Raw genomic sequence first — 144,179 nt, 5'->3', positions numbered from 1 at the left:
CTCTATTCAACTAATAAAACAAATGCATTTTATTGGTCTTACATTTGCAATTTTTTATTTAACTAAGTTATTATTATTATTTTATCAGAAAATTATATACGTAGTAAATAGTAGTGTTTATTTTTTTTTGTTTGTTTAAAACCGTTTTATTTTTTTTATATGAGTCTTATTAATTGAATAAATAAGTTATTATTACAATATTATGACTATTTATTTCATACTCCAACACAAGTGTTAAATTAATACTACGTGATAAATTTAAATCCAGATTCCATATTCGATATGGTTTGAAAATTTGAACCGTGATGATTTTTAATGGGCGTTGACACTAATCATCCTGATTAATTAATCAAAGTGAGAAAGAACTATTGAAAATACGAATTCTGTACAGTGTCCACCACTCGACATATACACGCAATAAAGCCTTAAATATTTAGCGTTATTTTTTTGCATCTATAAATTGAATCAATACAATGGCACATGATGACATTCATATCCATTAACATTGACAAAGTTACACATACACACAAATACACACGCATACGTAATAATAATATCCTCCTTATAGAATCTCGGACCCAAACAAAGACTAACACAGGAGACATTTTAGTACACAAATGATTGCGAAACATATGTCATTCCCTGGTTCACGTAGTCAAATCGGATGAAAATCCCATATAGCTGACGAAATATTGAACGCAAGACCATCGGCTTTAGATATTATCCAAAGCCACGTTACAATACCAATATCTTAGGTCCAGTGTGCTACTGACAATTGCTTGTCACGAAAATGATTATCTTAACTCAGTTCTTCGGAATCTAAAGCCATATAATTAGCTAATGTCATAAATCATTAACTGGCATCATCAGCTGGACTGTTCAAGCAAGCTCAATCAACAACAAGAACTCAAATGATTTCCAATTTTAATAATTTAACAATAACTTTGTATTACAAAACAATATAGAAATACAATCTAGAAATGGAGACAAAATTGAAATAGCTGTTACCAAATGCATTGTACATTTGCTTCCATAAATCTCCATAAATAATGTACAGTTAGGTATCGAATCATGACGTTTGCTTTTAAGCTTCCATATCGGAGACACATAAATAGATGAATCTAAGAACATAGGAAACTGTAGAGATGTATTTATTTATCACAATAAGTATTGCATCGTAAGTTTCTGAAATTACGAAAGTTTTTCTTTATACAGACTGGAATCTGCTTATCGTATAGCCCATTGCTATGCGATAAGCCGAGATGACTCAGTGGTTAGAATGCATGAATCTTAAACGATGATTGTGCGTTCAAGTCCGAGCAACCACCACTGACTTTTCGTGTGCTTTATTTTTATTTATAATTCATCTCGTACTTGACGGTGAAGGAAAACATCGTGAGAAAAACGGTCGAACGAAAACGTTTCTTACGAACGCTGCTTTAACGATGAGAGATATATGATTAAGTTTTAGAGAAAAGTTGTAGAACTTGATAATGCCTACAAAAAAATCAGCTAGTCAGTCAGTAGTTTTTTATATTAAAAAAATCATTTCAATCGTCAGGTCATCTTTATTGGCCATATTATCAACAATTATGAATTCTCATAAAAATAAGCAAACTTATCATCTCAAGTGCTTTAAATAAAATACTTTTCCCTTTTACTGCATATAATTTGGATATATATAATGGTTAGAGAGATAATACGACATAGGTATAGAAATGCGACCGTGTCGTTATCTATTGAGTGATATTTCTATTAAACGGTTTTTTCATATAGAACACGTCAATCTATTTAGAAATAAATTGCTTTATTAGGAAATTTAATTTAAATAAAACTTGTTTTTGGTTGCATAGCTTAAGAGAAAATTGAAAATATCAAATACGCAAGACAATTTTATTAATTTGGTATTGGCAAAAGTAAGACAATCCGGGAAAAATAGGCTAGTCGTTGCCTCTTCAGGGATTGCTAAAACTCTATTAAATGATGGGAAAACAGCACATTCCACCGTTAAGCTACCACTGACAGCAGTCACTATGCTCCATACGTAAAAATGGACGGCTCGGAAAACTTTAACAAGATACATCTTTAATTATATGGTATGAATGTATCATAAGTCATAGAGTTCATGTTGAAGCAGTAAACCGAATGCTTAAAGACCTCAGAAACTTAGATGCTGTTGTTGGTGGTATTACTTTTGTTTTCGCGGCCGATTTTCATGCACGCATTATGGGAATGCTTAAAATCATCTTACTTTATGGTGTTCCGTTGAAACTCTGTCTGTGGCGACCATTCTCACAAGACCAGCTGTGGGACAACTGACTTATATTTCGCGGATACCCATGATTTCGACGGAATTACCCAAAGTATCCGGTTAAGATCTCTTTTGCCCTCACTAGTAATAAGTCCCAGGATCAAACATTCTCTCTGATTGACTTGAGAAAGCAGTATTTTCTCCCATGGGCAGTTATATAATGGCTTATCTCGGGTTGGAACTTCTGAAGACATTACATATTGTTACATCTAATATAGTATATAGAAAAATTTTGAACAATTCAAATAAACATAATTTATTCAATCATAATCATTTCATTGACTCATTTGAAACCCGGTAATATAGCCAAATTGGCATGCAAATAAATATATAACAGTATCAGTAACAGCCTGTTAATGTCCCACTGCTGGGCTAAGGCCTCCTCTCCCTTTTGAGGAGAAGGGTTGGAGCTTTTTCCACCACGCTGCTCCAATGCGGGTTGGTAGAATACACATGTGCCATAATTTCAATGAAATTAGACACATGCAGGTTTCCTCACGATGTTTTCCTTCACCGTCAAGCACGAGATGAATTATAAACACAAATTAAGCACATGAAAATTCAGTGGTGCTTGCCCGGGTTTGAACCCACGATCATCGGTTAAGATTCACGCGTTCTAACCACTAGGCTATCTCGGCTTCAATAAATATATATATGCAGTAAAAATATAACCCTCTTTTGGCAGTCAGGAAATAAATCATAGCACTCAGTACTAACTGAACCACACTCATAATTTCATCACAAGTAAAAATATTTACCGTCCAACGAAGTAGAATATAAAATAAGTATATAAACAGGACGCATAAGGGACAGAGAAAATATCTTACAGTGCAAATGTCCAAAGCCGTGTCCATATGCCGACAGCTTAGTATCAGGCGGCCTATTTCCCATTTCCAAAAAAAACAGATTTATTTATAATAAATTATTCGAGAAATATGTGTTCAATTCTATTGCCAAGTTTAGGTTAATATACACTACCTAATAATAAAATCCAATCCAATCCAATAATAATATTTTGGACTTCCGTAAGTTGGTCACATTCCATTAAGTTCCTAATGAGAATTTAATAGTGAGGACCAAATCACACACTGACCAATTTTTTGAAGCATTTTTTATTATAAGCAAATATCCTTCGCTATACTTAAATATATGCTAACCCTTTTTACTAGAAGGTGAACGTTCTTCCCAGAATTATTTTGTTAAAATGGATACGAACGTATTAATTGGATTGAGGCACAGGTGGTTCTGTATAAAATTGAGAATTTGTTATATTAGACGAATAAAGTAATCAAAATAACAGAAAAGATATTGATTATTATCTACAATTATATATTCTTATGTTTTACTCATAGCCTCCTTTCCTTTTGATTAAAAGCTTTGGAGCTGGATACTGGTTATTTTCGTTTTTTTATTTTAAGTGAATTACAATAACTACAAAATGTTGATCGTGTATATAAATACGTAATGTATATAAATGTAATAATAAACTAAATAAATATTAGTGTGCCGGCTCAAATAAGTATTTGAGCCGGTTGGCGTGGTTGCCTTTCACGCCGAAGGTTGTGGGTTCGATTCCCACCCAGGACAGACATTTGTGTGCATGAACATGTCTGTTTGTCCTGAGTCTGGGTGTAATTATCTATATAAGTATGTATTTACAAAAGAAAAGTAGTATATGTAGTATATCAGTTGTCTGGTTTCCATAGCACAAGCTTTGTACAAGCTTAATTTGGGATCAGATGGCCGTGTGTGAAAAATGTCCCAGGATATTATTAGGATATTATTATTAATGTCTTCCTGAACGATTAAATTATTTTTATGACATTAAGTTAAAATAAGTTATGATATATTTATATAATTAAATGTATGTATTATGACGATGATGATGATGATATCAGCCAACAGGTTTACTCTCAATTCCCTCACTCTCATAATCCGATGGCATGGTATCCTACACGACTACTTCCTCCAACACAGGACCAATAGCTGTTCGTATTGTCTGATGCCCGAGGCCTAGCCTGGTTGAACAAGGTGGAATTTTTTAAGTGAAAACTTCTTTACGCACGTTGCGCTGGTTTATCGTAGGTGATAGACTCACGTCCCCTACACGCTACCGTTAATATAATGAAATAGTTGAAAGTACAAATATTTTAAGTATCGTGGAAATTAATGTGGATAATAATGATTGAAATTTATGTAAATACTTACAGTATATACAAATTTAAATTTAAATTAAATTGTATTAATATTTTGTACCGAGTTTGCGATATACTGTGTATTTTGATGAATGAAAAAGTATATAATAAAAAGGGATAGAATTATTACTTAAAGTGCTAATAAACGTGGAAATTGGACAATGATATTTAACAGTTTCAAGTTTTCACTTCTATCGGCATTCCCTATGAATTTCTGTTTTTTTTTTTTAAATAAAAACCAAATAAATCTCAATTGGTTGAAGCCGGGCTTCGGAACTTGGTACCGGCTCGACAAAACCCTGACAATTGAACATCTGATGCTGCTCGAAAAGGTGGAAGGAAAGATGAGCAAAAGCAGAATACACATCTGCTGGCTTGAAACGTTTGATGAGGGAAAACGCGCCAAATTTCAGAGATCGCTAAGGATGCCAGAAAATCGACCAGGAGAACACTACAGTTTGGAGCTACTTATAGTGGCCACGATCCTCAATCACGACCGATAGTAATAAAGAAAGAAAATAATAATGAATGCAGTTGTAAGGAATACAAAATATTTTTGGTTAACAAGTGTCTCAGAATGTAATGTAATGTATAAATTGATAAAATATAATATTTATATATTATTATATAAATATCTGACTTGTAATAGAAATATATTACTAAAAATTACAGTTAATACTAAGCTAAGTTTAGATTTAAAAGAAAAACTAACTTTTAATACATTTGTTTATATTACATAGGAAGATTATTTATTTGGATAAAAATATTTATAAATCGTTAACAATGAAATAATGATCAAAGAACGAAAGTTAATTATTCTATTATAAGTGATACAATATCTAAATCTTTAACTTCTAACAATTTATATGTAACTATACTAATTTTTACATTTATTTACATAGATATTGATTTATTTATATCATAAATATTTTGATTACAGGCATATCTTACAATACAATTGTAGTTTTATATAAATATCTTTAAACATTTTGTTTGTTTTTGTATTAGGTTAAATTTTCGTATTGTATTATGAAATAATATCTTAGCGATATAAAAGATTAACATTCAATATACACAACACCTCCTTAAATACCATTAAAACAAAGAATATGCTTAATTATGTAATTTGCATTAAGTAAGTGCGATTAAAATTGCCACTTTTATAACATTGCTGAGTTAATTTAACATATGAGTTAAGTATTCTAAAAATTTATTATGAAACTCGGAGAAGTTACGACAAAATTTGAGAATCAATGGATAGGTAATTCAGAACAGTCTAGCTTACCTAACTTAGCTAACCTTGACTTGGCGTTATTGACGCCTTTTTGGTATGTCCGGCTACCAAATTTTGCTATCTTGTATTTTTTTTTTATTTGCAATATTATGTATTATTTACGGGTCTTTTTACCATTTGGTTGGATCCACTAGCATAATGGATACATTAAATATGTGGACTCGTATGAATAACTCGCGTGAATTAAAAATGAAAAACAAAAAACTAAGTATTTATTATAAAGGACCATTTTTTATTCGCTTTTTAACTCTTTTCGGGTGCAAAAAATTGACGTATCGAAAAATTTTCAAGACATAAATTATCAAAGTATAAAATTCAACAGATACAAGTTGACGATTATAACTTGACTCTAATCGAAATAGTATATACAAATAATGTAAATATTTCCTAAGCATATTTCAGTTCAATTCGAATTGTGTCAAATTAATTTTACAACATAACCTGACGAAGTTGATACTAATCTCTATTAAGTTGATTGTAACATGAATCGGTAATTGGTAAACACCGCTAGTTATGATGTGGCCGACATTATGTACGGACGACATAAATGAGAAATTCAGGTTTTTCAGTTTTACTAAATATAATTACTATATCAGTGAATAAATATTACATACTTATTTGAGAAACATAAATAAATTATATCAATAATTAACAATTATTAACATTAGTCTAACATTAGTCCCGCATTGGAGCAGCGTGGTGGAATAAGCTCCAAACCTTCTCCTCAAAAAGAGGAGAGGAGGCCTTTAGCCCAGAAGTGGGACATTCACAGTCTGTTACGGATTACGGAACATTAGTCTTTATAGATAAAGTAATTTAAAACATTTTGACTGTCTGTCTGGTTAGTCTAGTGGCTATATGTAAGGCCGCAGAATCGGAGGTCCTGTGTTCAATTCCTAGGTCAGGCCAATAAAAATTTGAGCGGCGTGGTAGAAGCTCCAAACCTTCTCCTCAAAAAGGAGAGTAGGCCTTAGCTCAGCGGTGGGACATTCACAGGCTATTACTATAAGAAATTAATATTAAAAGTGTATCTTATTTAAATTAGTAATTAAATATTAATTTCCTACAGATTCATCTCAGCTTTTTACTTTTCTTTTAATTTGTAAAAGAAGATTTATAAACGTCTATTTGATTATATTATTATATAATTCATTACTTTTACGATATATACTAACTATATTGTACGTATATATTTACTATTATAAAATTGAAAATAATAATATATTGCAAAACACTTAGCTGTACATTTGGTGTCAAATATCAAAGACAGCGTTCTGAGTGTTATCCAAAAATGGCGTGGCATTCAATATTTAAACATCTGGTTATTTTGAAGCATCGAGAACTAACTGGAAGTAATAAATCATCATTTGTATTACGTATTTGGAACACCGTATTATATTTTAAGATACCGTTACGTCAACCTTCATTTATATCACACAACTTTCAATTGTTTTTGTTTTTATTTACAGTCATTATCTTTAAACATAAATCGGCTTAAATTTTGTTACGCATATTAATATTCGTTTAGTGGTAGGGCTTTGTGCAAGCTCATTTGGATAGGTACTACTCATCAGATATCCTACGCCTAAATAGCAATGCTTAGTATTGTAATGTTCCGGCTTATGGTTATGCAATGGCTATAAGCGATAGTGGCCACTTAACCATACATCATATATCTATCATTACTTAGGTAACATGCCTATAAAATGCATATTTTGGAATTATAATTAATTTTTTATTTCTTTACATTTCACGTCCTCGAATGTAATCATACCTTTTTTTAGATCGAGTTTTAAATATAAACACCCTCGTCGCTATTTATTTATGGAAAACCAAATAAATTAATCTATTATTGGCTTTGAATAAAAAACACTAACATTAGCACATTTCGATTTAAAGACCCGCTGTCGGTGGGCTGCCGTTTAAATCGTAAATATGACCCAAAGTGTGAAATATTAATTAGTAATTAATTTTTTATTACTTCTAATCGTAAGAATTAAAGTTAAAAACTAACGTTTTGTCATAAAGATCTAGAAGTTAATTCATATATATACTCGTAGTAAAAATTTTGATTAACAACATTATGTAGGTATGTTGGTTGTAATGGACTACAAATGGTACGAAACTATCTAAATCTAAAAGTTAGCTTCAAAAGACGATGAAGGTCCTCCAATTATTATTGGTGGTAAGGATTTGTCTGAGCTCGTCTGGGTAAGTACCACCCACTAATCAGATGTACAAAGCAGCAGTACTTGGTATTGTTGTATTCCGGTTTACCATCAAGTGGCCCATATGCTTGTCCGCCTATTCTATAAAACCGTTCTATAAAAACTACAATTCTTATAATTTTAAATAATAATTATAAAAAAATTTAGTGTTCCTATTTTTTAAGTTTTTTTTTATTAAATTCTTGGACATTAGGAAGTTACGGAGGTCTTTTTATATCAGTGGGCATCTTCCCGCTGTGGTGATGATGATAAACTGAGATTAAATTTAGATCAATTGCTTATTCACTTGACATTGTACTTATTATACCAGCAACTATTAACTAAATATAAATAAATAGGAATATTGCCAACTCCTATAAAGAAACGCCTCGTCATGAACATAATAGGTACATAACTCTTCGACTACGTGACTCATGCAACAACATCAATTTCGAAACGGCTTAAAGATTGCTAAATTCAAATATTTGTTCTCACCGACATTGTATTTAAAGACGAATAATAATTAATAGGTAAATATATAATGTATAAAGCAATGATCTAAGAAATGGTCTAAGGTATCCTCTACGTCAGAACAATTATACGCACTAGAGCCATTATGCTGAACCAATAATCTTACAAATAATCATGAACCAATAACGCAAAAATTAAGCGACAATAATGTTCGAAATTCAAATTATTAAATAGACGAATAGAATTATTTAATACTATTTCACTAGGTGAAATGGGAATTCCGCCGATGGTTCGTTTAGGCGTGTCCAGAAGTCAAAAATCGTCAAAATTGACTTTTAAAGCGTGATTGCAGCAATACACTTGCAGTATACAATATTTTTTTAATTATAAATTCAATGGCATACACTTATTCCATTTCCTAGTGTAATTTAAAAAAATTAAGAAATTTTTATAAAAAATTACGTTATTTTAACAAAGTTTAATTTATATACGTTATTTACATTTTATTATACATATATATTCAAAGAAGCAGACACATAAGTCGGTTCCAACATGCGGGCAGACGATATAATGCTTTGTGTCGTTACTAACAAAGCTTTGCGATATTGACTCTGAGCGGGAGCGACTCTTCATCTGGCAGAAAAACCGTATTTATGCACTTTTGTATGAACGATTAAGAAGGTTTATGGAATATACACTATTTATTTTCTATTTAGAACCTTCTTTGAATAAATCAGATTCTCTGGCTGCGATTATAATCCTGCATTCTATAATAAAGGAACGAAAAGACATTTTTCTGAAAAAAAAAAACACTGCTTATCAAAAAGCGTTTGCAGCTCTTGGCGAAGCGTTAACAAGCTTGCTTACATTTTAATCAATATTCTAATTATTTAAAGAGAATAATTGTGTTGAGTTTATTTTAGGACGTACTTAACTGAAGTTTTATATGAGCCTCTCCATATTAAGAATTAAAATAAAAAACCGTAACAGCCTGTGAATGTCCCACTGCTGGGCTAAAGGCCTCCGCACATCTTTTTGAGGAGAAGGTTTGGAGCTTATTCCACCACGCTGCTCCAATGCGGGTTGGTGGAATAAAATAAAAAATAAAAAACAACAATAATATTTTCTAAACTTATTAATTGAATTAGATTAATTATTTTTTAATTAATATTAAATCTCTCATCTTTAAAAAAAAGATTTTATGAGTTTATGTTCATAACACATAAATAATATTATTATATTAGGTTGACAAGAAGTCTCGTTGACTTATAAAAAAACTGGCTTACGAATAAAGAGGAGGGAGTAAGTTTAGAACAGTATCGGTTAACTGACTTTATCTAACTATACGATAAACTGTCAGCTTGTCTAGAAGAAGCTCTCGCAGGCTTTGCGAAACCTTAGCTTTGGCGAACTGCATTACTTAAATTAAATATTTATAGCAAATTTAAGGAAATTATAACGAAAAAATATTATTAGTTTTTATTGAAAACAAAAATATGAAATACTAGTCACTTTAATAGCTTATATTACTATACATTACTTATATAATAATTTACATTAAGACCTTTACCGAAACGTGCTGCATCTTCTGGTATATATTTTATGTATATTGGCTTAGTAGTTTTTGCAATTAGTGATTACTACAAAAACCACTTTCTCATTTATGATGTATATATATATAATAAGTGAATGAAATTTCTTTTTGGGTTCCTTTTACACAGTAGGACAGCACTAAGGAAGAATTTTCGAAACGTAACCACTAAGGTTTTTGAAGAAAAACTTATGGAAATGAATATTAAGCAATTTTGAATTATAATTACAAAACAGTAATTACGTACCTACTACACGTTCAAATAGACATAATCAAATATGTGTATTTATAATATATAAACTTAAACTTTACTTAAAAAAATAAAAATAGTCACATATATATATTAATTATAAAAATGTAAAAAATCTGTATGAAAATAACAATATTGCAACGACAATCAGAAACCGATTCAACTAGGAAAACGCAGCTTTCATGTTCACATTCCTCGCCAGCACGCCGACATGGTTTGTGCAGAATGTTTCAATTTTGATCCGTATATTAATTTAATTAGAGAAATGTATATTTATATATTTTTTTATATAAAAGGTAAGTGGTAGTGGAGTTCAAACGCGACGACGGCTAGTACAGTCGGGGAGAATGTTCTGCACAAGCCCCACCTTGCCAGCCCCCGCAAGATGCCTCTTCGTGCCACAATATTTCAATATTATTAATTATTCCTCTTCCAAATAAGGCGAGACGAAAATATTCTGAGTAATACCAAATTCAACTCATAAGGCTATTTCATCTATTTAAACATCAAGTTCTATTATCTAATCCCATACGAATATTTACTATGACTTTGTTTTTGGAACTATAGTTTATGTATTGCCAATCATTAGTTTATCCCAGTGATTGGATTAAATGAGTAAAAGGTTCCAGGTTAAAGTCAAAGTCAACAGTAACAGCCTGTTAATGTCCCACTGCTGGGCTAAGGCCTCCTCTCCATTTTGAGGAGAAGGTTTGGAGCTTATTCCACCACGCTGCTCCAATGCAGGTTGGTAGAATACACATGTGGCAGAATTTCAATGAAATTAGACACATGCAGGTTTCCTCACGATGTTTTCCTTCACCGTCAAGCACGAGATGAATTATAAACACAAATTAAGCACATGAATATTCAGTGGTGCTTGCCCGGGTTTGAACCTACGATCATCGGTTAAGATTCACGCGTTCTTACCACTGGGCCATCTCGGCTTCAAAATCAAAGTCAAAAATATTTATTCAATATAGAAGTGTTACACTTTCTTATTGATTGTCATAAATCTGCCACCGGTTCGGAAATAAACACCTCAGACCTGAGAAGAACCGGCGAAAGAAACTCAGCGGGTTTAAGCCCGAGCAAGCCCTAATGGTTATTCATGTCCTTAATTCGTAATTAATTGTTTGTAATTCATCTCATACTCGGATCGGTTAATTCTGCTTCAAGTGTACACCAACACTCCTAGAAACATTTTTTTTTATGTTAAAGATAGGCGGACGGACAAATCACCTGATGTTAAGTGGTCACCACCACCCGCAGAAATTGGCGATGTAAGAAATATTAAACATTCCTTTCATCGGCAATGAGCCATCCTTGGGAACGAAGATGTTATGTCCCTTGTGCCTGTAGTTATACTACCTCACTCACCCTTCATACCGTAACTGAAGAATATTTTATTTTATTTATAATACTTTATTGTACACCATACCACAAAGACAAAATACAAAACATGTATACTACCTAAATAAATGTACAATTATGGCGACCTTATCGCTACATAGCGATCTATTCCAGCCAACGGTGTAAGTAATTACAGATAGGATATGAGGTAGGTGGTGGTATGAATAAAATAATATTAATATGTAATTAAAACAAAACCAATAAACAAATGTAAATATAAAATACACATATTATATATCAATAAATAATTTATATTATCAGTTTATACAAAATTACAAGTATATGATATAAATACATACTATATACAGCAAGAACGAATAAAACGATAAGTCCTCAAACATAACAAGAAAGAAAAAATAAAAACAAAAGATAAACAAACCCTACCATCTAGTATTTCTATGTTAAATTTATAAGTATGTTATCGAAATTACGCATTGGCGATGTAAGCGATGGTCAACATTTCTTACAATGCCAGTGGCATATTACATGGCCTATGGGCGTTGGTGACCACTTACCGGTGGCCCATATGTTCCTCCGTAACCACAGCTATAGCCCAATGAAATAGCAATCAGACACGATTGGAAAGATAAGCCACAAGACTGGAAGTAACTGATGAATGATTTCACCGCTAAGAATATAAATTTTTACCATAATTTCCTCATCGTATTTCCCTTTAACGACAGCGCCAGACGAGTTATTTTATTACGAATGTTATAGACATTAGATTCACTTCTTTTATATTAACGTAGCTTTTAGACCTGTTAGTTAATCTAATATTTTAGATTCAAAACTTAATATTATAAAAAAATATATACAAATGTCAGCGAATTATGTAATTGTTTACAAAACATTTTTAAGAAAGGAAGAAATATGTACAAAATAAATGTAATAAAGCGGTGTAAAAAAATGTTGTAAGTATATTTATTATATAAAATGATAAGTTTCCTCATTTTTTTATGAAACTATAATTTTAATATTTAAAATATCCATTTGAATATTCATTACATTTATTTTCATACGAGTTATTGGTATATGAATACAGACAGACACAGCAAACGTCGTAGAAGTCGTTTCGTCATTGACAGTAGTTGCATAATCAAATATCAATAGGGCGAGAAATTCTTTGTCAGCTGTTAAGTAATTGAGGTGTAAAAATATTAGATATGCTGCTATTACAAGCTAAATTTATCAATTTAGCATTTAATAAGAAGCATTACGATACTATGGTTCATACCGTAACCGTACCGTAACAGCCTGTGAATGTCCCACTGCTGGGCTAAAGGCCTCCTCTCCTCTTTTTGAGGAGAAGGTTTGGAGCTTATTCCACCACGCTGCTCCAATGCGGGTTGGTGGAATACACATGTGGCAGAATTTCAGTGAAATTAGACACATGCAGTTTCCTCACGATGTTTTCCTTCACCGTAAAGCACGAGATGAATTATAATCACAAATTAAGCACATGAAAATTCAGTGGTGCTTGCCCGGGTTTGAACCCACGATCATCGGTTAAGATTCACATGTTCTTACCACTGGGCCATCTCGGCTTATGGTTCATACCCCATAGTAATTACATAAAACATTTTTAAACAGTTAGTCGGTGATTTATTTATTCAATTAATAAGTTAATCTAATTTTGTTTATTTTTATTTTAAGTTAATTGGTTAAGTTAATTAATTATTTAGGTAATTCTTAGAGTAATGTTTAATATTATATTGTTAAAGAGCGCGTTGTTTTTTTTTTTTTTAAATCCTAAAATTGTTATTTAAAACTGCTTATTTCAGAGGCAATTTAAAAATTTGGAATTAAATAAATATCAAGGTATCTGAAAACACGACTGATTGGCAACCCTAAGCTATCTGAACTATGATATTCACTATAATAATTATTCTGTTAGTGACTTATATCGAATATATTATAAAGGAATTTAACATTTATCTTATTATGATACAAATATCAGATCACGGTAATGGATGTTAATAAACACGAAATATTAATGTTATATGATAATTTAAGTCCACGCATGAATAAAAAAAACAAATGAATAAGCAACAAATGAGTCAGTGGCGCCTCGTATACAAACACACGCGTATATATTATCACGATAGTTATTCTATTATAATAGACGGTTGTCGACGAGTGATATCACTCAAGAATTATAACTAAAAATATATCACTTAAATTATACGAAAATAGCACAATCGTTCTGAATTACTTGAAGTGTTGGCTTTTCGGTTAGAGTCGTTAAACTAGTAAAGTACTAAGAGAAGACTGAGAGTCTAGAATCCACTGTTAATATCGTTTTGACTTTGTATCTTTGTTTGCTACCCTATTATATACAACAAATTGTTCAAATGTAACTAACTATCTACCAGGAACTTTAATGCTTCAAATAGTTTGACAAAAAAACATCAAATTATAATAGTTGTAGTTAATAATAATATCCTGGGACATTTTTCACAGACGGCAATCTGATCCCAAATTAAACTTGTACAGAGCTTGTACTATAGAAACCGGACAACTGATATACTACATATACTATTTTTCTTTTGTAAATACATACTTATATAGATAATTACACCCAGACTCAGGACAAACAGACATGTTCATGCACACAAATATCTGTCCTGGGTGGGAATCGAACCCAGAACCTTCGGTGCGAAAGGCAAGCATCCACCAACCACGCCAACCGGCTCAAATAATAATATTGTAATAGACAAACTGAGATGAATAACTTTATTATAATGTTTCATGATTTATGCAACCTAGTACCCTGTAATTTCAATGTATTTATTTTCCTTAAAAAACTCTAGCAACAACTGTTCGTTGTTGGACAATGTTCCGATTACATGTCATCATTCGATCAATAACAAATGCTAGAAATAAGCATTTAAGGAACGCCAAAGTCTTCAACGTCAAGTTTTGCGCCTCCACCAAGTTGTCGCATACAGTTTCGTCTAAGACGCGGGAGAAGCCGCGGGCAAAAGCTATTTTGTAATAATTGTGAATTCAATGTTAGTCAAATATTGCAAGTGTGTATTGTGTACATTAAACACCGCAATGTCAACTGTTAAGGAAAATCAATTTTAACAAAGTCAATAAGAAGTGACAACGAACAAATACAAATTTTATCATGTTCCTTTCTCATGATTATGGTAGGTGAATATATGTTTAAATAAACATATATAAAGGTGTGATATTAGATAGAAAAAGTACGAACAGATTCTATGATCATCTCGACAAAAATAATTTAAATTAAGAAGGCTCACGATATTATAGTAAATTTTACTTTATTGTTATTTTTACATAATAAAAGAATTATATTATTTACATTAAAACCTTAAATACATATAAATAAAAAAATAGCTACAATACAAATCATGGTGAAATTGTGGCAGCATTTTCCCTATGAATTGCAATTCAACCCTATGGGCGAAAAATGAACCCTCCTGTCATCACTAAGACGAGGCAATATTTTCAATAAAAGTTTTTGTACTAAGACTTCAAAGGCCAAGCTTTCAACTGCAAAAGGAATAAAGCCTCAATTTGGAATAGGAGACGAATTTTTGTTTACGATGTTGATGTTTGTTCGCCTCAGCATTTTTATATAATACCACGCACTACTACGAACTGGTGGTAGGGCTTTGTGCAAGCTCGTCTGGGTAGGTACCACCCACTCATCAGATATTCTACCGCAAAACAGCAATACTTGGTATTGTTGTGTTCCGGTTTGAAGGGTGAGTGAGCCAGTGTAATTACAGGCACAAGGGACATAAAATCTTAGTTCCCAAGGTTGGTGGCGCATTGGATATGTAAGCGATGGTTGACATTTCTTACAATGCTAATGTCTAAGAGCGTTGGTGACCACTTACCATCAGGTGGCCCATATGCTCGTCCGCCTTCCTATTCTATAAAAAAAAAAAAAAAAAAGAACTACTGCTATAAGTAAGTTGTAACAATTACTATTGTGAGTTTGAAAAATGAATACTTATAAAAGTATTTATTGATTCAGATTCATTTGTAAATTAAATCATTTATTACTAGACTAATTTTTTACTTAAATATATCGACAGCATAAACTTATACTAACTGCCTAACTGGTTGATCTAGTAGATAAAATATTAGGTCGTTACATATGAAATTAGCGTTTTGTCTTACTGACCACTTTGATCTGAAATATCTTCTCTTTGGTTAAGAATTCCAAATTAAAATTTATAAATTCATTTAGCTGGTACATTTGAGTTTTGAAAACAGTCATTCATTTGTTTTTTCCTCATTATTTTATTCTTTGGCGTCGCTTATTACCGCACAATGGAAAACATGAAATTTTGGGATATTTACGAGTACGAGTTCTACCGTGGCACCAGTCGAAATTGACTTTATATTCCTCCCGTACAAAACGCCAATTTCATAAGTAAGGACCTAATATAAGGCCGCAGATCCCGAGGCCTAACTTGTGACATAGTACATGTCACAGGTTAGGCCAATAAACGGCTATTGGGTTTTCTATCTAAAAATTCTCAGCTCGTAGTTTGTAAGTTGTAAGTCCTTGTGCCTTGGAAAGCACATTAAGCCGTTGTTTCTACGCTTGAACTCTCTCCGGTCGTGTAAGATTGCCATCCCATCAGAATATGAATGTGAGAGTATAGAAACTCCATCTTTATTGCACACTCACTTGTGCACTATAATATGTCCTGCGCAGTTGGCTAGTCAGGATAATAACATCATCATAATCATAGTATCTTAATAAAAATGTCCATAAGTACAAAAAACTACATATTAACTCATATTTAAAAAATGTAGCATAAATCGAACGTTCTATGATTGAGTCATCATGGCTTTAATATTTGCAAAATCATAACCCCATAATAAAAACTAACAAAGCAATTAAGTAAGTTATAAAGAAAATCGTTTATAACGTGTTCAATTTACTAAAAAAGTGTATTAAGTTCATTACATAGGCCTTTCATGTTATCGTCACGCGAATGTCAGCGAGGTTGTATGAAACACCTTTAGGTTTCCACTGTTAATTCGAAATCACTTTGCTAATTGCAGTCTGATTGGCTACAATGTCTTTAATTGATACTTGTAATTACAGATAAAAGTGATAAATGGCTGAGTTTAGAATGAGATCTAATGCTTTTGCCTAGTTATGATATAATTGAACTTCTCAATCAAAATCTTCATTCAATTTAGAAGCATTACAATTGCTTATTAATTATCGAAAAAAGGTAATGATATGATCAAACGAAAGAAATTCAGTGAGATTATTTTTAATATTTATATATTATAAACATTTTTTTTTATTTACGGTAATATTTAGTTATTTAAAACGGTCTTTTATAATTTATATATTGATGGTCGTTAATGGATTGTTATATATTTTTACTATTGAAATGGGTTACATAAATACTGCAGTCGAGTTTTTATTAACGAAACAATGATTTGAACACCATCATGCGGAAACCATATTCAACATTTGGATATTCTACCAATAATTTTTTTTTTATTTTTTTTTTTTATTAATTAATTTATTTATTTGGGAAACACACAGCATAATATAATACATAAACATTTGGTAACAAAATAAATCTCACATTAGCCAACAAAGTTTCCACTTTTACATTCAAACATGGAGTGAACCTAACAATAACAAGTTATTTAACAATTAATTAAAATATATGAAATGTAATTTAAAAAGCAGAACAAATAAAAATATAGGAATATTAATCACAATTACAGTTTTTTAAGGCTTCTAAGAACTTAAAAAAATTTTCCTTAAAGATATCTTATATTAGAAGTAGCGTTTATTATAATTGTCACATGCTCTTACCAAAAAGCGATTTTTAGCATAGTTCGTTCTACACATTGGGACATAAAAGGTATGTTTTGAACGGGCAATGGAATGTCAACACTTGAAATAAATATTGTTGACTAGGTACATTGAATCGACAAAATTATTTACAATTTTATAAAGAAAAACATTTTAAAACTATAAAACAATATAATTCACTTAACAGTCACTTTCTCAGACACATTTTTACTAAAAGGAGGCTGTTTAGGTCTTACTACTTTTGAATATTTGTATTACAAAAAATTACTCAACCGTTACATTTAAAAATTTGTAACTTAATATTGACTGGCCCCAGTTGGCTTCCGATTTGGCGATCGATTTCCGCCTCGAGTGTGGGTGTATTACGTATAGAAGTATTTAAAATGTGTTTATACATTTATTTCAAATTATTGATATGTATAGCAGTCAACTGTGACCTATAACACAGGCATTAGGTTAACTTAGGCACAGACGAACCTGTTTGTAAAAAAAACACTATGTTAAATGGTATCATGTGATATGATGTCACGCCCACATATCAGATCCCAATAATAGCGTATATAATTGTATAATAATATTCTTAATGACATAGTCTATTATCAGCGTGCCTTGATTACGATAAATTTCTTAGAATCCCTTGAGTTAAATTAAGTAATTTCGTTTAACGGCTCACTAAATGCGTAACTTACATCACCCACTGCGAATAATAAAACTGTGACCGCGGCCCCTGATGTCATTTATTCTATTTTATACAACCGCAAGTCTTGTAGAGAAAAACAACAACATTTGTACGATTAATTGCCTACAATACGAATTGTGAATTGCATTCCATGTGGTTTATTCATGGTTCTTTTACGTCAATTATTTTTTGTATAAAATGTTTTTTTTTTCTAACATTTTATTACAATTTGTCTAGAGATTATACTTGTACTTATATTAATGTATACGATAGTAATATAACAGCCAAGTTTGTCCATGGTCATGCTTGGCGGTGAAGGAAAACATCGTTAGGAAACCTGTATGTGTCTGTGTGTATCCATGTGTATTCACCAATTCGCAATGGAGCCGCATTGTGGAATAAACTCCAAACCTTTTTCACGAGATCCTAAACCAGCGACGTCCATTACCTGTAATTAATTCGTAAGTATTTTATAAATAAATAAAAAAGTCCTTTTTAGCTAAAACCTAGTAAAGCTATTTGACAGTATGATTTTTTTTTTATTCTTACAGTTTTGAACTTACTTCCGATTCATTCAATCCAAATTTAACAATATCTTCTAGTAATCCCTTAAGGATTTTAACAACTTTAATATTAATTACTAATAAAACATTTTATAATATTTTTATGTACGTAATAAAAAAAGTTGGTTGCTTGGAAGAGATCGCTATGTAGCGATAAGGTTGCCAAAATTGTATACAGTCACAGCCTGTTAATGTCCCACTGCTGGGCTAAAACCTTTTCTCCCTTTTGAGGGGAAGGTTTAGAGCTTATTCCACCACGCTGCTCGAATGCTGGTTGGTAGAATGCACATGTGCCATAATTTCAATGAAATTAGACACATGCAGGTTTCCTCACGATGTTTTCCTTCACCGTCAAGCACGAGATGAATTATAAACACAAATTAAGCACATGAAAATTCAGTGGTGCTTGCCCAGGTTTGAACCCACGATCATCGATTAAGATTCACGCGTTCTAACCACTGGGCCATCTCCCGAAACAGCCTGTGAATGTCCCACTGCTGGGCTAAAGGCCTCCTCTCCTCATTTTGAGGAGAAGGTTTGGAGCTTATTCCACCACGCTGCTCCAATGCGGGTTGGTGGAATACACATGTGGCAGAATTTCAGTGAAATTAGACACATGCATGTTTCCTCACGATGTTTTCCTTCACCGTAAAGCACGAGATGAATTATAATCACAAATTAAGCACATGAAAATTCAGTGGTGCTTGCCCGGGTTTGAACCCACGATCATCGGTTAAGATTCACGCGTTCTTATCACTGGGCCATCTCGGAATATGTAAAATGTGATTGGCACCCACCACCAAGTAAAACATTGACTCTCCATTGTTTGTACTTTACAGACATTTGATCCGCCAGTGGCACTGCACTGCGTTGTGTTGATTGTTTTGTGGATAATACTACTTTTATTTAGGCTGTATACATGTTTTGTATTTTTTTTTCTCTTTGTGGTGTACAATAAAATATGTATATAAAATATTGTTGATAGATAATTGCAAAAAAGATTTGAAGTCATTTCATAGAAGCAAGCTAGGCTATAGCTATTAGTATCCTACTCTCTTGTCGATTTGACTAACTGTCGTATGTGAGCTTTTTAGGTTAAATTCTCTGTTTGTATCCAATTTACCTTCCTATCAGAATAAAGATTGTACTTTTGCTGGCGCAAAAAATTACGCTATATTATAGAGCCTACTCAGTCGACTAAAGTTTCGCTCGAAAAACCACCATGGCCAAAATCTGTCAGTAAAACACCATCAATAAATGTTCGCAAGCAAACATTCATTTTTTTTACATAGGGCGTATTTTATGTGTGGTAATTAAGTAAATCATTCGTAAAGCTACGTTCACAAGAGCATATTAGCGTCCAGTAGACAGAAAAAAACGTGCGTGTATTTCACACTTGACAGAAGTGAATTCTAGGATTACGTATTATTGACACATACATTTTTCAAAAAAATTCTATCGGTGGATTTATTGTTGTATGTTCGTTCAACACTCAATATTGTTAATCTTTTATGTAAGTAAAATTCAAATGTGTTAAGTATTCGTATTGCTGTTGATGACAGAATTTATAATACGTACCGAAAAATTATTTATAAGCCTAATTCCACAAGTAATCACTCCCAGTTGACCCAAAAAACTTTATAACATATGTATGATTTATCCTCTACAACTGTAGTTTGATATATGATGTTTAAAATGACACACGATGACGCGACTTTTTTTTTAAATCTCAAAACATATGTCACATTTTTATTAAAAAAAACAGGTCAAGGATATTTTAACGAGTCTCGAATTACAATGATTAACGCTTTTGTCGGTTGTTATTAAATAATTATATTTGATCGACTTATGTCGGCATTTATTTAATTAAGATTAATTCTATTTTATTAAATTTTAAGGCTTAAGACATTTTTTTCCGTGTACAGACATTTTTATCACATATTTATTAGAACAATTAAATTAAATTATTCCCGAATTTATTTTACTTAATGTTAAAATTGATGTTTGTGTATATTATACGTGGAGTAGAATTAATGGTACTTTTATTAAACTAACAGATTTCATATATAATTCATTGACTTGGATCGTATTTTTAAATTATATTTTTTATTACGTAGTAATAATTCCGTAATCCGTAACAGCCTGTGAATGTCCCACTGCTGAGCTAAAGGCCTCCTCTCCTCTTTTTGAGGAGAAGGTTTGGAGCTTATTCCACCACGCTGCTCCAATGCGGGTTGGTAGAATTCACATGTGGCAGAATTTCAGTGAAATTAGACACATGCAGGTTTCCTCACGATGTTTTCCTTCACCGTAAAGCACGAGATGAATTATAATCACAAATTAAGCACATGAAAATTCAGTGGTGCTTGCCCGGGTTTGAACCCACGATCATCGGTTAAGATTCACGCGTTCTTACCACAGGGCCATCTCTAAATAATAATTATGGACAAGCAAATTTCAGCGACTTAACAAATACTTGTTTATTATTAATAAGCTAGTTCAGTTGCAGGCATAAATAGACATGAAATTTCGAAAAGTTTGTAACAATTCATTTACACTGTAAGTATTGCCAATGCCATATTATTAAATATCAGATTCGTTGAACGTAATATACATCTCTAAATATATTCTTCAGTGTATAGATTATATCTTGTTTATTTTCTGTTATAATTCATGAAATTTGGAATTAAATTGGTGGTAATGGTAAGTAGCGCTTAAGACAAGGCCGAATGTGATTTAGTTTAACTACAGACACAAGGGAGATCTTCGTACTGGTTTGGTTGACGGCGCATTGGCGACGTAAAGGAATGGTTAATATTTGTTACAGTGCCGATATCTATGGGTTGTAGCAATCATTTAGCATGAGGTGGGCAATATGCCTAGCTGTCTATTTTTATTATGTAAAATAAAAAAGAGGTTATTGCTGGTAATTCTTGATAAAATTAACATAATATGTTAAAACAAATATATTTCTTTTGTAACTGGGATAAAAACAATATTGTCTTATACCAGATAACTAGTAATGCATATTATTAAATTTATTAAGTTATCTAAATATTATTTCGTATGCATTTAATTTTAAACGTCCATCTATAAATTTACTTCAGTTACGTTGCCTTATAACTTTCCGGCTATAACAAAGCAGTTCCATATACACAATGTTATTTTAATAGTTTGTATATAAATAGACACTTTGAATCGATGAAGCGTTATCGGTTTCGACGAACAACTCGACGACGCAACAAACTCGATAATGGTTAACGGATTCATGCGTCATTAGACCTATCGCTAAATTGTTTATTTTCAAGTCAAGTTTTAAATACTTATATTCATAGACATATAAGTGATATTTCTTAAGTATTTCACATTTACTTATTGTTGTGGATCGGATGATGTAACAGATATTTATATTTTGACGTATCGACTCGTACCAACCCGCATTGGAGCAGCGTGGTGGAATAAGCTCCAAACCTTCTCCTCAAAAAGAGGAGAGGAGGCCTTTAGCCCAGCAGTGGGACATTCACAGGCTGTTACGGTACGGTTACGGTATCGACTCGTAGCTACGGAAGATGCTGTTTTAAAAGGACACGAATTAATCAGAGAAATTAAATAAATGTTTAGATATATGACAGTCTTTAAAAAATTAAGATATGTAAGATGAAATTTAATAATAATAATATAATAATATCCTGGGACATTTTTCACACACGGCCATCTGATCCCAAATTAAAAAAGCTTTTTGCAGTTGCCTGGTTTCCATAGCACAAAGCTTGTGCTATGGAAACCAGACAACTGATATACTACATATACTACTTTTCTTTTGTAAATACATACTTATATAGATAATTACACCCAGACTCAGGACAAACAGACATGTTCATGCACACAAATGTCTGTCCTGGGTGGGAATCGAACCCACAACATTCGGCGTGAAAGGCAAGTGTTCTACCAACCACGCCAACCGGCTCGACCAATTTGTCTTAAGAGAGTGACGTACCGACTTTTGTGATTTTTTTTAAGCTCACTCACCTTTTAAACCAGAACACACAAACACTTAGTATTGCTGTTTGACGGTAGAATATATAATAAGTGAGTGATACCAAATAAAAACACAAAAAGTAATACAATTAATAGTCGTAAGTGAGTATGAAAGATGGTCTTTTAAAACGTTAAGAAGATTACTGACATTTAGTATATAACAATAAATATCATAACGCTGATGAACCTCTAAGGCAGGATTGGGAGGTACTTGAATCACGAAATGTAAGTTTTTTGTCTCTAGAGAGTGTCACTCACTGGACTACTCAAATCATTCACTGCGTTCCTTATTAATTCTTCATTCTTTGCAAAAATCCGTTTAGATACTGAGTCTGTTCTGTTTTGCGACATATATTGATTGCAAATAAGCTTTTTTCTCACGAACTCGCTGTTTATTTTCATCCTCTTCACGTTATTAATTTTGAAAACCAATTACTATTAAATGGTATTTAGTTGTTTCCAGTGAAGACAGATTATTTCGCCAATGTCAGTTGGGATAAAAACTCCAGTAGATTGATCGATGTGGACGATAGCAGTGGCAATTTAATTTAAAAAAGTAATTGAAATTTTATCAGAATATAGTATATACTATACTAAAATTTAAAAATGTAATCATCAGGCAATTTCATTTTTTTAATAAAGAAAAATATAGAGACATGAAGTTGTAAAAGAAAGTTTTAAGTGCTAATAAGATTTATTTCAAATACAACCTGTTTTTAACAGATAGCCATTTAATAAACTTTATGATTAATCGATCTAACCCTAACATTGGTATCGGTTTTGCCTGATCTAAAAGAACAACAGTATAATTTGTTTTGTAAATAAAAAAGTAATTCGTTTGTCCTGCTTTAAAAGCCACGCCTCGGTCAATTACCTTCAGATTTAGTGGTTGATGGATAGTGATCGATTAACGTTATAGTACCGGTTGAGATATGTAAAAGCCGTTTATTTCGAATATTGTTTGCGTTCTTAAGTCTTATAATAACCGTGTCTAAGCGATCGAACATGGATTCTTAATATAAATGGCATCTATGTGTACGTTCTGCCTCATTGACCTATTGGCTACACGGCTGCTGATCCCGTGGATCCAAACAAAGTTTGGTTCATTTTTCTGTCAAGACAATGTCCAAAGCAGCCCAATAAAATTAAGTTTATCTATACATATAATGATTCAGTAGAAACCGTGTCTAAATTTATTAAATAATTATTTACGGGCGATAAAAAAGGTAAAACAGTAAACGAATGTGCATTTTTTTTATTCTTGTCTTTTTCTATGTGAATGCTAATGTCCGAAATGGATTTTTAGCAGATTAAACTCAGCTTTCAGCATTTAGGGTTTGTTTTATTAAAGATGAAAAATGTTATCGTCATTTAAATATAATTTTAAATTCTTCTTTCTATCAAAAAAGAGTGTAATAATAAAAGGAGTAATGTAAGACGTTAAAGTTTTTTTTTAAATGTCATAATAAAAACGACTTTTACGTGGACAAAGTCGCGGACACTAGCTAGTTATTACATACTCGTATTTTATTAGATTTCCACTTATATTGTAAGTAACAATTAAAAACCTTAAATTTTAGGTTATGTATACCCTTTAAATTTATTAGGGCGTAAATATTACACACCTTAAGACATCACTCATTGTTTCTTCATTATCGGGTCAATGATCACATGATTTACGTGTATTCTGTACAATGCCTCCTCTAATTATGGTAATTACTAAGGCTTGTTTGTTCTACTGGCGACAGCGTTGCATATAGATTTAATCGGGAGACAAATTTGAAGCTATTTCTGGAAGCATTTTTGTAATATTAATGTCTGAACCAAAACATGTTTATATACATGTTTTGCTTATATAAATCTTATTATAATATCTTATTTGAAACAGTTATTACGAAGCTTTAATATTGTTAAAAAAATATTAATATGCGCCTTATACGGCAGTTGTCTTTTTTAAGTAAAAATAACGATTTAATAATAATATCCTGGAACATTATTCACACATGGCAATCTGATCTCAAACTAAGCAGAGCGTTTACGATGTAATCCAGACAATTGATATACTACTACATATACTACTTTTATAAATACATACTTATATAGATAATTACACCCAGACTTAGGACAAACAGACATGTTCATGCACACAAATGTCTGTCCTGGGTGGGAATTGAACCCACAACCTTCGGCGTGAAAGGCAAGTACCTACTAATCACGCCAACGATCCGTCCAATTTAACAAATTATTTTATATATTTTTTAAGTTTTAGTTGTTTTATATACTTTTACATTTTAAGCAATAATAATTTCGTCATATCGAGTTAGCTCGCAAGTGTGTACACAGTTAATTTTTCTTTATTACCTATTGACGAACTTGGGTGTTATCAATAAATGTTTTTTTGAAAAAGAAATTAGAGCAGAAAAAATATGTTCAAAAAATGCAGATTCATATAGGTACATCTGTTTTCCTCAAATTTTCAATAATTATTATACATTACCAATAAGTAAATATTATTGTTCTATATACAACCGTATGCCTATTATATATAACCGAAGTATAATATATGTTTCAAAGTTAATCAAGCAATCAATATACGCGTGTAAAACAAAACATTAACATACAATGAACAATATCTAATACATCATGCTAAGTTTAAAATAAATGCGTTGAAATAAAATAAATTCCTAAACGAAACTATGCAGTTTTGTTTTTACACTAAATAATTAATACATACACGGAATTAAAAATCTTATATAAATTTACATTTTAATATATATTATAATTATAATACGTATATATGAGTTGGATGTGTGTGTTGTATATAAATTAATACATATGTATAACTATAAAAATATATATGAAACCATTCTACTTAAATATGCATAATTTAGCAAGTAGTATTTTTTCTAATCTCCTTTTTAAATATGATGAAACTGTGGTAAGTTGTTTTGCGTATGGCATGAAATTTCTTGGCCAAAAAAACAATATTTTTCTACATATGTTTGCCCTTAATAGAAACGTTTTATTAAGACCCTTACTATACCCGTTAGTGGTGGTAGGTACTACCCATTCATCAGATATTCTACCGCAAAATAGCAGCACTTGATATTGTTGTGGTCCGGATTGAAGTGTGTGTACGCCAGCGTAATTACAGGCACAAGGGACATAACATCTTAGTTACCAAGGTCGGTGGCGCATTGGTGATGTAAGCGATGGTTAACATTTCTTACAATGCCAATGTCTTTAGGCGTTGGTGACTACTTACCATCCATGGCTCATATGCTCGTCCGTCCACCTATATAATTTAAAAAAACCATAAAGCTATTATAAACTTAAAAAATAAATTAAAAAATAGTCTGTGTCACCGATATTATCGATTTCTATGACAAACTTAATAGAATAAATACGTGACTCGGAGATATATATTCGTTTGAGCATCAAAGCATATTATGTACTGTCATAAGTGTGTCATTAGCAAGTATATGTAATTTATTATTAATTATGTATTATAATTTTAATCCATTTTTAGATAAAACTTTAGACGAAAAAATTCACTCGTTATTATTCGCAAGTGTTGCCGCAGCTTCAATGCAGTTTCCTACACGCGATCTCGTATTTAATACAGTAGCTTTCGATCTATGAATGAAATTATTACATTCTTACATTTGTTAGCCCTTATACCATCCACTACTCTCCGGTCATCCTTTTGGGGTATATTCACCAACAGTTTTAAGACCTAGTTAAATTTACAAAACAGACTTTAATGTTAATATTAACATTTTAAACTTATATTAAAATCACCATCCATATAATAATATATCAAATCCCCAGCCAAAGGTGTCGAAGCCCACATTAGTCAGTCATGTTAATTTTGATCATAGTGCGAAGAACTATATACGCTTTGTATAAACGAAACCGTAGGAAGAAAGTAGTTATAAATAAGTTTGTATTCAGTAAATGCTTAGATAAACATATTTCTCGTAACATGAAAGTTAAACAAGACGTTGATTCTTGGAGCTAATTGCTCTAAACAACTTGAAAACGTTAAATGAACCAACTCCCTAAGTTCGAAAGTTCAATTGGAATCAAGCGAGAATTAATTTATAGCAGCATGTTCATCGACATTATTGAATTTTCATTGGTTAAGCCAGTCAGGGAGTCTTACAGCTGTACCAGCAAGGTACAGCTGTTAGACTCTCAGGTCAGGCGAATGATGTATTTCGTTTGTCATGATATAAGAAGCATCCGATCCGATCCGAAACAGCCTGTGAATGTCCCACTGCTGGGCTAAAGGCCTCCTCTCCTCATTTTGAGGAGAAGGCTTGGAGCTTATTCCACCACGCTGCTCCAATGCGGGTTGGTGGAAGAAGCATCCAGCTGAAATTTTTCCGCCAGTTCTTCTCAGGTCTAAGGTGTTTCTTTACAAGTCTGTGGTGATATTTTTTTGACGGCCAATAAAGTAATAAGTGTTTTCTTGAATATTGGTGTTTGATTTTGATTATAAATATTGTAATATCTCCTAAATAGTCGGCTTCCTGACGTACTTTAATCTTAACAGCCAATCGGTTTGCCGTATTTAATTAAAATCCTTTAAAACCCTAATAAATGCAGACACCATTCAGATTATATGGGTGTTAAAATTATCTTAAATGTTATATATTAACGATGTGCTATATGGGCAACTTTGTTGAAAGCTAAAGTTTTAACAAGTAATGAGACACTAATGGCCTCTCTTAGATACGTCTTGTCAATTGACCTACATTTGTAAAGCATATGAAAAAATATATTCATACGATAAGTATTAGTTTGTAGTGTAATTTCAGGTGAATGAATTATGATATTATTTATTTGATGGCGTTTTGCCTGACTGTTTAACTTAAATCAAATAATATAATAAATTTAAAAAAAATGTTACAGCTTATTAATATTCCATCGTTGCGGACAGACGAGGAGGTCTGTCTGTTTCTGTTGATTAGTGGATTTTTACCTTATTCTACTACGTTGCTCCACACAGCAAAAAATATTTTAATAATATAATATAAATAGTTTAATATTTGACAATAGAACAGCTGGTAAATGAGTGTTAGAATGAGTCTAAGTTGATGATTTATTTATTAGGTAATCCTACAACTTGTATATAAAATAATAACATGATATAATATTTCACTCGTGAAAGCATATTCAAATTTTGTAAATTTATATGATACTAATAATTAAAGTAATAAGCAAAGAGATGAGAATTTAATGTAATAATCTAGCAGGTAACTTAGTAGTAAAACTGTACACATGCTTATATACCAGTATTTTAATATATAATATTATTAAAACTACGTTTCGTCTAGCTGGTTTTCTAGACATACAACATATTTTTTCTTTAATCCTTACTAAAAAATATACATGCGATAAGAAGTTTGTTTGTTAAACTTTCACGCCTTAACTTATTCTTAGTCGATACGCTCTTGGTACAGCGGTCGTGTTCGTCATGAAGTAGTGGCTGATGTTATTCTCTTCAGAATGTTAAGCCATGTCTTAAGTCTTAACTATTCAATCAATTATTATTAAATTTTGTATACACGTTGTCAGTGGGTGGGTTGAAAGTAGTTACAAAAAAAACTTATAAGTACGTATGCTTGAGCGTGAAATTTGTTCTCGACTCTTTTGTACATTAAAATTAAAAGATTATTATGTCATTTTTGGTCACTAATAATGACATGTTATATTAAATAGTTACATTATTTACAATACAATTTAATATAAATAATAATAAACTTATTGTGGTTTCGCCACAATAAGTTCATTAAATTAAATTTTAATGAGTCATTACCACTGTATTACATTTTATGATGATTTAAAATGTTTAGTTTGTCATATATTATATATATATATATATATATAATATAATCTAAGAAGGATATATATATATATATTTATATATATATATATATATATATATATATATATATATATATATATCCTTCTTAGAGGCGGGATCGGTTTTGATACATTTTTGTGTGTGTTTGATTAAGTCCCTGGATGATATGATAGATTTGACTCGATAGGTGGCTCTGCGATTGAATTCCTGGATTTTTTAACAAGAAAACATAAATAAAAAGAAAATTTAAGATTTAATAAATAAAATTTCAAGGCCGGAATCCCAATGAGCGAGAATCGAAAAAATCACACTCCCATTACTCATGAGCAGCTTTAAATTTAGTGCTACGATAAAACAATTGATTTACAATTTTCAAAATAAGAAATATTATGGAAATTTTAAAGTATACATATAATAATTATGAATGAAATGTTGACAATATTTTAAATAAGAAAAGTACCAGATGCTTGGAATGCGAACACGGGTCGTGGAGGTCACGTGCGTTGACACGAGTTTACTAGATACGTTTCTTTATTATTTCTTTTATGTACTTTCTAATGTTATATTGATTTGAAATAACTTAAAATATTCCTTAAAATAAGTACATTATCATACAAGATTCAATGGACGGTGTTTCAAAGTCTACATGCAGTACAATCAAATGAAATACAATCTTAAACCTTAACGTGCAGGTACAATATAACAAAAAACACACTGTATATTATTATGTGACATAGTAAATATTCAAAAATAGAATATTATGTAATATAAAATACATAAAGTTTTTTTTTCACGCTGCAAAAACGCATTACGCTTTTTCCCAGTGGGGTGGGGAGCTCGCCAATGGCAGAGGCACGCAGTGCGCCCCGAACATTGAAATACCCACTAAAAAACCAGAGGTACCCTTTCCGTCAAGGACCGTCCAACAAGGAGCGCCACGGGATCCACGCCATCGCTTGCGCATACTACCGCGACGCTCCGGCGGACGAGAGGAGGAGGAGGAGGAGGCGGCTTGAAGGGTGAGTGAGAACTTAACATCGGGCACAACGGTCATAGCATCTTAGTTGGTCGATAGTGCATTGTCGATGTAAGGATGGTTAATATTTCTTATAGTGACAATATCTATTAGCAGTGGTGACTACTTACCATCAAGTGCTCCAATTGCCAGTATGCCTACATATTATAATAAAAAATCATTCAATAAAAGAAATTAATTGGTATTCATTTTCATGATTCCGATATGATAGCAGTATAATTAAATAAAACCAACTTTAAAAATTGCAATTTTTTATTAATGAAACCAAGTTATGCTAGACAGGTTTATGATGCCGGAATTAATGTATTAATAGCCTTATCAGTCCTTATTCATTCAATCGGTCAATCACCTAGGCTATTGTACTGTACGCTATACCTGTTATCAAGAGAGATAAGCTATACGGTATATGTACAAATACACACATCTTATGTCATTATTGAACATCACATTGTTTCCTCTATACGAAGGATGAATGAATCAGTAAATCTGACGCATTTAATATCGAGTATAAAATTATATATAATTATTTACAGAAATCCACAGCGATGACATAAATTAAAATATACGTCATCAATACGAATTTGTAACACGAGTTACTTTGTTTCTAACCGACTACAAAAACGGAAGAGGTTCTATATAATAATAATAATATTCTGGGACATTATTCACACACGGTCATCTGATCCCAAATTAAGCAGAGCTTGTGCTCTATATATATATATATATATATATATATATATATATATATTGTGTCGCTTTTATATTTAACGCTTATTTTAATTCTAGATATATAATTAATAATATAATTTCACCGATTCTTCACGTCTAGAGTCTCGGTCAATTTGGAAAATTATACATAATTTAATTATAATTTTCTAAGAACAATTTTAATGATATTTTCCAATATAATAGTAGGTCCTACTGTCTCCGTTCCTCTTATCGAAACCTGCATGTGTCTCTTTTCTCCGATATTCTACTATTACTTTACTTTATGAAGTAGATGATCATTGTAAAAGTAAAACCGACGTTTGTGCCAAGACATTTCTACTTATTTCATATATTATAAACAATAAATTATAGTAAATTAAGTATAAAAACATCTAGCCTTAAAGCAACCTATTTTAAACTTTGATACCATAATTATCGTAACTGGTTGTACTAAAGCTTATTGCTATGTATAATGTTCAAACAGAGCTCCAATAACAGTTTTCTATTTAACTTTCTCCCAAATATTTAAAGAATATTATTTTAACAAAACGCAAACTTCAATTTCCACAGTGTATCCAAAAAGGTTCTAAATCTAATTTTAATGGCTAATCAGTATCATTTTTGTTAGCTTCTGTTTCTATGTATTTACTCTTAATAAAATATACAACGGTAACAGCCTGTGAATGTCCCACTGCTGGGCTAAGGCCTCCTCTCCCTTTTTGAGGACAAGGTTCGGAGGTTATTCCACCACGCTGCTCCAATGCGGGTTGGTGGAATACACATGTGGCAGAATTTCGGTGAAATTCAACACAGGCAGGTTTCTTCACGATGTTTTCCTACACCGTCAAGCACGAGATGAATTGTAATAACAAATTAAGCACATGAAAATTCAGACGTGCTTGCCTGGGTTTGAACCCACGATCATCAGTTAAGATTCACGCGTTCTTACCACTGAGCCATCTCGGCTTTTTTTATTTCTTTAATATAATATACTGTATATATATTTTTGTACAAATTTCCGCACAGGATTTCTTTCCGGGAGGGAATGTGGTACCTTATGTTCTTTTCTGTACCCCTGGCAATGTGTATGCAAAATTTCATGATGAACGGTTGAGTAGTTAAGACGTGAAAGCGTAACAAAGAAACAAACAAACTCACTTTCGCATTTATAATATGAGTAGGGATGTCCAGCTGTCCACATCTACTTTACAGGTCCTACCCTATAGGTGACTTTACAGGTCCACTATTTGACATAGGCCTCTTCTACCTTAAATTATTTAATTAGGTAATAAAATCTATTTCCAGTTAACTTTTATTTATGACGAAACAATAAGAGTGCATACTTACATGTAAAAAAACGTGATAAAAGTAAAACATTTTTGCGTCAGAAACGTTGCACACATAACGAAAAGTTACACTGAAATTCGTCCTTGACAAATCTCGTCACGTCAAAAGAAGTTTAATTATAAGATCAATATCAATTATTGTTTGCATATACAAAACTGGATGCTTAATAAAGCAGAAATTTATTTTAACTGAATTCGGCAATTTTAATAAGGCACTGTATAAGAATTAAGAATAATTTATGACCATCATGACGTCAGATAAAGCTCGCCAGCGATTTTTCTCGCGAAGTGAAATAATATCAGTTAATGAACTGGTGTAAACGCGTACGCACGTTGTTGTGCGCTTGCGCAGAAACGTAAATTACATCGCGAGTGACAATGTATAAATGTATGTAATATTCACTTAAATATATTTCTTTATTGTGTTAATGTGTGTAAATTAAAGTAAAAAATGGAGTCATTAAACTGGATCGTAAGAATTAATTTAATTTTGTAAGTACTCATAATTTTATTTTATTAATAATTAAATATAAGCTCGTTATAAGTTTATTTGTAGTAACGACAATATATTAAATTAAAAAAATGTATAACCTATAACCGTTATAAAATATTTTATAATAAAAAATAGACAATAATACATATACAAAATAATTTATAAAAACAATAAATGAATATTGATTAACATTTAAAATAATTATAATAAATCAATGTGGAATTGATTTATATAACATAAGTTCTAAATAAATTAATTTATAATGCAATTGCTTTGATAAATTGCAATTAAAATTTACGACACCTGATTATTATAAGTTTCCTTGATATTTTATTTATAAAAATATAATTTATTTTAACTTGATAAAATCTTCAGTTCATTTACTGTAATTAATCTTAATATGTTAATGTCTAATAAATAATTATATTAAAAGACAAAAAATAATATAATTAAATATTGTTCAATATTTTTTATCTTTATTTTGTACTACTGTGTATATTTATGCAAAAGAGTAACGACCGAGTTTCTTGCCCATCTTTCCAGTAGAATCGAATATTCCAAACGATTGTATCGTTGAAATGAATTTACTTATCTTTAAATAACGATCAAATGTGCTAAAAGACTATTTAAGCAATAAATATTTTTAACTTTGATAAAAACTTATTTAATATTTAACGATACAATTATTAACGGATGAAATTTATATAGAGCTTTAAAAGGGTTTTTCGGAAACTTCGAGGTAGATATGAACTTCAAAAATAGAAACAGGATTTATACTTTGAAATTGTTTTATAAATAATTTTATTATTTTGAAAAATATTATATTGTAACATAATAAAATATTCCTTGCAAAAATATTTTTATTAATTGTGTCATGACCTTAATAGTTCAGAAACTACTATTCTAAGTTATTTAATAAAAAAAACTTTTGTAACTTTGTGGATGTAACAATTACAACATAGTACAATGAATGTTATTGTGCAAGCAAATTTATTAGAACGATAATATACACAAACACATCAAATACAACTAGAAAGTTTAATAGTTCACTTAAAGTTGTCAAAAATTTTCGTCATACAAATTTCCTTGCGTAGTTAAAAATCACTACATTTTACACCATGTTCAATAAATGCAAAGCTTATATACTCTCGCGATAAATAATATTATGTTTATGAAATTGTCCTCGAAGGCAATAAATTTTGACACCTTATATAGTACCAGGTGTTCATAAATTCCGAGGTGTTCGTACAAACCTGAAATCTAGTAGCGAAGCGTAATTTTTTCATCCGACTATACTATCTGCACAAATAAATAAAATTAATGTATCATTTTTTTATATATATATAATTAATATTTGTGAGTTAAAAAACAAAAATATTTTTTTTATTTGTTTATATTATTGCCGGAGTAACATTCTATCTTTAAAATAACAAATGTAAATAATTTTATTATTATAGTGTATTCCAGGGTAGTTTTTAGTCTTTATTTATTAAAAATCGTTTGAGAATATCAAAAGTAATCATTTAAATACATGATTGATTACACATCTAAAGGCTACTAAATTATTTAATAAAAAATAAAAAACGTTATTTTACCGGTAATATTGTTAGGATTTAGGATTTTAATTTTTTCATGTATAATACTAATAATAATACTTATTTATGATAATGATCGAGAGGCAAAACGAGTATACTTTGATAATTAATTGAAATATTTATCTATTATAACCATATGCTTCGTTATATCGTATGATTATAACTCGAAAATCTGAAATGGAGTATTGGAAAGAACACCGTGACTAAAAATTATGCATTAAGATGACCTGACTCATATACCATTATGCAAACCCGACCACATACACGGGTTGGTTTCAAGGTTGGTGGCACATTGATAATGTAAGGAATGGTTAATATTTTTTACAGTGCCAATGTCTATGGACGATCGTGGCCATTTACCATCAGATGACCCATCTGCCCGTCCGCTTTCCTACTTTGTAAATATCTAACATGGTAAGACCTAAGAGGATACAGATCGAAATAAATTACCTATAAAGATTCCAAGTTGTAATCAAAGGCACATTCCTGGGTTACTTCAAACGAGGCGTGAAGAGGCACCTTGCGGGCTGGCAAGGCGGGGGCGGCTAGTCAGAACATTCTTCCCGACTGGCCGTCGTCGCGTTTGGACTCTACTACCACTTACCATCAGGTGGAGTAGAGTCATTTGCCCTCCCGGCGCATATAAAAAAATAAATAAAATGACACTTTACAACGGAGGCGTGCTAATACGATAGATGGTTATTATTTTATGTAGCATTATTTGAACAAAACACGTAATACGCGTCGAATTAATTTTCGTTTTCAAGAAATTGAATACGACACTTAATTTGACGCGTATTACGTATTTTGACTACGTAACTTACGACATACATAGATATAGGTTATCGAAGTTTAAAGACCATAAAAAATTATTAAAAAAAACGTGAAAATATGTCAAAAATTGACAATATGACATTCTTAGATTAACATTCTAGTACAAGTATTCTAGCCACTGGGTTACCTTGACCCTGAAAACTCCAAACGTGGAGACACGATAAAAATAACACTTCTTAAAATTGTTCTGTTACAATATTTTTATATGAAAAGTTATATTAGCAGAACACAATTTCACGAAACGAAATACGTGAGTCATCGCAAAAACGAGTGTCATCAAACTAATATTATAAAGACGTAAGTTGTGTTTTATCCGGATTCACGCAAAAACTATAAATCCATTTGAAACGTGACATACATATTATGACAGATTTAGTCAGCACAGATGGACATGGACACTTTTTTTTACTTCACGATTTATTCGACTTTATCATATAATTGCGTAAAAATGAATTTTGGCTTAATTTTTTAGTTCTTGTATTTTATTGTTAAGGATAATTTGAATGGTTTTTCGTAATATAGCCGAGCCGCTTGGCATTGTTGGTAGATACTTGCCTTTCGCGCCGCAAGTCGTGGGTTCGATTCCCACCCAGGACAGACATTTGTGTGTATAAGCTTGCCTGTTTGTCTTGAGTCTGGATGTAATTATCTATATAAGTACAGTTGTCTGGTTTCCATAGGATGAGCTCTGCTTAGCTTTGGATCAGATGGCCTTGTGTGAATAATGTCCCAGGATATTATATCATACTAGCTTCCGCCCGCGGCTTCACTCGCTCGGGGTGTTAGGTAACCTATGTCATTTTCTGTATCTCTGAAACCGCGTATGCAAAATTTCATTATGATCGCTTGAGTAGTTAAGATGAATAAAATGAATAAAATATAAACTCACTTTTGCTATTAATGTCCAGCTATGCGTTTATCTATTAGCATTTAAAAGTCTACGGGCATACCATCAATATTGTGACTATTTCATGATTTTTATGTTTTTAATAATTTTACATTTTTTAAGTCGTCTAATATATAATGAGATTAACGATACAGTTTTACGATAATTTATTTTCTCACAAAATTTCGCCGGTGTTTATATAAAGTTTTATTTTCATATTATTTAATTTTTAATATAAATACTATTTCTTTTAGTAACTTTGGTTCTCTAATTCAATATTTATTTATATTTATAGAAAGTATTAATATTGACTGTCTTCAATAAGCGTCTGTTTTTAACGATAACACGGGCGTTCAGTACGTGACCACAAGCTGTCGTCGACCAAAGTAAACAATTCCGTTTAAATTGTTCTCAGTAAATGCTCACACGCTTAGCACTTCATAATTATTGATTGATAAGCTATATTTGTTACTGAAGGTACTTTAAAGATTAATTAGAATATTATGAAACTATGCTCAGTTTGGTTATTGCCAAAACTGTGATTTTTTTTTTTAAATAATTTTATAGAATAATATCAGTCAATTTAATGCAATAATACGAACCAATTTGAGTTTTATCCCTAACCAAACATAATATTATAATGTAATCTGAGATGATATTAGTATTTGTTTTATATAATTCTATTGTATATTCTATTGATTGTATGTAGTATATATTTGAGTAATATTTATTAGTATATTCCACCATATTTATATTTTGTGTTAGTATGTGTTTATGTGTTGTCATGTGTTATAAGTGTGTATATATGTGTAGACACAAATAAATATAGCACAAACTGATCTCAATTTTCAAAGGTCCTATTTCGAAGTTGTCTTGAAGAAATCGCTATAAGGCTGCTTTTTTGTACTGCACATATGTTTGTGTTATAGTGAGTTAAATAAATAAAAATAGTATAAAAGATTATAAACTATCGAAATTTCATGGAAACTAGTCTTGGAGTGTCTTGTTTAGACTTGATTTGCTTTCTTCTTTATAATAATAATAATAATATCCTGGGACATGAAAAAGAAAATGAAATGAAATAAAGACAAGTCATTATTTAGTTATGTAATAGTTTTGTGTTATTACATAAAATTTAAAAACTAAACCGGACGAAATTATATTACAAATTATAAACTAGTTCATATTTATTATTTTATTAATAATGGCACTTCAATGTGTTTAAATAAATCGTTTGAATAATGTATTTAAAGATTAAAGTTGATTACAGTAGAGTAAGAAGTTGATTTTTGCTTCTTGAATTTCTAAAAATGTTATTGTTAAATTAGCAGAATTCTGAAAAACATTATTATTGAGTTGTTATTTTTTTTTACTCGATACGATATTTTACTTAAAGCGGACTTAAAAAAGAATCTTTAGTTTCTAGTAATAAAGACTAAACGAGAACATCGCATTTGCGAGTTAATTTATTGCCAAACAGAATTTTCCGTATTGCCATGTGTTGGTGTATATTGGGCGCCAACATTTGTGACCATCAAATTGACCGTGTGCTTCTATTACCAACATCTTTGAACAATAGCAATCACTCTTGCAATGGTGGATTTCTTATACAAAGTATATGGAGAAAATCCTGGTCTGCAAACAATTAGGTATATAAATAGAATAGTTCATGCAAATCAATAATTATATTTGAAGTATGTAATACAAGTTATTACTTCGCTTGTAATTTTACGACTCAGTACATTGTAATTGTACTGACTGTTCTAAGAAGAAGTTTCTTAAACATATGTATGTTATATGTAATGTATGTAATAGGCGGTAAATGACACAGACCAAACATGCTAATAGAAGTGACGATCTATAACTCTGTCCTTAATAATAAACTAGCTACCTGACCCAGCTTCGCACGGGTAGAATAAGGGTCTAAATAAAACGTTTATACATATAATAATATAATACAAACGATGCACGCCAGTATAACTCAATTGGCCATATACACCAAGTCTTTCCCATGAATCATTATGTCCGTTAGTGAAAGCCGTATGAAGATCCGTTCGGTACTTTTGAGTTTATAGCGCGCGTTATCAGACAGTCAGAAGGACAGGGGGGGGGGGCACTTCGTTTTATAATATGTGATGCTAAACTGAGCTTTTTTGTTTCTTTATTCATCACAAATATTACATATGCTATATATTTAAACAACAAAAATAAATAAAATAATAAAAATTAACGTTTATTTTATTTTATGTGTATGTAAATTTATAATAATAACTTATTAAATTTCAGGAACAAGCTAATTATTATTTATCATTTTGATTTGGATTGCACAATAATAACTTATATAGCTTAAATAAGTACTACTGGTAAAGGTCTGCTCTCCACTTAAGGAGGTCTGTAGTACTGCAAAGTCAGGTTAGCCGAGTATTGGTAGAATTACCATATTTCCTTAGGGATTATTTTTTAAATTATAGTACAAGGTGATTTCTTACGATTACGATACACGTATTCTATTTACCGGATCATCTAAGCAGAATGCACGTGTACTTGCATGTGCTATATTCGTATTACGAGGAATTTATATTCGACCAAATAAGTTGTAACTTAAACCTCTGTGACTATGACACATTAACATTTAATTATAAATTTAAATTAAGCCAACAATCACATTAAAAGTACCACACGTGTTATTCGAACTAGTTCTTCATTAAACATTGCGCTCAAAGTGTTCAAAGATTGCTTTCAAACAATATTTTTTTAACATAACGTCGAAATAATAACAATATCCTGGGTAATTATTAATACACGGCCATCTGATTCCAAATTAAGCAGAGCTTGTGCTATGGAAACCAGACCACTGATATACTACTTTTCTTTTATAAATACATGCTTATATACATGTAACTACCAACCACGCCAAACGGCTCGTCAGAATATATGCATTTTTTTATTTATGTCTTCGTATGCGACTTCAGCCACGGCCGTCTTTCTCAAAGGATCATCAGTTGACTGATAGATAAGACTGATTGAATGTATTAACAAATACAGGTGGACTTTATATTCCCTTACTTTTCTAAGTTGATAGGAGCATGAGAAACGCCTGTGTCAAAACTGCTAACTTCTAAACTTAAGAATTTATTGATAGAAAACTTTGCGATTTGAGCCTTAATAATAATAATGAGGTCCTGCTTCAAGATCTGAATCAGATAAGCTACTAGACCAACGAGCCATTTACATTATTATGTTTATATAATTCCTAACTGGATTAGTCTATCTTTAATAAGTGAAGGTCGTTTGATTCGCAGCGTCCCATATAAGATACGATGACGTCATTACTATAATATAGATACAAGTTACACCATTTAAACCAACCCCTCATAATCAGCTTGAATATCAGAATATGCAAGTAAGACTTTTGTTTTTATAATGAATATGTAAATGGACACGTGAAGCCAAAGTTTGGACCAAATATGTTAAATATAATCAATATGCAGCTCTAATAACAAATGTTGGTCCAATCCAATAGATTTTGGTCTGTTTGTCTATCGAACTTTGTATGAATACATTTATTTGCCTCGTTACAATTTCTACGTTGCAACTAAGTTATACGAATCGATGAGTGCATTGGAGTTATTCAACAAACATACGTGTTAAATAGTTACATATAAGTTATTGAATTTAAATACTGGTAAATATTAAGCAATCTGAGGATTATCAATTCATGTTTAATTTAACAATAGTTTGAACAAAAATATATTTTAAGTTCGTTTTAAGAAATCTGATTGAACTTAAAGTTAAATGTAAAATATTGAGAAGAACCGGCATTAAACTTATTAGTAACTTTTCGGCGGTTACATAAGTATTAATGTAAAAAAGATCTTAGCGCTCGGTACACGGTAGAAGCTGGAAGGCGGTAGAAGTGGGAGTTCGAGCGTCAGATAACGTCAGCGTAAGTTTTCGAGCGTCAGATGACGTCAGCGTAAGATTTTTTATTGAAAGTGCGTTAATATGTACGTGAGAGCGGTACATGAGCTCACATGTTTACACTTCAATTCTCGTGAGTACCTTGGCAAACATACCATTTTTTTTTAATAAAAAAGTTATTTTACACCAATATTGAAAATAAAGAAATCTTTTTGATAATACGCAAAAAATATCGTTCTTTTTATTTATTAGACTTGGAAGACATGCTCCGCTACATTCCGAACACCGAGAGCATCGTGATAGGTGGAGATTTGAACGGCCATGTTGGTGAGGAGTCACGTGAATATGGACGTGTACATGGCGGCTACGGCTATGGTCGTGAGAATGCAGAGGGAGATTCAATTCTCAGCACCTGCTTATTATCAGACCTTGCCATTGTTAACACTTTCTTCCAAAAGAAACCCGAGCACCTATAAAAGTGAGCCGCATTCCACCCAGATCGATTACTTGCTCATAAGAAGAAGCCAAATTGGTAGAGTGACCAACTGCAAAGTAATTCCTGGAGAATGCCTCGCAACACAACACCGCATCCTTGTCATGGACATGTTGGTAGTACCAATCAAAAAAGTGCCTGAACGACGCAGACCTAAAACTAAATGGTGGCTGTTGAATGATCAGATGAACCAGTCGATAGTCAATGGTCTAGGATCCAGTTAACAATGACCACACCATTGGAAAACAGGTTCTTGGCACTTCGAAGGGAGGCCGCGTCATCGATAAGGAGACGTGATGGTGGAACAGCTCAGTACAGGAGGCAGTTCGAGAGAAAAAGACACAGTTTAAAAAGTGGCAAGAGACCAAATCTCCTGAAGACCGGGACGCGTATAAAGCAGTTAAATGTGCCACCAAACGAGTTGTTGCCAAAGCCAGCTACTAGACGTTGTCACCTCTTTATGATACGCTTGAGACAAACGAGGGCCAAAAGACTATCTTCCGTTTGGCAAAAGCTTGGGAGAAAGAGACACAAGATATTACAAAATGTCTTTGTGTAAAGGACTCAAATGGCACTATGGTTTGCGACGCAGTTAAGGTGAAGGAGAGGTGGCGCGACTACTTTAACGTGTTGCTTAACACACAACACGGTAATGTCTTTCCTCCAGAACTGCCTTCTAATCTCGGACTTGTTGCACTGGTAACACCTGACGAGGTACTCAAATGTCTTCGTACAATGAAAAACCGAAAGCCGTAGGCCCTGACGACTTGCCGATTGAAGCGTGGAAAGCGATGGGTTCTCATGGTGTGAACATACTTACTGACCTTTTTAACCAAATACTTTCTAGCCGGAAGATGCCCAACTCTTGGAGATTGAGTATCATTACTCCAGTATATAAAGGCAAAGGTAGTGTACAGGACTGCGAAAGCTACCGCGGTATTAAGGTTATGTGCCACACAATGAAACTATTTGAACGCGTAATCGACTCAAGACTCCGGCAAGAATGTACTGTCTTGGAATGTCAATATGGGTATCGCCCAGGCTGTGGAACCATAGACCCCATCTTCGCCCTAAGAATACTGGCCGAGACCCACAGGGAAAAGAAGAAGCCACCGTACATGGCGTTTCCAGACCTGCAGAAGGCATTTGACTGCGTCCCACGCCAAATTATATGGTGAGCTTTGAAGATGAAGAACGTGCCACAAATCTATATTGACATTATCCGAGACATGTACCATAATTCGGAATCAATAGTAAGGATCGCCGTTGGCGACACACACCCTTTCCCGTTCACAGTTGGTGTCCACCAAGGCTCGGCCCTGAGTCCTTTTCTGTTCAGTGTAGTGCTTGACGTTGTCACAGTGAAAGTCCATGAGCCGTCTACCTGGCTCATGATATATGCTAATGACATTGCACTGGTAGATGAGGACAAACAGGTATTGGAGCAAAAGGTGAACCAGTGGAAAGGTGTACTAGAGAGGGGAGGTCTGATGCTAAATATTGCGAAGACCGAGTATATGGCCTGTGGCAGTACGGACCCCGAACCCATTAAGATAGGCGGAGAATCCGTTATCAAGACGGAAAAGTTTAAATACCTCGGGTCCGTACTGCACGAGTCTGTTACAATCGACCACGACGTCAGACCTCGAATAAACGCAGCCCTTTAATTTCACCGGTATCACAGGATACCGGTGAAATTAAAGGGTCTTGTGTACAAGTGCATCATCCGACCAGTCTTATTGTACGGCAGCGAGACGTGGCCAGCTCTCGCGAGACATGTTCAGCAACTTCACATCGCGGAAATGAAGATGCTGCGGTGGATGTGTGGCGTTATGCGACTTGATCGCATTCGTAACGAGCACATCCGTGGTAGCCTTGGAGTTTGCGATGTAGAAGATAAGTTGCAGGAAAGCCGTCTGCATTGGTTTGGCCACATTAGCCGCAGACCACCAGACTATGTCGAGAACCGATGCCTGGACTTTGTTGTCGAAGGCCCTAGATCCCGCGGCAGGCCCAAGAAGCGCTGGCTCGATGTTGTGAGGGTCGATATGAGAGAGCACGATCTAACCAAGGAGGACGCTTAAAGGAGGAGGAGATCGGGCAAATTGGAGGCATAGATGCAGTAAAGCGGACCCTGGCCTTAATAGGCCGGGAAAACGCTAGGCAGATGAAGAAATATTTTATTCGAAATTTAAATAGCTTTAAATTTTATTTTATTTTGAAAACGACTTAAAATGTTATAGAGTAAAACATTTGTTACATACAATAAATAATTTTATTTATTTTTATGGAATAAATTATTGACAGAACTCTGTTTTATATCATGGAACTTCTTATACATACATATATATATAAGAGTCTACTTATACCAACTTTTATGGTTATCGATCGATCGTTGTCGAAGTCTTTTAATCAACAGATATACCCCAAATACATTTTTTTATACATTAGATTTGTTGGAATAGTTAACTTTGACGTTTCATAATTGACATACATTAATTGAAATAGATATCAAATTGCTTCCGATTTTATTGATAGTTGCATAGATTAATAAGATATAAAATATTGAGGAATTTTGATTGCTCCGTCGCTGCGTATTGCCGTCGGCGATATTTTTTACCTCGGCCCTTTAAAAGATTAAATGCCGTTTTAATCGCGTGTTCTAAATTAATATGTATTTTTTCAATTATTTTAGTATTATGCCCCTTGCATGCTATTATTTTTGTCTAAAGCCATTTTTTTTAATTTTATATTTTTTATCTTTATTTGAGTGTGCAATAAAAATTTATTTCATTATAAATTTAATAAAGCATGTCCACAAATATGGAGTGAGGTTTTTAGTCTCAAATCTATCACATTAATAGAAGACAAGGATATTGACAAAATTGTGATATTCACTGATAGTTACTTTTTTAACATAACATATTACCCGATTTAATTTTCAAAAAAAAAAAAGTAAAATTTAATTTTACAATTAATTAAAAATAAACAGACTAAAGGAACCTTATTCATGTAGTCCTATCTATAGGAACAATTTCGAAATTTAATTATAAATCAACTTTAGATTAGAGGATCATTTGTCAAGCCTTCAAATAACTTTTCTGTATTTCAGTTAGACTAAGTTAATATTGCACATTATTTCTATGAATATCAATTGTTATAACAATATAACTAAACCATAAAGAAGAAACCTTTTACATAATTATAAAATCGAATATACGATTCATCATGTTTTATAATCATTAGGATATTAGGATCTTTCAAAAATTAATTATATATACAAAAATGTTCAATGGAAAATAATCTTACTTCTAAAATAATCTTAATGATCATTTCTTGCATTCCTATGAGAATTAGATACTTTTTTGCTCTATTATAAGGTGTTGGTCTGCATAAAAATCGCCGTGCATTGATGTTGAATTTTTTAAATATTAAATATTTCTAACAAATTAATGTCAATCAATAAAATATCGATAAAATTACAACACTAGGTTCTCTAGACAGTAGACACGTCAAAATTAATCATATTTGTTACCATTAATACTAAGTTTATAACATTCTAATTTAAGCCTTCTTCCTACGACATAATGACTGGTATTCCTTGAAAGTAGAATAACAAAATCGTTTTATCGAGTTCATGGATATGATATTAGTTGAAATGTGTCTAAAGTTGCTTTCATAGGTGATTTTATTTGATAAATCGCGTATCACGACGTCGTTGATTATAACTGGCAGTCCTTGATTTTATATATTTCAAAAACTAAGAGACTATTTCTTTGATAAAAATTAGTCGTACTACAAGAGTATTTTTTGATTTCAAGTTAAATATTATAACAATGTCCAAGAGTAGTGTTTTTGTTACAGAATTTAGCTACATGGTAAGATTGCTAATTCTAAGTTTTGTTAATTGATTGTGTCATTGTTTTGCTAACGTTCGCCAGCTAAGCTTCAAGTAGAGTTCTGTATCAACAAATTCTACATTCACTACCGAACACGATTGTGAAATGACATGAAGCGATATGTTTATGGCTTATAACATTTGACGAGTGAGATACGAAGTGAGTTCTTAAGGAATAGCATTGCAAATCGATGATTTTCTTTCTGATCATCAAAACGTATGATACATATAAAAACATTTTACTGTTGGTTGAGCTTTGTGCACGCTCGTCTGGGTAGGTACCACTCACTTATCAGATATTCTACCGAAAAACAGCAGTACTTGGTATTGTTGTGTTCCGGTTTGAAGGGTGAGTGAGCCAGTGTAATTACAGGCACAAGGGACATAACATCTTAGTTCCTAGTGTTGGTGGTGCATTGGTGATGTAAATTAACATTTCTTACAATCCCAATGTCTATGGGCGTTGGTAACCACTTACCATCAGGTGGCCCATATGCTCGTCCGCCTTTCTATTCTATAAAAAAAAACATAGACAAGAACTTCAATACATTTTGTACCTATACATCGTTATGAGAATCATTTTATAAATTACTATGTATAGTAAATATGAAACTATTTCATGTTTTCCTACGGTAATAAACAGTAAAAGTCTTGATATGAGTTAACATGTTTCTAAATTAAATAACGATCCATGAATATTAGGAAATGATTTCACCATCGACAATTTCATTACAGGCCATAGAGACATATTAACAGTTTAGATCACATCGTTGGCTTTGCATGAACAATGTAAAGCATGTCTTATATATCTAACGAAGCCAAAGTCATGCGAAGGTTCAATAACAAAACGCAATGTGTGTAATCGTGTGTGTGTGTGTGTGTATCGATATTGTGTTATACGTTTTGACAATGACATATACATTAAGATCATCTTCTGATGATAGGTGATGACAGCTATTATCAGAAGTGCTAGCTATACAAGCAACACCGCTTTAAATATTTCTATCTATTTAAAAAAAATTAAATAGAGGTCGAGCCCATAAAAAAAATCATCCCATATTTCTTCACGCTTAGGGAAGGCATACCCACACAAACAAAAACAATCAAATCGGGTCATGGTAGAGTTCTGAGGTAACGAGGTAGTGTTAAATTAGCCGTGTCATTTAATTTTGAGGGAGAATAAATAGAATACTTCAATAGTTCTTGCATACATACTTATACACTCTACCAATGTCCCAAGTATTTGGCTAGCCGTCTTCAAAAATGGCCACTGTACCCGAAATCAGTCAGGTCAGGTGGACATCAAATATATTATGTATTGAAAAAAGTCTATTTCATTCCAATAGATGGAGGCGTAAGGTTTACCTTTTACATTAATAATCCATGAGAAGATTCATTCTTAAGCAACTCATTCAGTATCTTCCTCTAGTAGACGTCGTTCAAGGTCAAAGTTGTTTATTTACCTTCCTCCTTCTATTGTATGGTTTCTTAAAATGTTGTTAAATTATTAATAGGGGTATCTCGCTGATTCTCGGAATAACCAACATTCGAAACCATGGGTAACTTTAAATTAAATTTAATTTTGTAAAACGACCATGCAAAAGTGCTCGCACAGCTTACATAAAGCTTGATTAAAGTATATTTTCAGTTTATAGTAATAATAATATTACTTCGTCACTCTTTCACATAATTAAAAAAGTTATAGTAAGTATTTATATTTAACGAGATTAAACATTCATATAATGATATCTCTAGACTGTGTGAAGAACTGTTATCTGAGTTAGACGTATAATTTTGTATTACGTTCGTTCAAAAATAACTATGATGACCAATTATTTGATAAGAATCTTAAACAATAACCTAATAAACAGTATTATGTACACTCGAAATGAAAGAAATGTAAATCGTTACATGAAACTGGGAACCGCTATCAATATTTACGTTCAAAAGTCATTCGTTACAAAATTTTAATGTGTATTCTTAAAAATTTAAGTGATAAAAAGATAATCTTTATAAGTGTTATCGGATATATAAACATGCAAAGAGTTTATATCTGTATTTAATTGGGTTGACTTTTGACCGTAGCTAGCAGACGTACAAATGACGCTTTAGTATTTTATGATATGTTAGCTTTTGTGACTTCTCGTGTTACTCGCGTTAAATAAGAATAACATATACGAATTTCCTAACCGCAATACTTGGCTTACTGGTGGTATTGCTTGATGCAAGCTCGTCTGGGTAGGACGTAGGTACCACCCACTCATCAGATATTCTACCGCAATATAGCAGTAGCTTTTATTGTTGTGTTCCTGTTTGAAGAGTGATTGAGCCAGTGTAATTACAGGCACAAGGGACATAACATCTTCGTTCCCAAGGTTGATGGCGCATTGGCGATGTTAGCGATGGTTAACATTCCTTACAGTGCTAATGTCTGTGGACGTTTACTTACCATCAGAGGGGCCATATGCTCGTCTGCCTATCTAGTCAATAAAAAATAAAAATAAAATTACAGTTTGCTAGATCTGTTGGCCTAACTTAATAAATAGCTTAACAGAACAAGACGAGAAATGACTATTAAAAAGATTTAAATATAAGTTGAAGATGTATTATTTGAGACAATCATAGCGTGTATTGTATTTATCGTGGACCGTGCTGAACTGAATAACCCAGATATATCTATGATTGGCAACTGTGAAGTAGTTCAAAGCTACGTGTACCTCAGCTCCACGATCACGAACACTGGTGGATGTGAGGACGAGATTCAAAGGAGATGTGCTATCACAAGGTCTGCTGTTGATAGGCTAAAAAGAGTCTGGTGCAACTGCAACATAACAAAAGCCACCAAAGTCCGCCTGATGAGAAGCCTGGTTTTCATAGGGAAAACCACGGCGCAGAAACATGGACGGTTCGACAGAAAGACCGACGCAAAATTAACGCACTCGAAATGAGGTGTTGGCGGCGACTGCTGCGGATCCCTTGGACAGCATTTCGGACTAACATCTCGATCTTAGAGGAACTAAATATCAAAAAAAGACTATCGTCGACTGTGCAAATACGAATTCTCAAATACTTTGGACACATTGTTCGAAATGAACACTCCATGGAACGACTCGTTGTCCAAGGGCAAGTGGAAGGCAAGCGGTCGCGCGGTCGAGTACCCAAGCGTTGGACAGACATTATAAAAGTTGCAACACAGACCTCCATAGTCCAATGTTCTAGAGATGCTGAAGACCGCATCAAATGGAGACACATAACAGGGGCTACATTAGCCAAAAACGATGCGTCATCGTCAACCACGACCACTCTGTCAAGAGCGAACGACTGATGAGTGTTTTTAAATCCATAGACGGAAAGGCATTCAAGATAAACTTTCATGGTTTTTGTAGTGCCATCATTTAATTGTTATTTGGTTGCTTATATTGTTAAATAAAAAAAAATCCGGTCTACACAGTCTTATCTTCCTCAATAAACGAACAATACAATAGTAGGACATTTTTTTAATCTGCAGGTATTAACGAAATAGAAGCTAGTTTAGAGATTCTAATTTAGTGGGTGATATATAAACATTTATGATCCAGCTTTATGAAAAGTCGAATACGGTTTTGTAGATATCCATTGGCATTGGTGATCACTTTCCATCAGGTAATCCTACCGCCGTTTTGCCACATTTTAAATAAAAAAAAAGTTTTCTCTGTCTCTTTCTGACTCCTCTGTCTCTCTCTCTCTCTCTACCTGACTAAACTCCTAGCCTTAATAAATATTCATTTCATTTCATGTCGTAGCCATAAATAATTTGATTTGACATATTTGAAGTTGTTGTTTTTGACTATTCTCCAAGGATGGCTCCATTTTCCATACGAAATCATTTAAAAACTTGGCCCTAACTTGAATAAATTAAACATATTTTGAATTTGTCTTTCGTTCCTAACAACTTTATTATTTTCAACAAAACAATTTATTTTATAAAAAATAAAACAAAGTATTCTTAAATTTGTTAAATCTACAAATGACTCTAATGCATTTAAAAATTATTGATGCAAAGACAAAGTTATTCTAAGAATAATATAATTTATGCCTGTCGCATAAGATGGTGTGTATTGCTTACTAAAAACGACTTATAAGCTCACTTAGATTAATGAGGTATATAAGCTTCTAAGCTTTGAAATCCATTACATACAATTTAATTATTTGTAATTAATACCAAAACTAGAAATCAAAGACGAACCCCAAGATTGATCGAATAATAATAATGTACTGACAGCTGATAGGTGGGTGAAATGATTGTATTCACGATACGTAATTATTGTAATAATCGATTCAGATTTGATATACGACACACACATTGTATATTGTTCAATAATTATTTATGATTTGTTTTAAAGTAACAACACAATAACACATATTACAAACAGACAAGAGGTATTTTTTTGATCCAACAACATAGATTTAGAACTATGTTGATTGATAGATACAATTTTGTAAAAAATATATTTATTTAAAAACGCAAAGTTATAAAATTTCTTACGAAGTTCTTTCAATGTGTTAATTGTTGTTGATTATTTTTATTGTCTATAAATATTTAGTCTTCTATTTATAAATAGCGGTTTCCGCAACAGTAGTAATTAAAACATAGGAAATAGAAAATCAATGGCCAAATTACGTAGCTCTAGAAAAACCACAAAAATATATTAAATTAAATGAGATATTCAATACATTACATGTGTCAAGTATGAGACATAGAAAATAAACAATAATACCTTCAATAGACTTTTGTGTTTATAGTTTAAGCCTTTGTGAATATTTCTATTTATGAAAAATTGTGTTGCGATTAAACAGTAATTGCGCCCCTTTATAATGAGATGATTAAGAGTTTACAATTGAGGATGGCTAATTAATTTTTCACCCAGAGAATCGGAAACGTAATTAATTAAACTAAGACATGCAGCTAGTATTTCACACAGTCATACTTTGTATAGCAGCTATTCATTTGCATTTTGTATATATTTACTTAATTTTCAACTTAAATAAGAGTTGGTTATGATATTAAAAATGCAACACAAAATTTAACATGCATCACTGAAAGCAACAGTAATTCGAAGCTTAACGCACAAATAATTTGAGTTTAAACCTCGCCATTATAGCTCGTGGTCATTGTTTAATTAAATTTCAGAAAAACCATAGCGATTCAAATAAAAAGATTTATGTGTCGGATTATTTTTGTTACTAAACGAATTTACAGTTTTAATGTGATGCAATGGTTTTTTCATCGATAACTCAATGGTTAATTATGGAACCGCGTACTATTGTATTATTTTCAATTGTTTTACATAACCATGGACATTTTGGATTTAATTCTAACATGAAACGATTTCATTAAATAAATATAATAGGAAACCAAATCAAAAAGGATACTAGTGATCAGAGTGGAGCTTAAAAGAAGAGGTTTATAAAAATGAAATGAACTGTTAGTAAAATATTATAAGAAATAATATAGAAATCTAGACTCTAACTCTGAAATTACTTTGTATGAAACGCAAGGAAACAAAAACTTTCAGTATTTTTTCATACAAATATATAATTGTATGATTGTGTTTTGCGATAGAAAAAATAAAATTATAATAAAAAAATAATAAAACTCGTTGAATATATTACATTTTAGTGATAAATTAAACCACCAGAGACCAAAAAAAAACTAGTTAAATCGATCTATTAAACTATCATTTGAACATCTTGAGAACATAAAAAACAGCTTTCGTAAATTTAATAGAGTCTTAATCAGATTGATTAACCAATCACGCGCCGGATGGCATTAGTTTTGAATAAATATTAGTATTTGGTACTCATGATATTATGTGAAATGAAAAAAAAAACGTTACCAGGTATGAAGTTCTCCTGACTGAATTTCCTGACATTCACGATCACCATCATTTTAGTCCTTTCAAACGTAGATATCTCTTTTTTGTCGAAATTTGGAAACATAACGAAACATGAATAAATTCGGAATAAATAATTGAATGTTCAGAATTGGTAAAACTGTCGGCTTATCTTAAAATTGGTTACCATTTAGTTCATATACTATATCAATAGTTTCCTTAAATATAATCAAGTTTAAATATATAATATGAGACTAATAGATATTATCTAAATACAAATCGAATTATGTACATTCAAAACAAACATTATGTTAATTCACAATCGCTATATCTTTATTAGCATATTTAGCATATTGTTGACATATCGATAAATAACGGAAATGACGTTTGTTTGTATTCACCATTTATATAAAATACTCGTAGTTTTACTACAGTCATTTAATACTGGCGGTATAGTTATAATGTAATTAAATTAAAAAAATGTATTAGGTAACATCCTCTAAATGACCTCCTGCTGGACAAGGGCCTCTTTTCCTCTTGAGGTTTTGCTGCTCCAATATGGTTTAGTGGCTACGCATGTGGCACAATTTCAACCGACACAAGCAAGTTTCCTCATGATATTATCCTTTTACCGAAGTACGAGATGAATAAATGTAAACGTAAATGCAACACATGAAAACTGAGTAATGTTTGTGTTAACGTTTGGAATTAAAAAAAATGAAAGGCGTATTAAATGATATGCGTTTTACTTGCTTGTTAGTTCAGGTCGTTAAGATTTAAAATTTTCTTGCAGGACCAATCGTTGTCCTCTCTGTCAATATCGCGTTTTGTTATTGCTGCTTTAAGAAACCGCTCGAACAGTTTTCTTGATTTAATCTCGCTAAATTCGCTTAAAAATCACACCCACTGATATCTCGGCTCTTTATTATTACAGTAGATACCTATATATTTTTTTAAATAACATGTCGCTATGAATCTTTACAACCCAAACTAAGATTCTAAACGTTAGTTCATTTATCTATCTGAAAACACGAAAAAAAGTATTTGTAAAAATGTAATTTGAGCCGAGCAATACTCGATCGTCCAGTAACTGTTGTGACACTGACTCAATAAATTATTTTGTTTCATCATCGTCATCAATTATTTGGTAGTAGTATTTAGAGATAGCTAAGAGATAGCGTTGTTAAGCAAAATAAAATGTTTCGTAAATATAATTTAACTGAGATTTTATTTATTAAATATGTAGGTATTCTAGACGCATATACTACTGTTGCTGATTAATATTTGCGTTGGCAATTCCCACCAGAATTATGATTGTCGCATCCTATCTGTAATGTTCCGGTTAGGGATATATGTCAATATAATAGTGTTGTTTTGATATTGATTATATTAAGCTAATGTATTATATGATTTGTGCCTAATTAACATGATGGACGATATAATAGGGTAAGTGATAACGGCCCGCAATGGCAAACGTTCTTATACCACTTTAATGCTTTTGATGTTCAAAGTGGTTAAGGCTCCAGATACTCTTCTTAATGGAAACTATTGAACTTTTTTTATTGACCTTTTTTATTTTTTTGTTATTTTATTTGGTGGTAGGGCATTGTGCAGGCTCGACTGGCTACCACCCACACATCATATATTTTGCCGCTAAGTTGCAATACATAGTATTGTTGCGTTTCGGTTTGAAGGGTGAGTGAGCCAGTGTAACAACAGGCACAAGGGACAAACATCTCAGTTCCCAAGCTAAGTAGCGCATTTGCAATTTAAGGTATGGTTATTATTTCTTACATCATCAGCTTCCATCAAGTACGATATAAAAGGTTATCGGGATCGATGTTCTATCCACTCGGTCCTGTCGGCTCTTATTTAAGTGTGTTGAAAAGTATTATAAGACTAGATACAAAATATATGCTCCTATATTGATAAGTAAACCTAACGGCCGTGAGAAAGACGGAATGGAAATAACTACAACGTAACCTATAAATCTAAATTCCCTTAAATCTAACATACAGGAACTCTTCATCTTCATCTTATAAATTTGTAAAGCCAAATATTTATAACGATACCACTGGTTTGAAATGTGAATTCCCAAAACAACCAGCAATAAATTACACAGTTATCTTTAACTGGTTTAAGAAATCGACGTGATTTCTAGTTGTTAATGAAATAAATCATTCATACGCTCATTTTGGTATTAGCTTAACGGCCAAAGCGTATTAACAACCAAAGTAATTCGAAAAAACCGTTAAGATTCGTATAGGTTAATATGACTATTCGTTACGAAAGTTGTTGTAAAGTGTATCTATGCACACAGCTGGAGTCGAATGTACGAAAATATATTGAATAAATATAACTACTGACTAAACAAAATAATTGACTCCAATCCAATAAAATATTATTAGATTTTTCTTACGAAGATTCTCAGAATTCACTCGAAGTTGAAAATGCTACTACTATTCCTCGGAAAAGATATAAAGCCGTAGGGCTTCACCTAAACAAGAACTTCTCTCCGGCCATATCGCTAACGGGATTAAAATTGCATTTTTGTTTGCACATACACTTAAGCACTATTATATATCTTACGCAATTGGTTATTCTCGGTTATTCGCTATTGAGAATAGCCATCATGATAAGAGGAAATCGATCAGGAGAACATCAACAACGTATAGCAGAATAATCAGTATCCGAGGCATTTATTTTACCAATTTCGTAATTAAACATCGAAAATATAGACATATGTAAATTAAGCTTTTATAAAAAACCCAAGAGGTTCATATCCAACAGTGCTTCTCTGTAAGAATTCACTTCATTACTCATCCGTAAAATGTTATAATTACTATAGTCAATGTCTAATATCACTCTCTGATATGAGTTAGTTCTTTCAGAATAGCCCTACAGCAGCAGGTTACTTATAAGCTATTTGCTATCCTCTAAAAGATTCTATTTGGGTTAACATTTCAAACTTATCTTAGCTTTGTTATTTAAGCACGATATAATTTAACTCCTACTGTGTTTGCTGTTAAGAAAGCCTTATTATAAATTCTCGTCTGAGTCATATATTTATAGTTTTGTCTGTGTCAGGTCAAATATAACCAGTTTTACGCTTAATGTTATGAATGTGGCCAAATTAAAAGTCAGGTTTTAACGATTAGGATATTATGTTTTCAACAATAAATACCATTGATGGTTTTTTTTTGGTTTTAATATACATTTTTTTCTTATGTTGAAAAAAGTTGCTGGATTCAATTTCAATCCTTTGTTTTTACTTGCTACGTTAAAAAGTTCTTTATGCACGCGGCGTTGAAGATTAATATATTTAGGTAGTTTGTACGCGTCAGAAAAGTTACAGGATATGTAATTAAAATAATCTTTAAATTAAATCGTACAAGACCAGATTAATTCCAAATATGTGATAGTGCAGATTTCAAAACGTGCACTCCAAGTTCACTTGACTTTATGAATGGTAAGATAACAGATAAAGATAGATAAGGGTCAATGAACTATTACGTCATACTTGAGAAAATGTTACACCGTTATGAAGTTGCCGTGACTGCTACTTATTAGTATCCAGAGGCCAACCCAATTACAGATTCACGTAGACAAATATTTTTAACTGTTCAAAGGAAACAGGAGCTTGGGTCAAATAGTCGTAAGGTCTAATTTTAAAATGAAGACTACGTTATATCGAACACAGGCACCCGAAAACCTTGCTTATCATTATCTAATTATGTTCACAACAACTGAGTTTGTAAATTCTTGTACAGTATATAAAGAGAAATATTATTCTGTTTGTTGGTTTTCTATTTAAGAATTCCTAGTTCATTAAGTAATAGTAATCAAAGATAAATTATTTAGCTTGAAAAATTATTATAACTTTTAATTAAATTTAAACTGTTTCTTATTTTGATAACAAAATGAATTTAAAAAAAAGTTAAATGTTTTGATTAAAAAATATATATTATAAAATTGAAAGCAGTTGAATCCTATAAATTTATTTTGACTTTACTTCTAAGGTCGTGTAGGTTTGTAGGTGATGTAGATACATCACCTGTCAAAATGTTTCAACATTTTGACAGTCAATAATCAAGAATAACGCTTCTACATACAGATTTTGACTGTGCTCCGTCACACTCAACGAAGTGTCAATTTCGAAATTAAAATTTACAAGATTTTACATCAAATGTTTTCCATAACACACACAATACACATAATGTGTGTGTGTTTTTACGCTTACATATAATTGGTAATGTAGAGGCGTTTGAACAAAGCAAAATATTCCGCATCTCTAAAACGATATTTGAAATGAGATTCGAATTCCTTGTTTGTGTGCCTTAAATAAATAAAATAAATACGGAATATACTATGAAAAAAAGCTTTATAGCAATTTCTACTGATCGTCAGCTGTTAAATTACTTAAGAAATGTTGAAACATAGCACTTCACTCCGGAGACGTGGTAGTAAATATGCAGGAAATAATAAATATTAACGGTGAATATCAAATAAAAAATTCAAATAATTTTCAAACAAATATTGCATAGATCATTCATATATTTGATAGTATAATGATACGCTATCGTCAATATATATTACAAGCGCACGAATGACAAAGTATATTTGTTTGCAATGTTAGTGGCACTAATGATTTAATGCAATGCAAATCTCTACGGGTAATCACCACTTACAATTAGATCGACTATTTGCCAGTAAGCCGAGATAGCCTAGTGGCTAGAAAGCATGAATCTTAGCCGATGATCGTAGGTTCAAACCCGGGCAAGCACCACTGAATTTTCATGTGCTTAATTTGTGTTTATAATTCATCTCGTTCTTGACGGTGAAGGAAAACATCGTGAGGAAACCTGCATGTGTCTAATTTCATTGAAGTTATGCTACATGTATATTCTAGCAACGCATTAGATTAGCGTGGTGGAATAAGCTCCAAACATTCTCTTCAAATGGGAGAGGGGGCCTTAGCCCAGCAGTGGGATATAAACAGGATATTACTGTACTGCAAGTAAGCTTAAACATTTAAAATAATGAAATAAAACCTTGGCGGTATGTCTTTGGATGATCTATAAACATCGTAATGTGATGTAAGCTGCAACCCAGTTTGCATTTTGAGTACAAATAAATATTCAGCCGGCATTCGTTTTCCAGGAAACACAACGTGACGTAATTTTCTTCGCTATATTTAGTCTAAAAGACGTTTTGTGTCTTGAAAACGTTCGAATTCATTGATTATAAGACAAACTATTAAAATAAGTTCGTCAATTACTAAAATTATGTGCATGTCTAAACTTTTTAGTGTATAATCCTTAAAGGATATTTTATTTTAATGCTCAAAAATAGGTCATATTTACCTATCTGTATATCACAGTTAAAAAATATTTTCCGCAGTTACTTTTTACGATATTGATAAATAAAAATAATATAAGACACTGTATTTTGGCTTTATCGAAATCGTAATTATCATTTTAATCGAAAATTTGTTTGATCTCTAATATTTTTTAGCTTAAAATAATTATTTTGAAAAGAGTTTTTTTTTAATAAGTATTAAACGGTCAATAAATTATAAACTCTTTTTATAAGCATTGCACAATTTTATAAAGAATTACAGGAAAAAAATATCCATTCAAAATGTGTTTACTTTTTTTTATAATAAACAAAAATACAAAATTTTAATCACGCATCTTCTCGAAAGATTTGTTTTCCAAACATTCAATGTATTTGCTAAGTTCATTCACCGACTAGTTAATCAATCTTGCAGTGTCGTTTTTACAAATTTACTGCATAATGCGTCAAGGTATTATCGCTCTTATATTAGGATACATAGAATCTAATTCAGATGAAATATATCACTTTGTAATTATCTCCGCAGGCCGAATGTCGCAAATGTTGACACGAGCTCCTCCGAGATTTCCCAGCGTCCCAATGAAACTTTCTAAGCAATTGGCCTGAATCTTAATGAGCTTAAAAATCGATGAAAAATTTAATCAATTAATTTTATAAAATACCTTGAATTATAATATCATTATAATATATATATTATAATATCCTGGGTCGTTATTCACACACGGCCATCTGATACCAGACTCTAAATATACTACTTTTCTTTTGTAAATACATACTTATATAGATAATTACACCTAGACTCAGAAAAAACAGACATGTTCATGCACACAAACGTCTATCCTGGGTGGGAATCGAACCCACAACCTTCGGCCTGAAAGGCAAATATCTACCAACCACGCCAACCGGCTCGTCAAAAACAAGTTTGTGATATCTCTGAAATTATTTTATTAAATTGTAATGATAAATATCATTTTTGATATAATAATGTAATGTTGAAATGAAATTTATTTCTTATTAACGATAATAATAAAAATTAAACAACTGGATGCGGAAGGCGGAGGACAGGGAGCTTTGGCGCACCTTGGGAGAGGCCTATGTTCAGCAGTGGAGAACGATTGGCTGTTGATTGATTGATTGATTGAATAAAAATTTGGTATTCGGAATCACATGACACGATGAATGCAAACGGGTATTTTTCATGATATGGAAACATACTCTCGTGACGTTTAAAAATATTTGCCATAAGTAAGGCTGAGAATGCCGGCTATAGATAACACTTCGTCAATGAGCCATCTTTATAAAATAGCGATGTTTTAAAATTTTACTCTAAATTTTCATTTGGCGCGAAGGTAGCCCGTCGATCTCAAAAACGTTTCTTCGGTTTTGATATTAAGATTAACGTTCCTGAGTTTTAAATCTTAAATCAATGTTTCTGAAAAATTACATAAGTAGGCAATAAAGAACAACAAGAAAAAATTAAAACAATGTTAATCAGATGGAATATAATTTGTTACCTATTATATTCCTAAATATAACAGATTACGAAGGAATTTTTATATTGATATGAAACAGCTGTTAGAGGAGCTTTTAGGTAAGACCGACTCGTATACCGTGACGGCAAACGTTATGAGATCTCTTATGCCGCGAAAATACAGTTAGGTATACTTGTAACCCTATCCAAAAGCGGACAGAAGGACTTTAACTTTGGATATATAATACAGAGCGTCAGCAGTAAAGTTCTTTTGAAACATAATACCTTTTAAGTTAATAAAATAAAGACAAAGATTTGACTTCGCCTTGGGTTATTTTTTTAAGAAACAACTGCCGAATGGGCAATCTGACTATCAGCGATCAAAACGGCACATCGACATTGGCACTTTAAGAAATTTTAATCGCTTACATTGTCAATGCGCCCCCAATCTACCCGAGATGTTATGTATATGTGTGCCTGTACACTGGACTAATGACTCGTCAAAGTGGAAACCAAGAATAATGATTAGTGTTGCTTAGCGGCACGATATGGGTAGGAGGGGATGATGGGGATGGGTACCTACCCATATGAGCTTGCACAAAGCCTATCTACCTAATCTACTAAATTAAAATATTACAGAGCATTGTTTAGTTATGTCCCGAGAGATCACGAGTAATGCAAACGGTTATCTAAGGGTGGTAGAGTACTATGTGCAAGCTCGTCTGGGTAAGCACCACCCCCTCGCAAAACAGCAGTACTTGTTATTGTTCTATTCCGGTTTGAAATGTTAGTGAGCCAGTGTAATAAACATGCACAAAGGACATAAAATCGTAGTTCCCAAGGTTGTTGGCGCATTGGCGATGTAAACAATGATGCGAGCGTAACATTTCTTACAATATCAATGTCTATGGGCGTTGGTGATTACTAATTAACATCAGGTGGCCCATATGCTCATCATCTACATATTCAATAAAAAAACTTGAGGAGTGAAGTTCAAAGCAGTCAACTATTTAATTCAGATCCTCGAGATCTGCAAATCTACTACTAAACTCTATACTAAATTGTAGGTATAAAGAATATAAGGAAAGCAAAAATATAATATTAAAGTCGTGTGGTATTATTAAATATTGTGATAAAATAAAAATAATGTTGTGTCAACCTTCAACGGAATCAAGTTCAAGTGTAATCTCCAATGTTATTACGAAATCTTGGCGCCGAGTTCCATTTTCGCATATTAATATTATTATTTACATACTTTGGGTTTTATTTATTGCTATTAATTCTTTATAATATTATTATAACGACTTAGTGTTATATTGACTAGCTTATATAATTGAAGATCTCATAGTCTTGTATTCAATCCCTAGGTCGGGATAGATTACTGGGTTTTTCTATAAAGATAATTCGTAGTTTGTGACTTAGAAAGTACGTAAAGTCGTTGTGTCTTAGTTTTCACCGATTGTGTCGAATTGCCAACCCATCGGATTATGAGAATTATGTAATAGAGAGTGCGCCTGTGTTTACGAACACGCTCGTGCACTATAATAAATCCTGCGTAGTTGGCTGTTTTCCGTTAAAAATGGCAACCGTGACCGAAATCGGTCAGGAAGACACCATGTAATGCTTACACTACAGTAACAGCCTGTGAATGTCCCACTGCTGGGCTAAGGTCTCCTCTCCATTTTGAGTAGAAGTTTTTGGAGCTTATTCTACCACGCTGCTTCAATGCATGAGATGAATTATAAATACAAATTACGCACATGAAAATTCAGTGGTACTTGTCAGGGTTTGAACCCACGATCATCGGTTAACATTCACGCGTTCTAACCATTAGGCCATCTCGTCTCAATGTGTATCTATACTAATATTATAAATGCGAAAGTATAACTCTGTCTGTCTATTACGCTTATGACTAAACTATATATTTCTAATATATACAATGATTTCGAACGTCGCTCTACTGACTCACGATAAGTCGTGTAACTGTCAAAGCGACTTATGTCACTGTCAGTGTTGCCATCAGTCGTACACGAGTCAAAACTAAGACTATATTTAATTACTATTATTTATTCTCTAACATATATACTTACAATATATTTACATAAATATGATTTTTAATAAAATATCACGACTAAACAACACAGAGAAAAATTAAATGTAATAAGAAACTTTAAGTTGAAACGAAAACAAATTCTTATTATTAGTTAATTATATATTTTAGTCATGTTTGTATGTTACATAAATCAATAAGATCAAATGTTACATGAAATCACTGTTGTGTATAAAAAAGGAAAATGCTTGTTTTTAAATTGCAATCGACCATTCTCATTGAACAGAAGTGAGGTAGATATTTACGAAGCGCCACCGCTGGCGATATTCCAAAAAATCATTCGATATGTCCCCGATTTGCCGCCGATATTTTTGTCACCGCTAATACTGTTCATCGGTTTTCTTAAAACTCCGCTATTTCAAATATATTTTAAAAATCTCGAGATTGAGAAGATCAAAGATATAGTGTTACGACTTAAACTTAAAAAAATGTGATAAAACTCTGCTTTACTACTGGCAACCTATTTTATCATTTATTGGCATTCCTTCAAGCAACTTGTAGTCGCTTAAAGATAATTTACGTCAGTTTGAAAATGTTCATTTTAATGTTTGAATAATATATTTCAATCGTTTCTCTTAATGTATGTTTTTATACTTACGTTGCCTTTTGAATTTTACTTTCGAACGTAAGTTATGTGGCGAAATACATTAGATCTCTAAGTCTACGTTATACATTTACAATTACATTTAATAAACATTAAATTTGCATTTCTGATTTTTTTAATCTGCAAAAGTAATATTAATATTTTCCTATATTAAAAGATTCTTATAATATACTAGCTTGCAATTTTAATGAAAAAAAAAAACGAGAGAAAAGTAGTATGCTAGGGGAGTGTTAGGTATAAGGCTAATAAAGATAAATAGGCTTTATCATTCGTTAGGTTCAAGCTTGCTTGATAAAAATTTCTTCAATTTTGGTTCAGTGGGTTAGCTGGAAAAGAGTAACAGTCTGTTAGACAGATATAGTTAAGCATTTTATTTTATTTACTTATATTTTTATAGATTAAGAGAATAATGAACGGACGCATATCAGTATAATAAATTAAAGATATGTGTATATTATACACTTGTATTTCACACATCTATTATTAGTTCATGAATCAAAGTTCAAAACTTTAGGTATAATCACTTTTTGATAACCTATGTACATTACATACATTATGTTAAAGATATTAGTTATACAGAATACTATATTTAGTATTCTGTATAACTACCACCCGCCACCCGTATATTAGATTCTGCTTAGAATAAATTATTTTATTACAAGCATTGTTACATGAATCGCAAGTATGATTGGAGTTAAGAAACTTTTGAATAATTTTATACATTTAAAATAATGTTTGTTTGAACCACGTGTTGTATTACATCCGGAGTTATAGTGTTGGAATGTAAATTACGTCCAGAATTGCTGAGAATCTCAATAAACGATCTATTTGAACGGTTAGCTGTATTAATTTATTTCTAAAATCACCGACAAAGTTGAATTGTCAAACGAGTTGACAAAATAAAAACAAAAAATGAAGTTGAATTAATTATAGTTGAACAATGAGGCAACAAAAAAGTTATACAATAGATATAAACTAAATATCAAAATAGAAGAAAACAAATTTTCAAATTACAAAGAAAATAAAGTAACCGTTTCGATGGTGTATTTGGATAGCTTATAAATCTGCAGATCTCGAGGATTCGAGTTTGCTAGTTGGCTGCTTTATAATCCCGCTCCTCAGTAAGCACCAACAGTAACAGTAAATTAAAGCCGTTTGCACTGCTCGTAATTTCTAGCAGAACATATCGCCTTCTCATGGGATAATAAGAATAAAATAATAGAGAGTGGTCAGTAAAATTTGAATTATACTAGGTGGTAGGGCTTTGTGCCCGTCTTGGTAGATACCACCAACTCATCAGATATTCTATCGCTAAACGCAATACTTACTTATTGTTGCGTTCTGCTTTGAAGAGTGAGTGAGCCATTTTAACTAGAGGTACAGACATAATATCTTAGTTACCAAAGTTAGTGGCGCATTGGCGATGTAAGGAATTGTTAATATTTCTTACACTGCTAATGTCTATGGATGGGTACCTTAGCCTTCCTATAACATGACCTACCTATGACAAGCCCCATGGGTAGTCGGCAGTCTCCGCTGATAAAGTCTTCGATTAGAAGGACAACATCATCATCATTTCCTGGATATATCAATGTAATTACTATGTTCCGGTAACTGTAGATAGCTTCGCTGTTCTATATCCAGTAGCTAATATTACGTAAGCTTCGCAAATGTCTTAGCGAAGCACATTTTAAAACAGTCAGTATCAGCGTCAATGATTAATAGGTCTGTCACTTTTGAACTCTTACGTGAAAGATAATAATTAGACTGCTAACAAAAATTAAACATACATCATGTTTAATTTTTGTTGATGAATCATCTAAGAGTATATAATAATTATATATATAGCTGTTGAACACAGGTTTTGCTGTTTCGATGTAGTAATTACTAATAACTTTAAAAAAAACGGTATTAGTTGCCGGTATGTTGGTCTACGGGTGGTTTAGATGTTATGTGATGTATTAATTGATGTGCTAAATAAAAATTCCCTTATTTAGTTCTAATGATAGCCTCGATTTGCGATGTAGTATTTCTATTTCGTGAAACCACGAGAAAAGCAAATTACAAAACACACACAAGTAGCGTTGTATATGCTTACCGAAAATGTTCATCAAAACACATAGGCATATATTTTACAAAAACATTTTTCGATGTTCAAGACATGATTTCTTTACTCATTGAAACGACTGATGACACAACTTAATTAAAAAAAATGGAATTATTAAGTAGTCCAAAAATACATGAACGAGTTCAAAAGTCAATAAATGCAATAAGATAATGTAATATAGTAATGAAATAATTATTATGTAAAATATAGAATTAAATATACATTCTTCGTCTCTTATTTTGCATAAAATTGTGGTTACGCTAACAAGTTTCTGAGCACAACAACGTAATACCATAATTAAATCGCACCTAAAAATGTTTTTCATAATGCACCTGTTTTGTTTTGTTGAAGTTTGAGGCATATCAAAACATTTCGAAAATATTATCATATTTATAAAAATTAAGATAGTTTTTTTTATTAGTTATGAAATCCTTGTATGTATACAAAAAATGGCCTTTGTCTGATTTAATTTTAAATTAAAATAACATTAAAAAAAGAAAGAATAAAGATTTTAAGTGTTATATTATTTTTAAATTACTAGACATTCTTACCGATATATTTTAGAATTACATCCATTCATGTCAATCCAGTACTTTTGTAAATTTTGTAAAATTTGAATTAAAACTTTCTCATGTTAATCTATTCAAAAGAGCATATTTTTAATTTGACCTTGTTTTTTATACTAGAGTTGTACAATAATAATGGAAAAAAATTATAGCATTTGGCATTTATAAAAATAAATAGATTCTCGTGAAAAATTTTAGTGTTATCTACACCAGAACGATAAGGACGTTGTTTAAGTATTTTGCTAAAACAAAACAAAAATAGTTGTCCGCTACTAACCCTATTAAGCAAACAAACGAACAAACAAATTCTTATATTTGTATAAAACTAGCTCCCCGTCCTGACTTTGCATGGGTAGGGATATCGTTTACTTAAAACGTTTATAAAACTGTTGGATTACTCGGCCCACGCCAGCAAGGCTTTCAGTCGGCATTATTTTTTCCAAAATCTTCAACAATCATCGTCATATTATAGCCAATTTACAAAAAACCTTTTAAACAAATACACCAAAACCTTCATCATGAATCACTTGGTCTATTTGAGAAAACCGTATGAAAATTCACTCGGTAAATTGTAAGTTTATCGCAGGCATACCGACCGATAGACAAAAGCAGCGGAAGAATTTGTTTTATAATATGTTGTGATTATAGAATATTATTTTCGTTTTAGTCTAAAAGCAAGGGATCGCCCTGCCTCTTCTTTGCCTCTTTGTATTTTTTCGTTAGTATAAGAAAGATATATACAACTATATATTATATATATATAATATAATATTATTATTATAATATATATAATATTAAAAAATAGTTTTGACCTTTTCAAAAGTTTGTATCTTAAATACTCTTATCTTTTCGAAACCCGATCTTAAACTAACATCTTCAAGTATTTCTAATTAACCTAGAAGAAGATAGAGAATGTTTTCAACAAAAACTTACATAACTTTATATCGTCTAACCTTAATTAGTTCGTAACATATATATTTTAGATTAAAATATGCTAAGTTCCACGGGTACCTATAATAAGGCTTGTCTCCGGCGCCTGTTTGATATCTACTTTTATTTTTTATAATCAAGCTAAAGGTCAACACGTTCCTTGGAATTCCATTCAACACGTATTAAAATATTTTTTACCTTTTTTTTTAAAGTTATAAATTACACACAATATAAAATTAACATATATATTATAGCGAATAAAATTTACTTAGCTAAAATAAATGTTACTGTTGAATGAAAAAAACAATGTATATCAACATTTTATTATTAAATATTAAATCCGCTTACATTTTAGTTTACTATTTCAAAGTACCTACATTACATAAATATTTTCTAGTAATAAACATTGTATAACAACGTAACCTTAATAATCGTCTTTACAATGAAGTTGAGTCGGATGTAATAATTACTCTATGTCGATATGTTGATGTAGGATATTAGGGTCGCTATGAATTATTGTTTTCTATGGAATCCTAACCAATGTTATAAAGTAAGTTTCTTTGTTTCTTACGCTTTTACGTCTTAAATACTCAACCGATTATGAAATTTTGCATTCATCTTGTCAGGTGACAAATCCCCTTACACGTAAGCGAAACCGCGTAAGAAAATTAGTTTCCAGTATTTCCATATAAACTGAGTTAAGCTTAAAGTGCCTAGCTAAAGTAATGGTTGCTTTAGTTACTTTGAAAAAATATGTCGATTGTTTGTTGTTTATATACATTGCTTATTTATAAGTTCAAAATAGCATTTAATATTAAACAAATGTTTTTATAAGATTTAAATGATTCCTTATATTGTTTGAAGTATTATATAAGATAAGAGTACAGTAACAACCCGTATGTATCTAATAGCTAGACAAATGACTCCTCTGTTGTTAAGGGGGAGGATGTGATTTTTATACTACCACGTTGTTTCAGTAAGAGCTATTGGAAACACATATGCCTAATTGAATACGACACATGCAGGCTTCCTCACGATGTTTACCTTTAATACTGGGCAGAGAATAATTATTACACGAATTAAAGAATGGGTTATTAATGTTCATAACGAAAATAGATTTTTTTTCCCGTCTCTCGTAATCCTGTTAATGTTAATTTCTCTATATGATTCTAAGGTCTATGATTTTATATGTAATTTCTATGCTTATGTTTTAGGAGTATTCATATAAAAAAACAGAATATAATACTTTACTGCAAAGAATTTTGATTCTTTGTAAGTTTAATTAATTGTTACCATCGGTTAAAAAGGAAAATTTATAGAAACAAATTAAATATTTCTGTATTATGCTTTCTTAATTACCATTGACAATTAAGGTACAGATTTATTATTTTGTTGCACTATTGGATCAGGTAGTCTTCGAGGCCGAATGTTCAAACATAAAGAGGAACTATCGCGCCCTTTTTTATAGTATAAGTAGGCGGACGAGCATATGGGCCACCTGATGGTAAGTGCTCACCAACGCCCATATCCATTGGCACTGTAAAAAATGTTAACCATCGCTTACATCGACAAAGCGCCTCCAACCTTGAGAACTAAGATGTGCCTTTTATTACACTGGCCCACTTACCCTTCAAACTGGAACACAACAATCTACCAAGTACTGCTGTTTTGCGTTAAAATATCTGATAAATGAGTGGTACCTACCCACACGAGCTTGCACAGAGCCCTACCACCAGCAAAAAATACTTTTTTTGCCTGAACTCTTTTCGATCACGTATTTATGCACATACTGTTTGTTTGTGTGCTTGTACAGTCACAAGGGCTATAACAATGATCGCGTTGTTGATAGTATTCGCTGTGTAAGCAGCTTGCAATTCAAATGGACAAACTTGAATACTTATATAAAATTGCCCATTTGTCTGCTTTAGTTTTAATAACCTCTTGTTCCTCTGAAAATACCATCTTTCTCATTATTTATACCAGAAACACTAAACATAATGCAGTACAACACTGCGATTTGAAAATAAAAATGATCAGTATTATTCATTCGCATATCTATGGAGACATTGCCAGAGGCTAGAAATATTAAACGTCTGTTTTATTGCCAACCCATTGCCAATCTAACATATATTTTAGTAGAAAATAAAATGGCAAAGTTTTATGGTCCACCTTTAAGCATTTTAAAATTTATTTCTTAAATTTGTAGCATAAAATATTATTTGTTTCATAAATATATAAAAAAATAACCAGTAACGTTTATCAATTGTTGTTAAAGACATATTATGACGAGATATAGAATAATAACAACATAATTAACGATTGTATATAAATTTATAAATGGACACATCAGTGGATAATGTAAATACATATACACACACACATAAATATATGTAATGTATATATAGCGTATTTTGACAACAAAAAAGCAGTACAATTCTGTGAGAACTAACTTCGTCTGTCACTCGTGTTAATTTTTAAAACGGAATTACCGTGATATGTTGTACTACTTTGATGCGCGTATCCCTTAAAATATTTTACAAATTTTTGTAGTCAATGTCACATACCTTTTTCTTTTGGTGAAAGTGAGTTTTTTTTTAATAGGTAGACAGACAGGCCAATTCGCCGCCATCCTTAAGAAATAATATGTTTTGTCCCTTGTGACAACTACAGGAGTTACACTGCCTCACTCAACCTTCAAACCGGGACACATACTACATAATGCTATTTTGCGGTAGAATATCTGATGAGTAGGTGGTACTTACCAGTTGGGCTTGCACAGAGTCCTAACACAAGAAATTAAGGGTTTTGTTAAAGTTTTTACAGAATAACTGTACCAAAAATATTTATTAGGTAATTAGATATACACGTTAAATAATATGTCGATATACTTTTTTATATGAAATGAATGAATACAAACATTAACTAAGATAAAATTTAATTTTTATCGAAGAAGTTTATTTTCAAATTCAACTGCTTGATTTATTTTATCAGAGCATTATAAAATATTGCTTTCTGATACAAACTTCTATCTAGTAACTTCAAAGCGATTCGAGTATCTAGGCCCAGAATCAATAAAATGCATTGTATGTAGTTCTTTCCATTGTCATATCTCCTTCCATTCAAGACTAATGTTTTTCCGATATCCGTATACTTTAAACTGCATTTCAATTCCAATATAAAGGGTATGAATTTTCATAGCTTTTTCATTGCTATGCCGTCGCGTCGCCATGACAATTGATACGCGCACACTCGAATTGACTGTATATCCGTTTAATTCAACGTTACATTTAAAACTTCGCAACGACGAATAAAATGCTTTTACGAGTTAACGACTTATTAAAAGGGCGTTTTATAGACGTAGGGTGATTTCAACGATTGATACAATGTTGACTGAACATTTTAGTTCTATGAGTCGGTATACAACAAATAAATTAGCTGCCTCATAGGTCTTACTATAGTAACAGCCTGTTAATGTTCCACTGCTGGGCTAAGGCCTCCTCCCCCTTTTTTTGAGGAGAAGGTTTGGAGCTTATTCCACCACGCTGCTCCAATGCAGGTTGGTAGAATACACATGTGGCAGAATTTCAATGAAATTAGACACATGCAGGTTTCCTCACGATGTTTTCCTTCACCGTCAAGCACGAGATGAATTATAAACACAAATTAAGCACATGAAAATTCAGTGGTGCTTGCCCGGGTTTGAATCCACGATCATCGGTTGAGATTCACGCGTTCTAACCACTAGGCCATCTCGACTTATCTAGGTCTTACTACACGACTGCCCAAAAAGTGTAAAGTGTAATGTTTTCAGAGTTCATGTATGTATGTGAGAGTCTTTATTCCACCAAAACTTTTAAATATCTTAACAGATGGATGTATGGGGTAGACCCCTTACATCATCCCGAGTGATACTGACTATAAATTCATTCATTCATCCAGGAGATACGTGTTTTTAATTTTTAAAACAAAAAAATAATATTTTTTTGAATATAATAAAATAGGAAGACGGGCACGGGATAGGTGGACGGGCAGTAGGGCCATCTGATGATAAATGGTCACCATCGCTCAGAGACTGGCTCTGCAAAAAATATTAACCATTTCTTGCATCGTCAATGCCCCACCTACCTTGGGAACAGAATGTAGAAGATGTGAGCCAATGTAACTACAAGTTAAAGTGCCTGTAGTTAGACTGGCTTACTCATCCTTCAAACCGGAACACAACAATACTAACTAATGGGTCGGGGGTTATGGTTTAAGTAATTGTTTTTTTCTTCTTCTAATAAATTATCATTTTCAGACCAGTTTATGATAGGGTTTTGTGCGAGCCTGTTTAATTAGGTACCACCCACTCATCAGATATTCTACCGCCAAACACTAATGCTTTTTATTGTTGTATTGTCAGAAATATTTCACACAAACGTTACAGTCATATCTGTCGAGTGTGATGTATGTGAATTGTGTATGTAGTAGTGTGAATAAGTATTTGAATAAATACGAAATAAAATATTAATTATTGCCATGTTTAGTATAAATAAATATTAAAATAAATAACTAACAATATATAAGAAGTTACCTACACATACATATCTAAGCAATGCAATTAAATCGACTTTGGAATTTCGTTCTCATCGCGCCCGATGAAGTTTAACTTCAAGATTTATTTTTTTACCATGTCCCATTTTGAGTATGAAAGTATGGAATTATGATAGATAGATAGTATTCTGTCATTGAATCAGCAATTTCATCGTCTTGCGATATTGTTGCAACAATGCTACGTTGCTATCCGTCCGTCCATAACAGCTGGGGTTTAGCCCAGCAGTGGGACATTCAGAGGCCTGTAGGGCCCCTCTCTCTTTTTTGAGGAGAAGGTTTGGAGCTTATTTCACCACGCTGCTCCAGTGCGGGTTGGTGGAGTACACATGTGGCAGAATTTCAGTGAAATTAGACACATGCAGGTTTCCTCACGATGTTTTCCTTCACCGTAAAGCACGAGATGAATTATAATCACAAATTAAGCACATGAAAATTCAGTGGTGCTTGCCCGGGTTTGAACCCTCAATCATTGGTTAAGATTCACGCGTTCTTACCACTGGGCCATCTCGGCTATGTTGCTAGATATTTGTTTATTAATAGTTGTCTAGACGCAGGCGCATCTTTTTATATTTATAGGTCTGGTCTAACTGCAGACTAATTGCAAGGTTAGTAGCGTGCTAATGGGGACGATTATATTTAAATATCATGAGATAAAGCGCTTAGTTATTATATAAAGTATCATGTAAGATACTACATAGTCACAGTTGTTAGAATAAATGCTTTAGATGAATAAACGTAATATGTTTAATTGAAGTAATAACAATGATTTGTAAGTTTATTATTATTCATACACACATTAACAATTGTACAAGCGTGTAGAAATTGATAGCTGAGATGGCCCAGCGGTAAGAACGCGTGAATCTTTAAATTCTGCCACATGTGTATTCCACCAACCCGCATTGGAGCAGCGTGATGGAATAAGCTCCAAACCTTCTCCTCAAGAAGAGGAGAGGAGGCCTTTAGCCCAGCTGTGGGACATTCACACTGGGCTGGGTTGTTACGGTACGGTAAAAATTGGAATTTAATTTAAAATTTAAATGTGTTTTTTTTTTTGGTCATTTAGATTTTTTTTAATTTTAATGTTAGCCTATAACTGATATATAATTTATTACAATATTTATATAGAAGCAATAAGACAATCTTTTTTCTATATATATAACGTTGACTTCCTATTTGATAAAATAAGATAAAATTTGTACGTTTGTAACGCTTTTACGTCTTAACTACTCAACCAATCATCATGAAATTTTGCATTCACGTTGTCATGAATACAGACTCTCCCTCAGACGCGGACGAAACTACGGACTGAAACCAAATTTTAAATATAGAATAATCGGTTTTACTACACACACTACTACACAAAATCTATAGTATAAATGAAAAGGATCTGTTGTAAACCCCAAACTCTTAAAACTATATGATACGAATATTCGTATAGTATTTATTTTTATAGTAATTATTCTTTAAACATACAAGAACACCATTTTCATATATCACGTTTTTCCTTTGCAACGCACACATATGTATTTACGCACACATGATACGACTACTGACACGATACACATACATATTTATACATAAGCAGCCAATTTTTTAATAAAGCTTTGAAATAAGCTAAAGTAACAGCCTGTGAATGTCTCACTACTGGCTAAGGCCTCCTCTCTTTTTTTGAGGAGTAGGTTAGGAGCTTATTCCACCACCCTGCTCCAATGCGAGTTGGTGGAATACACATGTGGCAGAATTTCATTGAAACTAGACAAATGCAGGTTTCGTCACGATGTTTTCCTTCACTGCCAAGCGCGAGATGAATTATAAACATAATTTAAGCACACGAAAATTCAGTGATGCTTGCACAGGCTTGAAACCACGATCATCGATTAAGATTCCCGCGTTCTAACCACTGGGCTATCTCGGCTTTCAATCTTCTAGAAATCTCTATTCAAATCCGTGACAATATTTAACACAAAATTATACGCCTCGGTTTTATTAACATCTAGATAAGCTTGTACTGATTCAGTATGGAGTATAATGTCGTCAGTTTAGTACCAAGGAGGCTATAAACATAAGTGGTTGCAAGCTGATTCACCCACGCGGACTATTCATTCCACTGCAAATTTAGTACCGTTCGGTCCGACTTTGATCATATTTTAATACAAGCTTTGACTTTACCCGTAAATTTAATTTAGTAGGAACTTGATTTTATGTAACTGTCTTGTTGGGCTTGCTAGAACATTTACTCTTTTACATATTGTTAGTGCTTTGTGCAAAACTTTTTGGGTATCACACATTCGTATATACCGCCAAGCAGCGATACGTAACGTTGTTGTTTTTTGTGCTCCAGTTTGAAGGGTGAATGAACCACTATAACTACAGACATACATACAAGGGATATAAAATATTAGTTCCCAAGGTTGGTGGCGCATTGACGATGTAAAGCGGTTAATATTTCTCATAATGCGAAGGTCTATAAGCGATACTGACTATCAGATGGCCCATTTACCAGTCTGCCTACCATAACATACTAATACAATTAATATATATATATAAATTATTGCGTTTTTCTCTTAAGAAATTCACAGTAATAATCCGAATTTTGGAATTTTAAGCTTTCATACCACACAAATTACGTAAAGCCGTTACTGCAAGAAATTGTACATAAACTTGTGCACTTTAATATTATTTGTTATAATATATTTTGCGCAGTTACATCCTTGTGATTAGCTGCTGTCATAATTGCTCGTTACCTGATTAGACTTTTGAGTATGTCTAACATTTTCCAGGATAAAAGGATAGAGAAGGAGTATTATAAATCGATATCGGGATTCGCTCATCATTGTCTTTTTTCAATATTTTCTTTCAAAGTTCAATACAGTTTTTCATAAATCGATCTCTAATACATTATTAGCAGTTACTTACTTCATATATATTTTTTTAAATTAAAGTATTTGATAAAAATTTAAATTTCGAGTATTAATAATTTTTGGCAACGCGATTTTTCCATCAACATTTTCACGGGTCGAATGTGATTTTCGTTTCAACGACAAATTAAACCAATATAGGCGATTTAAATGCATGAATTCCATGTTAATCTGTTGAAATCATACCGGCTTATGAAAATATTTATATATACATGTATATACTATGTCATAGTATTTTTAATGAACTTTAATTTTAGTTACTTTCATTTTTACAAATGCTAATAAAATTAAAATTTGCTAAAACAATAAAAAAAATTGTGTCATAAAACATTTGCTTGCGTACCAAATTAAATATAGTTTGTAGGTTTGCATAAACATAAGTGCTCCTCTGGATTGGAACCCGCAACATTCTAATCACTGGGCGATCTCGACTTTTTATCTGTTTCTTTTGCTTTTTTTTTTGCTTTTTGATATTTTTATAAAAACCAGTTAAACTTCAAACATATATATTGAACCTACAAATGTTCACTATAATTATACACGCTGTGTTGCCAACAGATGACAGTTTCGCATTTAACATAATGGACTTTCGAACTTATTTCGATCGCCTAAGAATCATATTCGCTTGTATGAATTAGCAAATTATGAACATGGATACGTTGTCATATTTATGGAAAGTGCTAACAAGACACTACTTATTTCATTTAATTATAAATCGTGTCGGACGATGTCATTATTGGAACCTGATTTCCCAAGCAATTTGCTGGAGGTGTATTACGCTGCTATTTTGCGTGTAATGAACAGTAAAATTTACATACTACCTACTAGTCTCGACTTCGTATGGCAATGTTTTTAGAGATAAAATATAACTTTACTGATATATTATTCTACAAATGTGGTCTTCTTATCTGGTGGAGAATTTAATCTAGCTGTGGAATATTAAAAGTAACTTTAGATTTATTACTGTGTGGCGAACGCGACACTTACCAGATCCCTACAACCTATATAACTTATATAAATAAAACATTATATATATAATCATATAATATCTTACATATTTTTCATACATAAAATAATAAATGTAACATAAATACAAATATTACTATAACATAGTGGAAGAAACTTTGTTTTAATCAAACCTCATCTACAACATCATTCACAACTCCGCTACAAGTGTTTAAAATTAATACACGCGGATTTTTGTAATGTTGTAAGCTAATGTGGCGACTTGCCATCAGGTGGCCCATATTCTTGGATTGATATAGAACCTATAATAAATAAATACATAAATATAATATATTTGTGTTGAACGATTCGTTTAGTCATTAAAGTTTATTAAAAATCTTAAATTACAAAAATAACTGCTTTTTGAATACCGTAACCGTACCGTAACAGCCTGTGAATGTCCCACTGCTGGGCTAAAGGCCTCCTCTCCTCTTTTTGAGGAGAAGGTTTGGAGCTTATTCCACCACGCTGCTCCAATGCGGGTTGGTGGAATACACATGTGGCAGAATTTCAGTGAAATTAGACACATGCAGGTTTCCTCACGATGTTTTCCTTCACCGTAAAGCACGAGATGAATTATAATCACAAATTAAGCACATGAAAATTCAGTGGTGCTTGCCCGGGTTTGAACCCACGATCATCGGTTAAGATTCACATGTTCTTACCACTGGGCCATCTCGGCTTATTTGGTTTCCCTTCAAAACGTATAAATCTTTCGCCTTTTTTTTGAATACAATTAACAGTATTAATTATAGTCTAATGTTTTATTATAAAACTATTTAGTTAGACCAAGACAGCTAATAAAGTCTTAATTTAAATAATACAATTTACATACTCGTTTAATATTCTGTTTTAAGATAAATAATGTAAAGGTACGTTTTGTCTGTTTGTCTTACGTTTCTTTATAACTACAAAAACTTTATGTCTACGTTTTTATAAATGTCAATTTACATTGTTACTTCTAATTATAAAATTTTGTATTTATATAATTATATAATTTATTATGAAAAAACTTCAATTTATTATTTATTATTATATACATTTATATATTATTTAAACTATTTTGAAAAAAGGATATGCCAGTTACTATAAAAATGATGAAATACCAATAGGAACTCGTTTTACTCGTTTCTCATTAAAAAAAGCATAAAATATCTTCAATATTTTTCAGTATTTCGTATGGTCTTTGTGGTAGTAACATCGCCCCATAAAAAAATTCACTTAACAATTTATATATATATTTATCCATGTTGAAACAATGTACTAATAAAACTCGAACATGACCAGTTCATCGTGTCTAACATTCATCAGTCATTCGTTCTTCCGTTCTGTTACTGTCGAAAACTGCACTACAAAAAGTGTAACACATTCATTCGGCCTCGCAATATATACAAAGCGCTGACAATTCTAGGTCATGAATAATACTGTCCTAGATATAAATGATCTGGCACAAGTACTATAAGGAACAAGAAAATTGTATCGTATTGAATCGGTATTCCGGCGATGAATCGGCGACCCATTTGGCCGAGAAAATGTCAGTGTCGGGGAAGCTTCGGGAGCGCGCGCAAAATAGTTTTTATCGTAATATATTTTGTTTCTATTCTTTACTGTAATTGAAAAGTATTGGAAAAAACTATTATAGTATATTGGAAAATACTATATAATTTGTGGAGTTTTTATTAATACATTTATATATAATAATACGCTATATATTTTTTGTAGAATATTTTGTTAATCAGCGGTAAACATTCAATATGTTTTTATTCCCGTGATGATTTCATGAAATGATATCCCTACATTTACTGCCTCGTTCGTCCAGTGGTTAGCTTTTAAAGCTGTTGATCTCGAGGTCTTGGGTTAAAATCCTGGAAAAAACTCATAAAGAAAATATTGGTATCAATCTGACATTTAGAGAAGATCGTGTTTTTGTGGCATGTCTGTTTATTAAGCGATTTTAAAAAACTATTTTATTTTTCTTAATAAAGATAATTAAGCGGAATTTAAAGAATTCCATACATTGAAATTTAACAACTACAAAAAAAAACATTTCTTCAAACATCAACACTCAAAACATAATATTTATGATTCATTAATTATTTGATAAAATTAATAAGTTCTTATAAAGTCTAAGATAACTAATTAAAAATAACGATGTAGTTTAACGTCATGAGCGAGGTATCCTTATTAAGGCAGAGTACAAAGCTTTAATTAAGTTTTATATATACTTATATGGGAATTTGAATCATGCCAGTTCAAGTAATTGCAGTGAGACTATATACAAAGAGAAGTAACGACTCCTACGTGTTTTAAGCTTAGTCTGATATGGATACAGACTGTTACTAATCAAACCAACCTTTCGTCTTTATTAGCTTAGTAAATAATTTATGCCTATGAAAATGTATAAGCTTTCTTTAAATAATCCGCTTTATACTGTAACTGCGACTCAACTTTTTTTTTATTTGTTATTAAATATTGTCTCATTTATATAATTCGTCTGTATATGTCATGTGATTTCTTGCTAAACTGCTTGACCGATATTGATGTTTCTTTTGTGTGTTTTTGAATATCTTTCGAGATCGTTTAGATTTGATGCTATTGGCGGTGCGTAACTAAATTAATTAAACAAAAAACTTATTTCACTCGGTAAAGTTAAGTTGGGAAAGACAGCAAGTATAATTACACATTTCTCGTGTACCAGTAATAACATAAGCTCACTTCTTCTCTAAAGGACAAGAAACCAAAGCAAATTCTGATAAAATATAATATGATAAAGTAGTAACGATAAATTATATAAACAGCTCTGCTCGGATGTCAAATTTTCAAAAAAACATATTATGTGTAATAAAATTATACTTGAAGTGCTATAAATTACATTCTCTCATTCCATAATTTAAGCCATCCATTATTCATCTTTAGAAAATCATCTCACTTGTAATATAACGACTTATATTTTTGTTTTTGTGGCATGTCTGTTTATTAAGCGATTTTAAAAAACTATTTTATTTTTCTTAATAAAGATAATTAAGCGGAATTTAAAGAATTCCATACATTGAAATTTAACAACTACAAAAAAAAACATTTCTTCAAACATCAACACTCAAAACATAATATTTATGATTCATTAATTATTTGATAAAATTAATAAGTTCTTATAAAGTCTAAGATAACTAATTAAAAATAACGATGTAGTTTAACGTCATGAGCGAGGTATCCTTATTAAGGCAGAGTACAAAGCTTTAATTAAGTTTTATATATACTTATATGGGAATTTGAATCATGCCAGTTCAAGTAATTGCAGTGAGACTATATACAAAGAGAAGTAACGACTCCTACGTGTTTTAAGCTTAGTCTGATATGGATACAGACTGTTACTAATCAAACCAACCTTTCGTCTTTATTAGCTTAGTAAATAATTTATGCCTATGAAAATGTATAAGCTTTCTTTAAATAATCCGCTTTATACTGTAACTGCGACTCAACTTTTTTTTTATTTGTTATTAAATATTGTCTCATTTATATAATTCGTCTGTATATGTCATGTGATTTCTTGCTAAACTGCTTGACCGATATTGATGTTTCTTTTGTGTGTTTTTGAATATCTTTCGAGATCGTTTAGATTTGATGCTATTGGCGGTGCGTAACTAAATTAATTAAACAAAAAACTTATTTCACTCGGTAAAGTTAAGTTGGGAAAGACAGCAAGTATAATTACACATTTCTCGTGTACCAGTAATAACATAAGCTCACTTCTTCTCTAAAGGACAAGAAACCAAAGCAAATTCTGATAAAATATAATATGATAAAGTAGTAACGATAAATTATATAAACAGCTCTGCTCGGATGTCAAATTTTCAAAAAAACATATTATGTGTAATAAAATTATACTTGAAGTGCTATAAATTACATTCTCTCATTCCATAATTTAAGCCATCCATTATTCATCTTTAGAAAATCATCTCACTTGTAATATAACGACTTATATTTTTGCTTAAAAGATAAGCAAAAATATAAGTTGTTATAATACAAGTGAGAATCAGAGTTTAATTTTTAAGCTTTCACGTCTTAGCTATTCGACACGCCCGCGTGTGTTACAAGCTCACACGCGGGCGAAGCCACGGACAAAAAATAATTGAGTAGAAGTAATTATTGCTTTTTAACAAATTCCCTGATGTGAGTTGCGCGTTGTCTATACTTTGATTTGTCTATACGTTGTATATACTTTGATGGAACTTATCCCGAAAACTTTCACGTAAATTTAAAATAACAATTTTATAAAGGTTTAAATCATTCAAATGGATAATCTTAGAATGTTTACAGAACAAACATTTTTATATATTTAAATTATATCGATTATACAAAAGTATTTAATTTATCACCTACCAGACGATGCATTGCATTATATTATTATTATTAGCTACGATCCGCAGTTTCGTCCACTTTAAACACTCAAACTAAAATTTAAGTCAAAGTTATTTTAATCATATTTTAAAAAATACGTAAATAGACATATACTAAGAGTTTTATAGGAAGATAAAGAATTCACAAAGTTGAAACATATGGCTAATAATATTATAGAAAACGGAAAAATGGAAAATGTACGCCATTTACATTGCGTTGTTTGAAGACTATTTTTGCGAAATTCCAGGCACATAGACTTGCAATTATGAAAAACAAACGCCAATTAAGTTACATTGAATTAAATATTGACAATACATTAATTACTATCGGCCCTACTTATAAACGTCACTTGGTGACTGTTTAATTAAACATAGATTTCGCTCTTTCTATCATTATCGATTTGACATTCAATAGAAGAAGACACAGTATTTTTAAATTATAGCCCCTTAATCAACATATAAGTATAAGTAACGCCGTATAATTAACATTTTATTGGTTGATATTTTTAAGTAGCCTAAGACCGCTCTGATATTATAAACTAAAATAAAATGAATGTTCTATATAAATTAATTTTATAGTTTATATTGAATCCAGGAATCATTAACATTTAGACAATATTTGTTTTGTTCAAATAATTTTCAATAGCTTGCTAGTGTATCCGATAGACGATACTAAAGTCACATTATAGACAATTTCTATATTCACCAATCAGATGACATCTATATACAATATAGGTTGGCTTATTGCCAAAATAGTAAAAACCACAAAATCTGGATTCCATATTATATACTGTCATAGTTTTGAGCTAATAAAATAATAATAGTCCTCCAGACAGATTTCGGCAACGAGAGAATCTCAAGAGAGATTAGCCAACTAAGCAGGACATATTATAATACACAAGTGTGTGCGCAAACACAGATGTACTTTCTATTACCTAACTCTCATAATCCGATAGGGCTGCGAACCGACACGACTGGAAAGAGTTCAGGCGCAGGACCAACGGCTTTCCGAGGCACGGGAGTGTACACACTTCCAACTTCCAGACTCCGGCCTGCTATTGAGAATTTTCGACAGAAAAACTCAATAACTTTTTTATTGGCCCGACCTGGGATTTGAACTCAGGAATACCGTCTGTTTGCAGCTTTACATCTAGCCACGATACTAACGAGGCAGTCATTGGCATAGTATTTTTGAGCTAACTGAATCGTTATCTAACTAAATTAATAATTTAACTAATTACTCTGGTTTTAGCGATCATGCTTTTTATTTTCTTAGAAGTTTTAATAGAGCTCCTCTGAACCATAATTAAAAGAGGAGTAACACTTTCATTTTTGTGTTTTAAAGACGAAAAGTGGATTCGATTCTCGATAATAAAATCCTCTAAGTCTTCTTTGAGTATTTTACGCTAATCCAAGTAGCTTAAGATTTCCCGCATGCCCACTTGATTTCATCGCCTTTGTCTTTATTATGTACACAAATAACGTATATAATAAGAAATATTCTTTATTAGGGTACAATAGAAAACACTATTTACTTAAAAAAGATGTCAGAACCAGAAATTTTACATAAAAATACGTACTCGAAGATAAATCGATAAGTATACAATGTAAAGAAACAAATTTGAATTGCGCTCGTTTTTAACGTGCAATCCATACGGGCACCTCACTTTTCACTTCAACCAAACTGCCGTCAAAGTGATGTTCTCAAAGTGAAATGTTTAATCAAAGCACGACAAGAAATGGACAATGTATGACATAATGTTACAATTCCGTCTGCCTTTATACCTTTTTGTCCCCGTAGTTTTGTATTTAGGTCATGGCTTAAGCGTAATTCTTGTTACAAAAGTCTATAAATAATTCAAATACAACGAGCTGATGTCTGTATATATGTATATTTTTTATTAAACAGGAAATCATATAATGTTTAATGCATTTCCTATTGTATCTCCTTTCTCTCAAAATAAGTAGAATAAAATTATAATGAGACATATATATATATATTATATATTTATATATAATAATAATATTGACGTAGCGACTAATTAAAGAGCACAAGTAAGCGCGCAATTACAATCAGGTGCACCAGAAGGTGCACCTGATTGTAATTGCGCGCTTATAGAAGAATATAGAGAACTATATTCTTACTCATAATCCAAATGTTCAGGAACAGTTCTTTATTCATAACTTTTGTATCAGTCCGGCCATTCAAAGCCATGTAATTAGCTACAAGACCTACAAGTCAGTCTTACTAATACATAAAGAGTTATTTAGTTCTTCCTTTATAAAAATCTTTAATAATGGAATAATAAAATTCTTGAACCACTTTTTCTTCTTAGACGTTTTTCTTTGAAGGCAAGATGCAGTATTATCGTCTAAAGTACAACATCGTTCGATCTTTTATTACTTAAATATTAATGTTGTTTTTGAAAGTTCTGTTATTAAATATATATTATTAGTCAAGTAATCTCAATTAAAAAATACCATATTATCACGAACAAAGTCGAATCAGAGCAGTGCTTTTGAAATGAATGGCATAACCAGACGTGCGTTGCACTTTTTTTTTGCTTTTATTTCATTTTAAAAGCATCTTACTAAGCATCTATTACGCTTTAATTTTTCTCTGTATTATTTATATGAATTTCCATACTTACATGAATAAAAGTGATTATAGTTTTTTAAACAAAAACCTTTATAGCGTATAATTTTGGTAAAATCTTTAGAATATTTTCAAATGCACGTTTGTGCAAACTTGCATTTTAAATGCGTTTTATTTTAAAGCCATCATTTATCTCAGGAAAAATTAATTATGATATTGATTTTTTGACTTTATAGTATAATAATATATTATTATACAATATTTGATTGACGTTATAGTATAATAATAATGTCCTCCAGACCGATTTCGGCCACAGCGGATAATCTCAAGAGAGATAAGCCAACTACGCCGAAGATATTATAGTACACAAGTGTGTGCGCAAACACAGGTGCACTTTCTATTCCCTAACTCTCATAATCCGACGGGACGGCAATCCGACATGATCGGAAAGAGTTCAGGCGCAGGACTTTACGTGCTTTCCGAGGCACGCTCCGGGCTGCTACTGAAAATTTTCTGACAGAAAAGCCCAATAACTTTTTATTGGCCTAACTTGTGACATTGTACCTTGGGATCTGCGGCCTTATATTTATCTACTAGATCAACGAGTTAGGCAGGTAATATAAAGTTATGCTGTTGATATATTTAAGTAAAAAAATGAGTATGATAATCAATGAGAATCAATAAATACTTTTATAAGTATTCATTTTTACGTATTCTATGCGTTCGCCTATCGTTTGTGCTATTCAATTGGAGCTCTTGTTGCTCCTCGTTTACGTGTTACGGGTCAGCGGCCTTACATCAAGCCACTAAACCAACGAGGCAGTCGTTATAGTTTACAATATACATATAGTATTATGAATACGGTACTTTTTTTTCATTATATTAGCACAAATAACTAATACTGTTTTTTTTTTGTACAAAATTAAATAATAAGGTCGGATATAAAAATTCACATTATTATTCTAATAGACCACCGTTTTATGACTATGATAAAAGTATAAACTTACAATTAGATAAATATCATTCAATACATGTATAAGATATTCTCTATTCATATATGTCAATTCAAACATTAACAGATAAACAAATTAGTATTTTAAAAATTATTTAACAATTAAAATTATCCATTTTATAAATAAAGATAAGACAGAATCAATTAAAAAATAAACTAATTAATCTATCATTTTTATATCAAAAATATATTTTTAAGTCTAAAGACCTCCTATGTAGCTATATTGGGTATCTATGAACAAGACGAGGGCGTACTGAACCACGCCTACGCCTTGCATTCTCTTGATTTCAAGTATTACATAACAGAAGACTTTTAGATGTAATTCTTTTTACGAAATTGCTACTTGATTTAGAGATGGCCCAGTTGTCAAAACATATGAATGTTAACCGAAGATTGCGGGTTCAAATACATACGACAAAATCCAATGCCCATATATGGTATTTGGACATTGAAACCAACGAAAACGTGAAACTATTAGCACAGCAGCATTATCATTTATCATGCATTGTAAGTAATGTGTTTGTGTAGTAAATATTCGTCAAAATCCATACTAATAAATAAGAATATTTAATTTAAACACTAGTAAGCAAATATACATAAAATTTATACCAGAAGATTAATCGCTAATTATATATATTAACGCGCTGCGCGTTTCAAGGAAGCTATTAGTATATAATATTATTATACAAGTAGCTGCACTTCGCAGTTTCACCTACCATAAGACTATTGACGTGATAAGCATGAATTTTATATTCTTGTATATAATACTGTTAGAGAAAACCAAGCTTAACCTTTATCTAATCTATATAATGTCGAAACCAAGTAACAATATTTACGTCTTCTTTATTTCAAAAGTCGTCCCGCGTTTCTCTTTGATCGCGCTTAATTATTTAATAATACGCTTTCACTAAGGAAACTAAGCACAGGTAAATGAATACACCCTAAGAATCTCTATCAGTCTTCATACGAATATCTAATTTAATTTAACATGAAAGCAATTTAATTTATGATTAAAATATCAAAAGGAGCAAATGATTTCAGTCTATGCTTGTGTCGTGATTACGCATAATAATGTCCGTATAATGCTATTAATGAAATTTAGCAACCATTAAATTAATTTGACTGTCAAATGTAGATATAGCTTGAATGATTTTCAATAATAGTGACGCCTTTAAATTATTGCTTCTTGTTTTAATATAATATTTTATTTTATATATAAAAAGATTAAAACATTAAAATAATACTTTTGAATAATATAATAAAAGAGATTGTAGTAGAATTTTTGGTTTATTCATGGTCAATATGGTAGATTATTTAAAAACACGTTCTATTTAAGGATGTAATATTTAAATAATATGATCTTATAGATGTATAGAATAGGAAGGCGGACGAGCATATGGGCCACCTGATGGTAAGTGGTCACCAACGCTCTTAGACATTGGCATTGTAAGAAATGTCAACCATTACACTGGCTCACTCACCCTTCAAACCGGAACACAACAATATCAAGTACTGCTGTTTTGCGGTAGAATATCTGATGAGTGGGTGGTACCTACCCAGACGAGCTTGCACAAGGCCCTACCACCAGTATTTTCAACATTTTAATGACACTTGAAGTATAATAATCAATTGTTGATTTTATTTTTTGTTCAAATCCTTGACAAAGTATCAACCTCTAAACGATCCACTTCTTGGTTGAGACCTTATCTCTTTACACTACGCTGCTCCAATACGGGTGAACAAATACAACGATAGATTTTCATCCAGCACATGAAGGTGTCCTCTAAGGTTCGGATAAAAAAATGAAATTCAGTTTTCACTCACACAAAATTAACTAGTTTTATATACTTATACATACATTTATCATTATGAAATCATGCTAATATTATGAAGAGAAAAGTTGTCAAATAATTTTATTCAATTTTTTTTCATAAAGTATTAATCCTCACTAAAGTAAATAACATGTAATTTTAAGCGTTTAACGAGCCGGTTGGCGTGGTTGGTGGATGCTTGCCTTTCACGCCGGAGGTTATGGGTTCGATTCCCACCCAGGACAGATATTTGTGTGCATGAACATGTCTGTTTGTCCTGAGTCTGGGTGTAATTATATATATTTACAAAAGAAAAATACTATATGTAGTACATCAGTTGTCTGGTTATTAATGTATAATTATTATTACAAGTAACTTATTGTTCTTTATATATTTAGATTTCGATGTAATGAAGAAAGCAATAATTTGGTGATAATCTTGTTATCTTCCTGGGGCATGGTATTCGATTATATAATTTTCGCAGGCTATTTTACATTTACCTATAAATAAATTTAAAACTCATGTTATTTTTTTAATAAGGATTATATAACTGATAGAACTAGCTTGGAGTTCGTATTCATTGACTTTACAGGATATGTAAATATGTAATAATGTATATGATTATTATTACATGTAATTTTTTCTGATTGTTAAAAAGTGTAACTACTGAGTTTCTTGCCGGTTTTTTCGGTAGGCTGTACATTTCAAGCCAGTGGTAGCGTAATATAAAATTAAAATCGCAAAATATCACATCAAAAATGCATATGAGAGCTTACTTTAATAAAGTAGGCACGATTATACTACCCTTCATCGGTATATAGCCAGTGTTTTAATACGTATTATCAAACACATGATTTCAATGCTGCTAATATATAGGTTTGATACTTAATCACAAAAAAATGGTTGAACGGATTTTTATAAAATTTGGAATAAAGATAACTTATACAGGTTATGCTATTTATCATCTGCCTTCTCATGAAGAGAAGAAGCCTTAGGTATATAATATATAACTTCTATATTCTCCTACCATAGATTATCTAATGAACTATGTTGATATAACAAAATTATAAAAATATAAAATTATATGTCTTATACAGTTACACGTACATATTTAAATAAGCCAAATTAGTAGTTGCTATGTTTTTTTAAGAAACAAAACGATGGAACAAAAACTTTTTACAAGCTTTTTAAAACCTGTTACGCGCATCTGTTGGGTCAAATCTTGCAACAGAATTTTAAACGAGGTCCACTTAACCTGATAGACTTGAAATTTTAACACTAGTGTTGGCAACTATACAATCCAGTGTACTAAATAATTTGTTCAAGATTGACGCAAAAAATTGTTATCAAACTGTTTTGATTTTGAATTTAATTTTTTTGTCGTACTTTACAATGTGAGATGATGATGAATAAGAGTTAGGCCGTAATAAGTGTAAAACTTCTACCATTACGACATTTAGTGTAATCACTCGGCGATCGAGCTTCACTTAGTAGCTTAGTAACTAGTAATTACTTGCAGACACAAACATAATTTGAACCAAATCGATATAGACGCTTATGAGAAACACACAAATAAGTTTTTACTTATTTTTACTTATATATATATTATAAGATGAGATCTAATTTTTTTTTTACCTAAAATAATAATAATAACGATTTAATTATTATACTTTTATTTATTTTTTATTTACGTTACGTTATATCCCTTCTAGTTTGTTTCATTGCATGTAATTTAATAAAAAATATAAAGCAAAAATAGCTTTGTTTCTACCGTCCTACGTCAGCTGTATTTTTTCTATAAAAAAATAAGTTGATTTCTTTATTCAGTACGAAACAGTAATAAACTTTGTAACTACAGTGAAATTGTATACCGTAAAATGACGCTTTCAAGCGTCATGAACGCCAGTATTATAATATTCAAAACACGCCTTAATTAAACTGGTTCGTAATTTTAGATAGCACTGATTTTGTTATTACTTCTAATATTTGCATATTAACGATTGTAGATTAGACGTATCAAGTTTATTTGTTGCATTTATGTATGCTTTTTAAAGAATGTACTTAAACTACTAAACTTTTCTTCTTTAAAAAATTTTTAACTCTCTCTCCCTGAAAACTTCGTTAACATTCTTAGTTTAATTTATATATTCTTGACAGTTAAACTTACTTTATTATATGAAGAATTCTTACAAATAAAATCTTATAAGCGTTCAAAAGTTCACTTCAATCTTTTTAGCTTAAATAAAGTTCAAACGAATCGCGGTGAATTCTCCCCTCAACAAACAAAAATAAACGCCGAAAATTAACTCGGAAACGTTGAAACGGCTGTTCCGTTGAGTACCAAATTACTTTGAGTTAGTTTGAAATATTCTTAATTACCTACGCATCCCATCCATTTTAATTAGTTAAATTGATCCGTAAATTTACAGCGTGGTATATTTGAAAGTTATATATTGTTTTATGAAGTCTTCCACATATCATTTCTCCGTAATTTGGCAGGGTCATTTATCTTTTCCAGTTTTAACCGGTTTTAAAGTAAAACCACACAATGGATTTGATATGCCATAATACTGCATGATATTGGTATTTATTTTAAAATATTATACGCTCACGGCTTCGCTAGCGTGTCAGCATGTGATAGGATATGTTCTTTTCTATACCCTTGACGACGTGTTTGCAAAATTTAATCAGAATTGGTTGAGTTGATAAGCGTAACAAACAAATAAACAAACAGATTTTTGCATTTATAGGTAATCCAATTGTAGTCTTTCAATATTACAGTAGGTAAAGAAATATTATAATTTCAGTCAATAAGACCAAATAAGGCTTTATACAATTTTGATTGAGTTTAGATACAAAACAGACTTAATAAATAAATATATTTTATATTTGTAAGGTATTAACATGGAGCGTGTGTGTGTGTGTGTGTATGTGTGATCGTGAGTGTTTGTGTATATTGTTCTTTTTCTTAATATAATTATATATATAATGTCCTCCAGACCGATTTCGGCCACGGCGGCACATCTCAAGGGAGATTAGCTAACTGCGCACATAATATAGTGCACAAGTGTGTGCGCAAACACAGGTGCACTCTATTCTTTATCTCTCATAACCCGATGGGACGGCAATCCAACACGACCGGAAAGAGTTCAGGTGCAGGACCAATGGCTTTACGTGCTTTCCGAGACACGGAACTGTACACACTTCCAATTTCCAGACCGCAGGCTGCTACAGAGCTTCTGATAAAAAACCCAATAACTTTTTATTGGTTCGACCTAGGAATTGAACCCAGGACCTCCGGGACAGCGATCTCATATCTAGCCACAAGACCAACGAAGCAGTCAGTCAGTCAGAGTTCTTAATATAATCATTGACTTGACAACTTAAAAACTTTTAGATCCATTGGTGCAAGTATTGGAATCGCAATTTGATAACAAAAATTTTTTACATGAGTACGTTCATCAATTACCAAAAATATAAGATTGTCAATACAGATACAATCGGAAGGTCTTGAAACTTTATTCAGTAATAATTGTAATAACAATATTTCTCAACAGACAATATTTTTCCCGGGAAAAAACAATTCAGCTTCCATTAAAATATAATAATTAGATTATACGGATGTAATATTATTATATCCGTTATGTTACGTTATAAGCTGATTGCTAACAAAGCGTCCAAGGAAATTTCGCTTCTATAAGGCCTAGTGGTTAGAACGCGTGAATCTTAACCGATGATCGTGGGTTCAAACCCGGGCAAGCACCACTGAATTTTCATGTGCTTAATTTGTGTTTATAATTCATCTCGTGCTTGACTGTGAAGGAAAACATCGTGAGAAAACCTGCATGTGTCATTTCATTGAAATTCTGTCACATGTGTATTCTACCAACCCCACATTGGAGCAGCGTGGTGGAATAAGCTCCAAACCTTCTCCTCAAAAAGGAGAGGAGGCCTTAGCCCAGCAGTGGGACATTAACAGGCTGTTACTGTTACTGTTAAGATATACAAGTATATATAGATCTTAAAGCTAATTTATTTTATAGTAATTCTAAAAAGAGCTTCGCTAGTATATACGCCATAATATATATGTATACGCTATAAATAAAACCATAAATAAGAAACTTACTACTCTGCTTTATATCATTTATATCTTATCGTCCAATTTCTTTTTCAGGTTAATCGGCTGCCTATCAGAATTACACTCGGATACTGTGAAATGTAAGTTTTTACTTTTTACAATTTTTTTGTTAAGAATAATAACGCCCTTTTTAAGAAATTACTAATTATATTTACCGCTTCAATTAAGCGTAAAGCTTGTTCTAGGAATGGGATACCACAAGAGACCAAGGGATCAGGATCGATCCTGCGACCTACATATATAACGTATTGATTACTACTCTTTTAATCTTTTAATTATTTTTTAATTATTAAAAATTTAATTTAAATTAAAAGGAATACGTTTAATCAAATAGGTTTTATATTTTAGCTTCTTACAAATCAGTAGTTTCTTCAAGCCATTACGATTATTTTTTGTGGTGTGGGTGAAACTTAATGCCTAATACTTAGATCGTTATAACGCAAGATAAAAAATCTCTTACACCAAGTTATATCAAAATAATTTTCGACATAAATAACAAACTATACATTTATTCTCCATGCGAGTATTATTAGAGATTTCATAATAACAAGTAATAAGCTGTATGTTTATTATGAGAACGCGTGAATCTTAACCGATGATCGTGGGTTCAAACCCGGGCAAGCACCACTGAATTTTCATGTGCTTAATTTGTGTTTCTAAATAATCTCTCTATTTACTATCTGTTTCTAAATAATCTAAGTATTATGCAATTGATTCTCATAATACAGTAACGGTAACAGCCTGTTAATGTCCCACTGCTGGGCTAAGGCCTCCTCTCCCTTTTGAGGAGAAGGTTTGGAGCTTATTCCACCACGCTGCTCCAGTGCGGGTTGCTAGAATACACATGTGGCAGAATTTCGATGAAATTAGACACATGCAGGTTTCCTCACGATGTTTTCCTTCACCGAAAAGCACGAGATGAATTATAAACAGAAATTAAGCACATGTAAATTCAGAGGTGCTTGCCCGGGTTTGAACCCACGTTCATCGGTTAAGATTCACGCGTTCTTACCACTGGGCCATCTCGACTTAGTATTGTTGTAATACAATACTTAATATTGTTGTATTCCGGTTTGAAGAGCGTGAATGTGCTACTAAATAAAGTTAACATTTTGAGCCCAAAGCCAAAAAAATTAAATAACATTTAATTTTGTTACAGATGAATACGACATACTTAGCGAAGTATTGAATACAATCACACCAGAGAGTTACAGCAGCGTCAACGGGACAGATATTTATGGTGCCATAAAACTAATTACAAATGATCCGATTTCCATATCAATGGATAAATTTGAAATAAAAGACGATAAACTGATTACGCCTTTCGAAATCTATGCACTCGTGAACTTTAATAAAGTTATAGCGTCTTGTTTATTTAATATCAAAGCGAACGATGATAATAAACTAAGTTTATGTGTTGAGAAAGTTGATGAAAAAATTGTTAAATTAATCCTTAGTAGCGGTGAGGATACAAATATATATATTTTGTATGATATTGAAGAAAATTCATGGTCGAATATACTTCTACGAGTGGAAGAAAACAAACTCAGACTATATAACAGTTGCGCCATATTCGATGAACAATTATACGGTGTAGACGCACCACTAAAGGAAATAGGAATACCGAAACACGCTAAGCTATTTCTAGGCAAGCTCGACAAAAATGACAAACGCTTATTCGAGGTAAGTACAGAATTTTAATTTTCACTCATGAAATTAACGTTTAATTCCTGCATGTTTTTTTTTACCTTCAAATTAAAACTATTTCCGTTTACAGCTACAGTGATAGATGGCGCAAATTAAATATTTCACAATTCTAATTCGCATTAGCTTGATATTTATTATTCAGTATATAAAGTAAAGGACAACATGTTAAGTAAAACCATTCAGAAAAGGCCTTACTGTTGCGGTCTCACAGGAGACACTGCATAAAAAACTGATCAAATATATTAAAGTAGCATAGGCCATATAATTCCCGAAAATACAAAAAATTAACTTGTAGTGTGTCTTTTGGGAGATAATAAAAATAATTAGTATTATTTGATTTAACTCCGTGTTTAGATAACGAAAGGGATTATGTATATTAAGATATCCGTTACGTTTGAAGTAAATTAAAACAATTTACCGAATATGTCAATCTAAATTAGTAGGCACATCACATGTCTACAATTTCCGTAAATAAGGACAGATTAAATTTAACAGCACGTTCGCGTCCGTATTAATTTTCTTAAACAACTTATTTATTAAATCGTTACCATTCAAAATTTGAAGATAATGTGAAATAATTTTTTAACTAAGTACCACTTTGATTATTATGTTTACACTATTAATTACCATTATTGCACTGTTTAATGGTAAGTTCGTTCGAGTTTCAAATCTGGTAACATTAAATTAAAATAATGAAAACATCTCAATGGTATAGAGGTTTTCATTATTATTATTATTTATTTAATTACATCAAATGAGTTCATATTATAAGGAGAGCGTTCCATTTTTATTGATATTTTATATTTGGTCTTACAGAATAGTCCTACTATCCTATATTTTGTTTCGTTTAATTTTCTTTCATTATACCTTTGATTCTAGAAGCGTGTTGTTTATTGAAATTAACACCATTTTATTTTAAATTCTTCATTGAATGTATATACATTTTAATTATTTTATCATTTTTTCTAAGTAATGCTTTTGTTTATAAATCAAATGACATTGTTTTAAAAATACACAACACACACACATACACACACACACACACACAAACTTAAAAACTCACATAGACTAAAATACAACATTTAAATAAACCCCTCTACCGATCAGAATAATATGCACATATTATTCTGATAATTTAATGGTATTTCAATAAAAAATAAATAAAACGAATTTTTTCACAAGCTACACATAGTTTTAGTACCACATCTAATATGCAATTTCTATTCATCTAAAACAATGCGTGCTCCACACAAGCATTTGTACGCCTGCAACAATAATCGGTTTAATTCATAGAAGCGTACCTACCTATTGACAGAATATGTGAACGGGTACGTTTCAATTTAACCGTATTATGTATTTACTTAAGCGTCATACGTAGCTTTCATTTATTATAATAGAAATCAATTGTCAAGTGGCTTTTCTGCCTACCTAGTAAATCATATAGAAGAGCTCACCCATTATTACTACGTGTAGAAATGGAGATGTGTTTGTTTTGTGTTGATTTATTATAACAATTAATGAGTCAATTAAATAAATAAATCGCTGAGATTATGTACTTAGCGACTGAAGAAATATATTCAGGGAGTTATGACTATTTTAAATAATTTTTTTTTGTCTCTTGAGTCTAAAATTATTTTCATAAAATTTAAAATCAAGCGAACATATTTAATTGTGTTTATAGTCTAAAGAAAAGGTTCAAATTAAATTAGATTGTATAAATCCGTAAATGTTATTTTCGATTTTTAATATTTAAAAAAATATATATTAGGTCCTTACATATGAAATTAGCGTTTTGTCGCACTTTGATCTGAAATATCTCCTCTTTGGTTAAGAATTCCAAATTCAAATTTATAAATTCATTTAGCTGGTACATTTGAGTTTTGAAAACAGTCATTCATTTCTTTTTTCCTCATTATTTTTTTCTTTGGCGTCGCTTATTACCGCACAATGGAAAATATGAAATATCGGTAAATTTACGAGTACGAGTTCTACCGTGGCACCAGTGCTGCAGAAACAGCTCGAAGGATTAATGATGTGTACGGCACTGGTGTCGCAAAAAAAAGCACGGTACGTTTTTGGTTTCAACTTTTTCGTTCTGGAAATTTCGACCTTCAGAACCAACCCCGTGGACGGCCGGATATCAAAGTGGAAAATGAAGAATTAAAGGCTATTGTGTAAGCCGACCCATCACTAAGCACTTCAGAGATAGCTGCAGGCTTCGGGGTAAGTGATAAAACTGTATTAATCCACTTGAAGCAAATCGGGTAAGTAAAAAAACTTGAACGATGGGTACCTCATGAATTGAGTGAATCGAACTTGCAAACACGCGTCGACTGCTGTGTCACTTTGCTCAACCAACACAATAATGAAGGGATTTTAAATCGAATCTTTACTTGTGATGAAAAATGGGTATTGTACAATAATAGGAAGCGCTCATCGCAATGACTGAACCCTGGAGACCCAGCCAAATCCTGCCCTAAACGAAAATTAACTCAGAAAAAGTTACTTGTGAGTGTTTGGTGGACTAGCGCCGATGTCGTTCACTACAGCTTTCTAAAATCTGGCCAAACGATTACGGCAGATATCTTTTGTCAGCAATTGCAAACCATGAAGGAAGAACTTGTACTGGTGGTAGCTTTGTGCAAGCTCGTCTGGGTAGGTACCACCCACTAATCAGATATTTTACCGCAAAACAGCAGTACTTATTATTGTTGTGTTCCGGTTTGAAGGGTGAGTGAGCCAGTGTAATTGCCTGTAATTACACTGGCTCACTGACAAGGGACATAAAATCTTAGTTTCTAAGGTTGGTGGCGCATTGGCTATGTAAGCGATGGTTGACATTTCTTACAATGCCAATGTCTTAGGGCGTTTGGTGACCACTTACCATCAGGTGGCCCATATGCTCGTCCGTCTTCCTATTTTATAAAAACTAAAAAAAAACTAGCTGCTAAACAACCGAGATTGGTCAATCGTTCATGGCCACTGCTGCTTCTTGACAATGCAAGACCACACAATGCACAACAAACAACCAATAAGTTAGATGAGCTACAATTGGAATGACTGCGACATCCACCGTACTCCCCGGACCTTGCTCCAACAGATTACCATTTTTTCCGGAATTTGGACAACTTCTTACAAGGAAAAAAATTCAACTCCGATGCGGCAGTCCCAACCGCCTTGAAATCTCTTATCCATTCTCGCCGAGATGGCAAAAGTCATAGATAACAACGGTGCATACTTTGATTAATTAAATATATTTTACAAAAAAAAAATTGACTTTATATTCCTCCCGTACAAAACGCCAATTTCATATGTAAGGACCTAATAATTTCAACGGTATTATAATAGCTGTTTTCATTGATGATCTTTGTGCGGAACCGTTTAAGTGGCTGCCAGCCACTTACCAATCTGTAAAACAGTTTTACTTTATATTTATGCATTCTGTAACAAAATATCTGTAACCCAGTGTGCAGGCACGATGACTGAATAGAGCATTTGCTCTTCCTTCCTAAAAATAAAAAATAAACGTTTCACAGTTTACGCAACTAACATTAATCTCATTTAGGAATAAAATGTTGGTAGTTTTTTTTATTACGTCCTAGATTTTCTCTTTAAGTCTTAAAATATTTCTAAATAGTTCAACTTAGACAGAATTCGAACACGAATTTGAGACAGTTTTAGTTTAAAACTAGAACGTGAACTAAATGAACATTTTAGTTGCTATACTGAAATTAATTTTGAATTCCCGTGTGGAAATAAGATGAAGTTTGATTACGAAATTAGACCAAAAGTTATAAATTGTATAAGTATACATATTAAAGTTTTCCCGCCAAAAAGAGAGAATTCCACCTATCTCCCTCTTTCCAAAATGTATCCGTGCCTATAATTGACCACCTTGAACTTCATGGCGTTACTCTCACGTCAACTCTAAATTTCGGCTCTTTTATTGAGTCCAAAGCCCAATTAAACCGCTCGAAAGCTTGGTATCCTCTCCAAAGTGAGACGTTACTTTACTACAGAACAACCGCTCAACTTATACAAAGCACAAGTAAAGTCATGTATGGAATACTGCTTCACCTTTGGAAAGGCTCTGCTAAGTACTACATTCAGGCTCTAGGAGGCTGATAGGACACGACACATTGGTCAAGTTTAGGCTCCAAAGTCTCGAAACATCGACGTATAGTTGCTTCGCTTTCCGTTTTCTATCTAATACATTTTGGAGAATGTGCTCAGGAATAATTCCTTCGCCCCCTTTTACTATTGAACGGCTAGGCAAATGCGAACAAAGTGCCATAGGTACACAAAATTCCCCGCCTACGTACGAAACGCTTAAATACACATTTATCATTCGCAATGCAAAACTGTGGAATACTTTTCCTGAGTCTGTATTTTCTGATAGGCACAACGATGTCTTCAAATCCAGATTCAAACAGGTTTCTTCTAGGCAAGCATGCTACATCCTAGACCATGTTGATGCTTAACATCAGGCGTGACAACGGTCAACCTCTGGCCCATTAAGGATTAAAAAAATGATGAGGACCAAATTTTTGATACACCACAATGTATGTATTATATTATATCTGTCTTATAACAGTTACGTACAAATACTATTATACCATCCTTTGAACACGATTTTAGGAAAGCGGCGGGCGCGCCTGTGAGGAGGCCTATGTCCAGCAGTGGATTAATGTGGGCTGAATATGAATAAATGAATGAATATATGTCATATATACACAGTATCATAAAATATTTGTTTTTTGCAGGAAATTCGATAATTCATAAATAATATTTTGAACTCATTAGATTATAGTTTGTACTTGAATTGTTTTAAATTTTATTTTTATCAAGTAATATAAAATATTTTATAAAATGTCTTAGTATATTTATAAAATAAAACAAATGTGAAATACAACAAGTCCTATAACATTAATAATTGAAGAAAAATTGAAATACCAATAAAGTATCAAGACTACTCAGGACTCGGTTTCAATTAGTGGTTCAAAGAAAGTACATTTCAAGTTATATTCAATCCTTTCTCATCTACAACTGTGTTTGAAACGAAACATCTTACTACAATCATTTTTATTGTGGGTATATTTTCTTACAATGTTTTTTATTTGATCTCTTTACAATCCTTCAGAAAGTAAAGCAAAAATTCACAACATTATTTAATTTTCCTCGGCGGTGAGCAAAAAAATAAACAGGAATCTGCATGTATCAAGTATAAATAAATTTATTTTAATGTTATACGTGTATCGTTTTTTTTTTTATATTCGCCGGGAGGGCAAATGACTCTACTCCACCTGATGGTAAGTACTCCACCTGATGGTACGTTTGGACTCTACTACCGTAGAGTCCAAACGTGACGACGGCCAGTACAGACGGGAAAACGTTCTGCACTAGCCGCCTTCGCCTTGCCGGCACGCAATATGCCTCTTCACGCCTCGTTTGAAGGAACCCGGGTTGTAAGAGGAGGGGAACACGTGAGCTGGCAAGGAATTCCATTTTTTGGCAGTGCGACAAAGAAAGGAGTTGCCAAATTTCTTTGTTCGTGATGGAATTGATGTCACAGTTAGGCGGTGACATCGAGAACCAGCTCGCGTGGACTTAAGAAGGAAGGGGGAAGCAGGAATTAGAGAGAACAATTCCTCGGAGCACTCGCCGTGATACAGTCGATAGAAAGCGCTCAGTGCTGCTATCTCACGACGCAATTGTAAAGGTTCAAGGGTGTTTGTGACCTTTACGTCGCCAATAATGCGTACGGCACGTCGCTGCAATCGTTCAGCCCGCATTGGTGCAATTAGAGAATTAAAAATCATCAAAACCCGGGTCGGTTTAATAAAAACTTGAGATAAAAAAAGAAAATCAATATAAATAGAAAAGATTGATATGTAGCGGAGAAAATCAATTGATCCATTAAAACCTCTTTGAAGTTATTTGCAACTTCGTAATTATGTATTTATCCTATCGATTCGAGATGGTTCTGTGGTTTAATTTTCATTATTATCAAGAGAGTTTGAATACGATTCAGATACGATACGATTTTTAAGATTCATAATGATAATCGTGTTTTATGATAAACTCTTTACGATACTACGTCAATTTGTTATTTTTATTATTTATCTTTCATATGATAGACATCGCTTATGTGGTACCGTATACCTGGTGGTGGTAGGGCTTTGTATAGGCCCGTCTGAGTGGGTGGGAAATGTAAATCAGCATTGTCTTACTAAAAAAGCCTAAAAATAAGTAGGTTAAGATGCAATTGTTACTATAATACATTATTTATATAAAAAATTAACATATCAAATAAAATCGAAAATTAATCTGAATATAATCTAGCTGTATATAGTATAAAATAGAACAAAGGATAATTAATAAAAACCTTTACAAACGAAAATCACATTAAATTTATTGCTCATACGTCATAATTATCGTAAATATCACGAATGGATTATAAATATTCTATTTCGTGTCGTGACATTGTCGTCTGTCACTCCTTTATTATGACACATTTAGTTAATTTGTTGATTTAATATGTATTTTGTGATTTCCAGTTATTCCAGCTGACATAAAATGCTTCATTTTAATATAATTTGTTCGCTAATGGATTGCGTCTGCCTCAATGTCCTCAATTTTATTTAAAAATAACCTTTAAATTTAAGTTAGAATAATAAAATCGATATTAGTAAGGCATGGGAGCCAATATGGTTTTCTGAAGATTACAGGCTCAACACCAGGCTACCGTGTCTAAGCTACTCAATTTTGTGCTTTTATTACGATCACAACTACCAATTTGATTTTTCACTCGTAAACTGTTTTTTTATCATACATTTTCTATAGATTGATTATTTAACACAATTTTTTATTTTCATCGTATCTTTCGACTACGATTATATTCACTCCTAAAAATGTTAATAAAAATATTTTTATTAACACGAACTATTACTAATATCACAAAACATCCAATTTCCTCATACTAGGCAAGCCTTTGTCTTGTCTTCTACGTTTAATCGGTTGCTCGGACGATATCCCACATCTAATGATTTGACTAAATCTATACAATAACGACAATATTCCTTTAAGGTATAATTTTCAACTAATTCCCGCTTCTTAATAAGAGTAATTAATTTAATTTTAATTTAATTTCTTTAATCTTTAGTAATCTACTGTTAATAACCTGTGAATATCCCAGCTGCTGGACAAATTTCTTGTAAGAAAAAACCAATAACGAGACATTCACATACATACAAGTTTATATTATACTAGCTACCCGTCATACGACGGATACCTTCGCACGAGTAAATTAAAGATGACATGAAATATAAATCGAAAACATTCGACATCCAATTCGCCCGCATGGTACTTACGTTTTTTTAAAGCCATTTTGATAACCTGCAAATATCTCATACAAAATTTTTAGGTTAAGTTTCGCTTCAATAGCGACGGAAAGCGGAAAAATAAACAAACTAAACTTATTCTTTGTGATATTAGTGGTGTATATTAGTAGTGTATATGATATTACACAATCTTGTATATTTTTATTTAACTAACAAATCTAAAAATATTATATAACAAGAAAATCGATACATAGAAGAATTCTCTTAAAGCTTTTCAGAAAGTTGAAAAACGAAACGGGCTTTACAGAGAGGAATCTCAAATCCTTTGCAAAGAGCCCTAAACCGTCGTTTTCTTCGCGTACGTTAACATTTTGGTTCAAGATAAAGAATGTAGCGTATGTATTTCTAAAATACAAAATTCTTTTGTTTTCCGAGAGAACAGAAAGCCAGATACCGATATTAAAGCTTTTAGTTCTGTAAGTGGTTATTTATTTATTTGTTACTACCCATCCCGGATTTGGAGATCCGAGGCACTTTGAAGGAAGGAGGAAATTTGAAGAAGCGATTAGAGTAAAATTATATCGTTGATTGGGTGGGGTTTGAGGCCTGGTGCCTTGTAAGCCTAGGCATAAATCTTGTCTTGGTAAATGCATGACTTAAGTAATAATTCATTGGATTTTTTTGGATGCTGATTTTTAAATATGTATTGATCCTATAGAACCCTTACACTACGTTGAGTTAATATTTGTAAGAACATATTTTTTGTCAAATAATTTTCAAGGTTAGGAAATTTTCTATTAGAATTGATCCAATAACCGATTGTGAGTGTGTTAGTTTTTCTTCCTTTCGTCCTTTCAGTCACAGGACTGTAGTTACTTACCCCAAGGTACATCACTTCCCAGTTCCCAAGGTGGTAGGCTCATTGACGATTTAAGGAATGTTTTTCTTACAGCGCCAATGTCTATAGTTGAACACTTACCATCATATCCATGACTGCCTCGTTGGTCTAGTGGCTTGATATAAGGCCGCAGACCCGGAGGTCCTGGGTTCAATTTCCAGGTCGGGATAAAAAGTTATTGGGTTTTTCTGTCAGAAAATTCTCAATAGCAGCCCGGAGTCTGGAAGTTGGAAGTGTGTACACTCCCGTGCCTCGGAAAGCACGTAAAGCCGTTGGTCCTGCGCCTGAATTCTTTCCGGTCGTGTCGGATTGCCGCCCCATCGGATTATGAGAGTTAGGGAATAGAGAGTGCACCTATGTTTGTGCACACACTTGTGCACTATAATATCTCCTGTGTAGTTGGCTAATCTCTCTTGAGATTGGCCGCCGTGGCCGAAATCGGTCTGGAGGACATTATTATTATTATTATTATTATCATATCCATATTTCAATATACTTTTTGAAAAACATAACTTTGACCTTGAAAATTAACTGCAAATTAGACAGAATACAAGTACACTCTCATCAAACGTCTTTGTCATTTCTGAAATAGATTGTACTACATACAGTTGCAGACTTAGTGTCTAAAGTGTCTTACTTTATCGTATACGTACAATTGAAGAGCTTTGTTTTAAGATAAAGCTAAGCTTATCTGCATCTCAGAAAGATGAAATATATATTTGAGTTTTAAATTTTTTGAATACTAATTTAATATTTTTGTCGAGTCGGATCTTCGATTAAGTAGTTTTTTACTATAATATAAAAATAAATATTATATTTTATTTTATTATTAGTTCGAACATAATTGATAATAATTAGGGTGTAATGAACATTTCTTTATCTCATTTTGATAATCGCGTACTTATTTCAATAAAAATATCATCTGTATATAAATATTATTATATTAATTGTAGGTATGGAGTTAAATATTTATAGCCTTGGTGGTAAGGCTTCGTTTTAGATTTATGTATTCTAACAACTGAGCCGTCGCGGTTCTATTTAGGGTTGCAAAAAATCGTCACATCCTATCCCTTAAAGCTTTCAAATAGTTGGAACTTTGTAGGTATGTGGACATTGCTTAAGTTTCATCCCACCGTACGTGAGTTTTAACTTAGCCATACAATTTGTTAAGATACGCCCAAGTTAAAGTCAGACATTATTACGTAAGCAAGGAACCAACTTAATAACTAACTTTATAAATTCAACCAAACTTTTATTTAAGCTTGTAATAAAAAACGGCATCAAAAATTTGCCTGCACATACACAAATATTTAAACACTTGCTGAGAAGTAATTAAAAAATTATTTAAAAATATAATAATATCGTTCATATAATATAAACATCAAAATAAATACAATATTTTTTTATTATTTATACTACATCATCGTGAAATAAATCGTGAACTCGAATACTTAGAAAAACAAAAACAAAATGGTATTTTTCTTACAACAAAATGATGACATATAAATATTGAGATATACGTATTATTAGAATGAAGGAATAGAATTTTTATTGGTGGTAGAGCTTTGTGCAAGCTCGCCTGGGTAGGTACCACCCACTCATCAGATATTCTACCGCAAAACAGCAGTACTTGGTATTGTTGTGTTCCGGTTTGAAGGGTGAGTGAGCCAGTGTAATTACAGGCACAAGGGACATAACATCTTAGTTCCCAAGGTTGGTGGCGCATTGGTGATGTAAGCGATGGTAGCATTTCTTACAATGACAATGTCTATGGGTGTTGGTGACCACTTACCATCAGGTGGCCCATATGCTCGTCCGCCTTCCTATTCTATAATATATATATATATATATATATATATATATATATACATTAGATCACCGTCACACCACACCGTTCGCCTCCATGTCATACGAGTCGCCCTAACCCTCCATCGAGTCAGTAGATGTCATATAAAAATGATTTGAAACAAATAAAGCTATTATGCTATACAAATAAATACACCTAAGAAAACAACATTGATTTAAGAATGGTTTCGAGGAGACTTTAAGTCGAAATGCGACGTTATTTTTAAAATCAAACCGAACTTCAAACATGCATCTGTTGAATTTGAAGCGCACAGATTGTACGTAATATTGTCCCATTCAAAGCAGAACCACAAATAAGAAAAAGGAACGGAAAAGATATAAAATTGGAATTCCTTTGATGATCGCTCAACTAAAACGAAACACAACGTAAAGTATCGTATTGTTAGGTAATTGATGTTGTAACTTAATTATTCTCTTATATTCGAATAGTCAATTATTTTTTTCCTTAGAATATATTTCTAGAATTTTCCTGAAGCATTATCAGGGTTTTTTTTTAGTTTATTTCAATTTAATGATTTACGGAACGAGAGGACGGGTTATAATCTTTTAGCAGAAGTGGCATAGAGATACGTCTTTTAAGACGTGAATGGTATATAATTTTTTTTATTTTTCATTCATAAGAAAACTACAAATCTTCACATATTTTTCGTGATTTTCTATATACATATTTATTTAATTATTTATAAATTATATTAAAAAATAGAGTAATTGATAATTTTGAATCGCAATAGGCTTAAAACCACTGGGAATCGAAGTTGTCTTAGTCAGCTTGTGTCAGTTTTAACATATACATAGATAATACATAAAGTTCTGCCTCGTTGGTTAGACCGTTAAATGATTTTTGGGTTTTACTTTTGAGAAATCTCCTAAACAATTAATAAAAGATATAATTTAAAGAACAAGTATCAGTAACAGCCCGTGAATGTCCCATTGCTGGGCTAAGGCCTCCTCTCCCTTTTTGAGGACGAGGTTTTGCAGCTTATTGCACCACGCTGCTCCAATGCGGATTGGTTGAATACACATGTAACAGAATTTCAGTGAAAATAAATACATGCAGGCTTCCTCACGATGATTTCCTTCACCGTCAAGTACGAGATGAATTATAATCACAAATTAAGAACATGAAAATTCAGTGGTGCTTGCCCGGGTTTGGCCCACTATCATCGGTTAAGATTCACGCGTTCTTACCACTAGGCCATCTCGGATTTATAAAGAACAAGTATACAAACATCAAAAGCGTACTTTAAGCTGACTTACAACATTATAAGGGTGTAAACGAAAAGAGTTCTTATAGTAATAAATAAACAAATTTATTCATAACATTGACACATTTGGTAAACATTAAAATTAAATATTTCCCACAGTCTTGCATTTTGTATCCTTGTCGCACTTCTACAAAATAGTCCTGCTCTCGCAGTGATATTATGGACTGTTTTGCAAGTTGTACCCATTTATGAGTTAACATATTTTTATATTTTTTTCTCGAAAACGGTATATTGTGGTATTACAATTATCAGAAACCAAGCCTCTACTAAACCACCTTTTTTCTCCAAACTTTTACTTCCTAATTTTTAAAGCCAAAGCGAAGAATCCAAATAGAGAATATAGCGGACATAACTCAATAGAATAAAGCTTTCGATTCATTGGAGAAATACATAATATAATATACATGTCAAACATATAACCATCTCCGTTTCGTGAAGTCGGTTGAAAAGAGATAGATACATAAATAAATTTGCGTTATGAAAGCGTTCAATGATACTCACAATACGTACGTGAGTCAAGAAATATGAAAATGTAATAACTTTCAATTGCATGCATAAGTTGCCATGAATAACGTTTAAAAACGATCAGTGCGTTGACCGTTACACAAAACGTCCGTAAACAAATAACGATACGAATAAATATTTTATATTAATATTCATTGATAGATATTATCAACTCGCTTAAAAATTATTAATAAATATAAAATGTATATATTAAAATTATATTATTATAAAATGTATATATTATAATTATATTATTTGTAAAACGTTTTCGATTTTTGAATTTATGAAAAATTCGTTTCACTGTAAAACTATAATTAAGATTATACATTGTAGGTAACATATTTTTTATGAAATGAATTTAAAATATATCATGATTGAAATGATGATATAAAATTTTAATAGGTAATTACTAGCCTTCCCAGTACTTAAAGGCTTATTGTCCTATATATTGATTCAAATTGCTTTGTTTTTTAATAAATCAAAAACGATCAGTACTACAAATATTTTAATCTTTCAATATTAGCATAATAAATAAGAAAATCGTAAATAAAATATAGATTCAAGAGTGCATAGGTGCAGAGCTTTCTGAATAATTTTGAATAATACTTGAATGAAATGTAAAACTACTGCTGGTTCGGAATTTCTATTCTACCTAGATTAACCTAGTAATAGTTAATAGATAAACATATTGTACCTCTTGTAAGTTCAAGATGATTAATTTTTGAAAAGCAATGATAAATATTATATAGCCATAGAGTTGGAAGATTTAATCACTAATAAAACAAAACAAGATGTACAAAAAAAATAATAATAAAAATAAATTGCAATAATTTTAATTGTATTGCTACCTGGGAATGAATAAATTACCAAACTATAAACTAAAAGGAAGATACAACAAAAAACTCAGATAACACGTCTGTGAAGACTACAAGATAACATTATAAAAAGTAAAATACCAATTTTGTCAAACCCATATTGTCATTAGTATCGAAATTTTCTTATTGCATAATACGACGGGCCGGTGGGCGTAGTTGGTAGATACTTGCCTTTCACGCCGAAGGTTGTGGGTTCGATTCCCACCCAGGACAGACATTTGTTTGCATGAACATGTCTGTTTGTCCTGAGTCTGGGTGTAGTTATCTATATAAGTATGTATTTACAAAAGAAAAGTAGTATATGTAATGTATCAGTTGCCTGGTTTCCATAATATAAGCTCTGCTTAGTTTGGTGTCAGATGGCTATGTGTGGAAATATTTATTCCAACGTAGAAATTAAAAGAACGAATGCTATCTCCATATAAAAAACGCTATGAAAAGGTTTTATCATATTATATGATAAAATGTAACGTCCGCAAAACATGACTCTAAACATTCAAATATTCGCCACTATATCAGACATTATTACTTCATTATGCTAACGTTACACGATCTTGCAACACGTGCTAGTAAAATTATGGTTTAAACAAATTCGGCAGCAGTTGGTACAATTTATGGTAGCCATATTTACGCAACGAGTCGCTAATAGGAGTTTAAGTTTGACAAATGTTTGATATTATTACTTGGTTATTATTTCTTTACAAGTCGAGACACATGTATAAATGTTCTGATCCCAGCGTTAGCTTTTTTAATAACTAAATATGCTATCAAAAACTAATCAAAATATTATAAGCATTTATGTGTGTGAGTCAATGTTCTTAAATATAGTGAAAGCTATTGATAATATATCCTTATATTCTGATAAATTGTTAATTCGGATAAATTGTTCATTTATTGATTGATATTTTTATGAAAAGATCGTAATTTATTTAATTTATAATACACATTTAGAGGGATCGATCATATGTTCTTAACTATTTTATATGTTAATTCTTTTTTTTATTGCCAGCCAATATCAAAGATTGTTTGTCTGTAAATCAATTAGAAAGCTATCTCTGACTACTTACAACAGCCAGATTTCTGATTAAAAAAACAGGACGTCACATGAATCCCAGGAAATGAAAATGAATCTGTCTAACTAATAATGGGTACGTTTTTAATTCTATTGAACGTATATCAAAGTAGGCATATCCTTAGAACCATAAAAAGTATTTTTATGTAAGAAAACTTTTGATTGAAATGGGTTCTCGTATGATGAACTCATAAAGACGATTTGTTTGAAAAAGCAGAATTAAATTATAACCAAAATATATTCAGTAATATCTACTTTGTTAGAAGTGTTTACAAACATGGGATCCAAAATATATTATCATATGTAATATCTATACTCAACCTTCTTTTCTTTAAAGCAGCGATATAAAACGATATAACAAGCCGATCGTACAGTTGTCGCTTACGAGAAAGAGTCTTAACTAATCCCTAAACTTAAATTTCTGTTATTCTAAAGTGGAATAGCGCTTTGCGATAGCAAAAGACGTCGCATGCCTCCACACGAAGGAGAATAGAGGACTCAAGATCCTTAAATTTGCCTCAATTCTCAAGCGGAAAATCCGATGATTTACAGAGCTAAAATCCTTATCGTAATCTTGCACGTCCCTCATATTTCACACTGAGTTAGTAGTGTGGGCAATCCACTATTTGCTCTATTCAAATATGTATTTACCTTTGATGTGTTAAATTAAGAGACATATGTATTTTCTTGACTAAATTGATTTTAAATAAACGCGAAATTATTTAACATTGCATAACATTTGATTTACCAACTCCAAACAATGGAACGTGTTTTATGATTTACGCGTTTGATTTTGTTATATATTTTTATAGATTACTCGATAACAGCTAAACCGATTTGAATGATTTAGCCGTTATTCTATTGAGTTACGTTATATCGAGTAGGATCCCCAGATGGTTCACCCATATATTAACCATTTTTTTATAAAATCGGGCAAAACAAAACAATATATACTGTTTTTTCAAAATACATGTTTATCTGTCTGTCTGACTGTCATTATTGAACTTTTTTTTCTCTATAATGTTACAATCGATTTAAATAATTAAAGCTGTGTTATATTTATGGATATTTGGGCAAAATCACGTATTTTTTTATCGAAATTGGTTGACTAACTGTCACTTTCTGAAATTCGTTCAGTATTAATATTTATCAAAATTAATATTTATTTTTATATATAAAATACGTAGGCGGACGAGCACAAGGGTCGCCTGATGGTAGATTTTTACCTTCACCGATATTGTCTTGTCTCTGTAGTTACACTGGCTCACTCTCCCCTCAAACTGGAAGACAAAAATACTAAATATTGCTGTTTAATTTTAGACGGTGTCTGATAATAATAAAAATACTGTTCACTTAGGTACATAATATTTAAATATCAAAAGAAACTGAATAATCTAAACAAACTCATTACATTTACGTAATCTTAAATGTAATTAATATTTAACGTATTTTTAGGCTTAATAGCTTAATTAAAATAAAACCATAGATTAATTTTTGCTTATAAAAATGTTCTTAATTTCTGTGATAATTATTCTAAAGCAATGGTACGCTTTGAAATTATGCATGATCGTAAAATGGATGCCACGCAATCACATATTCTCAAAATAGTAATACAACATATTTTAAATTGCATGAAATTAAAATCTGTCAAATGTTTATCCAACAACCTGTATTATATAGCAGCGTGATGGAATAAATTCCAAACTTATTCATCATAGGAAGGTCTTATTTTCCGCCAAGGGACATTTACAGGCTTTCATTTATTTATTATTTACTTTACTTTTAATTCGAACATTAAATGATAGTAACATAATTATATTGAAAAGAAACAGATAAAGCTGTTTATTTTGAATAAGAACACTGCTGATTATTGTAGCTATTAAAGCTTAGAGGAGATTATGAGCTCGGAGGGTAAAATCCTTTAATGTTGAGAGAAATTTTATTAAAAATTTGTATTATGTAGCATTACAAGTTAAAATTATGATATTGTCAAAATTTTTTTTCTTTATCATAAGCAAGTTTTCCAACTTTATTTAGCTGATTAATTAATGCTTACAATTTCTTTACAAATTGTAATTTTTTTCCCTCGAGAATTTCTCAGTAGCGGCCCGGAGTCTCGAAGTCTGTTGCAATTTCATTCCCGTGCCTCGAATAAAATCCTTATAGTCCTTGGTTTTACACTTGAACTTTGATACAAAATATTTTTTCATTAAAACTGGTATTAAATAAATAGTAAATAAGTCACATAAGCCGAGTTGGAGCGCATCTATATTAACCGAAGATTGGTAAAAACCGGGCAAGCTCCGCTGAATTTTCAAATTCTTTGTTTATAATTCATATCATGTGTTTGGCAGTGAAGAAAAACATCGTGAGGTAACCTGTATGTGACTAATGAAAATCTGCCATATATGAAAGTATCTACCTGCATGACTTGCCTTGTTGATCTAGTTACCGAAACCATCCGATCTAGAACCGATGGTATCGAAAATTTCTCAGTAGCCCCCTAAGCTGGAAGTCAGGCGTGTACATACTGATGTGCCTCAGAAAGCACGTCGACTCAATTCGTTCCCATCATTATGAGACTGACGGAATAGACGGTGCACCTGTGTTTGCACACACACTTGTGCACTATATGCCCTGCGCATTTGGCTAGTCTCTCTTGAGATTGGCCATCGTGGTCAAAGTATGTCAGAACATGATCATGTATCCACTAACGTGAAGTAGCGTGGTGGAATAAGCTCCATATTTTTTATTTAAAGGACAGGCCTTAGTCCGGCAGTGGCACATTTACTTTTGCTTTTTTTAAGCCGTACTCACATGTATGTTTATTACCAAAATAATTTATATTCCCAAAATATTCCTTCCGATTTAATCCATTTCTGTCAAGTATTCACCAGTTAATTTCAATGATTAACGAAGCAAGTTACTCGCGACATATAAATACATTAGCAACTTTACTTGACAGTTCTGCAGTTTGATTCAAAACGGATCCGTAACACACGCTAGGTTTGCCGGATTGTGAACTAACAAAGTAGGTCATATACAGACATATTCCATTAATCCAAACTTTGTCACGTAAAATTTTCTTGGTTATTTATGTAAAGTATCATTTTCGGACATTCTACCGCAAAACAGCAGTACTTAATATTGTTGTGTTCCGGTTTAAATGGTGAATGAATCGGCCAGCAGCCAACAAGGAACATAACATCTTAGTTCCCAAGGTTGGTGGCATTGGCGATGTAAGCACTGCTTAACATTACTTACAATGCCAATGTCTATGGACGTTGGTGACCACTAATCAATAAGTGGCCCATATGCTCGTCCGCCTAACTATTCAACAATAAAAAAACAAGAACAACGCTTTGTATATTGAGTCACGAAATGAAGCTAACGCAAAAAGACGTCAGTTTTGTCCATTTATTCACTTATACCAAAATTTAAATAATATTTAAAGGTAATAAAGCACTAATGTGATGTTAATATTTTAGATAACAATTTTAAAAAAGTCTATCAATATAAATCATTACGTTTTTAAAAAAATAGTTTGATATAAGATTTACCCGCGGCTTCAAAAATTAGAATAGCCAATGCTCATTCTTGAAAATTTAGGATTTTAATGCAAACTATCACCCACTGTGTACCTTAGGAATTAAAATTAGGAAGTAAAATCCTTCCTTTGTGCTAATTCGCTGTATAAAAATAATCCTCGTGTTCCTATATATATATATATATATATATATATATATATATATATATATATATATATATATATATATATATATATATATATATATATATATGTATATATATATAACACAGCTACCTCTTCCAGTCACCTTAAGGTAGAAGAAAGAGATGGAACGGTACATGTCATATATGTATTATAAATATATACAAAAACTCTAAAAGATATTGTTTAACTTAGAAGCTGTCAAACTAAGACACTCCAGATAAGTATTGAACCGTAAAAGTACAGTAGTTATTAACTCATTTTGTGTATTACTTACATAAATATTAAGAAATTTATAATATATTGGTGACTAGCTCATACAAAAGTAACATTCTTGTTGATCTATAATAGTATAGATATAAAGCCTAATTCCAAGGTCCTGGGTATAACCCCAGGTTGAAAAAATAAAATTTATTGGATTTTTCTATTAAAAATTCTTAATAGCAGCCCGGAGTTTGAAAGTGGAAGGTGCCTCGCCTGTGCCTCGAAATATTGTAAAGACGTTTGTCCTGCGCCTTTTTTTTAAATGTATAGGCTAGCGCTTGACTGTTATCACATCTGATGGAAAGTGAGATACAGTCTAAGATGAAGCGCGCTTGCCTAGAAGATGCCTATTCACTCTAGACTTGAAGGTACCCACATTGTAGGTGGTGGGGAAAACGGAGGTCGGGAGGGTATTCCAGACCTTGGCGGTACGTATTAGAAACGAGGAAGCAAATCGTTTCGTACGTATCTTAAATACGGCAACTACGTACGAGTGCAGATCTTTTCGATGCCTCGCAGTTCTATGGTAAAAAGGTGATGGGGAACCAAATTAAATAGTTCCTGAGCGCACTCTGCGAAATATATCTTGTAGACTACCGACAAACAGGCAACCTTACGACGATGTTCTAAGGTCTGGAGTTTTGTGACCAGTGTCTGGTCGCCAATGAGCCTTCTAGCACGACGATCCACTGAATCCAAAGCTTCAAGCTGGTACATAGCAGAGCCGCCCCATAAATGACTGCAGAACTCCATGCACGATCAGACTTGGGCTTGATATAGAGTCAGAGGCTGTTCTGGTGTGAAGTACTGCTTGACCTTATTGAGGATGCCAAGTTTTTTGACAGCAGTTTTAGCTTTGGATTCAATGTATTGTCCAAAGTTGAGTTTGGATGTTAATGTAACTCCTAGCAGCTCTATACTGTCGGTGATGGGTACAGATACACTTCGGAAAGTCGGAGTCAGATGGAATGGACTCCTCTTGGCGGTGAACAAACACGCTTGAGTCTTGGAAGGATTAAATTTGACTTGGTTATCATCACCCCAATTCGATACCTCTTCCAATGTCAAATTGATGTGTTCTACCAAGGCCTTCCTGTGCTCACTAGTTTCTGCTGCTTTAGCTCGGGGACCGGATATGTATCTCTTCGTTACAGTGCTGTCGTCTGCGTACCCAAAGATACCGGGTTTTAGCAGAAAACCTCAACTTTTATAAAGAATATATCAGTATCACAAAAGTGAATAATAAAAAATGTAACGGCTGGCCTATGGCCTCCCCCCTCTTTGAGGAGGAGGCGGTTTGAAGCTTATTCCACCACGTTACTCCAATATGGTTTGGTGGATACACATAAATCACAGTGAAATTAGAAGCACGCAGGCACGCCGAGCACATACATGAAATTGCAGTAGTGCTTGTCTGAGTTTGAACCCGCGACCATCGGTTAAAATTCACTCGTTCAAACTATTGAGCCATCTCAGCTCTAATACAAGATATTATGAAAATAAATTTTTTCGATTAAATTAATAATTTAATAAAATATTTACAAACATGATTTAATATCGAAGCTAAAAATAAAGTGCAATTTATATTGAGTAAATTGCACTTTTCAAACAATTTCATGTCAAAAGCAGATAAATAACTGAGTTTCCCAAATCTGTATTGAATGTTGAAAACGGAAGCAAATCCAAAGCAGCTGTAAAGTTACGACGTGACGGATATTAACTTACCTATTATATATATATATATATATTATATAAGCTACTGATTTTAACTTCACGCGGATTAATAAGAGGTAGCATTTTTTGTTAAGAAGAGAACCATAGCGTGTCGCGTCTCCTATATCATACATACTTTGTTAGAGCATCGGCGTGGATCGAATACAATATACTTCGTTACTATATATTAAAATTTTCATTGCCTCGTTGGTCTAGTGGCTTGATGTAAGGCCGCAAACCCGGAGGTCTGGGGTTCAAGTCCCAAGTCGGGCCTATAAAAAGTTATTGGGCTTTTCTGTCAGAAAATTCTCAGTAGCAGCCCGGAGTCTGGAAGTTGAAGGTGTGTACACTCCCGTGCCTCGAAAAGCACGTAAATAAAAAACGTATAAAATAAAATTGTCTGCCGTGGCCGAAATCGGTCTGGAGGACATTATTATTATATTAAAATTATTTTTTTATATTATTCACGAAACTATATTAATATCTTACACTAAATTATTTTATTGGTTTTCTGGTACCTGGGTGAGTGAACTTTGCTTGGCTAATAAATAATTATATAAAAAAATATTCAGGAAAGACATCTATATATACTTAGGAGTAGAATACATGAACACAAAATTTGAGCCAAATCGTGTCATTTCTGAGATAAACAAAATAAATTTATATATTTACAAGAATTGGTCATTTATATAGTCGACTATATCTTTAAATATTATATTATAAAATATATGTAAATTTCATAACGTTAATCGAATTAGTATAACTTTACTAAGACATACAAGCCGATAACCTGTGTATATTGTCTTGGCCCGTGTAGGTACCAATTGAACTCAAATATACTAACAATAATACTTTGTTTTTCTACGTGAAATGCATCTGTGTTAAATGGTAACTAAGCCTTAAAGGCACATCTTAGATCGCGTAGTAGATTGCGGTTAGAAATTATAGGGTTGGTCTTTAATTCCTTAATAACCAGCAACTGTAGACAAAGGTGACGGTACAATGCGGTGCATTTGCTCGTCTATTCCTAAAATTTGAGCTTCAAGAAAACATATAAAAAGCGAAGCGTGAGAGTAATAACTTCCATCCATTATTCAAAGCTCTTCGCTAACAACGCATTGCCCAAATATCATACATTTCGTGAAACTTTCCAGGAATACAAAGTTTATTTCTTCCATTTGACGTTATAGAACCTCTTTCAGCTCTTAAGCTTAAGATATTACGCACGAAATAGCTGAGCGTATCTTTGCATGCCTTTCTTAAAATCTTGATCGTCCGAGAAATGCCTTTGGCGAAGACATCTGGTTTAAGTTGCATTTTGATTTAGACGAGTATTTTATTCATTTTTATCCGACTTCAATACAAAAAGGTTCTATGATATCCCCTGTTTGTATGTTTGTGTATAAGTGATTTTTACAGAAACTACACGATGAATTATAAGTATATGCTACTTATTAATTATATTTATATTATTAAAAGACTTGATTTTATAGTTGCTTGATAATATATAAAAAATGTTCAATTCTTAAGAGAACAAGAGCAGTCTTTTGCGTAAATTTTATTATTAATTATAATTGCTACTGGATTTCAAACTGGCTATCTCAGATAATTTGAAAGAAATTTGATGATGTGAAAAGAATTTCTGTCATCAATTTTCGATCATAAGTACATTACTATTTGAGAATATGATTAAAACATGGAAAATGGCACAGTAAATTTACATTATAAAGTTAGTTCAGTGAATAAAATTTTCAATATACATTTTACGTTCATACAATTTATAATAATAATAATAAATGTTTATTTACAGATAAATATCTAAAGTGTTTTTTATAAGCTTTAAATCTATGTTAGTGGATATATTAACTATCATTTAGCATACATAAGGTTTCTAAAACGATAAGTAGATACTTTTTATTTATTTATATACTCTTTATTGCACACCAATATAGACAAAAATAATAGGAGTAAAACAAAAACAAAGAAAAGAAAAATGTACAATAGGCGGCCTTATCGCTAAAACAGCGATCTCTTCCAGGCAACCTTTGGTAGAGGAGAGAGATAGGATGGTAGGGGTGTACAAATTATTTAATACATAAAAAAAAATAGATACAATATATATATGTATATATACGATACATAAATAAATATTCCATAAATATATAATTATATAATAATATAATATACATACACATTATAAATATATACATTTACATACTATAGATACTTACATAATAAATAAAATATTTAATTGCAGTATTTCTTCATGAAGCAAGATAGTGCTCTTTTATCATTTTTTTAAAAGAAGTAATAGTTGGTGCACGTCTTGCTTCTAGTGGAAGAGAGTTCCAAAGACGAATTGAATGGACTGTAAATGAGTCACTATAAAAAGATGTTGTATGAGGTGGTATTTTTAAAATCAAATTCTCTTCAGAACGAAGATTATGGCTATGTGAAGAACTAAGAAATTGAAAACGTTCTTTTAGATATGAAGGAGAAGACGGATTGAACAGAATACAGTACAGAAGTTGAAGGATGTGAGTATTCCTGCGAAGCCGGATTGGGAGCCACTTGAGCTTTTTACGAAATTCAGAAACGTGATCATATTTACGAAGACCAAATATGAATCGGATGCAAAGATTTTGGAGACGCTCAAGTTTATTAAGTTGCTCCTCTTTTAGATCAAGATAACATGCGTCAGCATAATCGAGAATTGGTAGTAGGAGTGACTGTGCTAACATAATTTTGGTAGGGATGGGTAGAAAGTTGCGTAACCTTCGAAGGGAGCCAAAGGCTGCAAAATTTTTTACTAACCTCACTTATCTGTGGTTCCCAAGACAGGCGCTGGTCAAAGGAAATTCCCAAATTCCTAGCTGTAACACTGAACGGTATGTTAACACCGTTAAAGTGTACAACCGGGAGATCCGAAAAAGATATACGAGAAATTAATTTTGAACTACCAATAATCAGCACCTGTGTTTTATTTGGGTTTACTCGTAATCCAAATGCAGTAGACCACTTAGAAATATTTAATAAATCATTATTAACTCAATCCTCCCGCAGACTATTCAAATCCATTCCACCAAAATTACGCTGCAGAAGAATTCTCGATTTTGCTTTGGGTGGTTTGATTTTATAGGAAAGATAAAGAAGATCATGATATGAAAAAGCAAGGGCGGAGCACTGCCCATGCTTTTCAACATGATCAACGGAAGAGACCAAAATTAAGTCGAGAAGAGAAGGGATAGAGTTAGGGAAGGAATGAGTAGCAGATAGGGGTAGGATTTGTAAATCTGCACTATTCAGTACAGATTTCAACAGACTAGAGCGATGGTCATTTTTTAAGAGACATGTATTAAAATCTCCCATAAGAATGGTATGGGCATACAACGGTTTAAATTGCTCTAGAAGGATTTCAAATGATGAAAAGTAATCGACCGTGAGGTTAGGACTATAGTAAACACCTAATAACATCTTAATATGACCAAAGATAACCTCAATAAAAAGGTGTTCAGCCCCTTCAACGGACAGAGGTGTCGATTGACTTATAATTGAAAATGGAATGTGAGAACGGAGATAGATCGCCACTCCACCACCTGCCCGACCTACACGGTCATTACGGATCAAATGAAATCCAGGAAGAGAGTAGGAAGTAGAAGGTAAGCAGGGTTTAAGCCAGGACTCAGATACGAGGATAGCATGTATTTTATTGCAATCGAATGACGATAACATATCAGGATAATGTGCAGGAATACTCTGAGCATTAATATGGATAACATTAAAATATTTTAGACAGTCTGAGAATAAAGAATTTATAGTTTCACCGAGCGAAGGGATACTATGAAAGCTGTCATTACTGCTCAATCCATCAGAAGAAAAAGAAAGAAAAGTTTCGTCCAAATCGTCATTGTTTCTAGACATTTTTAAATTAAATATTCAGCAAATAAAATAAGTAAAAATATAAAGATAAATATATAAAATATATATGTAAAATAATAATAATATATATTAATTCTATAATTACAAAATAAAAATAGGTAAATGAATAATTATACGTTAATTAATTTCATATGAACACTCACCCGCCAATTGCCTAGGAATAATCACTTAAACACAAACATAACAAAATAGAAACAATAATAACATTAAAAACTAACATTAACAAAAAAAAATAAAAAAACAGATATTTATCAGGCTGCCATAACAACAATTTTTACTAAAAAAGAATATTATTATATTATATCTATATTTATCTATTATCTATCTATATCGAATATGAAAATGAAGTAGAGACGATCTTTATAAATGTCTAGTATAGAACTAAAAAACTAACCATCCAAAGCAAGAAAACTATGGCGCCTGATTGACAAACGTCAGAATGACATTAACTTTTAACTAAATAGATTCGTAAATAGTTTTACACAACACAAAAATTAAATCGAAAGCAGGTAGACAGAGAAATAATTTTAAAATTATAGAAAAACAAACAATAATAAGAAGAAAGATAAATATAAAATAACTATTTCTTAACTACGCGCTTTGACCTCTGCAATACAACTTTATCGCTAGTGTTTGCGATGGGAATTTTTTGGACTGGGGACTTACAAGTTAAAATCGAGTCAAGATCAGATAAACATTCGGCACGATGTCTAGATCCATCTGGGGCGATAATGTGTATCAAACCGTCTCGTGTCCAACACTTGTTGATGCCGAACCGCTTCCTGGCCTCCAAAAACACATTGTGTCGGCTTTTCGTCAGGAACTCTGACTCTGTGACACCGGTGCCCTTCAACTTCGTTTTGGCGAACCAGACCTTATCCCTAATAGCAGTCTCGGTAAATTTGACCACTATAGGTCTGGGCTTGCTGTCCAAAGGTCTTCCCAAGCGATGACAAGATTTGATACTGCTGGTAGAAAAATTTGGCAAGTCCAAGTGCTCCGCAACAAGGCTGGTAACGCGAGCAGTGGCATCCTCGGATCTCTCTTCGCTAACACCATGGAAAAGAAGCACTTTTCGACGTCTCTGCACTTCAGTCCGATCCATTTCCCTGGCGAGAAACTCAATTTGTCTTTGAAGTCCACTTAGTGCAGTGAGAACAAAAGACTTAAAAGAATTGAACTCCGATGAAAGAGAAGGCACAGTCGCTGGTGTTGTTGTCCTCTGTAAGTCTTGCTGGAATTCATTCATACGGCTGTTGAATAAGTCGGTCATTGCAGCCAGAGACTCCTTGATAGATTCCATTGTTGTTGTGTAGTTTTAAAGTGACAAATAGTTCAAGTGATAAGTAATTTTAAAGAGGATTCACTATCTGGTGGGTAGAGTAGGTCACATACACATAATATATTATAAATTAACTTGTTTTAAATAAATATTTATACTATAAAAATAAAAAAATCTTTAAGAGCTTTTAAAAGTGGTGTTGCTTGTTTTTTTACTACTACCCTTTTTTTATGAAGATACATGAAGTTGCCCCCAATGTTTAACAAATGGATTATCCATTTTCAGCATCAATGTATTCAGGATACCGGTAGAAACTCCGTGCATCCAGCCATTATAGACGCTGCTTTCTTTCTAATGACGGCATAGAAGTCATCCACACTTCAGCAAACATCATTGATTCACTAGTAAAGCGCGGCAATCCCAACAGTATCCTGAATGCATCGTTATACTGCACGCTCAGAGCATTGAAGGCCCTTTGCGTATACTTTAGCCACAAGCTGCACGTGTATAAGTTTTGACAGTACGCTTTAAAAAAATATTTTTACGTCATTCGTGCAACATGCAAACCTGCGAGCTATCATACCGCATCGTACCGTCAAGGCCCTGCGCTCCCTCTCTACGTCAGCATCGTCAGATAAATCCTCGGAGACTCTGTGACTACTCTGTAATACTACCTCAGGTGGCACTTCCAGTCTTCTTCAACAAGATTGATGAAACAACAGTTTTCAAGATTTACAAGGTCAAAAGCCTTAGAGCGGTTGAAAAAACCGCATATACTGGCGTCTTTCTATCCGTATAATATTTAACGGTCTACTTAAGCGCGAGAATTCTGTGGATAATTATCTTCTAAAACCGAATTGAACATCGTTTAATTTTACATATTTACACAATAGACGGTCAAGCAAACCATCAAATATTTTACCTAAGATAGTTGTTAAAGAGATAGGTCTGTAGTTACTTTTGTCTGTGATATCGCCAGTTTTGTTTTTAACAACATGTATCAATCACTACAGTCACCATTCCATTGGTAAATACGTATGACGAATGCAAAACTTACACAGCATCGCTAGAATGCGATGAACATGAGGTTCAGCGTATAATAGGTGCTCGACACCCAATCCGTCATGACGTGGCGACTTCCTTTTGCCAAACTTTCTACAGTTTCCTTAACGTCAAGGGCCGTAAAACTAAGAGAACTCTCCGAGTCAGACACCCCGACATTAAGCATCTGCTTGTGAGGGCAAAAAGTAGGCTGAACTCTAAAATTGTCTTTAAAGATGTTAGCTATTTGATTTGCATCCGTCACTCCATTGACGCTCACAGGGAGGCGCATAATTTAGACCTGAGATGACTCATTTAGTCATCTCAGGTAAATATTAAAAAGTTAATTTTGTATATAATTGTGAGAACATGTCAATTTAAATGTCCGATATAAAAACAATTTAAGCATATAAGAACCACTAAGTTTTTATATGCTTAAATTGTTTTTATGAATACACCTCCAGTTATATAATTCCTTTTACAGTGAAAGAAAGCATGTAACGATCGTGCTGATTATAAATTTTAACTAATAAATAATTGAAGTTGAAAAAACTTTGATAATTAAGGTGTATCCCTCGATTAAAGTCTTATGATAAAGATATTTGTCATGCGTAATAGTTTAATTAGTACATTGATATTTAATTTACACAAAGCCTTTAACAATCGAAATAAAAACATTTTTAATTATGCATATTAAAATATTAAAATTCGAGCGCAAAATCTCTAATTATCTCGCAAAGATTTATTGTTCCATATATGAAATAATAATAATATCCTCCAGACCGATTTCGGCAACGGTGGCCAATCTCAAGAGAGATTAGCCAACTACGCAGGAGATATTATAGTGCACAAGTGTGTACGCAAACACGGATGCAATCTCTCTTCCCTAGCCCTCATGATCCGATGGGATGGCAATCCGACACGACCGGAAAGAGTTCAGGTGCCGGCCCAACGGCTTTACGTGCTTTCCGAGGCAAAGCACACTTCCAACTCCCAAACTCCGGGCTGCTACTAAGAATTTTCTGAAAGAAAAACCCAATAACTTTTTATTGGCCTGACCTGGGAATTGAACCCAGGATCTCCGGGTCTGCGGCCTTACATCATTAAAGTGCCATATTTGTAAACGTTTATATAATAACCTCTGTGTTACAACTCGCCGCTAGATAACGATGCACATAAACTCATATACGTTCAACCGATCGCAATGACTATCCGTATATACATATAATGCCGGCTTTTACTACTATATTATATACTTAAATTAAATAAGATAAAATATTCGGGATAAATTGGAAATACAAACTGCTGAATATATCTTCACCGAGGGAATATAAAGAGGATGTAAAAGATGCCATTCAAGTTTTGAAGGTATTTTTATTGGAGGAAAATGTGAAGGGTGGAATGAAAGGTACACTGTACTTGAAGAGAAAATATTTCAAGCTATATTATGTGGTATATATAATAGACCTATCATTGCTATTATGGTTGAATATTAGAGGATCATATTTTATAACTAGCAGAACACGCGGTTTCGTCAGCGTAGAATTCGGTTTGTGACGATAATTTTCCATTTGAGCGTACATAAAGCCTATTTGAATTGTACATACAAATTATAAGGTAACAGTGATAGCCTAAAAAAATATTGTTTTCATAACTCGCAAATAGCAATTTTAAATTAAAAAGATATAGCAAATATTCCGTAATCTAAAATAAATAATCCGTGTACTGGAGTACGGTAGTGTTGTGTGGAATCCTTGTTACAATGTACATCGTCTGCGTATAGAGAGAATACAGAAGCGATTTGTATATCATCTATCCAGAAACAAAAAAACCTCATACAATAAATCTAATAAAAATTACAGCAATCTCTTGAAAGACTTTAATATGGATAGTCTCTCTGTACGCAGACAATTATTAGATCTCTCTTTCCTATTTAAGATAATTCGTAACGAGATCGACTGTACTTACTTACTTGAAAAGATATACTACCGTATTCCAAGGCGCAATGTTCGTAGTTTTCTGGGCACTTTTGATGTCAGAATATCAAAAACGAAATTAGGATGTAATGCACCAATGCCTAGATCATCACGGTTGTACAATGGTTTTTGTCAAGATCTAGATATTTTTAATGACTCTGCCATGATTTATCGTAAACGGGCGCTAGAATTGTTGAGAGATGCAAATAAATAATAAATAAATAAATAAATAATAAATAATGTTATCTTAATTTTATTTTATTTTGTATTAATTAGTATATTTTTAGTAATTTTTTTGTAACGTAAACTTTGCATGAATTTAATGAATTATTTAATTTTAATTTGTACCTATATCAATTTCAAACTATTTGTGTTATTAATTTTAATTTTATTTAGTGCATGTTTATTTTTTTATGATCTTTAATTTGTACCAATTTGGACTTTTTTTTTTTTTTTAATCTTTCTACTCATGTTGCTATAATTATGTGTTAATGTATTTTTAAAACAAATATTGTAATTGTTGTGGCTACTTTAAAAAGCTTCACATGTTAGCTATTTTCACTAAATTGTTTTACATTTGTCATTAAAACATGTAGTAGCTACTAGTGGTCCTTAAAATAAATAAATAAATAAATAAATAAATAAGTAATCACAGGCACTTCAAATTTAATAAAATATAAATAAACATATAATAACCTCTTTAACTTAACGAAAAAGCACTGGATAACTGGCCCAATGAGGTGCTCCATTTCCAACGAAATGTGTATCTCGAATGCACGGCCTAATTTGTGAGTGCGAATCGTAAATTTAACCTGCAAAGTTCTGCAAAAAGTAAACCCATATATTTAAGATATATATCACGGAGCGTGACGTTTGAATATCTTCAAGTGTTGCGATTTTAATTCTTTTCCAGCTAAGCGTATTTCTATGGCGTCTCAAACGTCTAAGAAGTTTGGAATTTATGATTTTGGTGAATTATTGCTTTTTGTAATAACTGTTATAGAAATAATCACTGGTGGTAGAGCTTTGTGCAAGCTCGTCTGGGTAGGTACCACCCACTCATCAGATATTCTTCCATAAAACAGCAGTATTTGCAGTACTTGGTATTGTTGTGTTCCGGTTTGAAGGGTGAATGAGCGAGTGTAATTACAGGCACAAGGGACGTAACATCTTACGGACGTTCAAGGTTGGTGGCGTATTGGTGATATAAGCGATGGTTAGCATTTCTTACAATGCCAGTGTCTATGGACGTGGGTGACTACTTAACATCAGGTGGCCCATATGCTCGTCCGTCTTCCTATTCTATAAAAAAAGAAAAATATTATCTAAATAGAAGAATTTTGTGAGATGATCTTTGTTAATCAATGTTTAGTATACAATTCCTTATCTTCCGTAACCGTAACCGTAACAGCCTGTGAATGTCCCACTGCTAGGCTAAAGGCCACCTCTCCTCTTTTTGAGGAGAAGGTTTGGAGCTTATTCCACCACGCTGCTCCAATGCGGGTTGGTGGAATACACATGTGGCAGAATTTCAGTGAAATTAGACACATGCAGGTTTCCTCACGATGTTTTCCTTCACCGTAAAGCACGAGATGAATTATAATCACAAATTAAGCACATGAAAATTCAGTATTGCTTGCTCGGGCTTGAACCCACAATCATTGGTTAAGATTCACGGGTTCTTACCACTGGGTCATCTCGGCTTTTCTTATCTCTTATAAAAAAAAAAAAAATGAAAAGTCTTAACCCTATACGTATACATATATTAATAGAAATTTGGTGCATTAATTTTGTGTATACTATTAAAATTAAATCTTTAGAAAGGAGCTGTACATGGAAAAAATTAAATTTTGGTAAACATGACCAATTCTAACCACCAGCGACACTATTGTTAATTAAACTATGAGTTCTATTTTATAAATATAAATAAATTAAACCATAACCCACCACAATGTATTTATTCTTTTCCATTAATAAAATAAAATTATACATACATTTTTAATTATTAACTTCAACGACAGTAAATGTCATTTCTGGGTTGATTAGCGGTTTTTCAATAGTGTCCTCTCTTTTCGAATGTCAAATGACAGAAAGAGAGAATCAGTGTCTAACTGGCTGTCTGTGTATATGTATTACTTGTCAAGTGTAAAAGCCGTGATAAAAGTGTCGACGTAATTTTACTAAAAAAATGGCGTTTTTAATTTTTAATGTCGTTAAAATTCATAACGAAACTTTGGAAGAAAAACAAAAGTTGATATAAGTAGTATAGAATAGTATTGTATTATAAACCAATATATATTAATGTAAAACTGTTTGTAGTGCATAGTGTAACAGAGCTATTTTATTATATTTATATGTATCTATTTCTCCTTCGATTGGAATAGGCTATAGATATGTCTACAAAAATGCTCTTGACCGGAAATGAATCATAGTTCCCTTTATAACGAGTGCCCTTATAATCGAGTTGCTGCCCGTCCCGGCTTTGCACGGGTAGAATAAGGATGAAACGTTTACGCATTAGTTTATTACACATGATTCATCTGAAAGAATTTTAATACAATATGAAAAACCATTCGGTAGTTTTGGGAATTTATCTCTTCGGCTTATTATAGATATTTAAAAATCGATAAGCTTCATGCCTCGATCTATATTGTGTTAAACACCACGTAACAAGTTTCAAAGTTTTGTTTAAGTTAAAGATTTTCACAGAAACTTCTGCCTCTCATAACTAGCTGCAGGCAACACTTTCATGACTTTGCCGAGTAAAAATATAATGAGAAACTTTAAGAAAATCTAAACTCACGATAAGCCGATTTTTTTTCATACTATGATCATAAGAAATAATTTGTTATTGTAAAGCATTACTTTAGTAGCAATGGAATATTTACCTGCATTTTTTTAGATAATAATAAGTGAAATTCTTTGATTTGAATGTACTTTTAAAATATAACAAGCGCTTTCAATAGTCAATGGCCGAGGGTCTTGAACATGTGAATCTTAAGATTGAAGATTGCGGCTTTAATCCGGGCAAGCAACACTGCAATTTCAGTTTTTTAAATTACCTTTATAAATCATCTCAATTTCAGCGGTTAAGGAAAACATCACGAGGAAACCTTTAGGATTTTCAGTGAATACATGCAGTATTGAAGCGACGTGGTTGAAGAAGCTCCAAACGTTCTACTTAAATATACGAAACCTTTTCCCAGCAGTGGAACATTTAAGACCCGTAACTTTAATCAACACTTACGATAAATCCCATTGCTAGGCAAGGATCCCATGTTATAGAGAATATTTAGGATTTCATATTCTACGACGCTGCTCTACTATAGTTTGGCAATTTCAGCATAAGGTAATGTTTACGATGTTTTCGGAGCACAAAATTAATTACGAACACAAATTAAGCACGTGCAAACTCCTAAAGGTAATTCATGTGTAGCTTTCAAATGTTTATAATAATTTTAATTTTACATTACAAAAATTGTTTTATACCCATCAAATAATAAATACGCATATTATGTGCCCTTATTATAAAAGCTTATCAAATAATAAGGATTAAATCACAGAACTATTATTTTATTATTGAACAATGTACTCAAATGATATGAATATATTTATAAAATTTCTTTCATCGTATCTTGCCTCAGCGACAATCGTATGATTCTCAATATAGAAATAGCTACTTCAAAATTCTATAAATAATATAAAGTTTCATCTAAGGTTCTGTTTACCGTACATTATCATACATTCCGGTTATTTGTATACTTGTTTGTTCTTGGTACTATTTACCGAAATTACAATTTTGCTATCGCCATCATTACAGAAAGCATTGCGAAATTTATTCTTCAAATTGTAGATGTTTTATGAAAGAGTCAAGTTAACTTTGAAATACTTTGTAACATTTTTTTTTAGAAAAATCAAGTTAAAATTTCTACGTCTCAGGTCTGACCTATATTACTACATTATTTAAATACAGTAACTTGGTTTGTTCTTTTAATATAATATCCTAAACACTGATTTTTAATTTTTTTCATTGGTGGTAAAATTAAAAAAAAAATAAGTGCCGATATCGAGGTTCATGTCTTGGTACGAAAGGGGTTACACCGTGCCGGAATTTAGGCACGCTCACTAAATAAATGTTTGCTGCTTTAAGGCCATTTTGGTATTCAAAAGTAGAATAGATATATATGTTCTGATACTGATATTTGATTACGATTGAATATAAACATGTCTAAATTAACGTCGTCATAACTCCAAACGAAATTTAATTTCCTTTTAAAAACATTTTCACCACTTTATGCCCAAGACCCCGATATTATGTCTCTTTATTTTATATTTTATATATTTTACGTAATTCTTAAACATGTGAACATGATATAATACAACAAAATTTAGCAAAGAGCCGAGTCAGCGATCAGCAAAAAACTCAACGCCTTCCTAGGGGATAGAAGCATAGCGTTTTTCATTTCACTTGTTTTATTTAGATATTTTGGTTCGTATCGTAATGATTTTATATAAATTATACTTCTGTTACTTACCTTTAAAAATAACGTTAAAAAACTCTAAAGATTGGTTGTTTAAATCTAATTAAAAATATTAAATACAAGTTTTTGTAAAATTATACGATAATATAAAATATAGCTATAACATCTACATATCACAATAAATATTTATTGATGATATTATAGCCTTGAAAAGTGACATAATACGAGCAACAAAAAAAATAACCAAGAAAATAAGTTCTTGGTTTTTTTTATCGTATTTATTAATATTAAATTATTAATATTAATTAAAATAAATTAAATTAAGCATAATGATGTCAAATCTTGCAGAGTTTTCTACTTCCCTTGCCTCCCTTTTCCCTTCTACTCGTCTTACCAAAATTAATCAATATGAATATATAAGTAGGTCCAAATATGAAAGGCTATATTTATTTATTATTTTACCTATAATAGCTATAGAAAATGCGTTCTTACTCTGAAATCCCAGACAGATGGTACGATTAAGCTTATTCGTATAAATAACGTATTATAACATCAACATGTTTTCATTTCGTGCAAATATTTCAATAATTAGGTAGAATGAGTGGTCCTATACAATCCCCTTTTTTTCTTTTTTTTTATCGCTGGAAAAACGCATTACGCGTTTCCACGGGAACAGTGGGCCCCACATACCCCATGTGGGGCTCCCCGATGTCCAAGGCGCCGAGTGTGCCCCGAACATCAGAATACCCACTAAAAACCAGCGGTACCCTTTCCGTCTTAACGAGCAGCGACACGGGATCGCTTGCGAATGCTACGGTACCACTCTGACGGCACTATACAATCCCCTTAAACAACTTCACTCAAGTTATATATATATATATGTATAAATTTTCCAAGTAGTCAAATATAATTTTGTTTAATTCCAATCACATAATATAATATATATTAATAAAATTTTAGCAAAAAATTTCGAAATAAAAAAAAAACATAATCTTCTCTTCGATAGCAAGTGTATTCGAGAATGGAGACTCAGTTTCATTAAAACCAATGAAGTGACATTCTACAAAAGAGTTGAGTTCCATCATATTTTTAATCTTCTAACAGAACAATGAATGGCGTCAACGCGAACAGACAGTGTTCTTACATACTTTCCGTACCGTATTCACTGCTGATACCACAGAGTAAAATATTACTTGAATAATTATTTTCACAAAGACAGTACAACGAGTAACTAGTATTAATTTAAAATAATCTGCTTAGAGTTGACAATACATTACTTTATATGAACATACATTGAACTTGTGGTGGCACTCACTTTGAATTACTTTATTGCTTAGAGAAAATATTTCTCATAAAAAGTAGCCGTATCCTGAAAGAGCAAGACTGAGCTTCAATGAACAACTTTGTTGCTCAACTCAACCGCCATTGACAAAGTATATTGTTACTTTATGTATAGTATTTTACTTGACGTTAATGATATCTTAAAATACTTTCAAGTATATATATATTTTAACTTTGAAAATTAATAAATATATATTTTTGTTAAAAAAAGAGTATTATTTAAATGAGTCATATTAAATAGACGAAAAAAGCGTTGATTTAGGATTAATTGTTAACTGTCATTCTGTATATATATATATATATATATATATATATATATATATATATATATATATATATATTATTTTATTTGATTAACATCACTTTGTAATTGATGTTATGAAAAAGAGTTACTACCGAGTTTCTTGCCGATTCTTGGTAGAATCTACATTTTATATAATACTGTAAAATTTTGATTTTGAATTAATTATCAATTCAAAAGTTTGAAACATATTAGAAGATTTAGAGTTCAAACAATATTTGTACACAGTCATCAGTAATCCTATAATGATGATTATCATGTTTCTTGGAATTTAAAACATGCAGTCAGATAAAAAAGTTAATCGAAGCAATAGATATATACACTAAATTCACTGTGAATATTGTCGGGAACTGTTTACATAAGAAAACTTTACAAGACTAATTTACAGTAGACAAAGCCTATATATGTACTGGTGGTAGAGCTTTGTGCAAGCTCGTCTGGGTAGGTAACACCCACTCATCAGATATTCTACCGCAAAACAGCAGTACTTGTTATTGTTGTGTTCCGGTTTGAGGGGTGAGTGAGGAAGTGTAATTACAGGCACAAGGGACATAAAATCTTAGTTCCCAAGGTTGGTGGCGCATTGGCTATGAAAGCGATGGTTGACATTTCTTACAATGCCAATGTCTAAGGACGTTTGGTGACCACTTACCATCAGGTGGCCCATATGCTCGTCCGCCTTACTATTCTATAAAAAAAAATTAAGCCTTTTTATATTTATTTACGGGCGTGCAAATGGACCACCTGATGGTAAGTGGTCACCACCGTCCATAGATATTGAGGTTGTAAGATATATTTACCATTTCTTACAATGCCAATGCTCTATTTACCTTATGAACTAAGATGTTATGTCCCTTGTGCCTATAGTTACACTGGCTCACTCTCCTTTCAAACCGTTCATACTACGGCTTGCCCGAGGCTCTATCACCAAGTAATTATAAATTATTTGAATAACTAATATATATAATAATAATGAAATAGTTTTTTTTATTTGTTACAGGGTTCGATACAAAGTCTGAAAATATTCCCGAATCCAGAATATTACGGACGTCGTGATATTTGTGATGACGTAAGTAGCTTAATATGCTAAGCATAGAAACATCTAGAAGCTTTTTAAATGTATAAATATATATTTTTATCTTACAGGGTTTTAAACTCCCAGATAGTGTAAGTCTAAAGTTATTTAAGATAATCCGTGTATGCTTTTACTGCCTGTCAATGTTTTCTCCTTTATCTAGTAGTTTCTCCTATACTTAGTAGGGTTTTATTATTGTCTGTACACTATAACATTACTTTACTTTATGGTCGGGTTTTACTTGGCATAGCGCGTTCGCGTCTCAGAACAGGGCTATGTGTAAGATCTATATTATTTTGTTTGCGTAATGTACACAAACAATGGAAACATTAAATATGTGTTTCCGTTTACGAGTCGGGTTTTTGTAAAAAAAATTAAATTTATCACGCGGACTGTAAGAAATATTAACAATCCCTCACATCGCCAATACGCCACCATCCTTGGGAACTAAGATCGACCCTTGTACCATTAGTTCTACTGACTCACTCACCCATCAGACCGGAACACAATAATACTAGATAGTATTATTGATTGGCGGTAGAATATAGTAACAGCCTGTGAATGTCCCACTGCTGAGCTAAGGCCTCTTCTCCCTTTTTGAGGAGAAGGTATGGAGCTTATGTCACCACGCTGCTCCAATGCGGGTTGGTGAAATACACAAGTGGCAGAACTTCAGTGAAATTAGATACAAGCAGGTTTCCTCACGATGTTTTACTTCACCGTAAAGCACGAGATGAATTATAATCACAAATTAAGCACATGAAAACTCAGTGGTGCTTGCCCGGGTTTGGCCCACGATCATCGGTTAAGATTCACACGTTCTTAGCACTGGGCCATCTCGGAATACGTAAAATGTGATTGGCACCCACCACATTTAGATTTACCACCAATTAGATTTGTTTTGATATATTTGAGGTAATTTATGTACAACTACAGGCACAAGGGACATGATATCGTAGTTCCCAAGGTTTTTTTTTTACAATTAATAGACCAGCGTTTTACCGTTGACTTGCCTGATGTTAAGCATCGAGACGGTCTAAGATGTAGCACGTTTGCCTATAAGAAACCTGTTTACTCTGGATTTGACGACACCAACATTGTACCTATCGGGAAATACGGACTCGGGCAAAGCATTCCATAGTTGGCGCATTGGCTATGTGAGGAATGGTTGATATTTCTTACATCGCCAAAGTCTATGGGCGGTCTTGGCCAATTACCATCAGGTGGCACATTTGGCAGTCGCCTACGTATTTCATAAAAAAAAAATACGAAACTCTAAACTAGTCAACCGATCGTCATAGAATTTTGAATACTCGATATTATAGGTATAGAAAATGATATACTTAACAGGTATTCTACGCTTTCACACGCGGACAAAACCGTGGGCGGAAGCTATCAACTTTTGCATTTGCAAGCAGATAACGCATACATGCTAAACCGAGTGAAATGCCGCCATTCTATTATGTAAAATACAATCTTATATACAACTTTACAATCAAAAATTATTCATATAATTTATTTGTAGTAGTATATGTATAGCTTTTATAAAAGTATTACAGTTAAAAATAATTGCATTAATATCACATACTTCGTTATATTTACTTCTTTGGATAAGATATATAATTTTTAGATTATTTAATTTTTGATTGTATTATGTAGTATTATGTAGATGGGACACTATAGTGTGTAACATAACTATTTCTTCCGTAGAAAGACGATTATGAGAGCAGCCACAGTGATGTAAGTCACTAATACTAATATTATTTATAAAATAATTTCACTGGTAACAAAAAAAAATATGTATGTTATTTCTGAAATTAAATTTTTAAATACGACTCAGCGCAAAAATAACTAATTTAATTAACGTTATAAAACGGATTTTTTACAATGTCGAATTAAATAAAAATAATATAATTTAAATGAAGAGCAGACGCTTTTCAATTATTTTTTGTTAACGTTACAAATATTTTAAGTCAGAATTATTATAATATCAAATTAAATAAAAATAGTTTAAAAAATTAATAGCCTTATAAACGTTATTTAGCGAGTGATTAATGAAGCAATGTTTTGTCTTTTTCAATCGAATGACAAAATAATAATGAAAGAAAGAGTAAAATGTTCAGTGTTTTACTAATCAATCAATATAAAGCAAAGCTTATAAGTAAAGCTGTTATTTATTAATTCAAATACTATCCTGAATTTTTATTCCTTCAATTATTAATCATTTTCATTATTAAAATTATTATTTTTGCGTTGAAAATTTAAATTGTTTTTTTTTTTAATTTATATTAACAATGAGGTAATATATATTATTGTGTCGTTGATTATAACATTATTAACATACTATTCTATTTATTAACCATAGTAATATTTTAGGTATATGGCAAACCAGAGAATCTAGAAGAAATGGTACGTTTTCAAATTTTCATTGGCTATAAAAAATAAAAATAAACCGTTGTTCTTTTTTCAAAAATCTTTTTTTATTGCCTTATCGCTTGAAAAGACGCGCCAGGCTTGCGTTATATAACATACTCACAAATTAATTACTAAACTGTAAATATTAATCAATTCAAAATAATAATTTAAACATTTTTTTTAAAGTTTACGGATTCAACTACGATAGAAGACGAAACGGATGATGAAAGTGAGATTGGTGAGTGAAATATTTTGAATTATTTAACGTCTACGTTTTAAAAAAATATCGTAAATATTTAGTTTAACAATTTTATACGGTTATAATAAATCTAGCGAGATTGAAACTGTTAAATAATAAAAAACGAAGCGTTATAATAAAAGGTCTACGAAATTGTTATATAATCTTACAGGTTGGATTTTTTTTTAAAATTTGTAAATTTTTTTTCATACTTCTCAGTTGACATTCTCTCTATAGTATAATATACATATATACATATCAACAATATTTTTTTTATTTACAAGCGAAATTAATTGGATTTCGTTACTCAATACTTCTCGAAATACTGAACCGACTTTCGAAAAATCTAGTATAGAAGTCGTGAAAAAAGTTACCTTTATTATTACTATTTTTTTTTAAATATTTATTTGTTTTGTCTCCACCTCTTTAACACATTTAATTACATTTCATACTGAATTATAATAACTTACGCGTACATTTCAAATCTATCATCTCTATTAAAATGTTAAATTTTATGTTTAAAACACAAACGTATGTCAAGTGAAAGTAATAAAAATAGCGCCATCTAGTAACAATAATCGGAATTCCATACAAATCTTAGTTAATGACAACGCTATCGAATGAGTAAAGAAACTCGCACCAGGCTCACGGAACAATTTAGGACACAGACATTCTTAGAATTATTTATTGTTCTATGATTTTGGATTCATTACTTGATGATTACTTGATTATCCTTGAACGATATCCGTCACGGAGATCATTTCCAAGAGAGACTAACGGCACAGGAGCTAATACTTCAGGGTACGTGATAGTGACAGGATATTATACTAAAGGGGATATTGTGTACGTATAAGTGCACTGCACTCTCATAATCAAACGGGACGGTTGGTTGTGTTCCTTTTTACATAATCAATTGTTATTTGTTAGAGCAATAATATATCTTTTTATATGTGTTTACTTTAATAAATATAAAAATAAATTACAGATAGCCTAGGATCGTTTGAGAAGCGGGATAAAGGTGAAAAAGGAGATAAGGGTGACAAGGGTGAAAAGGTAAGGGATTGTGGGTATATTTTTGTACTAAATTCTTCTTTCGAATAAATTTATTAGTATATAACTATTTAAAACGTTACTTTGAAAAAATCTCGACCAATTTAAAGCGCTTTTGGCTCTAAACCGAGTAATGTAGGATATTTCTTTTCGTGGGGTTTTTAATGATTTTACCTTGAGTCGATGAATAAATAAAAGTAATGGGTTGGAGCTTATTCCATCACCCTGCTTTAACGCGTGGTGGATAAACATGTGCCAGAATTTTAGTGAAATAGAAACACGATGTTTTCCTTCAACATCTAATACGAAACAATTTATTAACACAAAGCAAAAAAAGAAATGTAATATATGTCGCATATGCAGACAAAATTCTCAACTTAAATCACTTATCTAAAAAACATACAGTTCTTCTTCTTCTTGCTTTAAAAAACATACAGTTTCTATTACGTACGGAGTCAAAAGAGATTTTATCCGTGCAGTGACGGAGAAAGAATACATTTCACTGCCCCTCTCTTTCCCATGGGTGTCGTAAGAGGCGACTAAGGGATATCTGAGCGACCATCTGCTCATCAGGTGGTAGGATGCTAATATCCGCCTGGCTTGTTACCACCGTACGCATGGTGAAAAACTCGTGAAGTGACTTGCAGCCGCGTTTCGAGGTCAGCCAGCGTACAGCCAGTGCCCGAGCGAGTATTGCCGCGATGGGTGTTGGTCCGGTGGAGACGGCTGTTGAACCAATGCCGGGGGAAACTGTATTGACCTGCCGGACAGGGAGACCTGAAGAAACGGCTGTTCCGCTGGCCGCCCGTGGCATAGTACAGGGGCCCGAGCGTGCCTAACCAGCTCGCGAGGCTGCCCCACCAGGCCACGCATAATCTCGGGGTGGACCGTCGTGCCGGTTGGTGACCGGAAGGTGGGGTCCCGGCGGCCACTTCCGGGGGGGTTCGGGGGCCCTTCCGTCCGGCGGATCAGTATATTTTCCTTTTTGGCAAACATTTGGGAAAACACGCCTCCATACTTTGCCCATCCCTATCGTGGCAATACGTCACTCGCTTCACGTCTCTTCCTTATTTTTCCAAATGGTAGCGCAAATAAGAAATAACGGTCGTTCAGCGGTGCACACCCCCACCATACCCACGCTGTTTGAGGTCGAGTTCTCTAACATCCGAGGACTCCACGCTAACCTCAACGCTGTCCACCACCATCTCGAGACAGCACGGCCAGCAATGTTGTTTCTCACGGAGACGCAAATACTCCGCCCTGCCGACACTAGCTACCTTAACTATCCCGGCTACATGCTTGAAGAATCTTTTAAAGCGAAAGCCGGAGTATGCTTGTTCGTCAGGGCGGATGTTTGTTGTCACCGATTGCGCTGCTTGGAGGACCCCTCCTTCTCCATGTTGGTGGTACGTGTGGACCTGGTTCGTCAGAGTCGAGTCTACGTGTGCCTCTACAGATCCCACAATGGTGACTTGGAGACAAGCCGATTATTTGACCATCTTAGTCGGGTGGCAGATGCTGCGCAAGAGCAGTTTCCTAACGCGGAATTGGTGTTTTTGGGGGATTTTAATGCTCACCATGAATCATGGTTGAAATCCCTCAAAACTGACCATGCTGGAAGAACTGCTCATGCTTTTGCTCTCACACACGACTTGACCCAACTGGTTGATCAGCCCACCAGGATCCCAGACATTGATGGGCAAGCGCCTTCTCTACTGGATCTTCTGCTGACTTCTCACCCGGTGGAATATCAGGTTGTGGTTCAAGCTCCACTTGGTTCTTCGGATCACGGCCTTATATCTACCAAAGTGCCACAGGCCAAGCTGCCGCCATCAGCGGTATGCAAACGTCGCGTTTGGCACTATAAGTCGGCAGATTGGGACGGTATGCGCGATTACTATGCGTCAGTCCCTTGGAAGGAACGTTGCTTCAGTGGAAATGACCCGACAGCTAGTGCCGCTGCTGTTGCTGATGAGATCATGTTAGGAATGGAATACTACATTCCTTGCTCAGATCTCATCAATAGGGGTACGCGTAACCGTTGGTTCACTCGTGAATGTGCCGACGCTGTGTCATCTAAGCAGGCGGCATATCGCGCGTGGATCAACGGCTGCATTAGCGGGGCATCTAACATTAACTCACTGAAAGCAAACTACAATAAAAATTCCAAGTCCTGTAGGAAGGCATACACGAGAGCGGATGCACAGCGCATTGTACAGATTGGTCATGACCTTATTTCGCATCCTAGGGGCTCCCGTAGCTTCTGGCGTCTGACCGATGATTGATGATGACCGATGATGATGATGATTATGATCGATGATTGTAGTGCGCAGCCACCAACAATACCTTCATGTGGCCACACGATGCCTGACATCAAAATCAGGCAACGTGATGTGCGTGCGGAGCTGCAATCACTCGATATACGGAAAGCTAGCGGTCCCGATGGAATACCAGCCATTGTGCTGAAGAAGTGCGCGGCGGAGCTGTCTCCTAAGTTAACGCGCCTGTTCCAACTTTCTCTCTCTTCGGGATGTGTGCCGAAGGCTTGGAGAAGAGCTAATGTGCAAGCGGTTCCCAAAAAAGGGGATCGGTCTGACCCGGCAAATTATCGGCCAATAGCTATCACCTCAGTACTTTGTAAGGTGATGGAACGGATTTTAAACAACCAACTGATCCATTACCTAGAAGATCACTGTCTAATTAATGATCGTCAGTACGGGTTTCGACCAAAACGGTCCACAGGTGATCTTCTAGCGTACGTAACGTACCTCTGGGGTGAAGCTATCGACAAGCATGGAGAATCGTTGGCTGTCAGCCTCGATATCTCCAAGGCTTTCGACAGGGTCTGGCACAGAAGTCTTCTCTCCAAGCTACCGGCATATGGTCTGCCTGCTCAGCTATGCACCTGGATTGCCAGCTTCCTACACAAGCGTAGCCTTCGTGTTTTAGTAGATGGTTGCGCTTCACAATTCTATGTAGTGAATGCTGGGGTCCCCCAGGGATCTGTGCTATCTCCCACACTCTTTCTTTTGCATATCAATGATATGCTCTTTCTTGGGAACATACATTGCTATGCAGATGATAGTACAGTGCATGGTGGATACCACGGGCGCGCAGTGGCTGGGCGGGCGGAAACTGAGGAGAGGCGGGAGAATCTTGTCATTGAACTCGATAGGACATTAGAGCTCATCGCCAAATGGGGTTCTGATAATCTTGTTGAGTTTAATGCCAAGAAAACACAGGTGTGCGCTCTCACAGCGAAAAAGTCACCATTTTACCCTCATCCCTCCCTCTGTGGCACACCGCTGATGATACAAAGCAAAATCGCCATGCTGGGGATGGACGTTCGCTGCGACCTTAGTCCAAGGGATTACATCGAGGCTATTATAAAAACAGCTTCACGAAAACTCGGAGTTCTGAACAAGGTGCGGCGTTTTTTCACGCCACAACAACTGTGCCTGTTATACAAAACACAGGTACGGTCTTGCGTTGAATATTGCTCGCACCTTTGGGATGGCCCCGCTAAGTACCTAATGGAGGCCTTGGACCGGTTGCAGCGACGTGCAGTACGCATTATTGGCGACTTAAAGGTCACAAACACCCTTGAACCTTTACAATTGCGTCGCGAGATAGCAGCACTGAGCGCTTTCTATCGTCTGTATCACGGCGAGTGCTCTGAGGAATTATTCTCTCTAATTCCTGCTTCCCCCTTCCTTCTTAAGTTCACGCGAGCTGGTTCTCGATGTCACCGCCTAACTGTGACATCAATTCCATCGCGCACAAAGAAATTTGGCAACTCCTTTCTTTGCCGCACTACCAAAGAATGGAATTCCTTACCAGCTCACGTGTTCCCCTCCTCTTACAACCCGGGTTCCTTCAAACGAGGCGTGAAGAGGCATCTTGCGGGCCGGCAAGGCGGGGACGGCTAGTACAGAACATTCTTCTCGACTGTACTGGCCGTCGTCGCGTTTGGACTCTACTACCACTTACCATCAGGTGGAGTAGAGTCATTTGCCATCCCGGGGCATTTAAAAAAAAAAAAAAAAGATAAGAAGAGACTGAAATTTTATATAACATGTTTCCACTACAGGGTGACAGAGGTGAATCTATTACTGGTCCAACTGGACCACAAGGACCGCCTGGTCCAGAAGGGCCCCAAGGATTACCCGGAAAAAAAGGTGATGAAGGGGTAAGACTTGAACTTATTTAACTTCATAAAAGACTTAATAAAGATTAGACGATTAATAGTCTATTTATAAAATTGGTTACAAAGAGTTTTCTTTCTCTTTGTTTATATATTTCTTTGTTTCTATTCATTTACTGGTGGTAGGGCTTTGTGCAAGCTCGTCTGGGTAGGTACCACCCACTCATCAGATATTCTACCGCAAAACAGCAATACTTGATATTGTTGTGTTCCGGTTTGAAGGGTGAGTGAGCCAGTGTAATTACAGGCACAAGGGACATAAAATCTTAGTTCCCAAGGTTGGTGGCGCATTGGATATGTAAGCGATGGTTGACATTTCTTACAATGCCAATGTCTAAGAGCGTTGGTGACCACTTACCATCAGGTGGCCCATATGCTCGTCCGCCTTCCTTTTCTATAAAAAAAAAAAAAAAAAAATTTAAAAAACCTGAGATTTTAACTTGTACATTAATATGTTAATATAGTTTTTAGGTAACAAGTTTAACTGTAACTAAATACATAAATGTCATAAAAAATTACAGTATAGTTATTTATATATTTATATTCTTTTACAGTCGTGTCAATGCTCTGAGAAGGTTGTATCAAATTTGCTTCTCACCATGCCATCTATGAGAGGACCTCCTGGAGAACCAGGTCCTCGAGGTGAGGATGGCGAACAAGGGAGACCTGGATTAACAGTAAGAGCATAAATATATAAACGACTTATTAATTATAAATTAGAATAATTTATTTTTACATTCAATACCAGGGTCTGACGGGTAAGCAAGGAGAAAGAGGACCAAAGGGCCTAAAAGGTGAACAGGGTAATCGAGGTGAAGATGGAATACCAGGGAGTGATGGAGAGCAAGGATTTAAAGGAGAACCTGGTAAGGATGGTAATCCTGGACCCCCAGGACCTACAGGTCCTATAGGACTACCTGGACCCCCAGGACCTGTGTATAAGGTGATTACATAAATTGATATTTAAAATAACAATAAAATATTTTTATGAAATCAAATACTGTCAGAAGTGTGTTGATAGGAAATAGAAGAGGCAAAAGTGCCAGTTGCGGGTGAACGGGGTGAAACCGGACCAGTTGGGCCACCAGGACCACCTGGACCTATTGGTACTGATGGGAGGAAAGGAGAAAAGGGTGACCAAGGTATAAAGGGTGAAAAAGGAGAGGAAGTGACAAAAATTATAACACACAGAGTGAGTGTCCATTTTAAAATATTCTTTATTGCGTTTATTAAAAAGACTATTATCATATTCGAAAACTACTTATTTATTTTAAAGGGGCTCGATGGTGAAATGGGCCCTCAGGGTGAAAAGGGAGATACAGGAAAACCAGGAAAAAACGGTATTCCAGGAGTACCGGGTACACACGGTCATTCAGGAGATAAGGGAGAGAAAGGTCAAAAAATTAGCTGTAACGTATTAGTCATAAGCAAGCTCCAAACCTTCTCATCAAAAGGGAGAGGAGGCCTTAGCCTGGCAGTGGGACATTAACAGGCTGTTACTGTTACATAAGCAAAGCCATTATTTTATCGCACTATGCTTTTTAGTTAAATCTCGTTTTTAAGACACAACGTTTCTTTATCAAGTGTAAATTTTTATTTCTTATAAGTTTACGTTATTGTCTATTCATACCAAGATTTTGATCTACTTATACAAATAACATCCTTAAAAGTGTAAAACATGAAGTAAATTTTTTCTTAAGTAAATCTTCTTCACAGGTGATAAAGGCGACAGAGGTGATATTGGACTTCCTGGACTACCTGCAAAACTATCTTCAATATTAGACACTGATATTGATCCACTAGAAAGTAAGCTGATAAAATTAATTGTTAAGATAATATTAGACTTAAAATCATTTTCATCATTTAAAACATATCAGAAATGAATTAAAGTGTACGTTATTATGATTTACTTTAAAAGTACTGTTAAACTATTTTTGCAGATGCGGAAATAATAGAAAAATTAAGAGGGTACAAAGGTGATAGAGGCGTTGCAGGTCACAAGGTAAACAAAGAAATATATTTTTTTGAATAGTTAACAAAATAAAACATACTACATATTATAATTTTGCTTTTTTAGGGTGATAAGGGTGAAATAGGGGCGATGGGACTAGTCGGCTTACCAGGGAATAATGGACCTCAAGGCCCACCCGGAGAAAGAGGGCCTCGTGGACATAATGGAGAACCTGGGCCTGTTGGTCCAAGAGGTTATAAAGGTGAACCTGGAGAGCCAGGCCCTCCAGTAAATGTGTCAACATCTGCTATTAGTCTCATGAAGGTAGAAATTTAAAACATATGACTTTTTATCAAATAATATTTTTTTTTTTAAATTCGAACTCATAAATTTACAAAAATATTCATAAAAATTGTTTATTTATATCAATATAAATTTACACTATCAATTATTATTTATAATGCTAATGTCCTTGGGCGTTGGTGACCACTTACCATCAGGTGGCTCATATGCTCGTCTGCCTACATAGGTAGGCGTACGAGCTATAAAAAAAAAATTAATCAATAACCCAAAATAGGGTCCACCAGGTAAACCAGGACCACGTGGTCCAATAGGGCATACAGGAAAAAGGGGTCCAACGGGTTCTCCTGGTCCAAAAGGAACGAAAGGTCAACGAGGAGATCCTGGAATACAGGTAATTAGTAATATTAAAAATATATCAAACATAATATTTCAATACTCTCAATTTCTAATTGGGTATAAATATTTAAGGGCGAAACCGGACCTAAAGGCGACATTGGAAATAATGGACCAAAAGGAGAAAAAGGTGAAACTGCATTTATAGATCTTGAAAAGGTACATACTTTAATTTAATATTTTTTTATACTTACTAATTTTTTTTTATTGTAAACAATTAGTGAATTAATTTGAAACTCTCCTCTCATTCTCAAAACTCATCTCTTTCTATCATCAAAAACAATAACACATTTTCAACCAAAAATTATTAATATTGTAGATAAAAGGTGTAAAGGGAGATAGGGGTGAAGCTGGCAAACCTGGAGAGCCAGGGAAACCCGGATTACCAGGCACTTGTGAAGACTCAAACTCAATAATTGTCCCTGGACCACCAGGTCCTCCTGGACCACCTGGTCCACCTGGCGTATCTATCACCGGTCCAAAGGGTGAACCTGGTGGAATCCTTACCAGGAGTACATTATATGCCTTCAATAATAAAAATAGTGGAGCAGGTAGTTTTATATAGTACTTATAATTTGTTTTATTTTGATGAACAAAAATGGAATGTCACATTGTTACAATCGCAGATATTTCCAATGAAGATGAAGACTTCTATACAGCGGCAACAATAATTTATAAATCAAGCACAGCTCTGTTAAAGGTAGGTTTTGAGACTCGCGTTTTAAGTTATTTTGTAGTTTTTTGGTAAGGAAAACTACCATAGAACTACGATTATTTTATGAAAAACTGTTTGGTTTTATATGTAAATTTAAAGTTTATATTCGCATTTACGCTTAATAAACCAAGATAAAAATACTGCTCAATCAAAAGGGGCCTGTTATAGTAAATAAAAATATTTATAAAATTAATCCATTGTAAGCTTTTATAGATTATAATATCAAAATGTTCAATTGTTATTGTATATACCTTTATATATAATTTTTTGTTTCAGAGAACTTCGATTACTCCGCTGGGAACATTAGCTTATATTTTAGAAGAAAATATTTTATTGATGAGAGTCGAAAATGGATGGCAATACATTATAGTAAATATTTCCTAATTTATTAGAATTTGTCATTTTTACTTAACATTTTAAAATTATTAATGGTTTATATTTCTCGGAAAGCTATACCTGAGCTATATCGGTAAACATCAGTAATGTTACACGTTTATATTGTTAGAAGTTTTTTATGTGATTTTTTTTTATTTCAAACAGATGGGCTCATTTCTCCAAACCAGAGAAAGTCACACAAGTACAACGCAAAGGCCAAAATATTACAACCCGCCTTCGACATCCACATCGCCGCCGTTGAGAGATGCTCCATATACTGACAATTATGTGAGTATGATTAACTTTGTAGCAAATGAATGAAATAATGAAATTTGTGATAAAATGCCATTTAAATTTATTTTTTTTAAATTGTATATGATTCCAAATTATGAATCTTGGTATATTTTATCCGTACCGTATGATGGTATTTTTATGATTCATTTGATAAACAAAGCGAACTATTCACTGTAGTTAACAAACTTTAAACAACAATTGCGCTAGAATATTATACAAATAATGGGAAAGAAAAACAAAGCGTAAGAAACTTGTAAGGGGGGATGGGCAGCAGCGTCCCCCCTCCCATAAACATCTTACCCCCTACTGCGCTCGCCAACACGCCTGCCCAGCGCGGCGAGTATGGGCAAACCACCTCCCTAAATGGCAGATGCGCCCAAAAAAAGGCCCCCAGTTACCGGCAAGCCCGCTAGGCCCGACCAAGGTAGCGGTCGCGGTATCGGCAGGGCAGGGGGTGCTAAGAATCACCGGTTCACGGCAGGCTACCGTATAAAACGACTGAAAATGGCAACGTATAATGGACGCTCGATGAGGCTGGACCATCACCTCGCCGAATTAGAAGTAGAGTTAAGTCATATAAACTGGCATATACTGGGGTTATCTGAAGTCCGAAGACAGGGGGAGGACACGATAACTCTAGAGTCCGGTAACTTACTCTACTTCCGCGAAGGTGATAACCTCTCCCAGGGTGGTGTCGGTTTTCTAGTCAAAAAGGATCTCATTAGCAGCATTGTGGAAATCAGTAGTGTGTCGAACCGGGTAGCGTACCTTGTCCTAAAACTTTCCGACAGGTACTCCCTGAAGGTTGTACAGGTATATGCGCCAACTTCGACATACTCTGATGATGTGGTCGAAGCGATGTACGAGGACATCGCAAAGGCCCTCAACGACACCTCGAGGGCCCACTACAATGTTGTTATGGGAGACTTTAATGCTAAAGTGGGAGTACAAGATAGCGGTGAATCGAAAGTCGGACCTTACGGCTTGGGCTGCAGAAATCACAGGGGGCAAATGCTGGTAAACTTTCTCGAAGCGCAGGGGCTTTTTTTGATGAATTCTTTCTTTCAAAAGAAGCCTCAGAGGAGGTGGACCTGGCGAAGCCCCGATAACGTGACAAGGAACGAGATAGACTTTATCATCTCGAATAAAAGGCACATATTTAGAGATGTTTCAGTGATCAACAGGTTTAATACCGGAAGTGATCACCGCTTGGTTCGAGGCACTCTAAATATCAACTTAAAAGCCGAAAGATCGAGAATGATGAGGTCTACTCTCCGACCTACCATGCTCCAAGCTGCTCAAGGCTCCGAAAAGTTCCAAATGGAACTTCAAAATCAATTCACCGCGTTGGAAACCATAAGCAGCATTGATGAGAGAACCGACACGCTGGTCAAAATACTGCAAAACACATCCCGCAAGTGTTTTCCGCCACAGAGAAGAGACAACGCACCAAAACTCTCTGCTGAGACACTCGAGCTCATGAGAAAACGACGAGAACTACCATCGTTTTTGTCAGATAAGGCCTTAAACCGAACAATAAAAACGCTGACGCGACGCGATCTCCGACGCTCCAATACCCGTGCCATCAAGGCTGCGATTGAGCAAAATCGGGGATCGAAAGTGTTCGCTCGCAAGTTTGGTAGGCCGCGTCTGACAAAACTTAAAACTGAAAATGGTGGGGTCGTTACCTCTAGGCCTGAGATTATCGGAGAAGTAGAGAGGTTTTATGGGCAGTTGTTCTCTTCAAGATCGGATAAACCCATGGGAATCAGTATTGATGACCAGCGCGCCCCTCTTATGCGCCATTACTCCGAGGAGCTCCCGGTCGTTGACCAAGGAGAGATTAGGGCGGCTCTAGAACAGCTTAAAAACAACAAATCTCCGGGAGATGACGGAATCACAACAGAGTTGCTTAAGGCAGGCGGGACTCCGGTCCTGAAAGAGCTAGCAAGCCTCTTTAATTCCGTCATCCAACATGGCAAGACCCCGGAAACGTGGAGCGGGAGTGAGGTGGTACTGTTTTTCAAGAAAGGTGATAAAACCCTCTTGAAAAACTACAGACCAATCTCCCTCCTGAGTCACGTGTATAAGCTGTTCTCAAGAGTCGTCACGAACCGTCTCGCCAGACGACTTGACGAGTTCCAGCCCCCAGAGCAAGCCGGCTTTCGATCAGGCTACAGCACCGTGGACGACATCCATACTGTTCGGCAGATTGTGCAGAAGACCGAAGAGTACAATCAGCCGCTGTGTATGGCATTTGTGGACTACGAGAAAGCCTTCGACTCCATCGAAACCTGGGCAGTGCTCGACTCATTGCAGAGATGTCATATCGATTGGAGATATATCGAGGTACTGAGATGTCTGTACAACGCCGCTACAATGACTGTCCACATCCAGGACTGTAAGACGAAGGCGATCCAATTGCGCAGAGGGGTGAGACAGGGGGATGTAATATCCCCGAAACTGTTCACCAACGCGTTGGAAGACGTTTTCAAAACGCTGGATTGGACTAGGTATGGAGTCAATGTAAACGGCGAGTACATCTCACACCTTCGATTTGCCGACGATATCGTCATCATAGCAGAGTCGCTGGAACAACTCACCGAAATGCTGCGTAGCCTAGGCGAGTCTTCCCGGTGTGTCGGTCTCGGCATGAACTTGGACAAGACCAAGGTCATGTTCAATAGGCATGTCGTGCCGGGACCGATATACGTCGAGGGCAAACCTCTCGAAGTTGTTAGTGAATATACCTACCTAGGACAGATTATACAAATCGGTAGGAACAACTTCGAGAAGGAAGCCGATCGAAGAATTCGCTTGGGATGGGCAGCATTTGGCAACCTTCGTCAAGTCCTCAAGTCGTCTATACCGCAATGTTTGAAGACGAAAGTCTTCAACCAATGCGTCTTACCTGCCATGACATACGGTGCCGAAACGTGGACACTAACTGCGGGACTAGTCCACAAATTCAAAGTCGCTCAGCGTGCTATGGAGCGAGCTATGCTCGGAGTATCTTTGAAGGATAAGATCAGAAATGAGATTATCCGGAAAAGAACCGGAGTCACCGACATAGCTTGCAAAATTAGCAGGCTGAAGTGGCAGTGGGCTGGTCACGTATGTCGTAGGACCGATGGCCGTTGGAGCAGACGAGTCCTAGAGTGGAGACCGCGAATCGGCAAGCGCAGCGTAGGGCGCCCTCCAGCCAGGTGGACCGACGACCTTAAGAAGGTGGCGGGCACCAACTGGATGCGGAAGGCGGAGGACAGGGAGCTTTGGCGCACCTTGGGAGAGGCCTATGTTCAGCAGTGGACAACGATTGGCTGTTGATTTGATTGATTGAAGAAACTTGTAATTCATACTGCTTCGTGAATGCTAAATAATTATTAGTCAATATATTATTTTGGTACACTTTACAATGTTATTTACAAAATGTGGTCACGTGTTATTTAGGAATTTTAAGAATATACAGCAATTTGTGGTCCCATACATAATTATGACTAAAATTTAGTTTCATTATAGATTCAGTGGGTTGGTAACGAACGAGGTTATTTCGGTAAAGGTTTTAGTTAATGAAAGATTATTTTGTTATGTAATTTTTAGTAAAATAATTTTATAACTATGTGATAAATTTATGTGCATATTTATTTCTTTTAAATTAATAACAAAATCTCGATCGCATCTCGACTGAATCTAAATCATAATTATTGTGTGTGTCTGTGATATTAAGACAATGTAAATAATTAACTCTTTTAACTTTACGCTCTAAAATTGTACTTCAAATAACACTTTAAGCGAGAAAGAGAAAAGAATAAAAATAATAACGTTCTTTGAAATAATCGTTATTTTTTGCCTCGGTTCTCTTCAAACCATTTCCTTGACACGAGTCGGGCGCAATGTGTCACCGACGCACCGTTCTAAAATAAAGCTCTTTCCTGTTTTTGTAATTTACAATGTTTTTTTTTATATTATATAATCTAGCAAAATTTAAATTTTGTTTAAAATGAAATAAATTTTTCATTATTTTTACACTTTTAATTATACAAAATATAATTATCTTTAAAACTACAACATATTATTCTTGATGATAAACAATAAAATTTTGTTCCAAATCAATTTATTGTATAAATAATTAAGTATCCTTAAAATATTCTTTTTATTAAAAACAAGGATGCAAAATCACAGGTTTTTTTTTCTAGATACGACTAGTCGCGCTAAACGAAGCATATCCAGGTAATATGATAACATCGATGAACAGAACAGGCCGAAGCGCTGCTGATCAAGAATGTTACAATCAAGCGAAGAATTCGCAACAACCAAGTTCCTTTGTAGCTTTCCTTGCTAATAAGTAAGTATTACAATGTACAATCTTTTTTTATAGAATAGGTAGGCGGAGGAGCATATGGGTCACCTGATGGTATGTGTCCACCAAAGCCCATAAACATTGGCGTTGTAAGAAATGTTAACCATCACTTACATCGCGAATGCGCCACCGACCTTTGGACCTAAGACGTGGCTCACTCCAAGTACTGCTGTTTTGCTCTAGAATACCTGATGAGTGGGTGGTATCTACCCAGACGAAGCTTGCACTTGTGTTTATTCTAAAATAAACAAGGTTTTAACATGTATAGAATTATTGATAGTAATGTGTATGGATTTATATATTATGGGCTATTGTAAAAGAATAGCTGACTGACAGACTGACTGGTATGTCAGTTTAAGCTACTGTGGCTCGTACCCTGAAAATTTGCCTACGCCTTTACACAGCAGATTAAGGAAAAAATTCTGCAAATTTATCCGTAAAAGTGAATAAAGGGAATTTAAGTTTATATGAAAATCATTTTTGAAGAAAGAGGAAATTGGTGTTCAGCTATACTGAATTTCTGACAAGTATTTGATAACACGGGCGAAGCCGTGGGTAAAGCGTTAGTAAAAAAATATAACAAGTATAAATAAGATAATATAAGAAAAAAAGATCGAAATAAAAAAAACACAAAATTCAAAATATGATTATATTTACAAATTAAAATTGTTGAAATGTTTTCGTTCCCCAAATCGGTTTACGGGATATTAAGAAATTACTTTTACTACAAATATAATCAAGAGTTAAGTAAATAAATTATAATAAATATATCGTAAAATAAAAATATATTACTCTACATGACACATGCGAAAAAAAAAACAATTTCATGAATTAGCATCCAAAACTTCAATACAATCTATTGAATAAATAAAAACCTGTTTTATTTTTATTTTTGCAAGGTCTTTTTTAATTTATTAAAACCAAATATTTGTCTTATTCCAGGGTTGAGGACCTCAGGTCCATAGTTAAAAGGTTGCGAGATAGAAACGTTCCGGTAGTTAATTTGTACGGAGACGTGCTCTTTGATTCGTGGTCCAATATGTTTAATGGATCCGGTGCACTGCTGGCCAAGTCAAACATTTACAGTTTCAGCGGTAAAAATGTACTGATCGATCCTACTTGGTAAGTGCTTTGTACACTAACGAGTATATAAACTATATCACATTTATTTTTAAATATTGAGTGAATTCGAAATTTGATTAATTTCTAGATCGATAAAAATATAACATGTATTTTCATATTTATCATTTCAGGCCAACCAAAGCGGTGTGGCACGGCGGTAATTCGTTTGGTATACGCACACCACGAATGTCTTGTGAAGAATGGCAGAGTGACAGCCCGCTTAGTATTGGAGCGGCTTCGTCGCTTAAAAGTAATAGACTTTTAGAACAAGAACAGTAAGTGATGTACATAATTAAGTACTTTTTATCAATTATAATAACAAGTATAATATGTATAAGTAAAGATTACGTGTTCAAAATTCAAAACAAATTTGATAACAGGTCACATTGAACTGTAAATATTTTAAATCAATACACATTAAATATAATATAAAAGAGATGTTTTTAAGCGGCATCTTTCTCAAAACAATATACAAATGTCTAACTCGAACAAGCCATTAATCTAAACGGCTTTTGTTTATATTGTCAGAAGAGGTAGATGGACAAGGGTTTACCGTTAAAACTTGGATATTCTACCCTTGTGAAACATGACTCGAATACATATTATTATGTATCATTAATTACAGCGAAAATTATACAGTTATTTGGTTATACTGTGTATACATTGTTATCATTCTCATTTTACTTTAATGACAGTTTTTATAGATAGCTTTACAATAACAGCCACAAGACCTAATTAAAACGTTCACATGATATAAAAATAGATAAATAATAATTACTTTATTTTAGGGCTTTGTTTTGACTCACTCATTATATATTAGAATATAATATTAGAATATATAATGAGTGAGTCAAAGCAAAGCCCGAAAAGCTGTAATACTTACTATTGTTGTTTTCCGGCTTGAATGGTAACGTGTAACTACAGGCACAAGGGACATGACATCTTAGTTCCCAAGATTGGTGACGCATTGTAAGTAGTTAATATTTCTTACATTATCAATGTCTATGTGTAGTGGTAACCACTTACCAACAGACTGCCCACTTGAAAGTCTACCTACATAGTAAAAAAAATATACACCCATCAATGTCAATGACCTTAGGTAAAGGTCACTTACCATCAGGTGCATATATTTATTTACTTTGAAAATTATGTGATGTGTGTTATAAATTACCTAATACTGAAACTTTAATTAAAAAAAGCATTTCTTATTATCTTACATTTTATACGATGGCTTAGTAATGTATTGTCTTTGTATTATTTAATTAAAAAGTTTAAGGATTTTCAAGTTGCTACTCTTCTAATACCACTTAATTCTGAACTTCGTCATGCAGTAAATAATGTTGATGAGCTTGTTTAGGTCTAATTACGCTAAGTAGATTATAGAGGGTGAGTGGGCTTGAGTCGATAAATATTTAAGGCTAACAGCGATCAATAGTCCACTGTCATTTTCAATGTCCTTGCAAAACAGCAATTTAAAACACTATGTATAAATACTGGTAGCTTACATAAAAAAATTTACCTATTCACAAAGAAACAGAAAAAAAAACATTACATAGTAATGCGAAAATTATATTATATTAACACCTATGAATGCAGACATGGATGGTTGTGCTTGAAAAATGTTAAAAATTGTCTTTTTCGTTTATCTGAGATAATACTTATTTTTGAGAGCTCTTTTATTCTCAAAATATAGATAATATATAACTAAACTTGTAATTCACGCCCCATTCATTGAATTTCTCATACAATTTCACTGATAATAAATTCAATTTGTGATACTTTTAATATGATATTAAAATATATATTATACTATAATTTAATATGTACACCATAGTGTTGAAAATAAAAAGATAATAAAAAATAAACTTTGCCTTGTAACTCAATATATTCATAAATATAATATTAAATGCAGTTCATTAAAGGAATGCAGAAATTTTAATTCTATTTAATATGATATTGTAAAAGAATTATTCTGTTCAAAAATATATAAAACGTTGAGATATTTTATATATTTTTATATTAACTTTAACGTATAATTTTTGTTGCCTTTATGATGTCAATAATTACATTTTAAAACAATATATGTTACGATTTTTTTTTAATTTCAGATACTCATGTGATAATAAGCTAATTGTGCTATGTGTGGAGGCTACTACTAACGCACACAGGCATCTCAGGCATGCCCACCCAAAGTAAGTAAAACATTATAACCATACATATTCAATTTATTTGACTCTTTTAAAAACTGGAAGGAAATCAGAAAAATGTGCTTTTGATACTCGCAAGTGTCACTGCAAATAGACATTGTCACTTTAAAAAATACAGGCTACTTCTTCCACGTTTCCTTTACTTGATGATAAGGTTTCGAGCAACCATCTGGATAGGTATCAAGCATTCATCAAATATTTTATTAATACTACCAAACAGCTATAAGTATAGTTGTTGTATTCCGGTTGGAAGGGTGAGTGGGCCAGTATAACAAGAGTTACACATCTTAGTTCCCAAGTTTGGTGGCGCATTGGCGATATAAGGTATGGTTAACATTTCAAACAACGCCAATGTTTATAGGCGTTGGTGACCACTTATCATCAGGTGACTATTTGTTACTCCACCTTGCGATGCCAATCATAATATGACATGATAAGATACTCCAATATCAGATCCTAATATGACCTTTGAGCCTATAATCACACTGCCTCGCTCACCTTTTAAACTAGAACATAAAAACTAAGAATCCCATTTATTTATCTTTTATATATTAAGCTCGTAAAAATCGATCTCTTTGGAATGATCAACTTCCCGTTTGGAAGAAAATATAAATTACTTACGCGTTTTGCATTATTTTTCCACCTTTATACCATACCATCATCGTTACTCCAAATTTAAATTTAGGAAAGCTCAAAAAGTTGTTCAAGCGTCTAATTTTTATTTAAGATTCATCTCGCACTCTGAAAGAAAACATCTTAAGAATGTATCTACAACAAACATAATTACATAATTGAATTTAAAAAAAAAAAGATTTTTCGTAGGTTAAAAATAGATTAATTAAAAAATTGCTGGAATGTCAAAGTACTCACGTTAAATTATGTGTAAACATCGAGCTCTCGGTGACTGTTAAGCTGACGTTATCTGAAGTTCGAAATCTTGCACTTACTCGTCTGACGCTCGAAGTCTCAGTTAGCTCCTACCGTGTACCGAGCGCTGATGCTTACACATGCATGAGCGCTGATGTTTAGAGATGCTTACACATAAAAAAAAAACAAAATCACTGTAATTGTTTTAAAAAGTATTTCAATAAATTGTTTTGTTATGTCTGTTTCAGATCAAGAAGACGATTAGAAAACTTCGAAGCATTTGACAACCGAATACAACGCTTATAGTATCGTAATTTTATAAATGATAAAAAGTTTATACTTTTCATGCAACTGAGTGTAAGCGTTAATCATAAATCATAGTCAATGAAGTTTAGTATTATAGGCGTAAGTTTTATGAAGTATTTAAGGAATAATACTTATCATTAAATCACGTAATATTATGTAATGAAAACGCTTACTTAGTTTACGTTAATATACTCAGTTCATTAAGGTAATATTATAAAACATCCGCTATCACTTGTTAAGTATTTATTACGTCACGAGTTTTGAAAGACAAGAAGCGTTTATATGCAACAAATCTGGTTAATATTTAAGAAAATGTGTTTTGTGTTTGCATATTACTAAAACATATTTTGTAACATATACTTTAGAATATAAAATAAGATAAATTTAAAAATCGATTTTGGTCAATTCGCTTATATGAACGAGTCTTTAAAGACGTCTAATTCTTACTTACTTTCAAAAAATAGTAATAACAAATTAGAAAAGATTAATTGTTCTATTTTTGAAAACATAGTTATAAAATTTAATTTAATTATAACATTATTGTAAGTTTTTTTTTATTTAATATTTTCATTGTTTTTAACCTTTGTAATTCTAAATTCGTATTAATAAGTTTTATTTTTTTACCGTTCCTATTCAAATATTATTATTATTATTAGTAAAGCTCACCGTTTGTCTTTTGTCTAACTTTAATGAGACAACTTTGTAACTATGAGAAACCCAATTTTGGAGTACAATTACAACCTCGTATTTAATAAGTGCTTTCAGAGAGGATTTATACATTTACAATTATCAAAAATTACGTCATTTATTTAAATATTAATTTATTTTAGTCACAAGTTCAAAAGTGTCAAGCTACATCCTGTGTGCAAATGGATGAAGTGCACAACATATTATACTACACAATATAATCCGCGCAATTTAGGTTGGTAATAATATAATATAATTAAGTTAAAACGTCACTATTATTATTAGCTTTTCTATTTGGTATAATAATCGAACAATTGAGAATTGAAGATCAACGAATAACTGTCAAATTGACAACTGTCAATTTTGATTTCGAGCCGCATAACCCGCATTGGAGCAGCGTGATGGATTAACCTCCAAACCTTCTCCTCAAAAAGGGAAGAGGAAGTCTTAGCCCAGTAGTGGGACATTCACAGGCTGTTACTGAGCCGCATAAATATCGCATTTGGAATTTAAAATTGTATCATTTTATTTCACATATTCGATGGTGGCAATTCATATTAATTCCACTAATTACAACATATATTAAAATCTTATAGTTTTCCTGAGTCCAAGTTG

The 144,179-nt window shown here is 32.9% G+C and overlaps 2 protein-coding genes across 7 annotated transcripts; one reads left to right on the top strand and one right to left on the bottom strand.

The window, feature by feature from the left end:
• Positions 1-32,125: 32,125 nt before the first annotated feature.
• On the top strand, positions 32,126-143,303 carry LOC126774381 (collagen alpha-1(XVIII) chain-like). 6 transcript variants are annotated; one of them, XM_050495878.1, is made up of 28 exons: positions 32,126-32,293; positions 85,444-85,487; positions 86,567-87,090; positions 122,003-122,071; positions 122,149-122,169; positions 123,788-123,817; positions 124,454-124,486; positions 124,679-124,730; positions 125,716-125,783; positions 129,871-129,969; positions 130,539-130,661; positions 130,733-130,927; positions 131,006-131,176; positions 131,261-131,378; positions 131,701-131,790; positions 131,925-131,986; positions 132,062-132,259; positions 132,513-132,629; positions 132,707-132,790; positions 132,951-133,182; positions 133,258-133,331; positions 133,623-133,715; positions 133,887-134,009; positions 138,212-138,360; positions 139,318-139,497; positions 139,629-139,772; positions 141,606-141,689; positions 142,820-143,303. In XM_050495878.1, the coding sequence occupies exons 1-28, from the start codon at positions 32,253-32,255 to the stop codon at positions 142,875-142,877; spliced, it is 3,276 nt and encodes a 1,091-aa protein (XP_050351835.1). In that variant the 5' UTR covers positions 32,126-32,252; the 3' UTR covers positions 142,878-143,303. The 6 variants fall into 6 exon arrangements, with proteins under 6 accessions (XP_050351835.1, XP_050351836.1, XP_050351837.1 ...); XM_050495879.1 differs by lacking the exon at positions 122,149-122,169; XM_050495880.1 differs by lacking the exon at positions 124,454-124,486.
• LOC126774428 (uncharacterized) lies at positions 110,397-112,048 on the bottom strand. Its single transcript, XM_050495955.1, has one exon. The coding sequence runs from the start codon at positions 111,881-111,883 to the stop codon at positions 111,161-111,163; it is 723 nt and encodes a 240-aa protein (XP_050351912.1). The 5' UTR covers positions 111,884-112,048; the 3' UTR covers positions 110,397-111,160.
• Positions 143,304-144,179: the final 876 nt, after the last annotated feature.

This window comes from Nymphalis io, chromosome 16 (assembly GCF_905147045.1).
Source record: "Nymphalis io chromosome 16, ilAglIoxx1.1, whole genome shotgun sequence".
Classification (NCBI taxonomy): domain Eukaryota; kingdom Metazoa; phylum Arthropoda; class Insecta; order Lepidoptera; family Nymphalidae; genus Nymphalis; species Nymphalis io.
This window is presented reverse-complemented; position numbering and strand designations above follow the sequence as displayed.

What these genes read in the sequence shown, in the direction of transcription:
- LOC126774428 (XM_050495955.1), bottom strand. Translation starts at nt 111,883, where the DNA reads ATGGAATCTATCAAGGAGTCTCTGGCTGCAATGACCGACTTATTCAAC.
- LOC126774381 (XM_050495878.1), top strand. Translation starts at nt 32,253, where the DNA reads ATGGAGTCATTAAACTGGATCGTAAGAATTAATTTAATTTT. An exon ending in GTTTTAAACTCCCAGATAGT is followed by an intron (nt 122,170 to 123,787) that starts GTAAGTCTAAAG and finishes TTTCTTCCGTAG; the next exon opens with AAAGACGATTATGAGAGCAG. An exon ending in AGGGTGACAAGGGTGAAAAG is followed by an intron (nt 125,784 to 129,870) that starts GTAAGGGATTGT and finishes TTTCCACTACAG; the next exon opens with GGTGACAGAGGTGAATCTAT.